Source organism: Canis lupus, chromosome 7 (assembly GCF_003254725.2).
Source record: "Canis lupus dingo isolate Sandy chromosome 7, ASM325472v2, whole genome shotgun sequence".
Classification (NCBI taxonomy): Eukaryota; Metazoa; Chordata; class Mammalia; order Carnivora; family Canidae; genus Canis; species Canis lupus.
In genome coordinates this window covers 40,501,109-40,623,004 of record NC_064249.1, presented here as the reverse complement: position 1 = coordinate 40,623,004, position 121,896 = coordinate 40,501,109, and the positions used below count along the sequence as shown (strand labels likewise).

The window sequence follows — 121,896 nt, the reverse complement described above, 5'->3', positions numbered from 1 at the left end:
CAATGCGGGGCTTTAACTCACGACTGTGATATCAAGAGCTCTGTGCTCTACCAACTGAGCCTGGCTGGCACCCCTCTGCCGTGTACCCTTAAGCCTCAGAACAATCTTGAGGTAGAAATTTCCCCCACGCACTCGTGTCCCTGGCTTCAGCTGTCCTTTATCTAGTAGCGGCCACTGACGCCAGGATGTGGACAGTCCCCCAAAACTATCAGGAGACCTGTTTCCTCACTGTGCTGGCACCTGTGCAACAGGACATAGGGTGGGTGGGGTGGGGTGAGTGGGCACAGGCTCGGCAAGTTCTTGGCCACGACCATCCTGGAGCAGCATGTCAACACCATCAACACCCTGCAAACATTACTTAAAAGTATTTTTTTATTTAACTTTAATTTCTGAGGTAAAATACTTTTTTTCTTTCAACTTCCATAACAAAATACAGAGCTATCAGATACCCCTGGAAAAAATATGTATATTATACATATATTTCTATAACATTACATCATATATATATATAATATATATGCAAAAATCTGAAGACTTTATAGAAAGTGGAACATCTAAAAGGCACTGCACAATGGAGTCGATTACTTACATCTATGTACATATACACACTTTATTCTGCTGAAGCGGATAACTAGTGAAGTCTTTCACATGTGAATGTCTCACTCACAAATCCCTGCCTCACAATTTTTTAACTCAAAGAACACCCAGATATTTCAAAACAAATTAACTGATTAACCACCCCCCCCCCAATGAAAAATAGAACAGTTCTTGAAAGATTGGGTCAAATTTTTTAAGCAAAATTAAAATGTATGTTTCATTACCCTTTACAAAACAAACAGTACAAACATAATTATGGAATAAATAAAACACAAGGGACAAATAGCCAACTGACTACCCGCATGGTGAGAAGTGATGTACTTCAACTATGTTTTAATGCTTCTGGAAGTTTCTTGGCCCATGGAGGACTAGGGTGCAGTATTTCCCTGTGTTAGCTAGCGAGCTGGTTTAATGCAGTGCAGCCTGAAGACTGGGTTGGAGGGACCTGGGGAGTCATTTCTATTACACTTCTAGCTGTCCTCAAAAAAAAAAAGGGGGAGCTCAGCCATGCTGGATGCTCTTAAGAGATCTCTACTGTTTTTCCTATAGTCAAAAAAGCGAACTGTTTACATGAACAAGTTCTGATTAATGAAATTTCGAGATTTGTATCTGCAAAGTTTTAAAGATTTGGCACATTGAAATTTGGAAAAAATGGGGGAGGAAACAGGTCTGGTTTTGTCCCCCTTTCCCACCTGCCACCGGACAGTGATGAAAAGTGCATGAGAAAGGCCTGGCTCTGTGCCGGCTGGCGACAGGTGCTGCCAAGAGCAGGTCCGGAAGGTGAGAAAGTCCCCTCCCCCGCACCCTGGTGCCCCAGGAACTGCAATGACTTCCACATTCCCGCCCCGTTCCTGAGCGAACCCAAATCTGGCTCTGTGTAAGGACCCCTGCACCCTCTGCCCCAGCCCCAGTGTGCAATGCAAATCAACCAATGATTTACTGGTGGAATGGCAGTCAAAGGAAACAGTAAAAACACCAAATAAGTTCTTAAAGCCGAAAAACAGTTTTCATGGAGTTGAACATTTTTCGAGTGTGTTTTTTCAAGTGTAAAAGCAGTGGCTTTTTGTTCAAACAGAAGCAGCATCTAGGAATTAATTCTGGCACTTGGGTTCCAGGGGGTTACAGGTATGCATTGCGGATTTTTCTCCCTCTTATTTTAAAGGCCTCGAGTTTCTATTCCTGAGTTCATACTGACATATGCTGGCCCTCGGCTCTCATGGACAGACGGGGGCCGGCCAGCCTCCCTGGTTAGATTGGGCAACGCCAAGCAGAGAGCAGTCCTGCACCTGCCTGGGCTTGCTTTCTGATCCGAGGTAAGAGGTGCAGAGAGAGAAATGGACAAAAACAACCAACCAGAAGGAGCCTGAACAGGGAGCCCTTTGCAGCCTGACCAGAGCCTGAGGTGACAAGGACTGCACTCCCGATCCCTTCCCTATGGAAAGACAAGTCACTATGTGGAACTTGAATTGGATGAGGACTTGCCAGATGGATGCAAGTCACCCCAAGCCACCTAACAAACCACTCACCTGATCTGACCTTTTCTGCCCTCGCTCATGCACTCCTTTCAAAAAGAACTCCCCAGTCCCCCCGTAAAAGACAACCCTTGAGTATTTATCAGTATAGACTTTATTTAGGCTAAGGTGGAGTCGGGGATCTCTCCAATTCCTAGATGCCACCCCTGTGCCCACTTCTTGCCTCCATCGGATACAAAGCCCTCTACTCTATCCTGGTCTCTATGTCAGGCAGATATGAGCCACTTCAGCATCTCCTCTGTATACCACAGAGATGCGTGCACACATACTTGGGTGGTAATGGCTTCTCTCTGCCCCCTCCCAGGCCCCTTTTGCTTCACGCAAGAGCAATACCTGCCTGTTCCTTTGTGCTGATGGGAAAGGGCTTTCCCATGGAGAAACAGCTCCTCACTGTAAACTGGAGTCTCATGTAGGATGGTCAGCTGATCACGAGAATGAGAACAATCTAGGGGAATGGGTACGGCAGGAATGGCACCACCACGACCACCACGGACAGATAGCAACTCTGTCATTCCTACCAGGCTCTGGCATCTGGCTGCCTTCTACTTCTATCCATCTCTGCTTTCAGCCTCGACAAACATCCACTTGCAACCCAGCTACTTTCTGCGCTTCCAGGTAACATCTGCCCCGAGCTCCCACAAATCCCACCTTTCTGCTCCCCATCCTCATGAAGTCACGAGGGGACAACTAAATACCAGCTCGAAATTTAACCATGTTTCAACATTCCTGGGTCATCTGAAAAGTTGTCCGTGCCCTTTTACAGGTTTATGTTGACAGACCCGTATCACGTGAAAGTGTGTTCATTGTTAAGGCTTGACTTAGGAAACGGTCAGAGAAGCAGACACAACGCAGACATCTCCAGGGTCGTGCTGTCCGGTGAACTCACAGTCACACTGTGGTTTGGCTTTCCAAACCCACAATGGAAAAGGAAAAATGAAGATCATTTTTGTGTTTTTGTTTTTAAAGGCATTGGGTTACTTCCTCCTGCCCTCTTCTTTCTTCCCTGAATGAGAGCTTACAACTCCTCATGGCTTCTTACCAGGTGAAGGAGGGGAAAGTCCAAGGAGCCTGCAGCAGGGCTTCCCGCCTCCCAGCCCCCGGGATGGGCGCTGTGGCTCGTTTCCTGCAGACGGATTTTTAAAAAGGAAAGGAAAAAATGCCAAACAACAAAGGAAGAAAGAAAAAAAAAAGCAACATCTGAACATCCCCCTGTCCCAGTAAGACTGAGATTACCTTATTCCTTCCCGAAGGAACTACACAGAAACATTGCAGGCAACACACTCCGTGTTCATGGTCTCTCGCTGCTCAACCTCCCCACTACACCCTATCCCCCCCTTCTCCCTCTCTCAATCCGAGCAAAAGAAATTCATTAATGGCTTTTCATAGATAAATACAATAGAAAAGAAAGAGGTCTGGAACCTGAACTATAACAGGACCAAGTGAACCCTGGCCCCCTGGGAGTTTGTCAGAAAGTATAAGCCTCCCCAGAAAGCAGAGGCTCTTTCCTCCTTTCAGTTCATGACCCTTCCCATGTGCTACTCACCAGGAAAAAAGTGTGTTCACATCCCACCTAATTTACAACAGAAGATACCCATCCCATCCCCCAAACATAAAAATACAAGTCTATGCCCCTAGAATGATCAAACCAGTCTAATTCCCTCCCTCCCTCCCCCCACCCCCGACCCTGAAATCTCGCTACATAAATACATGTATGCATTTGATTATAGTATAAACAGCTCCCGATCCACTTCCAGTTCTAAGCATCAGCAGCTGCCGTGGCCAAGCCCTGGGGTCCTGACCCACTCCAGAGGAACTTGCCGTTCTTACTCAGCTCTCGAGCTTCAGGGTCATCATTCCAGCGCCGCTTCAACCGGAGCTTGGGGGGCATCAAGGCATCTTCTTTCTTCTCAGGTGCGCTGGGTTCTCTGCCGGGCCTGTCCTCACTGTCTTCAGTCACCTCCAGGGGTTCCTCACTTGGGGTGCTCATGGAGAGAGAGGGCCAGACTGGTGCAGCTGGGCGGGCAAAGACAGTGCCCTTCTCTTCATCTATGGTCCTACTTGGCACAGCGCCCTCCCCATGGGAGCGCTCCTCCTCTCGCACCAACTGCCTGAGACTCTCGGGATCCTTGTCAGAGGCTGGCTCCACCTTAATTCTTGGGGGGACAGGAGCCATGGTGGGAGCAGTGACGGGGGCTGACTCCTCACTGCTCTCTACCCTCTCCCTGTTCTTCCGCCCAGCTGGCGGCGGCTGCAGCTTGATAGAGAACTGGGCCGACTCCTCTGGGTGCATTTGGCACTGCAGTGGCGGGACCATGAGTCCTGGGTAACGGGGAAATGTCCGGGGACTCAGATGGTAGTTGAACACGGAGCAGGCTTGAGAATGAAGGTAGTGTTTCATTTCCTCAGGGTTGAAGGAGAAGCAGCTGCTGCTGGTGAAGGGGCTCAGGCCTGGGGACGGGCTGTAGGAGAAGATGGTGGGGGTCAGGGACAGGGCCGGTGAGAGGGGGACGTTCAGAACACCTCCACGGCCGGGGAGCGGAGAGACAGCAAAGGGACTGTGGGGGTCAGGGTACATCCCTGGCCTGGTGAACAGAGGAAGCATTATGTCGGGCTTGCGTTTCTGATGGCCAATCCCTCCACCAACGGCACTCCGGGAGGACAGAAGATCCACACCCCGGCGCCAGTCGGTGGTGGAGCCATCCTCCAACTCCGGAAGCTCTGCCTTTCTATCAGTGCCGTTACCCGACTCCTGGCCAGAAGCAGTTAGGGAGCTGGCAGAGAACCGCCCCGGCTGCACATCATTAGTTGGAGAATGTGTGTCCAGAGGTGGGAAATGGAACCGGGAAGAGGCGGTTGGCACTGGTGGTGCACTCTGGGGAACCACACCTGTGAAGGTGGAGAAGACGAAGCCACTTTAGAAGACTGGTCACTCATTGTCAGCACACTTACTTCTGCTACAGTGAGTCCAAGATGTTCCCATCTCAATACGACAGGAAGCAAATGCTCCAGCCGCATTGGATCCCTCCGTGCCCCATCTTTCCAGAGCTCCCGCTCAGCTTCCTCTCCCCAAGCTGGCTGCCGTCTTTCCCCAGTCTCTGCCCACTCTACTTCACGGCATTCTGTGCTGCCTGAGATACCTTATACCTGTTCATCTGTACTCTACACCATCAGTTCCATGAAGGTGGGGACTTCCTACTACTGTTCACAACTAGTCGTAAAGCAGTTCGTGGTTAACAACTAGCGGGTGCTCCGGACAGATTAGCTGAATAGATGGATGGGCACACTAGCCTTCTCTTCCTCTCCAATCCTAAATACCATGCATACCTCACCTCTTGCAATTCTTAGCTTGGTAAACAGTCTTTTTTTATTTTCATGGTTTTGGCTTTATCTATCAAGCAAGCAAACAAACCAAACACAAATAACACTGGAAATGACATGCCACGTAAAGCAATGCACTAAAAGCCCAAAGACTGCACCTCACATTCACGGACACAAACAAGACCACGCTTAACAACAGAAACAGATTAAAAAAGAAAAGGCCATAGATTTATGAGAGTAAGTTGTTATGGTAGACCTTTTATCATTTCTGATATAAAATCACCACAGATCCAAATATTTTTCGATCTCTAAATTTGTTTTCCTCTAACAAATTCTATATAGTGATCTCCACTCCCATCTCACTTTAAGTGCTCCTCAGGCACTGAGGAAGCTGGACCCCTTCCCCCTTACTCCCTCTCCCAAGTCTGCCTGCTAAAACTGATACTTGAATCGCAGAAGAAACCAAAACCACACCAAACATGTTCAATTCAGAGGCCCACAGCTTCTCCACTCCCCCAAAAGGTCCTTTTATAAACAAGGAATAAGAAAGGTGTGTCCTCAGGGGCGCCTGGGTGGCTCAGTTGGTGAAACATCTGCTTTCAGCTCAGGTCATGATCTTAGGGTCCTGGGACTGAGTCCCATGACAGGCTCCCTGCTAATTCGCCTCTTCCTCTGCCCTTCCCCCCTGCTTGTGCTCTTTCTCTCTCAAATAAATAAAATCTAAACAAAACAAAAAAACCCACCCCAAAAGGTGTGCCATCAGGGGCCTCAGAGCCCCTCTGGGTTCCTGGGACATACCGGTGACTTACAATTAGTGATGCTGTCAGGAGAGCTCTTTATACTCTGAGACAGAAATAAGGGAGAAGGAAAAATAAGAAAACCCTAGAGGGTATGAAGCCTGGTATGGCTAGGGACTGCCCCCATCAGCAGCTTCCTTTGATTTCTGGGGTAATGGGCACCCTCAGCCAAGTCTCTGGAGTCGGCTGCTATGTACACCGTGGTTTTGGAGGCACATGGAACTGAAGGACACGACCAGAGCAGCACATCCCGAAGTGAAGTTCCACAGAAACTGCTCTGCAGGGCTTTGTCCCCCTAAAGCCCATGACTTGATCTTACAATGACACATCACTTCAACTTAACCTCAAAAAAAAAAAAAAACCTTAGCATATATAAAAGAAAAAAACACATGTATCAACAATGCCAATCATTAGTGAATCTAGAGAGGGCACACAGATGTTCACAGTTCCATTCTTTCTCATTTTTCTATAGGCCAAGAGTATCTCTTCTAGCAGTGTATTACAGCGGCTAAAATTCTATCTTTTTTGATACATTTGGGTCTTGATTTTATATTAAGAGCATATCTCTTGAAAAGCAAGAAAGCATTTTCAATGTGTTCTGAAGGACTATAGGAGTATAATGGAATAGGGGCAGGGAGGGTCCTGTCTCCTGAACAAGCTAGTTTTTTTTTTTTTTTTTTTTAAGATTTAAAAATTTACTTATTTGACAGAGAATGAGAGATCACAAGCAGGCAGAGCGGCAGGGAGAGGGAGAAGCAGGCTCCCCGAAAAGCAGACAGCCCAACGTGGGGCTCGATCCCACGATCCCGACCGAGATCATGACCTCAGCCAAAGGTAGATGCTCAATTGACTGAGTCACCCAGGCACCCCTAGTTTTGTTTTTTCAAACTAGAGGGTATTTCCTTCTTTACACAGGTTAAGATACACTGTAATTCTGTAAGAACACAGAACACACAGCACTTTCTAAATGAACTTAGGAATGGTGTAACCTATGAGCAGTGCTGGAGGGAACACGCTGGACCCTCATCTCTGAGGAAGTACAGCAGCTCTACTGTTACATGGGATATGTTAAGAGAATAAATCTGAATCTAAGATGTTGTTTGAAAAAGTAAGCTTCCTGCTTCAACAACTTTGAATAACACTGCTTTGGAAGACAACCACCTTCAAGGAGCCACTATGAAATCTGAGTAGCAAGGTTAGAAAATCTGGGTTTGAATCTCAGTTCTGGCACCTTCTACCCCAAGGCCTGTAACCAACTGGCTTCTGACCCTCCTTTGGCAAAATGGAAATAACAAGACCTTTGCCTAGGTTCAAACCCTGGCTCTACCACTTATTAGCTGGGTGACTCTGGATAATTTACTTACCTTTCTGTGCCTCATTTTCCTTACCTGTAAAATGGATAGCAACAGGACTAATACTCATGTTATAAAAACTAAAATGGTTAGTATTTTTATAAAGGCCTTAGAATAGTACTGACACTCAGCAAATTTCATGTTAGGTATTCATTAAAACAAGTAATTTTTTATTACACAATAATCACAATTTAAAAACAAAAACTATAAAAGGCACATACCATTTGAATATGTACCATATGTTAGACAAGAATAGTAGAGCCATGTTAAATTTCCCGGGTGTATTAATGTTACTGAGGTCATGGATGAGAATGTCCTTGTAGTTAGGGAATATGTGCGGAAGTACACAGGGGAGAAATGTCATGATATCTGAAACTTAACCTCAAAAAAACTTAGAAAGCATATATAAGAGAGAAAAACACATGTATCAACAATGCCAATCATTAATGAATCTAGAGAGGGCACATGGATGTTCACAGTTCTATTCTTTCCCATTTTTCTATAGATTTAAAGTCTTCCAAAATAATGAGAAATATAAAACACCAGGGTGGCGATGGGGAGGCAGAGAGAGAGGTGTCGAACCCATTTCTGAGCTGGCCGGTCCTACCCTGCCAAGGTAAGCACTTTTCCTAGTATATTCTGTATTTTCCCAATGTTTCTTATCCCAATAAATGTTAAAAAAATATATATATGTATATTTTTTACAACATGCTTTTAAGAATAAAAACGAAATACCTAGTATCTTCTATATCATTCAAATGCATTCTACCCTAAACTTTGACAGTGAGGAAGATGGTAGGGGAGGAAGGGAGAGCACTCATTGTACTTTTTACTATTAAACCTCTGAATTAGGGATCCCTGGGTGGCACAGCGGTTTGGCGCCTGCCTTTGGCCCAGGGCGCGATCCTGGAGACCCGGGATCGAATCCCACATCGGGCTCCCGGTGCATGGAGCCTGCTTCTCCCTCTGCCTGTGTCTCTGCCTCTCTCTCTCTGTGACTATCATAAATAAATAAAAAATTTAAAAATAAATAAATAAAAAATTAAAAAAAAAAAAACCTCTGAATTATTTGGGTAAGTATCACCATCATCTACACATAATCTCTCTGACCTCCAGAATCAAAATCCACAACAGCTCTGTTACTTAGAAAGCTTGTCACATTCCACAGTTATTTAGAATTGTGCTAAACCTCATCTATCTTATCTCTCCTGCTAAATTTTAAGTTCCTTGAGGGAAAGAACTCCTCCATAATCTTTTCTTTTTGTCTTTAGGACTTAACACATAATCTGTGGAGCAAATGAAGGAATCCTAATTCAGGGTAGGAATGTATGACCTATTCAATAAAAGCCAGGTTTCAAAAGCTTCATCTCTCAGGAATGGCTTCCTGAGAAACCATTCAGCAGGTAACTGGACTCAGCCTGCCCATGTCAATCTTTGGTTTAGTTATTCTCCATAATTTTCTCATTTGCAAAATGTGAATATTGAGACACACACTTTATAGCAGGCTGGGAAAGTTGAATGTGGTAACTCAAAAAAACACCAAGCAAAAGTACCTCCATGAAGTAGATGCTCAATAAATGTTATGTTTCTTTGTTATCATAAAAGTTAAACCCAAAATAACACTTGGCCTCTTTGCATCAAAGTTCTTTATGAACTAACGACTCCCGCTCTTTGGGGTTATCTGTACCTAGGATGTGAGCAACCAAGTATATATCTAAACGAAATGCACACTGTTCTGTTTTCCCTATGACTTCATTCCTTTAGGACCTTGAGCTTTGTTAAGGATCAATGATGGTCCCACTGCTTTCAGGCAGACCAGGCTGTGCTAGGCCATTACCATTAGGCTAGCAGACCAGAGTCTTCCCAGAGTGAGGATCCAGGTTTTCTCCCCCTGGAAGGGCATGTTACTACCAAGGGCTGATGGGCATGCCCTGTTCCAGGCTGCCCAAGTGGCTGGACTTCTGGGTTTAACAGACGAAAAGGGGTCAAAGACATAGAACCAAACCAATGAAATCCTTTTTGGGGCAGAGGGTAGTGGTATGAACACCAACATGTTCTTCAAAATTGCTGGTATACCCATGTAGAGTCCCAATTCCTTTAGGTACACAGGAAGGGGGCCAGAATGAAAACTAGAGGAAACGAGATTCCAGTGGCTAGAATAGGTCTGATTTCCTAACACCTCTCCCTCAGGCACAAGGAAAGAAAACAGGTTGTAATTAGAGAGATGCATTCCAATACCATTTTTTTTAATGCATGCCCCAGGGACAGGAGGGAGTGGCTATAGAAGAGATGGAACTGTACCGATAGCAGCATCAAGCCCAAACTGCCCTAACTTGTTGTGTGTAGTTAATTACCTATCTGCAGTGGATCTCAGCATTATATTCTCAGCCACACCCCCACTCTGATTTTTCAAGTTTCTTCCACAACTTTTCTCTGAGAAGTTAGAATATTGCAGCATCGCAATCAGATTTCTTGGCCTTAACACACAATAACACAAAAACAAGAGTACCAATGGACTGGTCGGAAACTAGTTAAATATAACCTATATTCTTATGGAGGGAGAGGTCTTGCCTCTGAAACGAAACAAAACCAAAATCCTTCTAGGAGACTGGACAGAGGCTGATCTCATACCTTTGTGAGGAGCTGGGATGGCAAGCTATCTGTGGAGAGCCTGAAAGGAAGCCTGGCTGCCCTTAAGAGCAAAGAAGGTCAAGTAACCCCAGATCTTACTCTGAGGAGGTGTTGGTACAGATCAAAGACACTGCTTTTCACTGCGAACATATGAACCTCCCCTTCTGTGATTAAGGATGCTGTGGTTTTGATGATATTCACTTGATAAGGGAGAGCTTGGTAGTTTCATAGAAATTCGGAAGTGTTTGTAGAAACAGGTTCTTGTCTATGAAAGAGCCGCTGGGCAGGGTGTTAACGCTGTGAGTTCTGAACTGAAAGCTGAACACGAACCTATGGAACATAATTCCTAAAGAGGACAGCGGAAAAGTACCTGGGAGACACCAATAATATGCACAAAAGAGAACCAAATAAACAACTAAACAAATCTCTTGACATAGCAGAGCCTGTCACTTCCCATATGGGGCAGAGAAACCTGAGCAGGACCCTGGGGGCAATCCCCATGACTCTAGTGTTTCTAAAAATTCTTTAACATGCTAGGTCTCAGACTTGGGTTTTTAAAGTTCTTTCTCAACTCAAAAAATTCATTCCCTACCAAAAGAATTAGCTTCTTACCACTTGACCGAATGTTGATGAATGGGTAGTTGGGCATCACCAGCTTGTTGAAGTTAAATTTATAAGTAAACCTTTTCCCTTTTGTTTTATGAAGGATCCTCTTGTTGTAATAGTATCTGTAAAAATAGGAACATGTGTCAATTTGTCTTCTGGCTACTGACAATTTTTGATACATTTAGGTAACCACTGAGATCTACAGTTCTGTGCTCTTAGTATCATTCTTTGACAGCCTGGCCTTCATGTTAGGGCTGGGAGACTTATTAAATTTTCACACTAAGTTCTAGTCCTTGGCTGGAGCTTTACAAAGACAATCTCACTTTGAGATCCTAAACACCTATCCTAGCCCCAACCGCCCTTCTCCTCCATCACTCTGCAGTTTCAATTCCATAATCCATTTCCTTCCTGTTTCCCTGTGTGTCACTGTCCTGCCCAGGTGGGGGCAGACAAGTATCTTGGGAGATCTGATATGGTAGGTCCAGAGGCCTGAACACAAAGAAACACAGAACTGTTTTGTGGTGGCAGGTCAAACAATCATATACCCCAATCTGAAAAACAGATTGTAGCAGTAAAGTAAAGTAAAGTAAAGTAAAGCCTGGCCTGCTTTACTTTCACAAGGTGTGAGAGGCTCCGGCACAGCTGCTGCCCGGATCTGACATTCAAGGTCACTAAGAATGAAGAGAGGCAGGGGACTCTGGTGGACCTAGAGCCTCTGGCCTGGCATCTATTCAGCAGCACCGCTTACAAATGGCCTCCTGGCCCCTAGAGGGCAAACAGGTTATGAAATGTAAAAACGGACAAGGGGGAAAAAAGAACCTGAGAAAACCTTAAGTGGTCAATTTTTAGATGTGTCAGAGCAACCTTTGGACCGACAACTGAGCTCACAGATATGGTTCCTGAACAGTGAGGTCAGAACCATTCAATGAGCCCTCCTCCTGTGTGCTTTGCTTGCTTCATTTTGCCCACTTTCTTCCAGAAGAGCCTAAAGAGAGAAATTCTAACAGATTTCCAACAGAAAAGTCTAAACTAATCTTCTAGATTATAAACAAGCTCCAATCCATGTTTCACTACACACCCTCGCCCACTATAGAGCAGAATCAATTGTCTGTCAGGATGCAGTGCCAACCACGCTGGAATTCCCTCCTCCATATATCCAAAGATACGCTTTTCCTTCTGGATCTATGCTAGTCAGATTCAGCAGCTCTTCGACTCCCACTAAGCTATACGTTATTCACTTAGTGCAGTCTCTTACCACCTGATACCCTTTCAACCCAACATTCACCCCAAATGCTTAGTCTCCCTCTGGTCTGTTAACACAGTGGGTCTGGGAAGAATCCTTTCCTCTCACCTGAGGGCCCGGCTCAGCTTGTCATAATTCATCTGGGGTTTGCACTTCCTGCGGCCCCAGAGGCGGGCCACCTCATCTGGATCCTTGATGACAAACTCCCCGTACTCTCCCTGCTGCCAGGCGATGACATGGCGGAACTCCTCCTTCTGCAGCAGCTCCAGGATGAAGTGCCACAGCTGGATCTGCCGGGAGCCCGGGGATGACTCTGTTTTATAGGCCCAATCAGGAAATTGATACCCTTTAATGTGAAAAGGGCAAGATGAAGGCAGTCAGGAGTTAGGTGCATACATATCAGGATCCCTGACTCCACATTCCAATGCTCAGAATCCCTAGAGTGCTGTGCAAACATGTCATAAACACCTCTTCGGTCAGCCAGGGCTAACCACAACAGGGGAGAAGAAAGCAGAGAAATGTCACCTTTCTTGTGGCAATCATTTGATCTGCTAGAGCTGGACAGCAGCACCCAGGTGTGCCAATGTCTCACTCTTTCCTGCATTACTAAATCTTACACCTACTTTCCACGAGGGCAGGAACGTTCCAACAGAAACAAACAGGAAAAACGAACTAACATTTTAGGGAAATAAAGCTGAAAACTCCTTACCCCTGAGGGTGGAACTGTGTTTCTAACAGGGAGGAGACTCTAAAGCTTGGGATAAAGGTGTGGTGACTTGACATGTTAAATATACATCCATAAGAAACAAGCCTCCAACTGTGCTAGCTGTATCCACCCAGTCAAGAGGCTGTCTAGTCATGGACTGACATTGGTGAACAGAGCCCAAGTGGAGAGAAAAGGAACCCCTGAGGGACATTCCTGGTACATCAGAGATGATTAACTTCTGCTCACCTCCACCTCCTTCTGGCTTTTCCACGATGCTACAGCCTGCTTTCATTTTCGCCCTCCTGCTGAGAGACAGAACCCACATCAATTACTTTAAGGTGCTATTTATTTACTCATTCTCCTCCCAAGGTTTTCTCGCACAACCTTTCCCCAAACTTCCTTTCCCTCCTTATGTAACCCTCTTTCTTTCAAATATGTCACCTCCAAACTGCTAATCCTCAAGTCATCAAATGATGGTCCTCAGGTCATCAGCTTCAAAGGCCATAATTATCTCTCACCTGACTTTAAACCACAAAGTGTAAACACTGTCCTTAATATTTGCTTTCTTCCTCCTGACTAGCCCTTTAGATGTGAGAAAGGAAGAGCGCAGTGAAATGGGTCCACAAAGGGAGCCAAAACAAGCCAAACAAGCCTGTCTATTACTAGACAGGCCCAGATGCCAAGACACACATGCCTGAGTTCACCCAGATGTGCCAGTTTTAAAAGAGTGGAAAAAAAAAAAAAATCCAAGTCCATCTGATGGCAACTCAAGAAAACATATGATTTTGATTTCTTTTGCTGAATTACACGAGATCAGAGAAGGAAAACTCCTCCGAGTCAGAAACGAATCCCCTCCTCCATGAAAAACACCGTGGGATACAGGAAGTAAACAGATCACATGTACAGTTACATTACTTTGAGAAATACTTTTACATTTTCTCCTTTTAACAGGAAGGAAAAAAGAGGCAGGCATTTCTGAGAACCTTCTGTTCAAAAAGTGCAGGGAGTCTTGCTGTGATCTGAATTCATTCCATCCAAATTTACAGTTCCTCAATAAATTTCCTGTTCCTGGCAGCAAGCAGCTTTATATCAGTCAATCCTTTAGCAAAAACGGAGGGAGAGGCGGGCAGGGGAGGGCAGATCTAAGCTCACTGTTCCCTAGGGTGGATGACAGGGCCGCAGCACCCACATTAGCGAGAGCGCTCCTGGACGGAATGTAGGTGCCTCAATGGCCTCAGGCTGGGGTGGGGGCAAATTCCTAATCTTGGACGTTTCATCTAACCTCGGATTCCTCTAGATCCTTAGAGCCTTTTTTCTCACCATATACATTAAGATAATCAGCGAGTTTGTCTATAAAACTATGAGGACGACATAAACAGCCCAAAGGAAGAAGAAAACAGACGCACACAGAGACACGCAGTCCCAGACACAAGACGCACAATCACAAGGCCTCGAGCCCGGGCGGGAGCTTCCTGCGCTGGCTGCTCCCACCTCCAGCTCCTCGCCGCTCCGGGAAACCGCCCGATGGCTCCGTCGGAATGCGGGGCCTCCACTCCGCCGCGGGAGTGCCCTCCAAGCGCACGACCCCGGGGTCCGGACCGCGCCGCGGCCAGGACTGGACCAGGAAGCTTCCTCCCGACGCCCCGGCTCCCCGATCGGCCCCTCGCCGGGGCCCGCAGGCGCCTGTCCGCGCCGCCCGCAAATTCACCGCGAGGCCGCTCGCCTCGAGTCTGCAACCCCCCCGGGCCCTCGCCCTTTCTCAGTTCGCAGCCGCTCCCGCGAGGGCGAAGCGCGCCGAGGCCGGCGCTGTGGCTGCCCCGCGGCGGCCTGCGGCCCGGCTCCCAGCGCCCGGAGCCTCCCTCCCCGCTGCCTCCCGCCGGGCCGGCCTCGCTCCGGGGCCCCGCGCAGCCACCGCACGAACGCGTCCCGGGTCCCCGCCGCCCCTCGCAACCCCGTGGCCCGCCCGCCCCCGCGCTGCCCGTGGCCCGGCCGGCCCGGGAGGCGGCCCGACCCCGGGGACGCCGCCCGCGAGGCCAGGGGCCGACCCCGGAGGGCCCGGCGACGAAGCCGGGACTCACCTTTCCCCGGCGCGGCCCGTCTTCGCTCCGGTCTCCGCGGCGTCTCCGGCTCCTCCTCATCCACCCTAGCAGGAAGTGACCTCCGCGGCCGCTGTCGTCACTTCCGCCCATGGCCGGGGGCGGGGCCGTCCGCCGGGCTCCCCGCCTGGGCCGCGCCCCCGGCTTGCTCCTCCTCGCCGCAGAGGCCGACTTCCGCCGCCCGGTCCCCGCCCCCGCCCCCGCCCCCGCGCTTCCCCCGCCGGCGCCGCGCTACGTCACGCCGCGGGGGACGTCACGCACGCTCGCGGACGGCGGTGTGGCCCCGACGGCGGGCTGGAGGCCGGGGGGCCGCCGCGCCGGGGACCTCTAGTCGCCCACCTCCGCGGACGTCGCAGCGCTCTGCGCCCCGAGGGCCTTCCACGCTGGGGGAGCGGCGCCGCAGGTGCCCCGGGACCCGGCCGCGCCGCCCGAGCCCTCTCCGTGGTGTCCCCCGTGCCTGCGCGCAGACCCAGCAGCAGTTGACTCGCCTTCCCCCTGGGTCGCTCGAAAACATCCTTTCCTTTTCTTCCGCTGTGTTCTCCGCGCGGGCGGTCGCCAGGGCCGGGTCCTTGCCCGGAGCCCGCGGGGGGGCGGGGGGCGCCCGCAGCCCCGGCCCCCTCCCCCTCCGCAGGCCCAGCGCAGCCCGGGGCACCAGCCTACCTGGAGGGCGGGGAGGAGCCGCCGCCTTGAAGGGCTGGAGGGGCCCCGGGGGCACCGGTACCTCCCGAGGCCGCGGCCGGTGCGAGAGCCCCCCCCCCCCCAGTACCCCCCGTCCGTGCTGCTTCCGCTGGCCGCTCTCTAGCTGCTGCTGGCTTAGCTAGCAACCATTAACTAATAATGGTCGTCCCCTCTGCACTTCAAGCTGTCCTTGTGTGAAAAAGAAAGGATAATGGAATCAGGGATGTAGGGGCTTTTCTGGTTAGAAAACAATACAATGTAGGTGAATAAAATGAGCACCATTTTAGTGCCATGGAGGATTACCGGCATCCACAACCGTGCAGTGAGCCTGGTAGGAAGTCTTCGGTGTCCTTTGTATCTTATGCATATAGTGCCTCGAACCACTAGTGCATTCTGTGTAAATATCACGTGTGTGGATGAACATCTTTTGGAAAGATTTTTAAAAGATTTTATTTGACAGAGAGGGCACATAAGCAGGTGGCAGGGCAGGCAGAGGGAGAGGGAGACGCAGCCCACCCACGCTGGACTTGATCCGAGGACCTGGGGACCATGACCTGAGCCAAAGGCAGATGCTTAATGGACTGAGCCACTAAGGTGCCCCTGGTTGAACATTCTTGTTAGAATACTGGGATTTAGCTGAATGATGTAAATGGATCCTCGTGCCTTCAGTTACTTGTTGTGTGACCCCATTAAATTGCTTGACCTCTCTGAATCAGTTCCTATAGTCCCTGCTCATGTGGTTGTATGAAACCCATTAATACATGTAGAGTGGTTAAAAGGGAAGAGCACATTGTAAATACGGAAAATGAACAGATATTAGCAAAAATAATCATAAGAATCATTATAAAAGTCCTTGAATTCTTATACCACCCATGCAGATCTTACTGGATGAGTCAGTTCTGAAACCAGGGTGATCAAGAAGGAGCAGCTTCCTCTGAAAGTCTGAAATTGCTAACCTTTGGCTCAGGGCTTGACTTGTTATGGTTGGAGCCAGCACTTTGCCTCCAGGGACCCCGTGTTTTACAAAGGACCAGCAGCCAGAGCCTTGGACCCTTGGCATATTCTTCGCCCTTGTCTCCTAGTGGTTCTCTACTGCTGCTGCTTCTCTGACTAATTAGGGTCACAAAGCACGACTTGTGTAAGTAAAGACTGTTAACAGAGGTAAACAGGTGTCTCCACCTGGCTGGGGTCTGAATTAATGTATCGAGTCGTGTTAATGTACCAGCAGAGCTCAATACAGTTTTTACATTAAGAATCCAATCACTGGCCTCAAACTCAACAGGCAACTTTGCGTTTGATAAAGCAAACTGGGAATTCCCTAAGAATTACTGGGTCCAGATGAATAAGTTTTGCATTGGGAACCTCTCCCATGGTGGTACAATCTGGGAAGATTGGGATGGTTAGGGACTCCTTGTCCAGTGCACACAAGGTCCCTGTCCTCTCCTTCCTCATGGCACTGCTGCCTTCATCTGCTCCAGATAGGCTTCCCCAATGTGGAGGTTCTTGCTACTGAAATACAGACAGCATGAGCTTTCTGAAAGCATGGGGGTGGGAACGCCTAGGCATAGTCTAGGAGTCAAGACAGGTTGTAATCTCTTGAATCTCCACTTGCTCCAGGCCCTCTGTCCACTGCCACTGTGCTCTGCCACCCTTCTCACCCGTCTTTGCAATTACTGCATGTGATGGAATTAGGTTCTGTTCTAAATCTCAGTCTCCGGCAGCCTGGGTGGCTCAGCGGTTTAGTGCCACCTTCAGCCCAGGGTGTGATCCTGGGGATCCGGGATCGAGTCGCCCATGTCAGACTCCCTGCATGGAGCCTGCTTCTCCCTCTGCCCCCCCTCCTCTCTGTGTCTCATGAATAAATACAAATCTAAAAAAAAAAAAAAATCTCAGTCTCAGCTCTGCTCTTGCCATAACACAGCTACTCCATTGCTTCTTAACTTTAAAAAAGAAGAAAAAGAACTCCTAAAGTTTATATTTCTTCTGGGCAACCTGTGTGGCTCAGTTAGTGAAGTGTCTGCCTTTGGCTCAGGTCACAATCCCAGGGTCCTGAGACTGAGCCCCACATTGGACTCCCTGCTCAGTGGGGAGTCTGTGCCTCCCTCTGCTTGTGCTCTCTCTCCCTCTCTCAAATAAATACATTTTTTTAAAGTTTACTTTTCTTCTGGAAAACCTTTCCTGGATTGAGGTAGGGGTGTGTGTGTGTGTGTGTGTGTGTGTGTGTGTGTGTATGTGTGTGTGTGTGTGTGTGTGTGTTTCTTCCTTGCCTGGCTTGCTTTTCTTATTGTTCTCATTTTTAGTTATGCACTTATATTCTCCACATCCCAAATTTACCTGGCCATGTATATGTAGTAGGTTACTGTGGTGGATCAACTGCAGTAGATGCCATCGATATAGAATGCACGTATTTATTCTGGGTGTCTGTCTTAGATGGCAGGCTCTCAGAGGAAGAGCTGCAGTGGATTCCTCAGTGCCCAGAGCAGTTCTGTGCCATCATTTCAAATGCTGGATAATTTCCTTCTTGGCCAACATACCAGCCAGTGTGCTGCCGAGACTAGCTTCTTCCTACCTCCTTTAATCTCCTCTCGGTCTCCCAGTAAAACTCAGGCGGCCTCTTTCCCCCAAAGGGTGTTCTCACTCCCAGTTCTGTGCTTTGCTGTGTCCTCCTACAAGCCATCAAATGAGTCCTGGCCTCCTTGGCCTCCTCATCTGTCAAAGGGGGATGCTGTCGATGTCCTAGGTGAGAACAGAGCAGCTGTGGAGCACTTGTGAACTCTTTACGAAGGTCAAGGGTCACAATTACACTTGCTACCACCCCAGACCCCACACTGTTCTTGAGAGCAAGAACTCAAACTTCATAGCCTTTATCACCTAATTTCACAAACCTTGAGTGAATTGAATGTTTCAAACTTGAGTGAGCCTAATGGAAAAGAATTTTGCTTTGAGAATTTGGGTTCTTGAGTGTCTCATCCAGGCACTCTTTTGTGAGGCATACTTTTCGATCACCCTGTGCCTCAGTATCCCTGTCTGTGAAATGAACCATGATAAGAACTTTCAGAAAGAGAAATACTATCACATTAGAATATTATTTACAGGAGTGCCTAGGTTGCTCAGTGGTTAAGCATCTGCCTTCGGTTCAGGTCATGATTCTGGGGTCCTGGGATCGAGTCCCACGTCAGGCTCCCTGCATGGAGCCTGCTTGTCCCTCTGCCTCTCTCTGTGTGTCTCTCATAAATAAATAACATCTTTTTTTTTTTTTTAAAGAACACTATTTACATTGATGAAGTAAAAAACTGGTGTCCATGAAATCAAATCACTTCCTTGCTTTGTGACTCAGTTTCCCCTTCAGTAATGTGAAGATTGATTATGAGAGAATAAACTCTGGCTACGGATTACTTTTATTTTACCACGTTGAACTCAAGTGGATCATATGATTTTTGTGTTTTGGTTTATTTTTCCCAACAACCTCAAGTTGCTGTGAAGTTGGAGGAGTTAATGTCAGTAACAGGAGTGGGGATCCCCAGATTAAAGGTTAAGTGAGTCCAAAGCAGAAGTAACTTGGCTCAGAGTCACAGCTCAGCCAAGAGGGCCAGAGCCCGTCTGTTTGTTTAGTAGTGACTTGGGGACTCAAGGACTCTCCCTGATTCCACATCTATCATGGTCCACAAATACCCCTTCCTCTCATTTCCCGTTTTTCAAGTGTTGCTTCCCCCATCTCATATGGGCACAGGGGAGATGGTGGTGAGAGATCTCAAAGGAACAGAACAGGAGGACAGGATAAACAGGAGGAAATGGCCACTTAAGCTGTTTGGGCTTTTTCCCCCTTGTTTTCCTGGCAGCTTAGGAAAAAAAGGTTCCCCTAACCAACTGTATGATTGTCAGAATCTATATATTTCTAAAAGCTCTCTTCTTCTAGGAAGTCTACAGAAGTTAATTGGAGCTGGGATGCCTGAATGGCTCAGTGGTTAAGCTCTGCTTTTGGCTCAGGGGGTGATCTTGGAGTTCAGGGATCGAGTCCCACATCAGGCACCCTGCATGGAGACTACTTCTCCCTCTGCCTGCGTCTCTGCCTCTTTCTCTGTGTTTCTCATGAATTAATGAAAAAAATCTTAAACAAAAAGTTAATTGGAGCAGAGGGCTAGCTCCCCCGATCTTGACCCACCTAGGGTTTGTTTCCCAAGGCCCTTGCGTATTTATTCCCCACTCTGGTAAGACCTGAAACCTTGACTTTTCTGCTACATGAGCTTTCTTCCTGTCTTTTTATTTAATCACTGTTTGTGTCCTGCTCTACATAAAGACTGTATAGTCTTTATGACTGTCCACATCATATGTCATCCTAAGAGGGCAGGGACTGCCTATCTAATTCTCATTATATAATGGCCAATAAACATGATAATCACTGTAATAGAGACTTGGGATCATAGTCTAACAAACGCTTGTAATAATTGTAGTGAATGATGGAAGGGGGCCTCAACTTGAGTTAATTAAAAGGCATCGCCTTGGAAATATTTTAGAAAAGCTTCCCTTGGGACACCTTGGTGGCTCAGCGATTGAGCATCTGCCTTTGGCTCAGGGTGTGATCCTGGAGACCTGGGATTGAATCCCACAGGCTCCCTGCACAGAGCCTGCTTCTCCCTCTGCCTGTGTCTCTGCCTCTCTCTCTCTCTGTCTCTCATGAATAAATAAATAAAATATTTTTTTTAAAGAAAAACTTCCCTTTAATAATTGTCCATGCATTTTTGGATGTGTAGAATCTTAGAGATGGACTGAGTGTCAGAGGTCATCATCCCATCCCCTTGCTAAGTGATATCAACCTCTCCTTGAACCCTCACCAGATGAAGAGCTCACTACTTTGTTTACCACCTAGTCAGCCTAGTTTTCTCATTGTAACGTATGTCATACCCACTGAAGAGCATATGGAAACTTATATGTGTCAGTTGAAAAACAACAATAAAACAAATGTACTTAAGTACCTACTGCTCAGGCAAAGAATAGAAGTAACCACATCCTAGGATTTTCTTTACTTCTCCCAATTTTATCCAAGTGCAATGTTTAGATCACCCTGACTGTGGAAGACTGTGGAAAGCTCTTCCTTATATGGAGCTGAAATGTGTCCTCCTGACACAACTACCCACGATTCCCAGTTCTGGGCGCTGGGGCTCTGCAGATTACATGGAGTGTTCCTTCCATGTGACAACCCATCAGCTATTTGAAGACAAGCACTATGCCTTCTATGAGGAATTACTGGAAGAAACAATCTTAATTCCTTTCCTCTTCAAATGTGGCTTCAGTAACTAAACACAATTGTCTACAGAGCCAGTGTGATTAGCAAAGGACAGAGTGAAGCTGCCTCTTCTTTGTTTGGACACTCTCATCCTCTCTCTCCCTCTCTCTCATTCCCTCTTCCCTCCCTCTCACTCCCTCTCTCCCTCTCTCTATCAAGATAGCCTTGGGTAGGATTGACTGTTTCAGAGGCCAGAGTCTACTACTGAGTAGAGAGTCAAAATCCGTATAGTTTTGTTATGAGAACAGTCAGGGTCTCCTGTTAAGTAGTTTCAAAATCTAAATGCCAGAGTTTACATTAACTATATTAATTTTTGTCAACCTCATTTGGTTGGTTTTGATCTGTTATTCATTCCAGATCAAATATTAGAATATATTCTTGATTTATTAGAATATATTATTAGACTATATTATTAGATTTATTAGAATATACTATTGTCTGATTTACTGGTAGAGAGACTCTACTAGGAGCAAGTGTGAAAAAAAAAAACTTCTGTAGAATACATTAAAACACCCACGTGGGCAGCCTGGGTGGCTCAGCGGTTTAGTGCCGCCTTCAGCCCAGGGCGTGATCCTCGAGACCCAGGATCGAGTCCTACATTGGGCTCCCTGCGCGGAGCCTGCTTCTCCCTCTGCCTGCGTCTCTGCCTCTCTCTCTCTCTCTCTGTCTCTCATGAATAAATAAACATCTTTAAAAAAAAAAAACACCCGCGTGAAACTCTTCAATACAATCAAACATTTTCTGGCTGGTTCAGAAGTCATTTCAGGAGCTCGTAGTATGTATCCTTAGTTATGGTACCTTTCATCTGTGGGATGCCAAGTAGTTGAGCTGTAGGTAATGGGATTCCAAATAGCGGAGTGCTTAGTGCAGGAGACTCACACAGAGTGAAAGCTGCTGTGGAAAGTAGGGACATCTAAGCCATGTTACTTATTATGCTGGCTGCAGGGACAGGGGAGGGGAAGTTCACATACAGCAGTTGGACATTATAAGGAACTGGGAATCTGTCATATTTTGGCATCAATTCAGAAGGGGGTACTTCTAGATACATGTACTACCAGGACATTTTTCTCTGGATAATAGATTATTGTCATGGGCTGGGCTAATGCGCTTGTATTAATGCTTTCAGACCATGTTCATTAACACAGTTAAAAAAAATCACTATCATTATAACAAATCTTGATTTTGCAGTGAAAATCTGGGCTGCCCATACTTTAAGGAAAGAAGAAAACTCAGACCTAGGAAGGAAAACACTCTAGCACACACCTCCTCCTCCTGGCTGTTGGGAAAGCACCTGGGGCACAGAAGACAGGCACCCCAGAAGTGTGCGCATGCACACATACGTGCACACATACATGCACACACACACGCGCGCGCACACACACACACACACACAGACACGCAAGCACCGTCTTGTCCTGCTTCGACAGTGTACAGACCAAGCCCTCTCCTGTCTCTACATGCCAATCTGGTCCAGAACAGTGCTACTTTCTCTCAAGTGCCTGAAGCCCTAAGACGCTAATTGAACCGAACTTTTTTTTTTTTAAGATTTTATTTATTTATTCATGAGAGACACTCAGAGAGAGGCAGAGACATAGGCAGAGGGAGAAGCGGGCTCCATGCAGGGAGCTCAATGAGGGACTTGATCCTGGGACTCCAGGATCGTGTCCTGAGTCAAAGGCAGATGCTCAACAGCTGAGCCACCCAGGCATCCAGAACCCAAATGTTTTAATTAAACCTCAAGACTTGAACTGTATGAAGGACTGGTGGGTCCCTCGGGTCGGCAGCGACGTGGGAGGAGACTCAGCTCTGGGTGGCACAGTTGTCTCGTGGTGCCAAAAGGCACTGCCTCTGGGAGCCCATTTACTTGTGGCAACTTTCTCTGGCCCTGGTTCTTATTCACTTCACATACTTCATGCCCTCACTGCCTGAGTCCCTCACCTTGATGCAGAGGGAAGTAGCAATTAGATGGGAGTCACGAGAGGCTTTTCAACATTGGGGAGGCCAGAATTTGGGGAACCTCCACCAAACTGGCCATTTACTCCCACAGTCATGCCATTCATTAGTTAGGCGCTGGCTTCTTCCCTATTCTGCAGAACCTGAAAGGTCAGACACGTGGGGTTTTGTGGAGCAAGAGTGACATCCCAGTGTCCAGCATGCTTTGCATGGATCGGTAGTGTGCTTCCTGCAACTCTGCAGAACCAGAGTCAAACACCACCTCAAACAGCTCAGCTTATAGTGACTGGCGTAGCTTTACTTCCCAGATGAAGTTGCTCTGAGCACTGTGGGACTGTTGGCCAAGTTCGTGAGGACCATTCTTTATTAGTAGAATAGAATAGAATGAAAATAGGTGACATAGGGCGCCCAGGTGGCTCAGTCAGTTTAGTATCTGCCTTTAGCTCAGGTCATGATCCCGGGGTCCTGGGATCAAGCCCCATGTCAGGCTCCCTGCTCAGTGGGGAGTCTGCTTCTCCCTCTCCCTCTCCCCCCTCCACGCTCATGCCCTCTTATGTGCACGCACTCTCACTCTCTCCGTCAAATAAATAAATAAAATCTTTAAAAAAAGAGAAATAAGAGAAAAAGGAAAAGCTGAATCAGTTGTGCCCTCTATACATTCTTTATAAAAAAGATACATGACATATACCTGGTGATATAACATCTATGCAATACCAGCAGAGCAGAATACATGCCCAGTTCTGGAAGACATTTATCTAGAAGACAAGGTAACTCCTTCAGTTCAACAGCATTTTTTCAAAGCATTTTTTTTTGGGGGGTAATCTCTAAAGCCCAACGTGGGTCCTGAACTCAACACCCCAAGATCAAGTATTTTGTATTTTACCAACGGAACCCTCCAGGTGCTTCATTTTCTGTGTTTTAATTACTCGTTTATCCATTATTCATTCCACAGAGAATTCGTGCAACAGTTACTATGTGCCACGGATTATGCCAGACTCTGGAGGGATGAAGCTCACGGAGCTCTGTTTCCTCTGACTATAGAAACGGCTCCATTAGCAATACTCCCTATAATTATTCAGAAGTATGAACTACAGACTATGTAAGGCAAACATATAGACTGAGTTGAATGTCGTAATCAAATGTAACCTAAACAGGTTTATCTAGTTCATTAAATTCTCTGCGTTCATTCCTTCAATAGATATTGGCTGAGCACCTATATGAACTGTGCTAGTCATTAAGGGAACACAGATGATCAAAACACTGCTCTGTTTCAAAGAGCTGAGAACCTCACGGGAGAAGTAGACTCAGAAGCAGACAACCCGACTCACCACAGTGCCGGTGCCGGAGGCGGGCGGCCTGCACTTGCCTTCTGGCTGGGACAACTGTCTTCCCATCCTAACAGTGAAAATGCTTTCCTAGCTTCCCTTGTAACTGCGGAAAGAGCATGGTACCAAATCCTCTGTGAACTTACCAGAAGGATTCTGGCAAAGATTTTCACTTGAAAAGAGAGATTCCCAGAGAGGAATTCCCGACCTTGCATCTCCCTCTGTTGTGAAGGAATTGTGCCTACCTCCCCTTGTGTTGAGGTCCTCATGCCCAGCACCTCGGAATGTGACCACATTTGGAGACGGCATCTTTAGAGAGGTAATTAAATTACAGCGTTAGAGCCAAGACAATTGCAACGTGCTAACTTAGAACCCTGATATCACTGAACCAGCTCTGGAACCATCCGCTTCTGGGCTTCCGGTGAAGAGACAGTAAGTCCCTGTTGTTGAAGCTGCTTCAGATGTGCGAGTCCTGGTGTCACCCAGACCACAGCATCCTAATTGATACATGCAAGGCCAGAGGCCTTGTACAGAGATACACATCGCAGGGACATCCAGAAGAAGCGTCAAGGTGGCGACTCAGCCTGGGTCTTGAAAGATACTCAGAATGTAATCAAGGAAGTGCCTAGACAAAGGGCATTTCAGAAAGGCAGGATCACACAGGGAGCAAAGCCACCAGCTTTGTGGGAGAAACTTAGTAGCTACAAGCCTTTGTTTGGTGTTGTAGGAGTCCCAGCATGGAGCCGGAGGGGTGGGGAGTGAGGCCTTGAGATCCTCGCAGAGCTGAGCCAGGTTGCTGCTGCGGTGGGTCGTGTTTTCTCCGGGGAGTGTGTGTTCCCTAGGGCCAGGGAGCCGCACCACTCCTTCTGTTGGTCGGGTGCCGAATGCTGTGAGCAGAGGCAGGGATCCCAATAGGGAGTTTCATGAGAGAGTTCAGGAGAGAGAGGAGGGAGCAGAATTCAGGTGGAATAGAGATGGCTGGGGGGGTGGTGTGGGGGGAAGACTGGTAGCAGAAAGTTCTGGAGACACACTTGGATGGTGTTGCATACAACCTTATTGGGGGTACAACAATTAGGCATAAATGGCAAGTGACTATGCTTTATAATGTAGCTGAGAACAGAAAGTGAACCTTATCCCAAATGCCAAAACTTTGTCTATTTGTATCACTTTTTATGAAAAATTTAAAAAGATACTACCTACTTCCCTGTCTTTTTCAGCAGAGTCGACGAACTAGATGTCACCCAGCCTTTTCTCGATGACTCATGGTTGTCACCACAAAACAAGCATCATGGTGCAGAGGGGAGGATGTGCTATACATCGTCAGATCTGCCTTTATTCCTGGCCCCATGCTTGCTGATCTGTGTGGTCAGGGAAAAGGTCACGAAAGCTTCTCTGAGTATTTCTCTTTTCCTTGGCTGCCTACTTCACAGGCTTACTGCGGGATAACTCAGAGAATCAGTGTGGAAGGGCTCTATGAACCAGCAGAGACAGAGGTGTTAGGGTCCTTTCTCTAGAGCCAAGTGGCACAGGACATGAGGCTGGGCCCACTGTTAAGTCTTACTCTCTTTGGCTGTTGGGTCATTGGCTGTCTTTTCCCTGTCCAGACTCCAGATACTTCCCTTGGTGGAAGGCCTTTTACCCATGCCCCACCTTGACCTCTGAGGGCCATGGGCTGGGAAGCCAGAGGTCAGTCTCTGAATATGTTGTCAGGTGTAACCCAGTGAGGCTCTGTGTGGGGGCCTGGTTCAAGAGATTTGCATCAGCTTGGACGCTTACAGGACTTTTTCACTTCTGGATTCAGTACTATGTTCCAAAGAACCAAGGATGCTGCAGCCATACCTCCAGTGTGTTTGGATGGCCAAACAAGGCGTCCAGTGTCCACCCCTCCTACTCCATTCTTTTCATGAGGCCAGGCACAGATTCGTTCTTACTCCTGATGCACACACCAGGACAGAAAGAGGTCCAAATCCTTGATTGCAGCTGTTCCACAGAGCTGTTCCTTGGATACCCCCCTTGAAGGATGGAGGGTGGGCAGCCCTAGTGGCACAGCGGTTTGGCCCCGCCTGCAGCCTGGGGACCTGGGATCAAATCCCATGTCAGGCTCCCTGAATGGAGCCTGCTTTTCTCTCTGCCTCTCAGTCTCTTATTTATTTATAAAATAAATAAATCTTTAAAAAAATTTTGTTTGAAGGATGGAAGGTCCTTGACTTCCTCGTTCCCTCTCTTGCCTCCTAAGGGGTCCTTGATCAGTATGTTCAGGGGCTTCCAGCCTCTCACACTGACTGTGGGGACTTGGCATATACTGCCCAGTCACAGGACATGGGCACTTTGCTGAAATGGTAGAGAATTCAACAAGTAGATGTACAGCCTGCTGCTGGACACCTGGGCTTCTGTCAGAGTGCTCAGCTCAGGTGTACTCAGTCTTCTCACCTAGAGTGTGAGGCCAACGCTTTGATGCAAGGAGCCACTGTCATAAAGGCCTCTAAAGCACTGAGCATGGACCCTGGTACGAAGTCAGCCCATTAAACAGAAGGTGGTGATGCTGGTTGGAAAAGCCGGTTCTGGGGAGTGGACACAGTCTGAGCTCCTTAGGGCAGAAGCACAGGAGCTGTTAGGACACAGAGATGGGGTGTTCAGAGAGGACGGCTAGGAGTCTGCATCGAGCAGGTTCTAGACCACAGGCTGGATTTTGAATGATCCAGTGATGGTAACTCCTGTGATCTGGGAAGGTTACATGTGGGGTGCAGAGAAGTAGGGTGACACCTGGGAGGCTGTGCTGTTTGGGGGCCGCAGCCAAGTCTGAAGCTTTAACTTTCATATCAAGGAGCTTTCTGTGGCCGTGTTGGTCCCAGGTCTCCTCCCCAACATTGCTCCTACGGGGTCCTCATCTGTTTACCTTGTGCACCAGGTTAAAGTTGGCCAAAGATTCTCTGATACACCTCCTGCAGAGGTGGGATCTATTTCCCTTCGCCTGAATCTTGGCTGGCTTTGACTTCTGTGACCAATAAAGGACAGCAGAAGTGACTTGGAGTGAGTCCTGGTTTAGCCTTCAAGAGGACCTCCAGCTCCCATGGTTTTCTTCTGTAGCCTGGAGCCACCTCTTCCCAGAAAAAGCACATACAAAGACCCCAGACTGCATGGGCAAGAGAAGGCACCCAGCCTTTGCACCATCCCAGGCAAGATGCCACACATGAGAAAAGTCATCTTGGACTGCCAGGCCAGGCTGAGCCAACACCTGAGATTGCCGGGTAACTCCAGTCTGAGCAATGGGTTGCAAAAGAATGGCCCCGCTGTGTCCTGTCCAAACTCCTGACCCACAAAATCATGAGATATAATAAAATAGCTCTTGTTTTAGGCCAGACATTTTTGTCTTAAATGTTGGGCTGGTTTACAGCAATAGAAAACAGAACAGATAAGGACAAAATGAGGTTTATTTGCAATGTTTTGAATGGGAACAAGGAATTTCAGGGATCAGAAGGGCTTCCCATGATGTCTCCATCAAAATATTCCTAGAGGTGGGGGATCCCTGGGTGGCTCAGTGGTTTGGCGCCTGCCTTTGGCCCAGGGCGCGATCCTGGAGTCTTGGGATTGAGTCCCGCGTCGGGCTCCTGGCATGAAGCCTGCTTCTCCCTCTGCCTGTGTCTCTGCCTCTCTATGTCTATCATGAATAAATAAAATTAAAAAAAAAATCTTAAAAAAATATTCCTAGAGGTAATGATTCGAATACAGAATACAGTCAACCTAGGCAGCCCAGGTGGCTCAGCAGTTCAGCGCTGCCTTCAGCCCAGGGTGTGATCCTGGAGACCTGGGATCGAGTCCCATGTCAGGCCCCCTGCATGGAGCCTGCTTCTCCTTCTGTGTCTCTGCCTCTCTCTTTGTGTCTCTCATGAATAAATAAGTAAAATCTTAAAAAAACACACACACACACATAGTCAACCTCATCACTGTAGCTGACTCAGGACAGGAGCTCATTCACCTGACAAAGCTCACAGACCGACACATCTCAGGTCCACAAGGGTGGGCTCTACTAGTCAAATGATCTCTTGTGTAGATGGAAGAATTCAGGAAATATTCTGGAGAGGGAGACCCTCCCTTCTCCTCCTACTGAGTATTAGAAGAGGGCAGAAGTCTTCTGAGCAGAAAGAACTAGAAGCAGGATCACCAGACATTTTCCAGAACTCAGCCAGTTCTGTTTTCCTTAAATTGTAAGTGGACAAGTACAAACTCTGCCCTCGGAGGGTTAGCCATATACATAGCCTGGAATTGGCAGGCACTACCCTGTGGCACTCAGAACCCCAAATCCCAGAGGGCTGAATCCCGGAATCCCTTGCTCAGGTCATCCAGCATGATGGTGGTGGAGCTGGACTTGGGATCCTGGCTCTCTGGGGCTTTTTTCTGGGGGGATTTTTCTACTGTACCTATGATGTTTCCTTTACTCTTATGGCTGAGCACAGGAGCACGTTTATTTTTTTTTTATTTTTTATTTTTTAAAAAGACTTTATTTATTTATTCACAAGAGACACAGAGAGGGGCAGAGACACAGGCAGAGGGAGAAGCAGGCTCCATGAAGGAAGCCCAACGCGGGACTCAATCCTGGGTCTCCAGGATCACACCCTGGGCTGAAGGTGCCACTAAACCGCTGAGCTACAAGGGCTGCCCAGGATCACGTTTAAAGAATAATTTATCTTGCAATTCTCCGGGACCCTGACACCCTGGGTGCAGCCTTCTGTTCTGAGTGGTTACCTTCCATCACTCTAAGAAGGTAAGAAGGGGTAGGCATTCGTTTGCTGCCTTTGACAAAGGTGAAAGCAGGCCTGGAGCAGTGGGCTTGTGTGGAGCTCATAGCTTAGCAAGAGGCATTCTGATGCAGTGGGGAGAATTTCAAAGGGTCAGGATTCAGTCCTCAACGGTTTATATTCTAGGTGGGGATGTGGCATCTGCTTCCTCCAAGTGGGTGGGGGAAGGCAGGAAGCCATGAGTAAGCAGGTCTGAGCCATAGGGCTGCTCCTGGAATGGAGGGGAGAGGGAAAGGGAGAGAGAGAGAGGTGCTAGTCATAGAAGGCCTCTTGGAGGAGGTGATAGGCCTGGATTGGGAAGGAGGAGTGAGAAAGAATATCTAGGAGCAAACGTTTTGTGCAAAGTTTCAGAAGCAGAGACAAGCAAGCTCATGTTTGAGGCCTGATAAGAAAATTGCCAGAGATAGAGCACAGGCCCTGGCAGAGGAAGCAGGAGAGGTGCCATCAAAGAAATGGAGGGAGGTCTGGACCAGGTGTCCCATCCCAAGGCCAAACCTTTCACTCTTTCTGTTCCATACACATTTCCAGCTTCCCTGTGCATCTCTCAGGCCTCTGAGGTAGTCACAGCAGCACAGCTAATACATGTTCTCTGATTCTGCTTGCGGTGTGCAGGGCACAGTGGAACCTCCCTGTGCATTTCTCATGTGACCAAGGGGAATCTGCACTTTATCCTAGGAGAGTGAAATGTGAGAGCATTGGGAGCAGGGTGACAGAGGCTTGGCACCTGGCCCCATGGAGCCCTGGTCCTTCAGGGTGTTGGGGAGGAGAAAGAGTTCAGGCTGCCGGGCCCCAGGCTGGGTCTGCTTTTATCTGCATGGGCTCCGGTTCCTGGTGTCATGGTGGAAGGGATTGCATGCAGGGTGCATAATTTGTGGGGCCCAGTGAGAAATGAAAATGTGGGGGCCTTGTTCAAGAAATATTAAGGAGGGCAGCCCGGGTGGCTCAGCGGTTTAGCGCCACCTTTGGCCCAGGGTGCAATCCTGGAGACCCAGGATGGAGTCCCACACGGGGCTCCCTGCATGGAGCCTGCTTCTCCCTCTGCCTGTGTCTCTGCTTCTCTCTCTCTCTCTGGGTCTCTCATGAATAAATAAATAAAATCTTAAAAAAAAAAAAAAGAAATATTAAGGTGTTCGGGACACCTGGGTGGTTCAGCAGTTGGGCGTCTGCCTTCAGCTCAGGGCCTGATCCCAGGTCCCGGATCGAGTCCCACATCAGGCTCCTTGTGGGGAGCCTGCTCCTCTCTTTGCTAATGTCTCTACCTCCCTGTCTCTCATGAATAAATAAATGAAACCTTTTTTTTTTTTTAAAGAAATATTAAGAAGTTCAAGACATGGATGGCAAGCACTTACTTCCCTGTAAGTGCAGGACCCAATGCCACAGTCCCTGTCCCTCTGAGACATAGGAAGTTCAGACCTGCATTTAGCCAGTACTCCTCTCCTCTGCTCAGGGAAATCGCTCAGCACCCTCCTTGGGGGATGGAGGAAGGACAGGGAATTGTCGCTGCCAGTTGGGAGCCCGGGGTAAATCTGTCCTTCGGGTGACCCATCCTCAAAGGACGTGGGAGGAAGCTGCCCCTCACCCCGTAAGTTCAGGCTGTGTGCAGCCAGGGTACCATGCTGTGTGGGCCATGTCCATACAGAAGGTATGAAAATGGTAAGCAATCTGGGAATTTCTGCCACTCTAGTGCTCTGTAAGTCTGTCCACTTAAGGCACCCCTGTGTGCCTAGCACTCTGCTCAATAGAAAGTCAACGCTCCTGGGCTCCAGGAAGTTTTGCACTCTGATTGAGGATAAAAGATTCCTAAACATTAAATAATTAGAAGACAATGCCAAATGATGCATAATTACACTGTCAATTAAATACGATTAAGTGCCAGAATATACGCCACAAATGTGACTTGCCGGTGCTGCCTGGAGAGAACCCCGGGCAGCTCTGGTGACAGAGCTGTGCTGGGCCTTGAAAAAAATCAGAGAAGTGGAGTGGGCTGGTCCCAGGTGGTATGGGAAGAGGGCGGGAAGGGAGAACAGGCCTGATGACTGCGTGAGCCTGGCAGGTGAACAGACAGGCTGAGCCAAGGGAGAATGGGTGCTGGAGGGTGCCGTGTGGGAGACAGGGCGCAGGTGACTGCAGAGAGCCAGGTGAAGCCAGAGAGCTTCACCTGGGCAGGTGCGGCATCACATCACCTGGGCAAGTCTTGATTTTCTCCAGAGATGGTGATCTCTGCTGTTTAAGGTTGTTCTAAGTGATGTGGAGAACAGAGGCAAAAGAAATGTAGATGAAATTAAATGTCCTTATAACCTGCAGCCCATTGGCAAATACTCAGGCGAGCAGAATAGGATGCTCCTCCAGGAACTCCCCACCTCAAAGTTAATGCCTTTCTGGAGGGACAAACAACGTTAGCTTGACAATAGCCAGGCCTCTAGGATCCTGTGGGTCTTTACCATATGAAAGTCCTTTTGCGAACTTCCTTTGTCTCCACCTCCCCCGGTTCCAACATCTGTGGTCCCAGAGTGGCTCTTTCTGCCCATGGGTCTTGTCCTGAGCTTTAATAAAAACACCATTTTGCCCCCGAAAACATCTTCAGGATTCTTTCTTGCCCATTGGTGTGTGGATCCAAACTTCAAACCACATCACTGAGGATCGAACAGTCAACATAGAGCCTGGCACAGGGTAGAGCTAAAAACAAAAGGTTGACTGTCAGGACAGTTATTTTCACCCAGGTGCTTGGCAGAGTAGCATCAGAAGGTTGCCTGCATCACATCCTGTCTCCAGTCCACTAAAGCTTCGAGCCTCAGTCTCTTCATCTGTACCTAGAGATGATGGTGCCCCCGGCTTGGCAGGGGAGCGAGGGTGAAAGGACACACGGCCCACAAACACCGAGGATGGGCTGGTTCCTGGCGACCAGGAAATGTCAGGTGTTGGGGTGGCAAACCCTTTACACGCCCTGCAAGGGCTTCTGTCATTCCCACACTGTCATGGATGGAAGGAAGTCTCAGAGGTTGAGTGACCAGTCCCTGGCCCCCCGGGCAGTCACCACCTTGAGTCAGAGCTTCATCTCTTCCATGAAGAGAAAATACAATCAGTCCAGTCTGCCTTCCTGGGGCCCCAGGTGGACACGCAGCAGTCTGATTGCACAGCTCTGTGCTTCCAGGATCTTACCTGGTGCGGTGGGACCTGCCCTGCGGTGACTCCCTCCAGGGCAACTGCCTGTGTCTTACTTACCCGTGGGGGAAGCAGTGCCCGACTTCAACCAGCTTCCAGAAGGTGCTGTCACCTGAAATGAAGGTGCCTGGTGTTGCAGCCCCGGAGCAGGACAGGGCTTCGCGTGAACCTGTATCCCAGTGTCAGAGGAGAGTCAGAGACGACTCCACTCCTGGGACCTGGGTCTGGGCGGGGAGGAGGAGGGCAGGGCTGTTGGCACAGAACAGTAAGGTGGGAGAAGCTGACCGGTTGGGTGGAGAGGAAAGTGGGGGGCGGGGAGACACAAAGGTCAGGTTGAGGCAGGTGGTGATGGAGAGACAAGGGCCATTCACTTAGGATTCTGGGCTGTGAAAACCCGCTGATGGCTCCCTACCCCGAGCCTGAGGACTGGCTGGTGACTTGGCCTCAAGGACCCTGCCCTGGAACTGCCCCTACAGGAGAGGCCTGAGACACACCCAGGAAACCACAGTGCTTAGAACACGTGTACAGTCACCTGTCAACGCCCAGAAAAGGAAAGGGAGTCTGGTCACTGTGAGGATGAGGAGCTCTGGCCGGGAGGTGGGGAGGGTCAGTCTAGGAGTCCTTCCTGGAGAAAGAGGCGCAGGAGGAAGAGGAGGAAGGGGAGGAGGATGCTCAGCTTTGGCCAGGAGGGAACAGTGGGCTGCAAAGGAGGAGGAGGGAATCAGGGGGTGATCATCTTTGAGGAAAGATGAGGCTTCCTGCCTGTGGCTGGGGTGCTGGGCATGATCCCCTAGCCCAACTGCAGGAGTTGGGGGGAAGGGACCATCACAGCTGTCCTGAGGGGGCCCAGAACAAGATCTCCAGGGAAACAGGACAAGAATAACCATTGTAATGCACCCTTCCAGCTCAGCTGCCTTCTCTCCCTGCGGGGGCTTTGCTTTCTGCCTGGAGGACACCCCGCGCTCCCACTGCCTCCGTCCTCCCTTCCCCGACTCTCCACCTGGCAGACTGTTGGGGAGGAGGGTTGGTCACCTCCCAGTGGGGGGGGGGGGGCGGAGGGATGCCAGCTTGCCAGCTGTCTGCGCCTTCCCCTTAGCCCATCACGATCCCTTCTTCCCATCTCTTCCTCTGGGGCAAGCAGCACCATCTCTGGGCTCCCACCCGCCCCAGCTCTGACCCTCTCCCCTGAGCCGACCGAGAGCCATGTCCACCTGGTGTCCGTGAAGTGAAGGCCTGGAGGAGGCCACCTCTCTCCCTCCTGGGCTGCTGGCCCTCGCCTGTCCCCGGGTATCTCCCAGGGTCCTCTCCAGCCTTGCACCTCCACCTCCCTGGTGCACCTCAGCCCCAACCTCTGCCCCAAACCCCTCTGCTCTGCCCTCAGGGGCAGACAGCAGCTCCCTGCCCTGACCAGGTGGCCTGTGAGTCCTGGGGGGCCGGGGCAGTTCTGCTTCTGGGATTTCCCCAGCCCACACCAGCAGGAAGTCTGCATGGACAGGGAAACCTGATTCTTGGCCTCAGGCCGGGGACTCAGCCAGACCAAAGTTCAGGCCAGGACCTGTTTCCCTGGTCAGCAGGGGACTCCCACGGACCTCTACTCTCAGGTCTGGGGGTGAGGCCTCAGAGGCCAGGGAGCAAGGTCGGGTGTAGGGCAGGAGCTAACATGAGGTGCAGGGGCTCTGGTGGGAGAGACCTCATGCTGACCCCGCCCCCCTGACCCTGCCCTCGGCTGACCAGTAGGGGGTGGGGGCTCTGTGGGCTGCCTCTGCCCTCCCATCAGGCTCCGGGTGCCAGGCGGGTGTGGCCAGGGCCCAGGGAGCTGATAAGGGGTGTGTGGCAGCCCCACCCTCCACCCTCCTGAGAACCCCCATGTGTCCCTAGAGCAGAGCGGGTAGGTGGGCATTCTGCATCGGGTCCCATCCTGAGACACCCCGGGATGAGGGGCAGAAAAGGAGGGTGACTGACTGGTAGCCGGCCTGAGCTCTGCTGCCTCAGTTTCCCCTCCCTGGGCCGTTGCTGTTGGAGAGGGACAAACCCTGGGGTGGGGGTGGGGCATGGTCTCCTTTCCCAGTGGCTCTGGTGGGGGGAGGGCGGCCAGTCACCCCCTCTCCTCCCTGCTTGTGCTCTGCCCTCACCCCACCTCCCTGCCCAGTTCGCGCTTCCAAATGAGCCCCCGGGGACCCGGAGCAGCAAACACAGAGGGACAGGCAGGGGCCAGCCCCAGGGAGGGAGGCAGACACGGTGACTGCGCACTGCACCTGCCCAGGCCGCCCTCGGGGCCTTCCTCCCGCCTCCCTGCAGACCCTGCAACCCAGGCTGGCCGCCCTCGGGGCTCTTCCCGGGGCCCAGGCCACAGAGACACCCCGGGACCCGGCAGCGAGGCTGGGAGGGGCCGCGCCCACGGGCGGGGCTGCAGGCAGGGCGCGGGGTCCGGGGCTCCCCGGAGCCACAGCCCCGGGCAGGGGCCGGGCCTGCGGGGGAGGCTGTGCCGGCAGCGCCCCCTGGTGGACGGAGCAGCAGCGGCAGCCGCCCGCAGCCAGGGGTCCCAGCCCCGCCTTCCTGCACCTCAGGGAGCAGGTGTTTCCTGGACACTTGGAGGGAGGACAGCACGGCCCGGCCCCGGGCCCGCCCGGGACAGCTCTATTGCGGCCACAGTCAGGCCTGAGAGAGGCTGTTCAGGATCCTGCTTACGTTCCGAGGTCTCAGGGCATATCACACACACCTGTCCCCTGGTTTTTCTCACCTGTCCAGCAAGTTATGGGACAGAGGCTGAGGCCCTTCTGGCTCTGGCATCCTGGGATCTAGGTCAGGATGGACCTGAACTGGCTCCCTGTTACCTCTCTGACCTCAGTCTCCTACCTGTCTTTCCTGGGCTCACATTTGCACCAGCCACAGGACCCCTTGCTCCTGGAACAAGCCAGGCAGGGTACCACCTGAAGGCCATGACAGGGGTTGTCACCTGTGCCTGGAAAGTGAATACTCCAGATGCCCAGGGCTACTCCTTACCTCTTTCCAGTCCATTCTAGAAGTCTACTTCCTGATGAAGCCTGTCCTGACCTCCAGGTGTAACCTGGAAACACACTCCCAGGTCCTGACCCCCCACCCTCTCATCCAGAGCCCTGCTCACCTCACTTACTGTGGTTACCGTGCACCGCCTTTCCCCTCCTAATACAGGGAGAGTTTGCTGGGTGCATTGGTGCATGTATGTAAGCGCCGGGAGCAGGGGCTGGTACAAAGTAGGAGCTCATAGTAGGCCTGCACACAGTAGGGCTGGCACATAGGAGGAGCTCGTGGCCTGTTTGTGGGAGGAATGCATCTACCATCAGGGAGGATCTGGGTTAGAGGCTGAAGGGTCCACCTAAACAGTTCACACTTACTGCATGGATATAGTTGTGCAGCTGTGACCACATAGGGATTCAGGAAAGGAGCCTGTGGCCCATGAACTGCCCTGTGGGGAGAGGGAGAAGGGATCAAGGGCTCCTGGGGAGAACCCAGCCCAGGTCGGCTGCTGTCACTCACCGAGTCCACACTGGCACCTGATTTCCCTGCATCAGTGATTCTCAGTGGGATCCATGGAGCATCTGCTGTGAGAGAAGCTCCTCAATATAGGGGTTGGGGGCAAAGATCAGATAAACATGGAAATGCTACAGAAAAGATCCCTTCTGAGATATTCACAGTCCATACTCTAGGGGGACCATCACTTTAATGCTATACTCTGCTTTTCACAGCTTGTATGACCAGGGGATTCATTTTCCTTCTTTTGTTTTTCAGCGAAAGGCCCTATGGAGCTCCTGCTAACTTAGCATCTGAATCACCCCCCAATCTGGGAAATGCCTACTTAGAAGATGAAACTGAACTCTGAGCCCGGTTCCCAGGACCGAAGGTCCCTTCCAGCCTGCAGTGGGTTCCAGAACTGGGCATGTTGGGCAGGAGGGAAGCTGGTGCTCACTGGGTTAGGGCAGGGGTGGTAGGAGCAGGAGGCCTTCTCTGGCAGGACATCTGGGAGCTGGGCTCGGGAAGGCCGAGGAGCAGAGCCCAGCAGGCAGGACCCCTGAGCCAGGCCTGGAGTCTAGAACACCTGACAGGGTAAGTCTGGGCAGAGCCTGAGGCCCTTCATCTCTGGTGATGCCTGTGGAGGAACCCCAGGGTGTTCCGGGTGCAAGTGAGTTTCTTACATCTAGCTGAGTGTCCAGAGGAGGATTGTCCCAATTCCACCCCAAAGCTTTTGGAAGCAGAATCGGCCTCACATCAGCACATGGGCATCAGCACCCACTGCCTGGAGGCCCATGTGGAGCCTGAGGACACAGGATGGAAAGTCTGTCCTTGGGCTCAGGAGCCTGGATTTCCTGGGGAGGCCCCTGACTTCACCCCCAGGAGGTTAGAGACCCACAGTCTGGGAGGAGGGAGGTCGTGGTCCTGCTGCTGGTGTACGTGTTCATGATGCTCACGGGGCCTCTGACCCGGATCTGCCCACATTCCTGGCTCCCAGGGGCCGTGTTCTCCTGGCCTGAACCTGGGTCAGCATGGCCTGGCTCTGTCTCCCTCCTGTGGGCTTTCCTGGGGCTCCCCTCTACCCTCTGGACTTGTTCTCAGGATGACAGACCAGGACCTGGCAGCTGCTGAGTCATGCTGTCACCCAGGTGTTCAGACACCTGTCCTCAGAGTCCATCCTCTTGGGGCTGGGCCCTGTGACCCGCAATCCCCATGCTTAGGAGGGCCATGCTTTGGCCCTGGATCAGGGAGCTGGACGGGGACCTCGAGGGAGTGGGCTGTCTCTCCTCTGTCCTGCTGGCTCCCCTCCCCCATGTGAGGTTCCCACCTCCCTGACCCCCTGGAGGCCTGTGAGGAGAGGCCTGGACCCAGCAAGGAGTCCTCGGGCTCCCTCCCTCCCCCATGCCTCCTACCAGGCTGTCACTCCTGGGGAACATTCATGTATAAGGAGCCTGTTTTCTCATTTGCAGTGAACTCAGGGCCCTTGCAGGGCATCTGCTGACACCCTTGGAGGTGCTCATGCAGACTCCGGAGCAGGAATCCCCCCGCCTCTGGAGCAGCCTCCTCTGGTCACAGCTGCCTGGGCCTCAGTCAGGAGCAGAGACAGGGCCACAGGCCTACTTGGCAGGACGTCTCCATGGCAGTTGGGTCGGCGGCCGCCAGGTGGCGCTGGTGCCCGGTGCTCAGGGCGGGAGTGGGGTGGGGTGGCAGGGAGGTGCGCAGGGAGGCCTGGGGTGCAGGTGCTGCTGGGGGAGCGGGGCCACGGAGACTCTCCCTTTCCTCCCACACCACCAGGGGGGCCCATCCGGTGGGGAGCGCCAGGGTAACTGGGGCGGGGGGGTCGCAGGTGGCCAGGGGGCAGCAGTACAGACATAAAGGTGCAGCCAGGAGCCTGGGATGAGGAGCCCACTTGGAAGGGGACACTCTGGACTGGAAGGAGACAACCAGATAGAGACACTCTTAGAGGAGGGACCAAGATCTGGGGACCCTGAGGGCACCTCCTGCCTGGTCCCCACATGAGGACTCAGAGCCGTGACACTTCCTGACCTCCCCTGAGGGCTCTGTGACCGTGGGCAAGTCACCCAGTTTCCCTGTGCCTCCTGCTGGCTCCAGTGTGGTCACTGACGGGACTGACCTCATCAAGCTGTTCGCAGGATTAAATGCAAATCCAGAGGAATCGGTGCCTGCTTTATGTCCTCACAAGTCATACCTAATTTATAGAGGGGGTCCAGGGGCCTGGCTGGCTCCGTCAGAAGAGGGGGTGATTCTAGATTTGGGTGGTGGGTTCGAGCTCACACTGGACGTAGGGCCTACTTCAAAAAAAGGAGTCTGAAGCTGGCAAACTTAATTTTAAAAAATCATTGTCACTGAGAAAATAACGTGCCCTGTTCCCTCTGGCAGGAGCTCCTGACGATGAAGCTCATGTTACATGATTGAAAGTGGGGGCAAGTGTTTCCAGCACAGAGCCTCCTTCCCCCCGTGTCCGCAGCCCCCTGCTCCAGGGGAGCCCGTCCCATGTGCTCCCAGTTCCCAGGGGCCGCTGTGTTTTATCACAGCTACACCACGTGGATGACCTGCTGCCTCAGGACTGTCTGTACCACTAGGTAACATCAATGCAAACGAGGGTCCTGATCTCAGAGATGTGGGTGGTGGTGGGGGACCTGTGCCCGAGGGTTCCCGTGGAGTGGGAGCCTGCACACCTCTACTGTGAACTCCAGAGGCAGCTGCTGGCCCACAGCCTCCTTCCCAAGCTTGCCCTTGACTCTCTCCTGGTCTCTGCTCCAGCTGCCTCCCCCCTTTCATTACCCCCGCCCCCGCCTCCAGGCCAGTGGCTTTGTTCCCCCCACTCTTCCTGCCCTGGTTGAAGGTCTCACTCCAGCCCTCACTTGTCCTCAGATGCCCAGAGCGTTTCCCTGACCTCTCCCTCCTTAATGATGTCTGGCCCTTGAACTGTGCCTGTCCTCTGCATGCCCCCTGCTGGACTATGACACCCTGTGGGGTGTCTTCTGTCTCCCACACCTATGACCCCTGTGGGGCCATGTCCATAGCAAGTTGCAGGATCTGAGCTGCGAGTGACCTTGGGGGCTCCTGGCTGCCTGGCTAGGGATCTACACCTTATTTGGGGCCATAGACCTTCTGGAGGATCTGAGGAGAGCTCAAGAACACCTTCCTAGAGAAACGCTCTCATTTGCCAAACAATGCAGGAAAGAGACCCATGAGAACGAGACCTTTCCCTTAGAAATGGGGGTAAGGACTCAAAGCAGTAATGACACACTGATGGGCAACAGGCAGCGCCGGGGGCAGATGGTCAAGGGTAAGGTCCATGGTGACAGGTGGTTCTTCCCCAGGTAAGAGTTGGGTTCCTTTGAAGAGGCTCCTGACATTGGCTGCCATACGCTGCTTCATGTCAGAGTTCCTTGACCTTTTTCTGGAATCTGGGTTGGGGTGCAGTGCAGGGGTACCGTTCAGCATCTTCTCCAGAACCTGGGGAAGTTATCCTTGAAACAGCCCTCCCGGGATGCTCCCGCACTCTCCTGATGTCGATGGGGCCTCCAAGACCGTGGAGATGGAATTCCCAAAGTTTTCCAGATTTACCCAGTCTCTGCAGGCTGCTGACATGTTCCAAGTCATGAGAGTCAAGCCCCTTCCTTAGGCCTGAGGCCAGCAGACAGCTGCTGGGGGAGATGCCAGGACTGCAGAGCGTCCCTGGAAGCCCCAGGGCACAACTCTTCCAACTCCCTAAGGGTCACCTGGAGGGACTGCCTTCTAGAAACTAAACAGACCAGAGCCACAGTTGGAGCTGGAATCCCAGGGTCCCCAGAGTGCCAAGGCAGGAGCTGAACTGCAGCTGGGGGTGCTTCTTGGGGAGCACAGCTCATAGGCCGAGGCATCTTTATTTGAGGGGAAGAAGCCACACAGGCCGAGCCACCTCTCTGCCTGGGAGAGGTTCCCATCCTCCAATCCGGTGTCCGGGGTTCGGAAGGACTCGCCACAGTTTCTTTAGACTGTGGGGTCACTGGGGCCCGGCCTCCTCCTGCCTGCCGTGTCCCCGTGTTCCCCCAGTCTGGTGTTCGGGACAACTCCCAGTTCTCCATAAAGCTCCGGCTTCCTCCCGAGAGCGTCCTCCCGTCCAGGCCATCGCACCCTTCGGGCGGCAGGCTGGGATGTCTGGGCCTGGCCTGGGTGGCGACTGCACTCAGGGGCGCCTGCGTGCGGGGCAGGCCCGACTCTAGCGTCCGCTGCGCAGCCTCTGAGGCCCCCAGGAGCTGTGTGGTCAGAGCCTCATATTCCAGGCTACAGAGCACCTCTTCTGGAAGCTGCCACGCACCCCTCTCCCTGTGGACCTGCAAACCCCCTGCCTCACCTGCACACACGCCCTCACCACCTTCCCTCAGAGCGGGGCGTTCTGCACAATCACGGCTTCCCTCCCGCTCTTCCTCCTGCACAGCTGAGCACCACCGGTGACCTGGGCCAGGGAGGCTTCAGCCTGAGACGCCCTCCTCCCGGACGGACGTCCTTCCCGCAATCCTTACCCCGGATCCTGCCCTGAACTCCCAGGCTTGTGAGCCCTGCGAGGCCGGGATGGGGGACTGGCGAGGGGACACAGGAAAGGGACATGTTGCAGCACCGGATTCGTGCACATAGAGGAGGCCGAGAGCTCACGGCCACCGAGCAGCGGGAGCTCCGACAAACGTGAGCAAAAGACCAACAACCCAATGGATACGTCTGGGGAGACCAGGAAGCGGCAGAGAAGAGACACCTGTGGCCACATCACCCGTCAGAGAATTTTTCAATTTGCTAATAAGGAAGGCAGGGAAATGAGGACCACTAATGAGTGTCACATAGACTGGTCAAGGTTAAATAGTCAGTCATAGGGAGGGTTGTGAAGGGTCAGGGGCGGGCGCTCTCTCACACTGCTGGGGAGCTTCAGGTCATTCGAGTTGGGGAAAACGGGACAGTACCCCTGAAAATTCGTCATGGACATACCCTGTGCCCCTGCAATTCATCCTTCTGGAAAACTCCAAAGCAAACAGTCATACACACATGCCTAAGTTCGGTGCAGCATGTTTTGAGGTGAGAAACAGTCCAAGTGACCATTGGCAGAAACTGGTTAAAGAAGGAAGGGAGATCAGTGTTAAGAGCGATGAGGAAACCTGGATCTGTCCCCAGATGAGCACGTGCGACATCCACTGATCCCGGGGAGAACCTGCAAACCTATGTGCTCTCTGAGCTCAGTTTTGCAAAACCATTAGATGGACAGGCGTGTTCACAGGAACAATCTAGACTCTACTACGGAGGAACCAGAGTTTGCTGTGTGCAGAGTTGATCAGGGTGTGCTTTCGTCACTGTCTACAATGTCCCCTTCTCTGCTGCATAGATCTGTCCCAGTGCTCAGTGCCTCCCTTTAAGAAGCAGACTTTACTTTCTAGGAGCAGTTGTGGCTTCTCAGCAGCACCAGCAGAAGGCACAGGATCTCCCACATGCCTTGTGCCCGCACACATGCGCAGCCTTCCCCCTTCTGAACATCCGCCAGCAGAGGGGGGCATTTGTCCCAGCTAATGACCCTCCATCCACGTCACCACACTCAGAGCCCATAGTTTACTGTGGCATCACTCGTGGGGTGTTTCATCTATGAGCTTGGACAAACATACAAGGACATGCATCTACCATGCTAGAACCATACAGAATATTTTCTCGGCCCTCACATCCTGCGGTCCACCTGTTCGTGATCCCTCCCCCAAGCCCTGGCAAACACAGAGGATTTCACTATCTCCATAATGTTACCTTTTCCAGAAGGTCGTGTTAGTTCGCATCATACTGTATGTATTCTTTTCAGATCGGCTTCTTCATGTAGTAATATGCATTTCGGTTTCCTGCCTGTCTTTTCGTGGCTTGATAGCTCGTTTCCTTCTAGTGCTGAGTGATAGTCCACCGTCTGGATGGACCCATTTATTGATTTATTCATCTCGTGCAGGACTTCTTGGTTACGTCTAGACTTTGGCCATTTTGGATGAACTTCCTAAAAACATCTGCATGTAGGTTTTAGTACGAACGCGGTGTCAGTCCCTTGTGTTATTACTAAAGAGTGAGCTTGCTGGTTCGAATGGCAGGAATATGTTTAGTTTTGTAAGAAATCCCTAAACTCCCAAAGTGGATGCTCCATTTTGTATTCCCAGCAGCTGAGACAGAGAACTTCTGTTGCAGCATCTCCTCGTCGGCTTTGGGTGTTGTCAGTGGTCCAGATTTTGGTCTAATAGTTGTGTGATGGTTTCTCATTGCTTTAATTCGCTTTTCCCTGAAGACATGGTTGAGAGCATCTCTGCATATACTTAGTTCCCATTTGAGTTTTTTCTTTGGTGAAGTGTCCGTGAATGCCTTTGGCTTTTTTTTTTTTTTTTAGATTTTATTTATTCATGAGAGACACACACAGAGAGAGGCAGAGACACAGGCAGAGAGAGAGGCAGGCTGGGCTCAATCCTGGATCTCCAGGATCACACCCTGGGCTGAGCTATCTGGGCTGACCCCCTTTGGCCTATTTTTTAATTGGGTTTTTCTTTTCTTCTTGTTGAGTCTTCAGAGTTCTTTGTGTATGGTAAATAACAGTTCTTTATTATTTTTTATTTTTTTATTATTATTTTTTATAACAGTTCTTTAACAGATAACTCTTTTGCAGATATTTTCTCCCAGTCTGTGGCTGGTCTTTTCTTCTTGTGATATTGTCTTTTATAGAGCACGTGTTTCATTTTACTGAAGTCCAGCTCATCTTATCTTTCATTAATTATGCCTTTGGTGCCTTTTCTGAAATATCATCACTGAACCCAAGGAAACCTGGATTTCTGCGCTGTGTCTTGTGAGAGTTTCATAATTCTTAATTTTATATGGAGGGTATCGATTCACTGACTTAATTTTTGTGAAGGGTGTAAGGTCTGTGTCTTGGTTCTTTTTTCTTTTTTTTCCCACATAGATGTCAGGTTATTCCATCACCATTTGTTGGAGAGATGGTCTTTCTTCCATGGTGTTGCCTTTGCTCCTTTGTCAAAGATCAGTTGACTGTCTCCATGTGGGTCTGTGTCTGGACTCCCATTCTGTCCATCCTTCTATTGGCTCTTCTTTCACTGAGACCATACTGTCTGGATTACTGTAGGTTTTTAATAGGTCTTGCCATTCAGTGGTGTCAGTTGCCCACCTTCGTTCTTCTGCAATATGGTGTGGGCCATGCTGGGCCTTTTTCTCACCATACAAACTTTATTTATTTATTTATTTATTTATTTATTTATTTATTTCATACAAACTTTAGAATCACTTTCTCCATATCTACAAAATAACTTGCTGGGATTCAGATTGCGATTGCTCTGAATCTCTGGATCAAGTTGAGAAGAATTGATATCTGGACAATATTGAGTCTTGTTATCCACGAACGTGGACTATCTCTGCATATATTTAGTTCTTCTCTGGTTATGTAGTTTTCCTCATGAAGTCTTGTGTGTGTTTTGATAGATTTCTACTTACATAGTTCATTTTTGGGGTGTCAGTGTAAACAGTACTGTGTATTCAGATTCCAATTCCTTTTCTTCATTGCTACTGTGTGAGCAGATGAATTTGTGCAGTGACCTCATGTGTCCTGCAAACTTGCTATCATCACTCATCAGATCTAAGACTCCTTCTCCCTCTTATCCTCTTTCTTCTCTTCCCCATCCTTCTCCTCCTTACTCTTCTTCCTCTTTTTTGTCTGTTTTTCTTGGATTTTCTAAGTAGAAAATCATGTCATCTGAGCATAAAGATTGTTTTAATTCTTCCTTCCAGTCCGTATGCTTCTTATTTAATTATCTAGTCTTACATATTAGCTGAGACTTCCATTCCAACACTGAAAAGGGTGGTGATGGGGGTCATCCTGCCTTGTTCCTATTCTCCGAAGGAGCACTTCCCATCTCTCATCACTAAGTATGCTGTTAACAGTGGTGTTTCTGGGGATGATCTTTATCAAGGTGATAAACTTGGTTAAACTATTAATAGTTCACCGTGCGTTTATTATCACGAGTTGGTGTTGGGGCTCAGTCACTTTTGGAGTCAAGTAAAATAATGAAGAAAATGAATTTTGTAGAGGAACGCCATTTGGGCAGCTAACACTCATCTGCACAGGTGGGCCTGGTCTTCCCCTGCTTCTTAGGACACAGAGTAAAGACCAGACTCTATTCCACTTACACAAAGACCATATATACCTTTCAAGAGCAATTTGGAACGACCTAGTTTACAGCCAATGGATTCATATCTCTTTCCTACACATATGGGAGGCAGAGCAGCTAGCTCCAGTGCAGACCATGTCTCACAATCAGGGCAAAGGCATAGCTTCAGAAAGGACAAGCCAAGGAGCTTCAGGAGGAAAAATGATTGTCCTGAAATGAGTGCTTGGCTTGTCCAAGAACACTGGCTAGTTGTCTGGAGCCCAGTGTGAGCTAATGCTGAGCCTCAGGCATCTCTGTGAGGATTAGACAGCTGTGTTCTCCTTCCCCACCAGGCTGTCATTGTTCATACTGCTGTTTCCAATTGTCACCAATTCCTGGAGGTGCAGGTGCTCTGGATTCCTGTCAGGACCCCGATCTCTTACAGCACCCCCAGCCCCAGACCCAATCCCCAGTAGCAGATGTGTCTCCAGGCTTGGGGAGAACTTCCTTAATGAGCTCAAGCACCTGGTGCCTATGCCTACCTCTGTACCTTGGCTCCCACTGTTCCCTGTTTCTGGAAAACAGTTCCCTTTTCCACTAGTGTGAAATTAGTGGACACTTAAGTGATATACTTGCCACCAAGATGATGTCAGATGCTGCACATCTGAAGAAACTTTTGTGTCTTTTTTTTTTCATTCTCACTGTGTACTTTATGAAAAGAAGTAAAATGATGTCCTGCCCTTTCTGTCATCCAAACTCCTCTGCGACTCAATTACTACTAGCTCTTAACTATTTCTTACGGCATTTACATCCGTGTTCCTAAAAAACGTTCCTTTTTAAAAATACTGTTCTTATATTACTATTTTCAGATCAAATTTCAGACACCACATATTTTCCAGTGTGAAAGATGAGGATCTTCCTCCTCCCATGACTCTCCTACACTTTCCTCCCTCCAACTAACATATAAATGGCAGGTTTTTGGATAAATCAACAGTATTTATAATCTATATTTTATAAATAGCTCAACCATTTAGCATTTCTTATAGGCTAGACACCATTCTAGGATGTGAAGATATAACCACTAGTTCATCCTATAATACTATAGTTATCTCATTTTATGGATGAAAAAGTAGAGTACTTCTTGCTGAGATCTGCAAGATCCCAAAGCCTGTAAGGGGCAGAGCTGGGACTTGAGGCCAGATAGGTGGTCTCCCTCTGGAATCCCGGCTTTCCCCTCTGGCGATCCCACCTCCACAGCCTGTTTGTGGAGTGCTCACTATGGTACTCAGTGCTGGGCCCACAGGTGAACAAAATTAATTCCCAGCCCCGGGTACTTGTATTTAGGGGGAGACACTGGAAATAAACTAGGGACCAAGTAGATGTATAAGGTTAGGTGGTGGCCAGTGGGTGACCCAAGAGAAGCAGCGTCAGGCAGGGGAGCTGCTGTTCTAGGTGGGTCTCCCTGGGCAGGGGGCCAGTGGCAGAGGCTAAGCAGGTGTGAGTGGGAACTGTGTAGGTCCAGGAAGGACGCTGCAGGCAGAGGTGCCGGGAGCCACGGTGCGGAGCTGGGAGCCTGGCTGCTGGATGAGCGGCCGCAGGCTGGGCTGGAGGGCGTGATGGGTGAGCAGGGAGAGGCATAGGGGAAGGCCTGAGCCCCGAGAGTGCTGGGTCCTATCTAGGTGGGATGGGGGTGAGCAGAGCATCTGAGGGGCGCAGGGGCGGGACGTGAGGCCGGCGGGGAGGCCACGGGGCTGTGTGCAGAGGACACCCTGCAGGGCCGCGCAGCCAGGGTGGGCCTGGGAGAGGACCCGGCACAGGGCTGCGGGGGGCTTGGCCTAGACTTAGAAGTGGGGGTTCTGGAGCTGAACCACTGGGCTTGGATGCGGCTCTGGCACCTCCTGGCTTCAGGGCCCTGGACAGTTAGCAAGAGGTGCTCCTGGTGCTCTGGGTAGAATGGAGACCCGCTGGAGGTGCTGGGAACTCCTCGTCCTTCGTGAGCTACATTGGAGCCCACGGGACTTGCTGGTGGGTCAGAGGTGGGGTTTGCAGGGAGGAGAGGTCCGAGGTGTCCCCAGGACCTGGGCCTGGGCTCCGTGGAGGGTGCTGGTGCACTCCTGAGAGGGGGAGTTCTGGGGGAGGAGCAGAGTGGGATCAGGGCTGAGGGTAGGCTGGAGACCCCTGGGCCTCCACGTGGGCCTGTTGAGCAGGCAATTGCAGGGTTGAGTCTGGGGTTCAAGGGAAGGTGAGTGTAGACAGGAAGGGGCCCAGGAGCCAGGCCCAGGAATGGACAGAGTCAGGATGGGGAACCCGAGGAGGAGCGGCCAGAAGGGCAGGAGGGTCAGGAATGCTGGAGGCCTGGGAGCTCCTGACCCGGGTCCCTTGAAGCGTGCCACAGGCTGTGGAGGGTGCAGTCAGTGGGGACAAGGGGCAGCCGCTGTGTGACCTCCCAGGGCCCCCAGCCTGCAGGCCTCTGCCCACCAGTCCCATCCTATCCGATGGCCTCACAGGGATCATTCACTCCAGGGTTTCATGTCCTTTCTCTCTGGTGGGTGAAGACCCAGGGCCCCTGTGGGGGAGGATGTTCTGATTCACCCTGACGTCTCCTCCCTGGACGAGAGCTTCAGGCTCCTGTGGGGAAAGGCAGAGGGGAGCTGGCTGAGGGAGGGAGTTTCTACCCTCGGGGCTGCCTGTCCCCAGGTCAGGCCTGTTTCTGAGGGGACAGTAGGAAATGGAGAGGCAGGAGGGGGCTCCTGGGAACCTGGTAGCAAAGCCAGCAGGAAATGGAGAGGCGGGAGGGCTCTCCTCCAAGGGCACTGTGGGTCAAATAGGAGTCTCCTGGGCCTTTGGATATGCTGGCCCCGCATATCTGTGACTCCCCCAGCGAGTCCTGAAGCAGCTCCACGTCCCCACTGTGCGGAGAGCTCGGGGGCTCAGGGCCGTGCAGCCATGTGTCCAGGGGACACGCAGGGAAGGGGTGGGAGGGTGAGATGCAGCCTCACTGTGTCTGGTCCTAGAGCCCGGGCTCCCCTGGGGGCGGACTGTGGCACCTGCTCCTCCAGGAGGGTTTCTAGTCTGAAGCCACTGTCAGCACAGAAGTCATGTTGCCCTGCCTTTGTCCTCGGGCTCAGGGTCCTGAGCTCTCTGCCCACCAGGGAGCTGTTTCTGGGTGGGTTAGGAAGTATTCAGATTGTTCAAGAGTGAGACAAGCAACCCCTGCCTGCCTGGGCTGGAGACATTGGGCTGTGGGTGATTCAGCCAGTGTGGCGGGTAGCTGTGATCTGCAAAGGGCTGGACGTCAGAAGCTTCGAGATTGCAACCACAGGCTTGTATCCTCTACTTGCGGGTGTGAGAATGAGAGAGGCTGCCCTGGGTCAGGCCTGGTCTCCCTCCCCCTCAGTGTGGCACCTCAAGGTCTGCCAGGGACTTGGGTCAGGAAAGACCAGTGGCCTAGAGCTGTAAAAAGTCCCTGGTGCTGGGCCAGCATGGAGGGCGAGCTGGCTGACCTTCCAGGGTCCTTGCCCAGCAGGTCCTCGGGGCTCCCTCAGGGCCCACAACCCCACCCCAAGCTGTGGTTTCACAAGCAAACAGTCCTCACCCAGGAGGGCTTGGCCAGGGCTGTGGGGATGGGGACGGGGACGGGGACCGGGACGGGGGCAGAGCCACTGGTTGCCCCTCCCCTTGAAGTGACCAAGGACTGAAATGTCCAGGTCTGGACTCCAACCCAGGGGTTTGTACCCACAAGGCTCAGGGACGCCCTGGGAAGGAATCTCCCAACAGTGGGTAGGTGCGGGGACAGGGCTGAGGGCTCTCTGGTCTGAAGGTGCAGAGCGGGTTGGGGGAGCCCAGAGTGGATGTGGGGACTTGCAGGAGGACACATGGTGGGACAGGACAGGCTGCAGAGCCTGTGGCAGGAGGAGTCCATCCTTCTGCACCCCTGCCTGTGTCGGAGTGTGGGCCCATGGCCGGCAGAGCCTCCCAGGGAAGTGCTGGTTGGGGTGCTGCTCCTGGGGGGCTGTGCCCTGTGTGTGGGGGCAGGGCGGGCCCTGGGGTGCAGACAGAGCCCTGGGGTGCCAGCAGGACGGACAGCAGAGCCCAAGGCTGAGGGGGAGCCCAGGGACACAGGTCAGGAGCCCTAGGGGTTCAGACTGGGGAGGTGAGACCACCAGGCTGCTTGTGAGCTCAGGGTCGGGGCTTCTCCAGCACCGGGGCTCCTAGACGGGGCTGTTCCTACATTTGCTCTGCAATGATCTCCTGAGCCCACTGCAGGAGCTGAGGTAACAGGAGAGACCTGAATGGGCTAATCTACTGGACAGTGAGGTCCCAGGGCTAACAGTTAGCCCCGCCCTTGGGGTGTGGAAGAGCCCAAGGTCTCTTGAGTGACGTCTTTCATCCTCTCTTCCTCTATGTTCTAGATGCTTCCCCTGCCTCACTGTAGGCCCAAATGGATCCAGCAGGGAGGCAGCCTGCCATGGGCCCCTGCTCAGGGGACCCCCACCTGGGCGGGGCCTCCTGGCTCCTGGGACTCACCAGCCTCCTCCTCAGTGAGTGGCCCAGGCTCCCGGGGAGGGAGGACCCCCGGGCGGGCAGGGAGGCAGGAGCTGCGGGGCTGTCTGGTGTCTCTGGGGAGGAGCAGAGGAAGCAGCCCTGTGATATGGAGCACACGCGGTGCGTCTGGTTTCCAGCCCCGGGGGCAGCGGAATGAACACAGAAGCTTCTGGTGGAGGCCAGGCTGGGAGCCCTGACCCTGGCTGCCTGGCTGCAGGACGGAACCCCCAGCAGGGGTGAGGCCAGGGGAGCCCGCAGCCCCCTGGGGAGAGGGATGGAGGAGACCAAGCGGGGGCTGCTGGGACCCAGGGTGGGGACGGGCACCCCCTGGCCTGCGATGCTCAGGGGACCGGGAAGCCCCTGCAGCTGCTGTGCCTGGGCGGGGCCGACCCAGAGCCCAGGGCTGAGCTGGAGAAGAAAGCAGGTGTCCTCTGGCTCCTGGGGCGACATGAGGCCTGACTATGGTGACATTCTGTTGGAAAAGGAAGGAAAGGCGGCCTCCAGAATTCAAGGGGTCTGTGCCTCTGCTGCATGTGAGACTGTGCCTGGAACAGGAGACTGAGGACAGGGGCTCCAGGTGGGGGTACCCTGGGGGGTCAGGAGGGAAGCAGAGGGGGCCCCGAAAGGGGACTGAAAGAAGGTCTGTGCTAACCAGAGTGGGATTTTCCAGTTCTTACTTCATCAGACCACCTGCTTCCTTTTTTTTTTTTTTTTAAGATTTTGTTTATTTATTCATAGAGACACAGAGAGAGAGAGAGAGAGAGAGAGAGGCAGAGACACAGGCAGAGGGAGAAGCAGGCTCCATGCAGGAAGCCCGATGTGGGACTCCAACCCCGGGTCTCCAGGGTCACACCCCAGGCTGGAGGCCAGGCTAAACCCCTGCGCCACCAGGGCTGCCCAGACCACCTGCTTCTTTGTAACAAAGTAAATGAGAACGAAAGAGAACGCAGTAAGATACAGAGAATTGTATCCAGGGCAGGTGCTTTGCAGGACAGCATGTCAGGCCTAGACCTCCTCCTGCACGGGGTGTCAGAGGGGAGTGAGTGTGTACGAGGTGACAGAGGAGGAGCCCTTGAGGCTGAGGAGGAATCAGGTGTCAGTGTCCTGGCTGGCCGAGGCAGGGACAGCATGGATACCTGTCCTGGGGACCGGTGGCCAGGTGAGTAAGGGGTGCTGGGCCCCATGTGGGGTCCCCAGGCCTGGAGAGAAGCCATAGGGACTGGGTAAAGGCCAGGAAGGGAATCTCCAACAGGTGAGCAGCTCCTTTCTGCAGAGATGCTCTCGGTACGGATGGTAAATGTGCCAGAGCTGTTGGTCCGAGTCCCCTGCACTTCATCCTCTCCCTGTTGGGGGTCAGGACCCTGCAGGTGAGCGAGGTCACATGACCTGGTCAAGGGGACACTGCCCTGGGACAGGAGTGATTCCAGCATCGCTTCACACTCATGCACTCTCCTGCCTTCCAGGAGTCACGGAGCACATGGGAGGGATTTAATGGCAAGATGGGTTCTGGGCTTTTCTCCTTCATTCCTCCTGGAAACCACCCTCACTTCCTGTGCCCTCTGCCCTAGGCGTCTGCAGCACTGGCACCCAGGGTTCTGCAGCCCATGGTTCTGGAGTTGAGGATTCTGGAAACCCCGTTTCCCTGAAGGGGATGCAAGGAGCTTCTGTGTTGTTTCAAGTGCTCAGAAACCCAGACTTGCCTGCAGGAGTCGAGCTGGAGAAGATGACCTGGGGGATCTCCTCCGGGGCAAACTACACAACCCTGCTGCAGGTCTCCCCTGGGGCACGCGATCCAGAATGGGTCAACTTCCAGGACAAGTTCCAGAAGAGGGTCCGTGTGCTCAACATTACGACCCTGAGGATGAACAACCTGACCCTGGAGGACACTGGGCTGTACCGGGCTCGGGGCTCAAACACCAGAGGAATATAGTATGACCGGGATTTCCACCTGACTGTGTATGGTGCGTGGAGGCTCCTCCCCCAGCCCCAGAGCTGACCTCTTTCCTCTGTCCCTGGAAGGTCCTTACACCCCACTCATGGGGTTCCCTCCAGATCCCAGCCTTCAGACTCTCTCTTCTCCCCTGGAATCAGATGCAGGGTGTTCGCCACAAATGCAGGCAGAGCTGAGAGTCACCCCAGGGATGGAATCACTTTGGTGCTTCGGGAGGGGAACCCTTGTGGGGGGAAGTGGGGATTTTGCCTTAACACTACTGTCCCCACAGGACTCAGGGTCCTCAGGCTGTCCCTTAGCTGTCTGTGCTGCTGGGACAGGTGAGGACACCTCAGGGGCTCACCACACCCCACCTGAGGGTCCTACTGTGCAGTCGGGCAGGAGTCCGACCCCAGAGCCTGTGCCCTGAGGTCCGGGTGTGGGCAGGGCTGTGCTGGTCTCTGGAGGCTCTGGGGAGAATCCATTTCTTTTCTTGTCCCCCCTTCTGGTGGCACCTGTATCCCCTGAGTCCTGGCCCCTTCCTCCACCTGCACAGCCAGCACTGCTGGGATGAGTCCTGCTGCAGAGGGAGCATTGCCGCCTCAGGCTGAGAGATTTGCAAGACCGATTAGGAGTCTGTCCCTTGTTTTTTTGGGGGACCTCGAGTTCAGTGCATATTCCTACCATATAGGGTGTCTATTCCTAGGGACCACACTGTGTCCCCCACTGCAGCTCCTCTGCTGAGAACCTGGGCTAATCTCTAAGGCCCTGATCAGGCCAGTGACTTCTATACCAGGGGTATGGGGTCCTGACACCATCCCAGCAGGAGAAGATGGGCAGGGTCTACCAAGTTAAATTCTCCTGTTCCAACTTCTCCTTCTTCTATGGGACACCCCGCTTTCGTACAGTTAATGGAGTTTGGGTAGGTGGTTGCTGGACCAAATTTCTCCATTGAGATTTTTAAGAATTGCTCAGTCTAGTGAAATCCCATAGAGCTGACTCAGTGGCAACATCCTTATGGCACCTGCTGTAGTTTTGGTCACTTCTGTTCTATTCGTAATATGCTTTCACCATCCTGAGGGGAAGGAAACCAGAGCTTCAGGGAGATTCCAGAGGACGAAGCCTGAGCTGTGATGTTCTCTGCACACGTGACGCTCTGTCCTCTTGTTCCTCCTGCCCCAGAGCCCCTGCCCCTTCCCCAGATCTGGGCCAAGGATCGGTTCATCACCCCAGGCTGGTGCAATGTCACCGTGAAGTGTGACACCATGGGAACCAGGGAGGACCTGACCCTGTCCTGGGAGAGGAAGAGACTCCCCAGGGAACTGGAACAACGAGTGGCCCCAGGACCAGCTCCCAACCCTTGGACCCTGGCTCTGAGCCTGCCTCTCAGCCAGCCCAGGACCAGCCTCACCTGTGTGCTCAGCAACCAAGAGGACCAGAAAACTGTCACCTTGGACCTTGGGGACATCTGTGGCCACGGTGAGTGCATCCTGCAGAGGGGAGGGGCTCATGGGGCTCAGGCAGCCCTGGGTGAGGGTTCTCGGGTCTGTCCCCTTGTTTATTGCACCACCCTCCACCTGGTCATCCCATCCAGAGTCTGGCAGGCACATCCACCTGCTTCTGCCCTTGGGTGTTGCTCCCGGTCTCCTCTACCCCCACCCTCACCCCTGCTGGTCCAGGAAGCACCCAGCAGGGACCTCTGCCCACCCTCATCCATCATTCCTTGTGTCCAGGGTGGTTTTCAGGAGGGGAGTTGGGGGGTGTCAGGGGTCTGTGCCACCAGACGGGGTATGAGCCAGCGATCCCTCAGGATTGAGGGCCGGGAGTTCCTCTGCCCAATTGTGGGCTGGTGGACACAGGTCACCCCACCTGTTGGCCTGGATCCCGGATGTGTCCTGCTGTCCTCAGCCTCCAACCTCTGGTCAGGCTCCTCTCTCTTCCCTCAGTCCTTTCACGTCAGGATCTGCATTCCCCCTACTCCCATCCAGGGACCCCTTGGCTCCAGCTGGCTCTGGGCCCTGACACCCAAGCAGTCCCCGGGGCTGCCGCTGGGGGCAGGTCGAGCATGAAGAGAGTTTGACCCCGGGGTCTGGGCCTCAGGGGCTCAGGCCCCGCAGGAGCTGCTGCCGGCCTGCCCTCACACCTGCGTCCTCTCAGGAGCCGCCAGGGGCCCCCACACTGAGAGTGAGGCTCTGCGCCAGGATGAGCCTCCTCTGCAGCCCCAAGCCCTGGACGGCAGCGGCCACATCTGCTTCTCCTTGAATTCCTGTCCCAGCTTGGCCCCGGGCTGTTTGCTCACAGTCTGTGTTTCCCTGATTGAATGAGAGACCCGGTGCCCCGTGTGCCCCCTCGGCCCTCCCACCTCCTCCACCAGCTGCTGGGGCCCTGCTGCCTCAGTATCCCCGATTCCAGAGGAGCTTATCACTCAGACACTCACTGTGCCCTATGGAAAGAGGCCCCTGCCTCCCTCTCACCCTCCTAGCTGGCTCCTCCCTGCTTGGTCCCCCTCCCACCTGCTCCAGTGGGTGCTGGAGCTCCAGGGCTGGCAGGTGTCCCCCTCCCTGTTCATGGCCCTCTTTCCTGGAAGGCGGCACCCACCCTGCCTGTCTGCTCCCTGCACTCATTCCTCAGGATGAGGTTTCCCATCACCTCCTCCAGGAGGCTCTCCCTGACCACGTGTGTACAGGCTGGGAGCTCCTGTGCCCTGGGATGGCTCTGGCTGGCTCCCTCTGGCACCTTCTCACCCTCCTCCCACTGAGATGTCCTCAGGGGTGGGCACCGTGTCCTGTTCCTCTCAGCCCCCGGGCCTCAAGCAGGAGCTCGGGAAGTGTTGAGTGAAAGCACCTGCCTTGCTGCTCCCTCCTCAGCTTCTGAGCAGGTGCCTTCAGCACATGTCCATGTGCTGGGCAATGGGCGTCTGTCCTTCTCTCTGTCCTTAACTTTCTCCATCTCTCTGTGCGGGGGAAGCAGATCCACAGGGACAGGCTGATGCCTCCCAACTACCCAGCATCCTGGGGACTGTTGTGGTCCTGCTGCTGATCCTGGGAGCTGGACTGTTCCTCTGGAGGACACGAGTGAAGAAGAGCCTGGAGCCTGGGAGAGGCAGGTTGCACTTCTCCTCCCCGGGCCCATACACCTCCCTCCCCTGGACCCTGGGCTCCCTTCCTCCTGCCTTTACTGCTCAGGGGATGTCCCTGCAGGAGGCTGGTGGGGGCGGCCATGGCCTTGGGGTCATGGAGGGGAGGAGATAGGGTTTCAGGGCTCACACTCCAGCTCCCTGTGTTTATGACCCAGGTGCAGGGTCCCAGGAGGAGCACAGGGACCCAATGGGTGGCATCCACTATGCAGAGCTGAGCCAGCAGGGTTCTGGAGACAGCAGGGACCAGGTGAGGCTGGGAGAGGGGGCAGCCTGAGTCCTCCCACATCCCTGTGTGCCTGGGTATGTGTTTGTCAATCCTCTTCATCCACAGGGTCTGACCTCGACGCCCCTGGAACTCTTTCCAGACAACACAGTATTAGTTACGAAATACACCTCAGGGCCCATGCAGTGCTGAGTGATTAGGGGAGGTCATGTCAGCAGCACTGGGTCTGGGGGGGGTCCCTCTGAGCCTCTCTGTCCCTCTGCTGTTACAGGACCCTCTGTCTGCATTCCAGGGTAGGGGTGCAGCTCGTCTAGAAGGGGAGACGCCCCTCACTACTGTCTACAGTGAGGTCCGAAGGCCAGGCAGGGCCCTGATGAGGATTTAATTGGAAGAAGCAGGAGAATCCGGCCCCCTGGGGACACCTGTCTTGGGACCATGATGCCTGCAGCTCTGGTCTCACCTCTTCCTTCTCTGACTCCTCTGGTGAGGGACTGGCTGGTCCAAGCATCAGCTAGTGTCTATGCTAAGTGGTTCTGCACACGTTCACCATGAGACACACACAGTGGTAGAGCAAGCGGGAAACTGAGTCCATGAATTGGTACCAACATGTTCCAGGTCGGCTCAGCCTCAGCCCGGACACCCCTGGATGGACTCTGCTCTCCTCCTCATCTATAGGACAGCAAACTACCTTCAGACCCTCGCCCCCTGGACGCACCACTGTGACTCACAGCCTCCCACCGGGACAGTCTGAAGAGCAGCCCGCGGTCAGGCTGGGCCGAGAGCTATTCAGGGACGCGATGCCTCCGTGGCGGTCAGCGCCGGCTGCGTGCTGCTCTGTGGCCCGCACTGCTCTGACCTCGTGCAGGCTGGGACCTCCCGGGCCTCGTGCACACGCCGTGACGTGGGGGTCTTGTGCGCAGGGTCGGGTCAGTAGAAGGAGGCCTTGGGGGCTGACTCTGGAGGCCGCGCAGCTGGGAGCGCTGGGCCGGGACCCAGCCGGGGGATCTGGGCTCCAGGGCGCGGCTCCCCAGCCCTCGGCTGTCTGTCCCGAGTCCTGGCAAAGCTCCCTTCTGTCCTGTCCTGCCGCAAATGGCAGAGCCTCCTACTGTTCAGGAAGAAATGGAAGTTTCTGGGTCCTACCAGTTAGCTTTTAACAGGCTGTGTTGATTGACACCTGCCTCCCTCCTTCTCCTGCCTCCGGGAAGGATGTCCTGGGGTCTCAGTAGGACTTTCCCCTGCACTCTAGAGACCTTCCCTGGGGACGAGCCACCCGTGCGCTCTTCCTCAGAGCAGAGTAACTTTTTGGTTTTTTTTAATGCCGTTTGCAATAGTAAAACAGCCAGAGGCGAAAGAGGAAAACGGATGACAGACAGGGACACACGTGTGCCCTGGAGCCGGGGCCCAGCCACAGCCTGGCTCTTCACTTGCCCCACACCCAGAGGCAGGGGACGGAGGCTTGAGGACACGAGAGGAGCCGAGTCCCCGGGAAGGCCAGAGCCGTGGTCCCCGAGAGCTGCGGCCCTGACCGTCCACCTTAGAGGCTGCAGGAAGGGAACCTCAATGCTCCACGATGCAGACAAACCCAGGGGATGAGACCTGAGGCTCCATAAATCTCTCAGTGGATCAGTCCTTCCACTGCGCCTCCATCCAGGTGCAGTGGGGGGACCCAGGAGCCTCGGGCACCTCCACTCCCTCTGCCACGTGGCTCCCTTCTGAACCTCCACGTTCGAGGGCATCAGTGGGACGGACCGACGCTGGGTCCTGGTCGACTCTCCTCCCGCAGAGACTCTCTGAGCCTGTAAAGTTCCTGCTTCCTGACTTGGTTTGCGAAAGCGAACGGATGGAGCGTGTGTGAGGATGCATCTGTCCTCTGCTTGCTCCCCCTTCTCAGCTGCCGCCCCCCGGTGCTGCTCACCAATGCTGCTCGCGCTCAGGGCGGCCCTAGTCCCAGGGTTGTTTCTCCCTCAGAGCCTGCGGCAGCCTGAGGGCGGAGGGCGGCCCGGAGCCCCGAGCTGGGGGCGGCACAGGCGTGCCTGGGCCCGCTGGCCCTGGGCTCGATGGCCTTTCTGTCCTTCAACACTGACCACGAGACTCTTTCCGGAACACGACTTGGTGTCAAGCAGAATATGGCAGTGCTGGCTTCATCATGGACTCATTTTTTAAAGATTTTATTTATTTGAGGGAGAGAGAGAACAAGCATGTGGGGGTGAGGAAGAGGGAGAAGCAGTCCCCCCCAACCGAGTCAGAGCACAGCACAGGGAGCTCAGTCCTAGGACCCTGGGATCATGACCTGAGCTGTAAGCAGATGCTTAAGTGACTGAACCAACCAGGTGTCCCCACGGTGAACTCATTTTTATTAAGAATCAAAGTTGACTGAACTAAGCTACTGTATTTTATTTCAAAGAATAATTTCTTGGATTTTCAGCTGGCTCAGTTTGTGACCCTTGCTCTCAGGATTGGAGTTCAAGCCCATGTTCTGTCTAGAGTGATTTGAATTAATTAATTAATCAAAGGATGGGATGCCTGGGTGGTTCAGTAGGTTAAGTGACTTACTTCGTCTTCAGTCATCATCTCAGGAATCTGAAATTGAGCCCCGCCTTGGGCTCCCCACTCAGGGAGAGTCTACTTGTCCCTTCCCTCTGCCCCTTCCCCTATTGTGCGCGTGCTCTCTCTCTCTCTGTCTCCCTCAAATAAATAAATAAAATCTTTAAAAAAAATAAAAAGGTAACTTTTAAAACAATCAAAGGTTATTACATCACATCGTTGTATTAAAGTGTGGGTCCTTATGAGTCAGTGAGGGAAGCTGCCCTGGACATATGTGTGCTCCTGTCCGCCAGGCAGGACCCAGGATTGCTGGCAGAAGCCTCCAGAATGCAAGCTCTCCCCCAGCCTTTCATGGGATTGGACTGGGTCCTCCTCCTGTATGTTTCGTGTGTCCAGAAGTGCACGTGGAACATGAACACCAGGAGCCTGGATCCCACAAGGACTGTGGCCCCACCTTCCCTCTAGTGGCTGTTCTCAGTTTTCCTGAGAGCTGGAACTCATCCCTGTTCAGAGCAAAGAGTCTCTTCTGTAGTCTGTGTGTCCTCGCCTCATAAATTACTTCATATGAGAGAGACAGACAGACACAGACAGACCCACAGGTGCACCTGTCACCTGCCTGCTGGGGGAGCTCCTGCCTGTGCCTTCACTACCTTGTTGGTCTCTGGGAATTCCCTCAGTCCCACTTTGTCCTGCCCCCCCGGCCACCTGCCTCTTCTTTTATCATGCAGTTCCCTGCTCAGCACCCAACATCACTGTGGGGATCCTACTGTCTCCTGCATCAGGGGGTTTTGTCTGGAGGATGAAATCCTGCCTCAGTGGCACCTGGGCTCATGCAGGTTCTGGTCTCTGCAATCTTTCATCCCTCTGCCTCGAAATCCTGAGTGCCCAAAAGATGAAATGAAAAATCAGGAAATAACCACAAATTCAAAGTAAGTGAAACAAAAATTTTTGCTTCACTTTTTACAAATACATTGAAAATGTAGATGAAATGGTTAATTTTCAAGAAAGTATGATGTAGTGATAGGAGAAAGGAGAAAGCCTCAGGGCAGGTACGGTGCCTGCCGGGTGAACAAGCGCTGCCGCATTTCTCCGTTTCCCCGTCGCCCGCAGACCCCCCACCACACCTCAGCTGACCCTGGAGGGAGTTCTTCCCTCACACTGAGCTCCTTGGTGATTTTCGGGTCCCCAGCTGGGCGTCCTTGGATCTGAGGCAGTCCTGACACTGTCTACCTGCAGCTCAGGTCAGACCCCATGGGGGAGGGTTCAGGCCACCGCACCTGTGCCTCCACTCGGACCCAGGCAGCTCTGGTCTGTGCCTCTGAGCACCTGGCTGTGCCTCGCAGGTTCCCATGAGCGGCCTGTCAGGCTGCTGATTTCCTGGGGCAGCTCACCCGGCAATGGGACCCCGAGTCCTTCCTAGCTTACGGGTCGGTTATACAGGGTATAAGTCACGAGCAGCCGGGGGCAGAGGGGCCGGGGACAAGGCATGTGGGGAGGGGTGTGGAGCTGCCATCCCTCTAGGTGAGCCCCCATCCTGGATTTTTCTTTTCCTCTGCCCGTGAGTCTGAGCCTCCTGCAAGCCTGGTTTCCACATCCACCCTTCTCTAGGGGCACCAACCCTCTCTCACTGCACCTGTTCCAGGACCTACTTCCTGAGCTCCCTCATCCCTCTCCTGTCCTCTAATTCATCTTCCACACAATGTCTGTCTGAAGTGATCCTTAAAAGTGGGAATCACATGAAATCATTGTCCTGAAAACCATCTAGTGGCTTCCTTTTGCAGGTGGATTACTCCCAGCTTCCTACCCAACCTGCAGAGCCTTCCTTCCCCCATCCTCCTGTCTTCAGACCTCGTCTTGGCTCATTCTGTTCCAGCCTCACCTCCCCATAGGTGTCCATGATCACGATCATTGCTGCATTGGGACCTTAGCATATGCTTTTCCTCTCCTCGGTGTAATTAATTCTAATTGTCACCACTCTTGGGGACCTTTCTTCACAAGACACCCACGCCCCACACCCCCAGCAAACCACCAGCATAGTGTCACATTATTGCAAGTGTCACTCGGGTTCCTGGTTCCTGGCAACAGAGATGAACTGGTTGAATGTATATATTAGAGGAGTGCAAGTGGCCCTGGACGGTGAAGCCCCTGACGACCAGGACCTGCCCCTCCAGGAACTACACCAGGAGTGACACCTCGGTGAGCTGGTCAGTCACAGGGGATCTGTGACTCGCAGGGACGTCACAACTCCTACCCCAGCACCACTGATCTGGACACCTGCTTGGCCCAGGACTGCTGCCACCTCCGTAAATGATGGCTACCCTTAGAGGTACAGGCCGTGTCCCATGGCACTAGCTCCAGGTAGAAGGTCCAGGGTGGGACATCTGACCCCAGAGCCCAGGTCCTGTGTCATCTCAGCTGCAAAGATGCAAGGCAGTGGGTACCTGGCATTTCCAGCTTCTCTGGGGGGATGTTGGCTCTGGTTCATGAGGAGACAATTCCCCAAATGTGGGAAGTAAGTTCAGAGGCCGAGCAACAGGTAAGGAATCTGTGCCAGCCCCTTTCTGTGTTCTTTATGGAACTTATAATGATTTGAAATCATGTGGTGTTGATGCTTCCCTGCCCTGGTTCCCTGACTAGGATGGGAGCTCCGTGAGAGCAGGTACTGGTCCCCACTGTGTCCTCGGTCACCACTGTGTCCCCCATACCCTCAGCCATGCCAAGCTGGTCCAGCATTGATTGCCCAAGGTGGGCTAAGGCCCCAACGGAGTACAGATCTGTACCAGACAAGTAGAGTCAGGAAAAATACAATGGTAACATGTCACCTGGCATGAGAAGGTCTGTGACCAGCGCTGATAGTGACCACTGTGTTGCCTAATGGTAGAGGGTCATGAATGAACTACTCAGAAGCAGTGTCAGAGTAGTGGTGAGCCTGAGGCCCTGCTGCCACTTGCTGAGGAACACAGGGCAGTAGCAGACATGCTGAAATGGTTTTCTTGTGTCATAGACGGCCAAAGGGAAACTTGAAACTTGGGTCATAATTTATCAGCTTCCATATTGTCCAGTGTTTCCCCAGATTAGAGCAAAGAGCACGTTGGGTATCAGGTGCAGGGAAAGAGTGTGCCCGAGCTGGGAGGGTGACACACATGTGCCTGACCCAACGCTGTGTGCCCTAGGCAAGGCCCGTGCTGAGCAAGCACCTCTGTAGCTTTGCTTCCTCGGCTCTGAAACAGGAGAGGCTCCTCCTCTTTAAGCATGCCAGTGATGTGATGGGACAGCAGGTGCTACAGCAGCGTCACTCCTGTCCGCTTCTTTTTTCTCCATCTTAGCTATTCCCTCACCAAGCTTCCAGACTACAGCCGACCGCAGCTCCTCCCACAGCCCTGAAGGGACCATTTTCACCTGACCTCCTCCTTGTCCCCTAATGTCCGAGAGGTTGAGTGGAGTTGGCATTCTGAACCCGAGTAACAACATTTGCTGGTGTCCTAGAGGCCTGATGCCTCTGGTCCTGACTGTATGAGCTTGAAGGAAAATATAAGAGCTACTTCTCCCTGACAGAGATGGCAGTTGAGCATCAGGAATTTCACTACGGAAAGGAGTGGGTGGTATACAGCAGGTATCCTTTTCTCACAGGAAAATCCCCAAAGGAAGTCTTTAAATTCTGTGTAAATGGTAAGGTGAGCCCCAGTCAGGAATTCCAACACCTTTATCAAAGTATGTTGAACTACATAAGTTTAATAATGTCAACTCTTCTTTAGGAATAGTTGCAACTTTTTTGATGCCCTAACAATAAAAGCTTAATTTTAAAGATCTCATCTTAGAAAAACTTAGTGAAGATGTCTTAAAAAGCATAAAAACAAATGAAAGCCATCCAATTTCTTTCTTTCTTTCTTTCTTTCTTTCTTTCTTTCTTTCTTTCTTTCTTTCTTTCTTTCTTTCTTTCTTTTTCTTTCTTTCTTTCTTTTCTTTCTTGATTTTATTTGTCCATTCATGAGAGACACAGAGAAAGAGAGAGAGGGGCACAGAGACACAGGCAGAGGGAGAAGCAGGCTCCATGCAGGGAGCCCAATGTGGGACTCGATCCCAGGTCTCCAGAATCAGGCCCTGGGCTGCAAGTGGCACTAAACCGCTGAGCAACCAAGGCTGCCTGGCATCCAATTTTCAATTGCAAATTGTTGCTGAGTTGATTATTAGAAATACAAAATTCCATCAGAAACATTCTTAATCAGTTAGTTCGAAAACTAATTAAAAATTCCTATCATCCTCAATAGGGAAAAACTCAGAGCTTTTCCCCTAAGTTCAGGAACACAACTAGGCTGTTCACTCTCACCACTGCTGTTCAACACAGCACTGGAAGTCCTAACCTCAGCACCAGACAATAAAAAGAAATAAAGGGCGTCCAAATCAGCAAAGAAGTCAAAATCTCAGTCTTTCCAGATGACGTGATATTCTACATGAAAATCCCAAAATGACTCCACGCAAAAATTACTAGAACTGATATAAGAATTCAGCAATGTGTGATATCAAATTAACGCACAGAGGGCAGTTGCATTTCTACACAGTAACAATGAGGCAGAAGAGAGAAATCAAGGAAGGACCTAATTACAATTGAATCAAAACCATCAGATGCCTCGGAATAAACCTAACAAAAGTGATATAAAGGATCTGTACTCAGAAAACTATAGAGCACCTATAAGAAGGATTTTAAGGAAGACATAGAAATGCAAAAATATTCCATGGTCATGGATGGAAGAAGGAATATCGTTAACGTGCCTATGCAACCCAAAGCAAACTATACATTCAGTGCAATCCCCATCAAAATACCAAGAGATTTTTCATAGAGTTGGAACAAATCATTCCAAAATTTGTATAGAACCAGAAAAGTCCCTGAAGAGCCAAAGGAATGTTGAAGAAGAGAACCAAAGCTGGTTGCATCACAATTTTGGACTTCAAGCTCTCTTACAAACCTCTAATCATCAAGACAGTGTGGTACTGGCCCAAAACAGAAACAAAGATCAATGGAACAGAAGAGAGACTCAATGGTCAACTAATCTTCAACAAAGCAGGAAAGAATATCCAATGAAAGAAAGTCTCTTCAACAAATGGTGTTGGGGAAATTGAACAGCCACACACAGAAGAATGAAACTGGACCACTTTCTTACACCATATATAAAAATAAACTCAAATTTGAAAGACCTGCATGGGAGACATGATTCCATCAAAATCCTAGAGAAGAAGGCAGGCAGCAATCACTTTCACCTTGGCCACAGTGATCTCTTTCCAAAGGAAAGAGAAAGAAAAGCAAAAATGAACTACTTGGACTTCACCAAGATAAAAGGCTTTTGCACAGCCACAGAAAGAGTCATCACAACTGAAAGGCAATTCACAGAATGGCAGAAGATACTTGCAAATGTCTTATCTTATAGGACTAGTATCCAAAACCTATAAGAACTTATCAAACTCAATGTATAAAGCAAAAAGTCCAGTCAAGAAATGGAGAAAAGACATGAACAGACATCTCTCCAAAGAAAGGAAATGGTCAAGAGACACATGAAATATTGCGCAACATCACTCAGCATCAGGGAAATGCAAACCAAAGCCACAATGAGATACCACCTCATGCCAGTTGGAATGGCTAAAATTAAGAAGTCAGGGAAGGACAGATGTTGGGGAGGATGCAGAGAAATGGGAGCCCTCTTACACTGCTGGTGCGGATGCAAGCTGGTGTAGCCACTCTGGAACAGTATGGAGGTTCCTCAAAAAGTTAAAAATTGAGTTACCCTATAACCCAATAATAGCATTCCTAGGTATTTATGCAAACATAAATGCCTAGTGATTCGAAAGGGCACATGCAACCCAATATATATGGCAGCGATGGCCACAATAGCCAAGTAATGGAAAGAGCCCAGATGCCCATCGAAGGATAAATGAATAGAGAAGAAGTGGTATATCAAAGGATACAATGGATTATTACTCAGTAATACTCAGTATTATTATTACTATTAATAATAATAATTATTATTATTATGCCATTTGCTAGGACATAGATGGAACCAGAGGGTATTATACTAAGCAAAATAAGTCAGGCAGAGAAAGACAAAGAATATACGATCTCACTCACATGTGGAACTTAAGGAATAAATAGATGAACATAGGGGAAGGGAAGGAAAGCTAAAAGAAGATGAAACTTGAGAGGGAGGCAAAGTATAAGACTCTATGGAACAACTGAAGGTTGCAAGAGGAGAGGTGGATGGGGTAAGGGATAACTGTGTGATGGGCATTAAGGAAGGCACTTGAGGTGATGAGCACTGGGTGTACTGGGTGTTGTATGCACCTGGTTGTATGCACCTGATGAGCCACTAAATTCTACCTCTGAAACTAATAAAGCTCAATAAGTAAAAACCAATTTTAAAACACAGACACATCTCTACATTTCTATGTTGCATTTGGCCACTCGTCCCTACAGGGGCCAAGTCTTGTGATCAGGACACCATGGCCCGATAGCTTAAATATGTATGGTTTGACTCTTTACAGTAAAGCTTGCCTCCCCCTCCCTGGATGGTGCTGCTAGCACAGTGGATGCCTGTAACTCTGTAGGTCATCCTGGAGATTAAGGAAGTTAATGGAAAACCCTTGGAGCCATACCTGGGAATATACACCTGCTCCATGACTGCTATTTTTTCCATTTCATCTGCAAATGGAGCAAATTCCACTAATAAATGTTCTCTTTATACTGTCATTATATTCCTTTAATAAATCCAAAGTGATCATGTATGTGGTGTGATTTCATTTGCTAGTATTTTATTTAAGAATTTTAAGTTTCCTGTGTATGACTGACTGTAACCCATGGATTAGCAGATGTGCTTGTCCTGCTTTAGTTTGGGGATTCTTCTTGTCTGATGTGAGTGTTAAAGCTGAAATACACTTTCATGACCTAAGAAACTTTCTTTTTCTAAGCTGAAACACTGTCTGTAACATAGGAATGTTATTTTCCTTGGCCATTTGGCAGTACTCACCCCGACAACTGTGTGCCCCTCACGCCCTTAATGAAGACAGATCTTTGGCCACCTTACTGATTTCTTCTAAGTTGCTGGGTACATCCCGGTTGTCTACCTCTTCTTAATAGAATTTTGATCACTTTCCCAAAAAAGACATTATTTCACTTACATTTTTAAGTTTTATTAATGTGTAGTTGTATCCATGTTTCCTTATAATTTGTTTTCACGTTAATTTTTAAAATTTAAATTCGATAAATTACCATATAATGTAGTATTGGCTGCAGAGGTAGGAGTCAGTGATGCATCAGTCTTATAGAACACCCAGTGCTCATCACATCACGTGTTCTCTTTAAGGTCCATCACCCAGTGACCCCATCCCCCCATCCCCTCACCTCCAGCAGCCCTCAGTTCATTTTGTATGATTAAGAGTCTCTTATGCTTTGTCTCCCTCTTTGATTTCAACTTGTTTAATTTTTTCCCCTCTTCCACTATGATTCTCTGTTTTGTTTCTTAAATTCAATTATGAGTGAGATCATATAATTCTCTTTCTCTGATGGACTTACTTCACTTAGCATTATACCCTCTAGTTCCATCTATATCATTGCAAATGGTGAGTTTTCTTTTGATTTTATTTTCTTTTTTGAGACTGAGCAGTACTCAATTGAATGAATATATATATATATATGCCACATCTTCTTCATCCATTCATCTATTGATGGACATCTGGACTCTTTCCATAGATTGTATAGATGTGTTTCTTTAGTTTTATTATTAATTGGCTTATGTAATTGGCTGTTCCCATGTTAGGGGCATAAATATTTACAAATGTTAGATCTTCCTGTTAGGTAGACACTTTAATTATGATGCAGTGTCCTTCCTCATCTCTTGGTCTAGTCTTTGGTTTAAAATCTAATTTGTAAAAAAAAAAAAAAAAGAAATCTAATTTGTTGTGACGCCTGAGTGGCTCAGCAGTTGAGCATCTGCCTTCAGCTCAGAGTCTGATCCCAGGGTCCCGGGCTCTAGTCCCTCACTGGGCTCCCTGTATGGAGCCTGCTTCTCTCTCTGCCTATGTCTCTGCCCTCCCCATGTCTCTCATGAATAAATAAATAAAATCTTTTTTAAAAAAACAAAGACTGTCTAAAAAAAAAGATTTTTAAAAAAGAGTTAGTAAAATAAGAGATTGATTGAAAAAAGAAAGAAAAAAATTAAAATCGAAGCCTAAAGAATTGTGAGGGAAAACCATGAATTCTCTAAGCTATATTCCCCTAGTGCTGGAGTTTTGCAGTTTCCTTCTTCTTCTTCTTCTTTTTTAAAGGCTTTTTAAATTTATTTATTCATGAGAGACACAGAGAGAGACACAGGCAGAGGAAGAAGCAGCAGGCTCCATGCAGGGAGCCCGGGTCTCCTGGATCAGGCCCTAGGCTGAAGGTGGCACTAAACTGCTGAGCCACCCAGGCTGCCCTGGAGTTTTGTAGTTTCAAGGAGATATGAACTTGGCCTTGGCTGGATGTTATTGCTGATCTTCTGGGGGAGGGGCCTGCTGCACTGATCCTCAGGTGTCTGCCCTGGGTGGACTCCCACTGCCCTTGCCAGGGGCCAGGCTCACTAATGTGATCTGGAAAGCTCTAGGTGGCTTTTGTTCCCTGAAGGCCTTCCCAGCCACTATAGAGGAGGAGAGTGAAATGGTCACTTCCCAATCTCCATTCCAGAGCCAGAGCTCAGATCCCCACTGCTCAGTGCCCTCAGGGAAAGCGGTCCATCACTCCTGTCCCCAGGGTCCCCGTGGACATTCTGTACTCTTCCGCATGGGACCCGGCATTTCTACCTCAGGAACGTGACCTCATTTTGAGTCCCCAAACCCTGCAGACTGTTGCGGTGCATACGTGGACACCGCTCCTCCTGGGGGAGGAAGGGAGGTCTCCCAGTTCTGCTGTTGCTGGGCCCCTGCTCAGAGGAGGCTTCCAGGACTGTGCCCCAGTTCGTGGTTCATGGTCACCCGGAGCTGAGAGCCCACTCCTGGCCTCAGTGGTTGCAGGCAGCTTCCCTGCTCCCAGGCCTGAAACTGGGCCGCCCTCAGGCACCCCCATCTTTCTGTGACCATGGGGACCCTGAGACCACAAGTCTTACCCAGGATCATGCCCCCGCTTCATCACCTGAGCACCTTTCAGGCAGGGATGCCCCTCATCTGAGCGTACTTCTAAACGTTCTGATGTTGCGTTCTGCGGCTCCATCACTCCCCGGAGCCCCTGCTGGACACTGCCCCCCACCTTGGGTCTAGCTTCCCATGTAGCACCTTGGATTCCCTTCCCCGCACCTCCTACCTTGCAGAAGGTATTTGTAGAGTTGCAGCTATTCTCTTCTTGCATCTCTGGTTGAGGTCACCGGGGTTCAGAATGATGTCATACTGATCTAGCTGGATCCCTGGGACCAGATGGAACTAAGGTCTCCTCCTCCTCCACCATCTTAGACTTTCCTGTAATTTTTAAAAAATATTTTATTTATTTATTCATGAGAGACACAGAGAGAGGCAGAGCCATAGGCAGAGGGAGAAGCAGGCTCCATGCAGGGAGCCCGATGTAGGACTTGATCCCAGGACCCCAGGATCACGCCTGAGTGGAAGGCAGATGCCTAACCACTAACCACCCTGGTGTCTCGACTTCCCTGTAATTTTTAATGTTCTTTCTTATCTGTATTTATTACTTGATCCTTTTCCTAATGACAATTACGTAGAATTTCAACTTTTTAATGCATCCGTATTTTGCATTTGATTGAAGTATTTTTAATTTTAATTTTTAAAAAAGATTTTATTTATTTATTCATGAGAGACGCATAGAGAGAGAGGCAGAGACATAGGCAGAGGGAGAAGCAGGCTCCCCTTAGAGAGCCCAATGTGGGACTGGATCCCTGAACTCTAGGATCACGCCATGAGCTGAAAGCAGAGCTCAACCCCTGAGCCATCCAGGCGTCCGGATTGGTGTATTTTTTAAATCAACCTTTGATTTTTCTGATTAAATCTCCTTTTTTATTGTCAATCATTTGATTGCACAGAAGTTAGGGGTAGTTCTGAGGTCTCGAGCATACACCTTGGCTCTGAGGCTGAAGTGGTTGGGTTATTGTTCTCTATAACAGGAGGTCAGGGGATGGTGGTGGCTGCGTTCGCCGCAAGGGCTCAGCACAGTCCCGGGGCTCCCACGTTCCCAATCTTTGTGCTCCACCATCCTGAGCATGGGGTCTGGTCCTCCTGCTTGTCCCTTCTGGTCCAAGTTGGCTGTGGCTTCAGACAGCAGCCTACAGGGAGGATCGCGACGAAAGGCAAAGGGCAGTCTCTCTTGACCGAAGGCTGTCTTTCCGGGTCTGAAGACCCTCCCTCCCATTCAGCGCAGGTCAGTCCGCAGGCAGCTGGAAGACTGGACCCCACCCCTGAGCTTTCTAGGTGGCCTTGTGCAAACTGTGTGCACAGCGCCCCCTGGTGGACGGAGCAGCAGCGGCAGCCGCCCGCAGCCAGGGGTCCCAGCCCCGCCTTCCTGCACCTCAGGGAGCAGGTGTTTCCTGGACACTTGGAGGGAGGACAGCACGGCCCCGCCCCGGGCCCGCCCGGGACAGCTCTGCTGCGGCCACAGTCAGGCCTGAGAGAGGCTGTTCAGGGGCCAGGTTCCATCCCGGGGCCCCAGGGCATGTCTCACACCTGTCCCCTGGTTTTCTCACCTGTCCAGCAGGGGGTGGGTTATGGGATAGAGTCTGAGGCCCTTCTGGCTCTGGCATCCTGGGATCTAGGTCAGGATGGACCTGAACTGGCTCCCTGTTACCTCTCTGACCTCAGTCTCCTACCTGTCTTTCCTGGGCTCACATTTGCATCAGCCACAGGACCCCTTGCTCCTGGAACAGGCCAGGCAGGGTCCCCCCACATGAGGGCCTGACAGAGGCTGTCATATGGGCCAGGAAAGTGATTCCCCAGATACCCAGGGCTAGTCCTCACCTCCTTCCAGTCCTTTCTAGAAGTCTGCTTCATGATGAAGCCTGTCCTGATCTCTGGGTGTAACCTGGAAACCACACTCCCAGGTCCTGAGCCCCTCATCCTGCTCTCTCTTCCAGAGCTCTGCTCACCTCACTTCCTGTGGTTACCATGCACTGCCTTTCCCCTCCTAATACAGTGGGGAAGGCAGAGAGTTTGCTGGGTGCATTGGTGCATGTAAGCACTGGGAGCAGGGGCTGGTACACAGTAGGAGCTCACAGTAGGGCTGGCACACAGTAGGATTGGCACATTCTAGGAGCTCATAAGCTTATCGTGGGAGGAATCTTTTGGGTTGGGGGCTGACGGGTCCACCTAAACAGCTCACACTCAGTGCATGAATGTGGTTGTGCTGCTGTGACCAGACAGGATTTCAGGATCCTGTGGCCCATGAGCTGCCCTGTGGGGAGAGGGAGAAGGGGTCGAGGGCTCCTGGGGAGAACCCAGCACAGCTTGGCTGCTGTCACTCACTGAGTCCACACTGGCACTTGATTGCCCCTGATCAGTGATTCTCAGTGGGATCCATGGAGCATCAGCTGTGAGAGATGCTCTTTAATATAGGGGGTGGGAGCAAGGTCAGATAAATATGGAAATGCTACAGACCAGATCCCTTCTGAGATATTTACAGTCCATACTCTAGGGGGACCATCACTTTAATGCTATAATCTGCTTTTTGCCACATGTATGGCCACAGGATTCACATTCCTTGTTTCTCCTTCAAAGCAAAGGCACTATGGAGCTCCCGCTAACCCGCAGGACCTCTGGGAGCTGGGCGGTGGGAAGGCCGTGGAGCAGAGTTCGGCAGGCAGGGCCTCTGAGCCGGGCCTGGAGTCTAGAACACCTGACGGTAAGTCTGGGCAGAGCCTGAGGCCCTTCATCTCTGGTGATGCCTGTGGAGGAACCCCAGGGTGTTCCGGGTGCAGTGAGTTTCTTACATCTAGCTGAGTGTCCAGAGGAGGATTGTCCCAATTCCACCCCAAAGCTTTTGGAAGCAGAATCGGCCTCACATCAGCACATGGGCATCAGCACCCACTGCCTGGAGGCCCATGTGGAGCCTGAGGACACAGGATGGAAAGTCTGTCCTTGGGCTCAGGAGCCTGGATTTCCTGGGGAAGCCCTGACGTCACCTCCAGGCAGTCAGAGACCCACAGTCTGGGAGGAGGGAGGTCGTGGTCCTGCTGCTGGTGTGCGTGTTCATGATGCTCATGGGGCCTCTGACCTGGATCTGCCCACATTCCTGGCTCCCAGGGGCCGTGTTCTCCTGGCCTGAACCTGGGTCAGCATGGCCTGGCTCTGTCTCCCTCCTGTGGGCTTTCCTGGGGCTCCCCTCTACCCTCTGGACTTGTTCTCAGGATGACAGACCAGGACCTGGCAGCTGCTGAGTCATGCTGTGACCCGGGTGTTCAGACACCTGTCCTCAGAGTCCATCCTCTTGGGGCTGGGCCCTGTGACCCACCATCCCCACGCTCAGGGGGGCCATGCTCTGGCTCTGGATCAGGGAGCTGGACGGGGACCTCGAGGGAGTGGGCTGTCTCTCCTCTGTCCTGCTGGCTCCCCTCCCCCATGTGAGGTTCCCACCTCCCTGACCCCCTGGAGGCCTGTGAGGAGAGGCCTGGACCCAGCAAGGAGTCCTCGGGCTCCCTCCTTCCCCCTTGCCTCCTACCAGGCTGTCACTCCTGGGGAACATTCATGTATAAGGAGCCTGTTTTCTCATTTGCAGTGAACTCAGGGCCCTTGCAGGGCAGCTGCTGACCCCCTTGGAGGTGCTCATGCAGACTCCGGAGCAGGAATCCCCCCGCCCCTGGAGCAGCCTCCTCTGGTCACAGCTGCCTGGGCCTCAGTCAGGAGCAGAGACAGGGCCACAGGCCTACTTGGCAGGACGTCTCCATGGCAGTTGGGTCGGCGGCCGCCAGGTGGCGCTGGTGCCCGGTGCTCAGGGCGGGAGGGGGTGGGGTGGCAGAGAGGTGCGCAGGGAGGCCTGGGGGTGCAGGTGCTGCTGGGGGAGCGGGGCCACGGAGACTCTCCCTTTCCTCCCACACCACCAGGGGGGCCGATCCGGTGGGGAGCGCCAGGGTAACTGGGGGGGGGGGGTCGCAGGTGGCCAGGGGGCAGCAGTACAGACATAAAGGTGCAGCCAGGAGCCTGGGATGAGGAGCCCACTTGGAAGGGGACACTCTGGACTGGAAGGAGACAACCAGATAGAGACACTCTTAGAGGAGGGACCAAGATCTGGGGACCCTGAGGGCACCTCCTGCCTGGTCCCCACATGAGGACTCAGAGCTGTGACCCTTCCTGACCTCCCCTGAGGGCTCTGTGACCGTGGGCAAGTCACCCAGTTTCCCTGTGCCTCCTGCTGGCTCCAGTGTGGTCACTGACGGGACTGACCTCATCAAGCTGTTCGCAGGATTAAATGCAAATCCAGAGGAATCGGTGCCTGCTTTATGTCCTCACAAGTCATACCTAATTTATAGAGGGGGTCCCGGGGCCTGGCTGGCTCCGTCAGAAGAGGGGGTGATTCTAGATCTGGGTGGTGGGTTCGAGCTCACACTGGACGTAAGGCCTACTTCAAAAAAAGGAGTCTGAAGCTGGCAAACTTAAATTTTAAAAAATCATTGTCACTGAGAAAATAACGTACCCTGTTCCCTCTGGCAGGAGCTCCTGACGATGAAGCTCATGTTACATGATTGAAAGTGGGGGCAAGTGTTTCCAGCACAGAGCCTCCTTCCCCCCGTGTCCGCAGCCCCCTGCTCCAGGGGAGCCCGTCCCATGTGCTCCCAGTTCCCAGGGGCCGCTGTGTTTTATCACAGCTACACCACGTGGATGACCTGCTGCCTCAGGACTGTCTGTACCACTAGGTAACATCAATGCAAACGAGGGTCCTGATCTCAGAGATGTGGGCAGGGGGGGGACCTGTGCCCGAGGGTTCCTGTGGAGCGGGAGCCTGCACGCCTCCCCGAGGACAATCACTTGTAGTTCTCAACTTTTTGGCATTTAACTCCATATTTGTAAATAAATTTCTTTTTAATAAATAATGATGTTCTATTAGTATTTTCAGATCAATTGCAGATACCATGCATGTATTTTCATCATAGAGATGAGGATTTTCCTTTCATGACTCTCACCATCCTCCATCCAACTAACAGATATATGGCATTTTCTTTTTGATTAAAGTGTTAGCATTTATGTTCTATAATTTTATTTTTTTATTCATTTTTTAAGATTTTATTCATTCATTAGAGACACACAGAGGGAGGCTGAGGCATAGGCAGAGGTAGATGCAGGCTCCTTACGGGGAGCCTGATGTAGGACTTGATCCCAGGACCTGGGATCCTGACCTGAGGTGAAGGCAGATGCTCAACTACTGAGCTGCTCAGGCATCCCTAAAATCTATAATTTTATAAAGAGCTAAACTATATAGCATTTATTAGAGGCTTGACACTGTTCTGAGATTTACAAAATCATGAAACCTGTAAGGGGCAGGCTTCTAGGGAGGGAGGGGTCCTTTCACCCCCGTGTAGGAAGGTCTTGTGGGTTTGGTAACAGAAGGAAGCATCCCACGTGAGGTCCCAAGGCTCTGAGGGTCACGGGCGGAGGCCCCTGGGCAGGACAGAGCTGGTGTCCTGAATGGTGATGGTGCCAAAGGCTCTGCTCCCAAACAAATCCCATGTAGGACAGACACCTCAGTCCTGGTAGGGTTTGCCTTGGATCACTGCGTCCAAGCAAAAATAGTGGGGGGTCTGTGGGTGCTGAGACCCCACCCCAGCGGCTGACCCTCGGAGCACGGGTCACTCTGTTGCCCCATATTTGTTCTAGCGCTTGTAGGCAGCAGGTGCATTCTGACTTCTCTCCCATCCCCACCCATCCGATGGCCTCACAGGGATCATTCACTCCAGGGTTTCATGTCCTTTCTTTCTGGTGGGTGAAGACCCAGGGCCCCTGTGGGGGAGGATGTTCTGATTCACCCTGACGTCTCCTCCCTGGACGAGGGCTTCAGGCTCCTGTGGGGAAAAGCAGAGGGGAGCTGGCTGAGGAAGGGAGTTTCTACCCTCGGGGCTGCCAGTCCCCAGGTCAGGCCTGTTTCTGAGGGGACAGTAGGAAATGGAGAGGCAGGAGGGGGCTCCTGGGAACCTGGTCTAGTAGCCAAGCCAGCAGGTTCCTGAGGCGGGAGGGCTCTCCTCCAAGGACACTGTGGGTCAAATAGGAGTCTCCTGGGCCCTGGGATGTGCTGGCCCCGCACATCCGTGACTCCCCCAGCGAGTCCTGAAGCAGCTCCACGTCCCCACTGTGCGGAGAGCTCGGGGGCTCAGGGCCGTGCAGCCATGTGTCCAGGGGACAAGTAGGGAAGGGGTGGGAGGGTGAGACGCAGCCTCACTGTGTCTGGTCCTAGAGCCCGGGCTCCCCTGGGGGCGGACTGTGGCACCTGCTCCTCCAGGAGGGTTTCTAGTCTGAAGCCACTGTCAGCACAGAAGTCATGTTGCCCTGCCTTTGTCCTCGGGCTCAGGGTCCTGAGCTCTCTGCCCACCAGGGAGCTGTTTCTGGGTGGGTTAGGAAGTATTCAGATTGTTCAAGAGTGAGACAAGCAACCCCTGCCTGCCTGGGGCTGGAGACACTGGGCTGTGGGTGATTCAGCCAGTGTGGCGGGTAGCTGTGATCTGCAAAGGGCTGGACGTCAGAAGCTTCGAGATTGCAACCACAGGCTTGTATCCTCTACTTGTGGGTGTGAGAATGAGAGAGGCTGCCCTGGGTCCGGCCTGGCCTCCCTCCCCCTCAGTGTGGCACCTCAAGGTCTGCCAGGGACTTGGGTCAGGAAAGACCAGTGGCCTAGAGCTGTAAAAAGTCCCTGGTGCTGGGCCAGCATGGAGGGCGAGCTGGCTGACCTTCCAGGGTCCTTGCCCAGCAGGTCGTCGGGGCTCCCTCAGGGCCCACAACCCCACCCCAAGCTGTGGTTTCCACAAGCAAACAGTCCTCACCCCAGGAGGGCTTGGCCAGGGCTGTGGCGATGGGGACGGGGACGGGGACCGGGATGGGGGCAGAGCCACTGGTTGCCCCTCCCCTTGAAGTGACCAGGGACTGAAATGTCCAGGTCTGGACTCCAACCAGGGGTTTGTACCCACAAGGCTCAGGGACGACCTGGGAAGGGATCTCCCAACAGTGGGTAGGAGCGGGGGCAGGGCTGAGGGCTCTCTGGTCTGAAGGTGCAGAGCGGGTCGGGGTAGTCCAGAGTGGATGTGGGGACTTGCAGGAGGACACTTGGTGGGACAGGACAGGCTGCAGAGCCTGTGGCAGGAGGAGCCCATCCTTCTGCACCCCTGCCTGTGTCGGAGTGCGGGCCCATGGCCGGCAGAGCCTCCCAGGGAAGTGCTGGTTGGGGTGCTGCTCCTGGGGGGCTGTGCCCTGTGTGTGGGGGCAGGGCGGGCCCTAGGGTGCAGACAGAGCCCTGGGGTGCCAGCAGGACGGACAGCAGAGCCCGAGGCTGAGGGGGAGCCCAGGGACACAGGTCAGGAGCCCTAGGGGTTCAGACTGGGGAGGTGAGACCACCAGGCTGCTTGTGAGCACAGAGTTGGGGCCTCCCCTGCACTGGGGCTCCTAGACGGGGCTGTTCCTACATTTGCTCTGCAATGATCTCCTGAGCCCACTGCAGGAGCTGAGGTAACAGGAGAGACCTGAATGGGCTAATCTACTGGACAGTGAGGTCCCAGGGCTAACAGTTGGCCCCGCCCTTGGGGTGTGGAAGAGCCCAAGGTCTCTTGAGTGACGTCTTTCATCCTCTCTTCCTCTATGTTCTAGATGCTTCCCCAGCCTCACTGTAGGCCCAGATGGATCCAGCAGGGAGGCAGCCTGCCATGGGCCCCTGCTCAGGGGACCCCCAACTGGGCGGGGCCTCCTGGCTCCTGGGACTCACCAGCCTCCTCCTCAGTGAGTGGCCCGGGCTCCCGGGGAGGGAGGACCCCCGGGCGGGCAGGGAGGCGGGAGCTGCGGGGCTGTCTGGTGTCTCTGGGGAGGAGCAGAGGAAGCAGCCCTGTGATATGGAGCACACGCGGTGCGTCTGGTTTCCAGCCCCGGGGGCAGCGGAATGAACACAGAAGCTTCTGGCAGAGGCCAGGCTGGGAGCCCTGACCCTGGCTGCCTGGCTGCAGGACGGAACCCCCAGCAGGGGTGAGGCCAGGGGAGCCCGCAACCCCTGGGGAGAGGGATGGAGGAGACCAAGCGGGGGCTGCTGGGACCCAGGGTGGGGACGGGCACCCCCTGGCCTGCGATGCTCAGGGGACCGGGCAGCCCCTGCAGCTGCTGTGCCCGGGCGGGGCCGACCCAGAGCCCAGGGCTGAGCTGGAGAAGAAAGCAGGTGTCCTCTGTCTCCTGGGGCGACATGGCCCCTGACTATGGTGACATTCTGTTGGAAAAGGAAGGAAAGGCGGCCTCCAGAATTCAAGGGGTCTGTGCCTCTGCTGCATGTGAGACTGTGCCTGGAACAGGAGACTGAGGACAGGGGCTCCAGGTGGGGGTACGCTGGGGGGTCAGGAGGGAAGCAGAGGGGCCCCGAAAGGGGACTGAAAGAAGGTCTGTGCTAACCAGAGTGGGATTTTCCAGTTCTTACTTCATCAGACCACCTGCTTCCTTTTTTTTTTTTTTTTTTAAGATTTTGTTTATTTATTCATAGAGACACACAAAGAGAGAGAGAGAGAGAGAGAGAGAGGCAGAGACACAGGCAGAGGGAGAAGCAGGCTCCATGCAGGAAGCCCAATGTGGGACTCCAACCCCGGGTCTCCAGGATCACACCTCAGGCTGGAGGCCAGGCTAAACCCCTGCGCCACCAGGGCTGCCCAGACCACCTGCTTCTTTGTAACAAAGTAAATGAGAACGAAAGAGAACGCAGTAAGATACAGAGAATTGTATCCAGGGCAGGTGCTTTGCAGGACAGCATGTCAGGCCTAGACCTCCTCCTGCACGGGGTGTCAGAGGGGAGTGAGTGTGTACGAGGTGACAGAGGAGGAGCCCTTGAGGCTGAGGAGGCATCAGGTGTCAGTGTCCTGGCTGGCCGAGGCAGGGACAGCATGGATACCTGTCCTGGGGACCGGTGGCCAGGTGAGTAAGGGGTGCTGGGCCCCATGTGGGGTCCCCAGGCCTGGAGAGAAGCCATAGGGACTGGGTAAAGGCCAGGAAGGGAATCTCCAACAGGTGAGCAGCTCCTTTCTGCAGAGATGCTCTCGGTACGGATGGTAAATGTGCCAGAGCTGTTGGTCCGAGTCCCCTGCACTTCATCCTCTCCCTGTTGGGGGTCAGGACCCTGCAGGTGAGCGAGGTCACATGACCTGGTCAAGGGGACGCTGCCCTGGGACAGGAGTGATTCCAGCATCGCTTCACACTCATGCACTCTCCTGCCTTCCAGGAGTCACGGAGCACATGGGAGGGATTTAATGGCAAGATGGGTTCTGGGCTTTTCTCCTTCATTCCTCCTGGAAACCACCCTCACTTCCTGTGCCCTCTGCCCTAGGCGTCTGCAGCACTGGCACCCAGGGTTCTGCAGCCCATGGTTCTGGAGTTGAGGATTCTGGAAACCCCGTTTCCCTGAAGGGGATGCAAGGAGCTTCTGTGTTGTTTCAAGTGCTCAGAAACCCAGACTTGCCTGCAGGAGTCGAGCTGGAGAAGATGACCTGGGGGATCTCCTCCGGGGCAAACTACACAACCCTGCTGCAGGTCTCCCCTGGGGCACGCGATCCAGAATGGGTCAACTTCCAGGACAAGTTCCAGAAGAGGGTCCGTGTGCTCAACATTACGACCCTGAGGATGAACAACCTGACCCTGGAGGACACTGGGCTGTACCGGGCTCGGGGCTTCTACTCCAGAGGAAGACAATACGACCAGGATTTCCACCTGACTGTGTATGGTGTGTAGGCCCCTCCCCCAGCCCCAGAGCTCACCTCCTTCCTCTGTCCCTGGAGGGTCCCCGCGCCCGGCTCACAGGGCTCCCCCCAGACCCCAGCCTTCAGACTCTCTCTTCTCCCCTGGAATCAGATGCAGGGTGTTCGCCACAAATGCAGGCAGAGCTGAGAGTCACCCCAGGGATGGAATCACTTTGGTGCTTCAGGAGGGGAACCCCTTTGGGGGGAAGTAGGGATTTTGCCTTAACACTACTGTCCCCACAGGACTCAGGGTCCTCAGGCTGTCCCTTAGCTGTCTGTGCCGCTGGGACAGGTGAGGACACCTCAGGGGCTCACCACACCCCACCTGAGGGTCCTACTGTGCAGTCGGGCAGGAGTCCGACCCCAGAGCCTGTGCCCTGAGGTCCGGGTGTGGGCAGGGCTGTGCTGGTCTCTGGAGGCTCTGGGGAGAATCCATTTCTTTTCCTGTTCCCCCTTCTGGTGGCACCTGTATCCCCTGAGTCCTGGCCCCTTCCTCCACCTGCACAGCCAGCACTGCTGGGATGAGTCCTGCTGCAGAGGGAGCATTGCAGCCTCAGGCTGAGAGATTTGCAAGACCGATTAGGAGTCTGTCCCTTGTTTTTCGGGGGGACCTCGAGTTCAGTGCATATTCCTACCATATAGGGTGTCTATTCCTAGGGACCACCTGTGTCCCCCACTGCAGCTCCTCTGCTGAGAACCTGGGCTAATCTCTAAGGCCCTGATCAGGCCAGTGACTTCTGTACCAGGGGTATGGGGTCCTGACACCATCCCAGCAGGAGAAGATGGGCAGGGTCTACCAAGTTAAATTCTCCTGTTCCAACTTCTCTTTCTTCTATGGGACACCCCGCTTTCGTACAGTTAATGGAGTTTGGGTAGGTGGTTGCTGGACCAAATTTCTCCATTGAGATTTTTTTTTTAAATATTTTATTTATTTATTCATCAGAGAGAGAGAGAGAGAAGCAGAGACACAGGCAGAGGGAGAAACAGGCTCCATGCAGGGAGCCCGACATGGGACTCGATCCTGGGACCCCAGGATCACACCCTGGGCCAAAGGATGCGCTAAACCGCTGAGCCACCCGGGCTGCCCAAGAATTGCTCAGTCTAGTGAAATCCCATAGAGCTGACTCAGTGGCAACATCCTTATGGCACCTGCTGTAGTTTTGGTCACTTCTGTTCTATTTGTAATATGCTTTCACCATCCTGAGGGGAAGGAAACCAGAGCTTCAGGGAGATTCCAGAGGACGAAGCCTGAGGTGTGATGTTCTCTGCACACGTGACGCTCTGTCCTCTTGTTCCTCCTGCCCCAGAGCCCCTGCCCCTTCCCCAGATCTGGGCCAAGGATCGGTTCATCACCCCAGGCTGGTGCAATGTCACCGTGAAGTGTGACACCATGGGAACCAGGGAGGACCTGACCCTGTCCTGGGAGAGGAAGAGACTCCCCAGGGAACTGGAACAACGAGTGGCCCCAGGACCAGCTCCCAACCCCTGGACCCTGGCTCTGAGCCTGCCCCTCAGCCAGCCCAGCGCCAGCCTCACCTGTGTGCTCAGCAACCAAGAGGACCAGAAAACTGTCACCTTGGACCTTGGGGACATCTGTGGTCATGGTGAGTGCATCCTGCAGAGGGGCTCCTGGTGCTCAGGCAGCCCTGGGTGAGGCTTCTCGGGTCTGTCCCCTTGTTTATGGCACCACCCTCCACCTGGTCACCCCATCCAGAGTCTGGCAGGCACATCCACCTGCTTCTGCTCTTGGGTGTTGCTCCCGGTCTCCTCTACCCCCACCCTCACCCCTGCTGGTCCAGGAAGCACCCAGCACGGACCTCTGCCCACCCTCATCCATCATTCCCTGTGTCCAGGGTGGTTTTCAGGAGGGGAGTTGGGGGGTGTCAGGGGTCTGTGCCACCAGACGGGGTATGAGCCAGCGACTCCTTCAGGATTGAGGGCCGGGAGCTCCTCTGCCCAATTGTGGGCTGGTGGACACAGGTCACCCCACCTGTTGGCCTGGATCCCGGATGTGTCCTGCTGTCCTCAGCCTCCAACCTCTGGTCAGGCTCCTCTCTCTTCCCTCAGCCCTTCCAGGTCAGGATCCTCACTCCCCCTACTCCCATCCAGGGACCCCTTGGCTCCAGCTGGCTCTGGGCCCTGACACCCAAGCAGTCCCCGGGGCTGCCGCTGGGGGCAGGTCGAGCATGAAGAGAGTTTGACCCCGGGGTCTGGGCCTCAGGGGCTCAGGCCCCGCAGGAGCTGCTGCCGTCCTGCCCTCACACCTGCGTCCTCTCAGGAGCCGCCAGGGGCCCCCACACTGAGAGTGAGGCTCTGCGCCAGGATGAGCCTCCTCTGCAGCCCCAAGCCCTGGATGGCAGCGGCCACATCTGCTTCTCCTTGAATTCCTGTCCCAACTCGGCCCCGGGCTGTTTGCTCACAGTCTGTGTTTCCCTGAGTGAATGAGAGACCCGGTGCCCCATGTGCCCCCTCGGCCCTCCCACCTCCTCCACCAGCAGCTGGAGCCCCGCTGTCTCAGTATCCCCGATCCCAGGGAAACTAATCGCTCAGGGACACAGTGGACCCTCTGGAAAGAGGCCCCTGCCTCCCTCGCATCCTCCTACCTGGCTCCTCCCTCTTGGTCCTCCTCCCACCTGCCCCAGTGGGTGCTGGAGCTCCAGGGCTGGCAGGTGCCCCCCTCCCTGTTCATGGCCCTCCTTCCTGGAAGGCGGCACCCACCCTGCCTGTCTGCTCTCTGCACTCCTCCCTCAGGATGAGGTTTCTCATCACCTCCTCCAGGAGGCCCTCCCTGACCACGTGTGTACAGGCTGGGAGCTCCTGTGCCCTGGGATGGCTCTGGCTGGCTCCCTCTGGCACCTTCTCACCCTCCTCCCACTGAGGTGTCCTCAGGGGTGGGCACCGTGTCCTGTTCCTCTCAGCACCTGGGTCCCAAGCAGGAGCTCGGGAAGTGTTGAGTGAAAGCACCTGCCTTGCTGCTCCCTCCTCAGCTTCTGAGCAGGTGCCTTCAGACGTGTCCACGTGCTGGGCAATGGGTATCTGTTCTTCTCTCAGTCCTTAACCTTCTCCATCTCTCTGTGGAGGGAAGCAGATCCACAGGGACAGGCTGATGCCTCCCAACTACCCAGCATCCTGGGGACTGTTGTGGTCCTGCTGCTGATCCTGGGAGCTGGACTGTTCCTCTGGAGGACACGAGTGAAGAAGAGCCTGGAGCCTGGGAGAGGCAGGTTGCACTTCTCCTCCCTGGGCCCACACACCTCCCTCCCCTGGACCCTGGGCTCCCTTCCTCCTGCCTTACTGCTCAGGGGATGTCCCTGCAGGAGGCTGGTGGGGGCGGCCATGGCCTTGGGGTCATGGAGGGGAGGGTACAGGTTTCCAGGGCTCAGACTTCAGCTCCCTCTGTGTATGACCCAGGTGCAGGGTCGCAGGAGGAGCATAGGGATCCCGATAGTGGCATCTACTATGCAGAGCTGAGCCAGCAGGGGTCTGGAGACAGCAGGGACAAGGTGAGGCTGGGAGAGGGGCCAGCCTGGGTCCTCCCTGATCCCTGTGTGCCTGGGTATGTGCTTGTCAATTCACGTCATCCACAGGGTCTGACCACTGTATCCTGGAACCCTTTCAGGACAACACAGTATTAGCTACGAAATTCATCTCGGGACCCATGCAGTGCTGCGTGATTAGGGGAGGTCATGTCAGCAGCACTGGGTCTGTGGGGGTCCTGTTGGGGCTTTCTGTCTGTCTGCTGTTGCAGGACCCTCTGTCTGCATTCCAGGGTAGAGGTGCAGCACATCTGGAAGGGAACAAGCCTCTCACTACTGTCTACAGTGAGGTCCGCAGGGCAGGCGTGGCCCTGATGAGGATTTAATTGGAAGAAGCCGGAGAATCCCGCCCTCCGGGGACAGCTGTCTTGGGAGCATGATGCCTGCAGCTCTGGTCTCACCTCTTCCTCCTCTGACTCCTCTGGTGAGGGACTGGCTGGTCCAAGCATCAGTTAGTGTCTATGCTAAGTGGTTCTGCACACGTTTGCGATTAGACATCTGTAGGTCTTTCAAGAGGGGAAACTGAGTAAATAAATTGACAGAAACATGTGTCATGAGTGCTCAGGCCCAGCCACCTGGCACCCCTTGAGAAACTCTCCTCCTCACCCTTTATACATCAAACTGCCTTTCAGACCCTCACCCCTGGGACCAACCTTTGTGACTCACAACATCCCACCTCCAGCTGAGTCTCGAACTCAGTCCACACTCAGTTATGTGCGGAGAGCTATTCAGAGACACCATGAATCCGTAATGGTCAGCCCTTCTCTGGGGACGTGCTGTCTGCGCATTCCTCTCCGTGGTTCATCCCCCTGACCTGTTGCCCCTTCCCTGCAGCCCTCACCCCGTCTCTCTGCCCCCTGCCCAACACTTGAGCCCACCGTGGGCCTCACCTCACAGGGACCCCTAGAGCACCAGCAGGTGACCCGAATGTGACCCTGGTGACAATGTTTCCTGCTCCCACTCCTGGGCCAATAGGGTCCCTGCTGGCCACTCCCTGGACCCCTCACCCCCTGCCGACTTCCCAGACTCCTCTGGGGCCCCTCTAGCGCTCCTCCTCCCTCACCTGCTATGCTCTTGAGGGTTTAGGCAGGGCCTCTTCCTATCTCCGGTGCCCTTCTCTCTCTGGTGCCCCTGTCCTGGGGCTCCTGGCCTGTTCCAGCGGTGATGCCCAGACCTCCGTCCCCCTGCCTCACGCCCTTTGCTCAGCCCACACCCCGTCCCCACCCCCCCCACAAGGGGGTCCTGCCCAGCCCCCGACCTGCACTTTGTACCTACTCCCTCTGCCCTGTGGGGCTTCCCCCTGTAGAGAAATGCCCTCCGCCCCCCCGCCCCGTGGTGTCTTCCTCCAGCTCAGGACCAGTGATCCAGCGCTCCCAGCTGGATCCAGCACCTTGTGTGCAAGGACTTTATTCTATTGTCACAATCGTCAGAGTGAGGACAGAAATACAGAAGCCCAGAAGTGCACGTGGAACATGAACACCAGGAGCCTGATCCCACAAGGACTGTGGCCCCACCTTCCCTCTAGTGGCTGTTCTCAGTTTTCCTGAGAGCTGGAACTCATCCCTGTTCAGAGCAAAGAATCTCTTCTGTAGTCTGTGTGTCCTCGCCTCATAAATTACTTCATATGAGAGAGACAGACAGACACAGACAGACCCACAGGTGCACCTGTCACCTGCCTGCTGGGAGAGCTCCTGCCTGCGCCTTCACTACCTTGTTGGTCTCTAGATATTCCCTCAGTCCCACCTTGTCCTGCCCCCCGGCCACCTGCCTCTTCTTTGATCATGCAGGTGCCTGCTCAGCACCCAACATCGCTGTGGGAGACCCTACTGTCTCCTACGTCAGGGGGTTTTGTCTGGAGGATGAAATCCTGCCTTGGTGGCACCTGGGCTCATGCAGGTTCTGGTCTCTGCAATCTTTCAACCCTCAGGCCCAAAATCCTAAGTGCCCAAAAGATGAAATGAAAAATCAGGAAATAACCACAAATTCAAAGTAAGTGAAACAAAAATTTTTGCTTCACTTTATACAAATACATTGAAAATGTAGATGAAATGGTTAATTTTCAAGAAAGTATGATGTAGTGATAGGAGAAAGGAGAAAGCCTCAGGGCAGGTACGGTGCCTGCCGGGTGAACAAGCGCTGCCGCATTTCTCCGTTTCCCCGTCGCCCGCAGACCCCCACCACACCTCAGTTGACCCTGGAGGGAGTTCTTCCCCCACACTGAGCCCCTTTTTCGGGTCCCCAGCTGGGCATCCTAGGATCTGAGGCAGTCCTGACACTGTCTACCTGCAGCTCAGGTCAGACCCCATGGGGGAAGGTTCAGGCCACCGCACCTGCGCCTCCACTTGGACGCCAGGCAGCTCTGGTCTGTGCCTCTGAGCACCTGGCTGTGCCTCGCAGGTTCCCATGAGCGGCCTGTCAGGCTGCTGATTTCCTGGGGCAGCTCACCCGGCAATGGGGACCCTGAGTCCTTCCTAGCTTACGGGTCGGTTATACAGGGTATAAGTCACGAGCAGCCGGGGGCAGAGGGGCCGGGGACAAGGCATGTGGGGAGGGGTGCGGAGCTGCTATCCCTCTAGGTGAGCCCTCCCCAACACCTGTGGGTGCTCCCACTCCGAAGCCCTCCTAACCCTGTCCTTCTGGGGTTTTAGAGTCCTCATTACATGAACACCCTGATAAACCCATGACCACTGGGGATGGGGGATCTCACGCTCCAGGCCTCCTCCCTCCCAGGTCGTCAGTGAGTGGGTCCCTGGGTTCGTACCTGGTAACACGGTTGATCCCCTGGCAGCCACCCCCGTCCTTGGCAGGTTCCCTAAAGTCTGTCACACATGTTCAGGTGTGGTCGGAGGGGCTTGTCATGAACCATAGAGCACCCATTGCACCCTCACTGCTCTGGCCTGATTGTGGGAACTGGGACCAATCCTAAATACAACAAGAGACCTCCCTTGGGCTCTTCTATAGAAATTACTAGATTCCAGGAGCTGAGTGCCAGTGATCGTGCATGAAGGCAAATATCTATAGCTTACTATGAATTACAAGAGAGCATTATTTTAGAGATTGATGTCTTTGTGTAGCCTACTCTTTACTTTTTATTATAATTTTAATTGTATGAATTTTTCCCCATGGCTTCCTTGACTCTGCACTCAGCAAATGATCCCTTGGCCGCCCCCTCTCTGTCCCTTCCTGGACCCCATCCTCTGCTGGTTAGCACCAGGTCCTCAGTTCCCTCCTTCTGACACTCCCTCCCTAGGTGATCTGAGTGAATCCCAGGGCTCTAGGGATCCTGGCTGTGCTGAGGCTGCATCTCCAGTCCTGAGGTGACCCCCACATACCTCCACCTCATGTACTTCTGCTCTTCAAAGCAAGAGTCACCCCGTAGAACACTGGGTTCCTGTTCTCTGTCTCCTCACCCCAACCTGCTCCTTCCCAGGCTTTACTTGTATTTACAGCTCAGTCCACTCTCAGCATCCTCCCAGCTGCCTCAGCAAAACACCTGGACGTCACCCTGGATTCATCTTTTCCTCCATCCTGGGTCTGAACCTCCAGCAAGCCCTGGTTCCCCTGTCCACCCTTCTGTCTGGGCACCAACCCTCTCACACTCTACCTGTTCCAGGCCTTACTCCCTGAGCTCCCTCATCCCTCTCCTGTCCTCTAATTCATCCTCCATACAGTGTCTGCCCTGAAGTGATCATTAAAGTGGGAATCACATGAACTCACTGTCCTGAAAACCCCCCAGTGTTTCCTGTTAGGGTAGATTACTCCCAGCTTCCTACCCAACCTGTAGAGCCTTCTTGCCTCCATCCTCTTATCTTCACAACTCACCTTGGCTCATTCTGATCTCACCTCGGTTCTTCATCTGTACCCATGACGACCAAGATCATTGCTACATTGGGACCTTAGCACACTTAGACCTCTGTGGGAGCAGGCACCTGGTCTCGACTGTGTCCTCGGTCACCACTGTGTCCCCAGCACCCTCAGCTTTGCCTAGTGCAACCGGCATTGTTTGCATGAGGTGGGCTGAGGACCCAACAGAGCACAGATCTGTACCAGACAAGGAGTATTCAGGAAAGAGACGATGGTCCCATGTCACCCAGCACGAGAAGGTCTGCTTAGTGACCTAAGCAGGAACAGTGTCACAGGATTTGTGGGCCTGAGGCCCTGCTGCCACATGCTGAAGAAAGGGTGGTAGCAGACATGTTGAAATAGTTTTCTTGTGTCATAGACAACCAAAGGGAAAGTTGGGTCATAATTTATCAACTTCCATATTGTCCAGTGTTTCCTCAGATTAGAGCAAAAACCACATTGGGAATCAGCTGAGGGGAAAGAAAGTGCCCGAGCTGGGAGGGTGACACACATGTGCCTGACCCAACGCTGTGTGCCCTAGGCAAGGCCCGTGCTGAGCAAGCACCTCTGTAGCTTTGCTTCCTCGGCTCTGAAACAGAAGAGGCTCCTCCTCTTATAAACATGCCAGTGATGTGATGGGACAGCTGCTGCTACAGCAGCGTCACACTGTCCACTTCTTTCTTCTGCATCTTAGCTTTTACCTCATCAAGCTTCGAAACTGTGGCTGACCCCAGCTCCTTCCATACCCTGAAAGGATCATGGGGGACTCTGTCCAGCTGCACCTGATCTCCTCCTTGTCAGAGCTTGAGTGGAGTTGGCATTCTGAGCAACAGAAAGAACATTTACTGGTGTCCTGGAAGCCTGATGACTCTGGTCCTGACTTGTATGAGCTTGAAGGAAAATACAAGAGCTACTTCTCCTTGACAGAGATGGCAGTTTGAGCATCAGGAATCTCACTACAGAAATTAGTGGATGGTATACAGCAAATGTCAAATTCTCACAGTAAAATCCCAGAAGGAAGTCTTTAGACTCTGCATATACGGTAAGGTGAGGCCCAGTCAGGAATTCCAGCAATCATTTGATTTGAAGTATGTTGGCCTAAACAGGCTTAAAAAAATCAAGTCTTCTATCAGGGTATTTGCATCACTTTAGATACCTTAATCATAAAAATTAAATTTTAAAGATTTCCTCTTAGAAAAAACTAGATAAGATGTCTTAAAAAGTATAAAAAGCAAATGAGAGCCATCCAAAAGGATTTAAACAAAACCATCTTTCTTTGCAAATTTTTGCAAAATTAATTATTAGAAATGCAAAAATGTATCAGAAATGTTCTTAACCAGTTGTTTCAAAAACTAATTTAAAAACTCTTATCTTTCTCAATGGGGAAAACTGAGAACTTTTCCCCTAAGATCAGGAACATGACTGGGATGTCCACTCTCATCACTGCTGTTCAATATAGCACTGAAAGTCCTAGCCTCAGCATCAAACGATAAAAAGAAATAAAGGGCATTCAAAGTGGCAAAGAAGTCAAACTCTCACTGTTCAAAGATGACATGCAACTCTCTGTAGAAAACACAAAGGATTCCATACAAAAATTCCTAGAACTGATATAGAAATTTGGCAAAATCTGGTATCAAGTCAATGCACAGAAGTCACTTCCATTTTTTAAAAATTTATTCATTCCTGAGACACACAGAGAGAGAGAGAGAGAGAGAGAGAGAGAGAGAGACAGAGACAGAGACACAGGCAGAGGGAGAAGCAGGCTCCCTGTGGGGAGCCCGATGTGGGACTTGATCCTGAGTCTCCAGGATCACGCCCTGAGTCCAAGGCAGATGCTCAACTGCTGAGCCACCCAGGTGTCCCGTCACTTCCATTTCTATACACTAGCAATGAAGTAGAAGGAGAAATCAATGACTTGATCCCATTTATAATTGTATCAAAAACCATAAGATCTCTGGGAATAAACCTAACTACAGAAGTAAAGGATCTGTACTCTGAAAACTATAGAACATACATATGAAAGAAATTGAGGAAGATACAAAGAAATGAAAAATGTTCCATGGTCATGGATCAGAAGAAGAGATATTGTTCAAATCTCTATGCTACCCCAAGCAATCTTCACATTCAATGCAATCCTTATCAAAATACCAACGGTATTTTTCATAGAGCTGGAACAGATATTCCTCAAATTTGTATAAAACCAGAAAAGACCCTAAAGTCCATAGGAATGCTGAGAAAGAAAACCAAAGTGGAGACATCACAATTCTGAACTTCGAGCTCTATTACAAAGCTGTGCTCATCAAGATAGTTTGGTCCTGGCACCAAAACAGACATGTAGATCAATGGAACAGAATATGGATCCCTGAAATGGATCAATAAAAGTATGGTCAACTAATATTCAACTAAGCAGGAATGAATATTCAATGGAAAAATGACAGTCTCATCAACAACTGGTGTTGGGAAAACTGAACAGAAACATGCAGAAAATGAAACGGGACCACTTTCATACACCATATAAAAAATAAACTAAAAAATGGATGAAAGACCTATATGTGAGACAAGAATCCATCAAAATCCTGGAGGAGAATGGAGGCAGCAACCTCTTTAACCTTGGCCATCACAACTTCTTGCTAGACACATCTCCAAAGGCAAGGGAAACAGAGGCAAATTAACTATTGGGACTTTATCAAGATAAAAAGCTTCTGCACAGCAAAGGAAACAGCCAACAAAACTAGAAGGCAAGCTATGGAATGGGAGAAGATATTTGCAACTGTCTTACCAGAAAAGGGCTAGAATCCAAAATCTATAAGGAACTTCTCAAACTCCACACTCAAAGACAAATAATCCAGTCAAGAAATGAGCAGAAGGCATGAACAGACATTTCTCCAAAGAGGACAAATGGCCAAAGACACATGAAAAATTACTCAACATCACTCGGCATCAGGGAAATACAAATCAAAACCACAATGAGATACCACCTCACACAGATCAGAATGGGTAAAAATTAACAAATCAGGAAACACAGATGTTGGAGAGGAGTAGAGTAAGGGGAACCTTCTTACACTGCTGGTGGGAAAGCAAGTTGGTATAGCCACTCTGGAAGACAGTATAGGGTTCTTCAAAAAGTCAAAAACAGAATTACCCTATGACCCAGCAATTGCAGTACTAGGAATGTATGCAAACATAAACAAATAGTGATTTGAAGGGTCACATGCACCCCAATATTTATAGCAGCATCACCCACAATAGCCAAACTATGGAAAGAGACCAGATGTCTATCGAAGGGTGAATGAAGGTGTGATATAACAAAGGATACAATGGATTATTAACCATCAAAAAGAATGAAATCCTGCCATTTGCAAGGACATGGATGGGATCAGAGGGTATTATACTAAGCAAAATAAGTCAGGCAGAGAAAAAATATCATATGATTTCACTCATATATGGAACTTAAGGAATGAAATAGATGAACATAGGGAAAGGGAAGGAAAGCTAAAAGAAGATGAAAATTGAGAGGGAGGCAAAGTATAAAACTCTATGGAAAAACTGAGGGTTGCAGGAGGAGAGGTGGATGGGGTAAGGGATAACTGTGTGATGGGCATTAATAGGTAGGCCCTTGAGGTGATGAGCACTGGGTGTTGTATGCACCTGATGAGCTACTAAATTCTACCCCTGAAACTAATAAAACTCAATAAATAAAAACTAATTTAGAGAATCTTAAGTGACCCAAAAAGTTGGCAGAAGGAAAATAGGCAAACTGGACATCAGAACAATGAGGAACAATCCTAGGAGGGAGAAAGAGTGTTAGAACTTGACATTGGGTAAAACATTTTTTTCTACCATTTGCCTTGCACCCACCACCCAGGAGGACTGTGGGATGAAGCCTGTCCTAGAGCAAGTGGAGGACATAAGGGGACCCAGGCCTGGCTCCTGGAGCCCCAGGACCAGTGAGAACCCCACCACCAGTAGCAGAGATCTGGGCACACAGGGCAGAGCAGGATAGGAGCAGAGCCTAGGGTGGCCCATCCCACCCACCCAGTCTCTTCCATGGGTCCCCTGTTTAGGCACCACAGCAGTCTCCTCACTGGCTTCCCTGGCCCCAGTTTTCTCCTCCAAACCCCTCCACTTACTGCTCTGTTGATCCTTCAGAAGCACAGAACTCCTTCTGTCCTTTCCCTGCTGACATCCACCCTGCTCCCGCCCGTACTCCTCAAGGTAAACAGCACTCAGGACAGGAAGTCTAACCCACCCAGGATCTGGTTCGTGGCTGCCCATCAGCCTCCTTTCCATCACTGCCCTCCCCGTGCCCCCCTCCACCTGTGCTTCCCTTCACCACACCTGGCTGGCTCTCTCTTCCTCCTTTACAGATGCTGGGGGCTCTTGGGGGGCTGCCCATCCCTCACCCCTCCCTGCATGTGGATAGATGTTCTTGTCTCCGGTCCTTTCCTGGACCATCTTTCTCCCCCTCTCACTGGAATTACTTGGATGTGGTGGCCTCTCCACCTGGCAGCCCCGTGGCCTGCCCTGCCCTCTGTGGCACCTGCCTGAGGCTTTCCACAGCTCCCAGCAGGCACTCAGCAGGTGTCTCTTCTCTAGGGAGATGTCAGCAATGTGTAAAGGAGACCTACAGAAATGCTCCTCAAGTTTCTCAGAGTTTTGATTCTTCAAGCCTGATTCACATTCCCTCATCTGTTGAAAAGAGCGTGTAACATTCATATAATCCAACTGCTGAGAAAATTCATACCTAAAAGCATAAGCTTCTATATGTCTGTGTGTGCCCCCAGCACTTGGTAACAGACATTCTGTTTGATTTTATATTTAAATATTTATCTGTTAATTCAGCTGTTTTAAAGAAGATATATATATAAAAGTTCGATTTGCTAACACATAGTATAACATAGTATGCATAGTATAACACCCAGGGCTCATCTCGTCCAGTGCCCTCCTCAGTGCCCGTCACTCAGTCACCCCAATCCCAACCCTCTGCCCACCTCCCCTTCCACCATCCCTTGTTCATTTCCCAGAGTTAGGAGTCTCTCATATCCTGTCACCCTCACTGATGTTTCCCACTAATTTTCTCTCCTTTCCCCTTTATTTCCTTTCACTATTTTTTATATTCCCCAAATGAATGAGACCATATAATGTTTGTCCTTCTCCGATTGACTTACTTCATTCAGCATAATACCCTCCAGTTCCATCCACATCGAAGCAAATGGTGGGTATTTGTCGTTTCTAATGGCTGAGTAATATTCCATTGTATACATAAACCACATCTTCTTTATCCATTCATCTTTCGATGGACACCGAGGCTCCTTCCACAGTTTGACTATTGTGGACATTGCTGCTAGAAACATCGGGGTGCAGGTGTCCTGCCATTTCACTGCATCTGTATCTTTAGGGAAAATTCCCAGCAGTGCTATTGCAAGGTCGTAGGGCAGGTCTATTTTTAACTCTTTGAGGAACCTCCACACAGTTTTCCAGAGTGGCTGCACCAGTTCACATTCCCACCAACAGTACAAGAGGGTTCCCCTTTCTCCACATCCTCTCCAACATTTGTTATTTCTTGTCTTGTTAATTTTCACCATTCTCACTGGTGTGAGGTGGTATCTCATTGTGTGTGTGTGTGTGTTTAAGATTTATTTATTTATTCATAGAGAAAGACAGGGGCAGAGACACAGGCAGAGGGAGAAGCAGGCTCCATGCAGGGAGCCCAACGTGGGACTCGATCCCGGGTCCCCAGGATCACGCCCTGGGTGGAAGGCGGTGCTAAACCACTGCGCCACCAGGGCTGCCCTCTCATTGTGGTTTTGATTTGTATTTCCCTGATGGCAAGTGATGTGGAGCATGTTCTCATGTGCTTGTTGGCCATGTGTATGTCTTCTTTGGAGAAATTTCTGTCCATGTCTTTTGCCCATTTCATGATTGGATTGTTTGTTTCTTGGGTGTTGAGTTTAATAAGTTCTTCATATATCTTGGATATTAGCCCTTTATCTGATATGTAATTTGCAAATATCTTCTCCCATTCTGTAGGTTGTCTTTTGGCTTTTTTGACTGTTTCTTTTGCTGTGCAGATTCTTTTGCTGTGCAGAAGCTTTTTATCTTGATAATGTCCCAATAGTTCATTTCTGCATTTGCTTCCTTTGTCTTCATAGATGTATCTTGCAAGAAGTTGTTGTGGCCAAGTTCAAAAAAGGTGTTGCCTGTGTTCTCCTCTAGGATTTTGATGAAATCTTGTCTCACATTTAGATCTTCCAACCATTTTGAGTTTATCTTTGTGTATGGTGTAAGAGAGTGGTCTAGTTTCATTCTTCTGCGCATGGCTGTCCAATTTTCCCAGCACCATTTATTGAAGAGACTTGTTTTTCCAATGGATAGTCTTTCCTGCTTTGTCAAAGGTGAGTTGGCCAAGGAGTTGAGGATCCATTTCTGGGTTTTCTATTCTGTTCCATTAATTTATGTGTCTGCCAGTACCACACTGTCTTGATGATCACAGCTTTGTAGTACAACTTGAAATCTGGCATTGTGATGCCCCCGGCTCTGGTTTTCTTTTTCAATATTCCCCTATCTATTTGGGGTGTTTTCTGATTCCACACAAATCTTAAGATTATTTGTTCCAACTCTGTAAAGAAAGTCCATGGTATTTTGATAGGGATTGCATTGAATGTGTAAATTGCCCTGGGTAGCATAGACATTTTCACAGTATTAATTCTTCCAACCCATGAGCATGGAATATTTTTCCATCTCTTTGTGTCTTCCTCAATTTCAGAAGTGTTCTGAAGTTTTAAGGGTATAAATCCCTTGCCTCTTTGGTTAGGTTTATTCATATGCTTTTGGGTGCAATTGGAAATGGGATTGACTCCTTTATTTTCTCTTTCTTCAGTCTCATTCTTAGTGTATAGAAATGACACTGATTTCTGGGAATTGATTTTCTATCCTGCCACATTGCTGAATTGCTGTATGAGTTCTAGCAATCTTGGGGTGGAGTCTTTTGGGTTTTCTCTGTACGGTATCATGTCATCTGTGAAGAGGGAGAGTTTGACTTCTCCTTTGCCAATTTGAATGCTCTTTATTTCTTTTTGTTGTCTGATTGCTGAGGCTAGGACTTCTAGTACCATGTTGAATAACAGTGGTGAGAGTGGACATCCCTGTCGTGTTCCTGATCTTAGGAGAAAGGCTCCTAGTGTTTCCCCATTGAGAATTATATTTGCTGTGGGCTTTTCACAGATGGCTTTTAAGATGCTGAGGAATGTTCCCTTTATCCCTACACTCTGGAGAGTTTTGATCAGGAATGGATGCTGTGTTTTGTCAAATGGTTTCTCTGCATCTTTTGAGAGGATCATATGGTTCTTGTTTTTTCTCTTGTTGATGTGATTTATCACATTGATTGTTTTACGAGTATTGAACCAACCTTGCATCATGGGAATAAATCCCACTTGGTCATGGTGAATAATCTTCTAAATGTACTATTGAATTCTATTAGCTAGCATCTTGTTGAGAATTTTGGCATCCGTGTTAATCAGGGATATTGGTCTATAATTCTCCTTTTTTGGTGGGGTCTTTGTTTGGTTTTGGAATCAAGGTGATGATGGCCTCATAAAATGAGTTTGGAAGTATTCTGTCCCTTTCTATCCTTTGGAACAGCTTTAGTAGAATAGGTATTATTTCTTCTTTAAATGTTTGATAAAATTCTCCTGAGAAGCCATCTGGCCCTGGACTTTTGTGTCTTGGGAGGTTTTTGATGACTGCTTCAATTTCCTCGCTGGTTATTGACTTATTCAGGTTTTCTATTTCTTTCTGTTCCAATTTTGGTGATTTGTGGTTTTCCAGAAATGCATCCATTTCTTCTAGATTGCCTAATTTGTTGGCATTAGCTGCTCATAATACGTTTTTAAAATTGTTTTGTTTCCTTGGTATTGGTTGCGATCTCTTTCATTCATGATTTTATTAATTTGAGTCTTTTTTCTTTTTTTTTTTTTAATAAGGCTGGCTAATGGTTTATCTATCTTACTAATTCAAAGAACAAACTCCTGGTTTTGTTAATCTGTTCTACAGTTCTTCTGATCTCTATTTCATTGAGTTCTGCTAAAATCTTTATTATCTCTCTTCTGCTTGGCATTCGTTTTATTTGTTCTTTCTCCAGTTCCTTTAGGTGCGAAATTAGCTTGTGTATTTGAATTTTTTCCAATTTTTTGAGAGGTGCTTGTATTGCGATGTATTTCCCTCTTAGGACGGCTTTTGCTGGATCCCAAAGAATTCGAATGGTTGTATCTTCATTTTTGTTAGTTTCCACGAATCTCTTTAATTCTTCTCCCATTTCTTGGTTGACTCATTCATTCATCTTTTAGTAGGATGCTCTTTAACCTCCATGTGTTTGAGTTGCTTCCAAATTTCTTCTTGTGATTGAGTTCTAGTTTCAAAGCATTGTGGTCTGAAAATATGTCTCAGATAATCCCGATCTTTTTAGCTTTGCACAGTGGCAGTATCATAGCCAATGAGGTTTATTCGAGGTATGATTACTGCTAATCCCGATCTTTTGGTATTGGTTGAGACCCGATTTGTGACCCAGTATGTGGTCTATTCTGGATAAAGTTCCATGTGCCCTTGAGAAGAATGTGTATTTTGTTGCGTTCAGATGGAAAGTTCTGTATATATCTGTGAAATCCATCTGGTCCAGTGTATCATTTAAGGTCCTTGTTTCTTTGGTGATGTTGTGCTTAGAAGATCTGTCATTTGCAGAACATGCTGTGTTGAAGTCTTCTACTATTAGTGTATTATTATCTAAGTATCTCTTTAATTTGGTTATTAATTGACTGATGTACTTGGCAGCACCCACGTTAGGGACATGAATATTCACGATTGTTAGGTCTTCTTGTTGGACAGACCCTTTAAGTATGATATAGTGTCCCTCTTCATCTCTTACTACAGTCTTTGGGATAAACTTTAATTTATCTGATATGAGGATGGCTACCCCTGCTTTCTTTTGAGGACCATTTGAATGGTAAATGGTTCCCCACTCCTTCATTTTCAGGCTGGAGATGTCCTTAGGTCTAAAATGAGTCTCTTATAGACAGCACATAGATGGGTCTTGCTTTCTTATCCAGTCTGAAACCCTGCGTCTTTTGATGGGATCATTTAGCCCATTCACGTTCAGAGTTACTATTGAAAGATATGAATTTAGTGTCATCATAATACCTATTCAGTCCCTGTTTCTTTTTTTTTTAATTTATTTTTTATTGGTGTTCAATTTACTAACATACAGAATAACCCCCAGTGCCCGTCACCCATTCATCAGTCCCTGTTTCTGTGGATTACTTCCTTGGGCTTCCTCTTTCTTTTACAGGGTAACCCTTAATATTTCTTGCAGAGCTGGTTTGGTGGTCACTTATTCTTTCAGTTTCTGCCTATCTTGGAAGCTCTTTATCTCTCCTTCTATTCTGAGTGAGAGCCTTGCTGGATAAAGTATTCTTGGCTGCATGTTCTTCTCATTTAGGACCCTGAATATATCCTGCCAGCCCTTTCTGGCCTGCCAGGTCTTTGTGGAGAGTTCTGCTGTTAATCTGATATTTCTCCCCATATAAGTTAAGAATCTCTTGTCTTTCACTGCTTTAATGATTTTCTCCTTATCTTTGGAATTTGTAATTTTCAGTATTAAATGTTGAGGTGTTGAACAATTTTTATTGATTTTTTTTGGGGGGAACCTATCTCCTGGATCTGAATGCCTGTTTCCCTCCCCAAATTAGGGAAGTTCTCAGCTATGATTTGTTCAAATATACTTTCTGGTCTTTACTCTTTCTCTGCCTCTTCTGGAATCCCAATTATACATAGATTCTTCCTTCTCAGGCTATCATTTATTTCCCTTAGCCTTCCCTCATGGTCTCTTAATTGTTTTTCTCTTTTTCCTCAGCATCCTTCCTTACCATCAACTTGTCTTCTATGTTGCTCACTCTTTCTTCCACCTCATTAACCCTAGCCATTAGGACATCCAGTTTGGATTGCATCTCATTTGATTTATTTTTACTTTTGGCCTGATTAGATCTAAATTCTGCAGTAATGTAGTCTGTAGAGTCCTTTATACTTTTTTCCAGAGCCACCAGTAGCTTTATAATTGTGCTTCTGAACTGGCTTTCTGACATCGAATTGTAATCCATATTCTGTAACTCTGTGGCAGAGAGTACGGTTTCTGATTCTTTCTTTTGTGGTGAATTCTTCCTTCCAGTCATTTTGTTCAGTGGAGAGTGGTTGTATGAGCAGGCTGAGTCAAGAATATCAACCATGAACTAAGTAAATTTCAGCCTAGATGATTCTGATGAGGTCAGAGACCAGAAAATGAAAACGAAGGTCAGAACAAAATAAAACAAAATGACCACTAAGGTGAAAAACAAATTTTAAAACAAAGTAGTAAAAAATAAAGGCCAAAAATCCCAAAAAAGAAAAAAAGAAAGAAAAGGTAAAGAAGACAAAGAGAAAAAACAAGAAAAAAAGGGGGGGGACTGGGGGATGGTGGTGGTGAAGATGTTGTAATGGAGGGAGAATGTAGTCTACCTGAGGGGTCCTAGGAGGTGATCCTCTTGGTTCTGAATGTATTAAATTCTGTATGTTAGAAGATGCTCAATCCTCAACTTATAAACCAGTAATTCTTGTAGAGAGCCCCAATACTGACCGCCAAAACATAAACAAGATCAAAGAGGGGGGTAGAATGGGAATGAAGAGAGAATATAATCTCACAGAATGAACCAGCACAGTATTCCACTTGGTTTTGGGTGCATGCCTCCCATGTTTTAGAAGGTATTAACTTCCACTGTTGTAGAACAAAATGAGGCAGAGAAAACCAAAAACACAAAAAAACCCCATATCTCGTATATACCCCAAAATTGAGTATGTTGAAGGGAATCCAGAAGTGAAAAATATACCTAAGAGACATAACTGTAGAAATATGAAAGTCAAAAAGGAAGATACTTAAAAATGAAGAGCTGGTAAAATATTGTAGTGAAGGTGGGAAAAGAGGAAAATATTGGAAAATTTTAGTCTGATATAAAAATGAGTTGTAATGGAAAAAGGAAAAAAAAATTAAAAAAAAGGGGGGGGGGAAGCAGGGGACCCTCTAGTTCTATATACTATATTCCCTTGATTTTCCCTTGGTCCTGGAGCTTTCCAGCACTGCTTGGTCCAGAATTTGCTCTTCCCCTGTTCTTCCAGCTGGTCTTCTGGGGAAGGACCTGTTATGTTGACTCTCAGGTGTGTGTACCTGGGGTTGCTACCCCGCTCTCACTAGGTGCCAGGCTCAGTGGGAGCTGTTGACTCCGTGAGGCCCCTGTTCCCTGGTGGCCCCGCCTCTCCCAGGCACAGGGTGAAACAAGAAGGAACAACAACACTGGTGGCAGCCGGGTCTCCAGCTCTGGAGTCAGCTCCCTGCAGTAACTACCGCAGTTTCCCAGTCCGCTCTGGCCTAGGTGCTCCGGGGCCAGTGTGGGTGCACTGATCCACACAGCTTGGGGCGCCCAGAGGCAGGAGAGTTCTCGTTATCCTGTGCCCTCCCTGCCTCTGCCTGTCCTGGGGGGAGTGCAGGACCGTGGGCTGTGTCTGCTAGGTGCCCTGGGATCTGGGGCCCTGTGCTGCTGGAACTGCGCTCCCAGGGCCGTGGCTCCCAAAGGCATGGGGCACAGACACCTCCGTCTGGGGCTGGCCCGGCTGACTGACTGGCTTCTCCCAGATGCCCCGCCGGGTGCCCACTCCAGCCCTTTACCGAGATAGGTCCTCGGTTTGCGGGGCGCTCTCCCCTGGGTGCACTTCCTCTATTAGTGACTCCAGGAAACTGGAGGCTTCACTGCCCTTCCTGTGATTCTGCCCAATTTCCCTGCCAAGTACTTTTCTTTTCTTTTTAAGATTTTATTTATTCATGAGAGACAGAGAGAAAGAGAGAGAGAGGCAGAGACACAGGCAGAGGGGAAGCAGGCTCCATGCAGGGAGCCCGTTGCAGGACTTGAACCTAAGACTCCAGGATTACACCCTGGGCTGAAGGCAGGCGACAAACTGCTGAGCCACTCAGGAATCACCCTAGGTACTTTTCTGTCCAGGAAAAATCTGGTGTGGAGTTTTAAAGTTCCCATTTCTCCTGGGCTAGGCTTTCCTGTCCCTGAGGCTTTTGCTGCTTTGCTTTAGCCCGGCTCTTCATGGGGGCCCTCCCTCATTTTATTATTTTTTATTTATTATTGTCTGCATTCCTACCTTGCTAGAAGTGAAAACTTTTCTCTCTGTAGCATTCTGGGCATTCTCTTATTAAATCTCAGGTCAAATTTGTAGGTGTTCAGGATGTTTTGAAATTTATCTAGGTATATTGGTGGGACCAGGTGAGTTGAGGACTCTACTCTTCCACCACCTTGCCCCACCTCTAAAGAAGCTATTTAAAAGGATTATTTCCCCCCCAAAAAATAAATAAATAAAAGGATATTTCCCTAGTCACATGTGCAGTGAGTTTTGGGAAGGGTCATTAATTTATATTTTTAATAATCCCCTGATCAGGGGTTGGCAGACTGGTCAAATCTAGCACATGTTTGGTTTTAGAAATAACATTTTACTGGAGCACAGACACATCTTTACATTTGTATGCTGTATTTTACTACTGGTCCTTATATGGGCCAAGTTATATACTTGTGACCAAGACCTTGTGGCCAGTAACTGTCTGTCTATATTGTCTGATCCTTCATAGTAAAGCTTGCCTCCCCCTCCCTGGATGGTGCTGCTAGCACAGTGGATGCCTGTAACTCTGTAGGCCATCCTGGAGATTAAGGAAGTTAATGGAAAGCCCTTGGAGCCATACCTGGGAATATACAACTGCTCTGTAAATGCTATTTTTTCCTTTATTTTGCAAATTGGGTAAAGTCCACTAATAAATGTTCTCATTATCCTGTCCTAGTATTCCTATGATAAGTGCAAAGCTATCATATATGTTGCATGATTTCATTTGCTAGTATTTAAGAATTTTAAGTTTCCTGTTTATGACTGACTGTAACCCATCGATTAGCAGGTGTGTTTGTCCTGTTTTGTTTTTGGGATCTCCTTGTCTGACGTGAGTGTTAAAGCTGAACAATATTTTCATGACCTGAGAAATTTTCTGCCTTTTTCTAAGCTGGAACACTGTCTGTAACACAGGAATGTTATTTTCCTTGGCCATTTGGCCGTGCTCACCACCACAACTGTGTGCCCCTCACAGCTTTGATGAGGACAGATCTTTGGCCACCTTCCTAATGTCTTCTAAGTATATCCAGGTTTTCTTCCTCTTCTTAATTGAATGTTGACCACATTCTTAGAAAGGCATTATTTCACCTATATTTTTAAAATTTATTAATATGTAGTTGTATAAAGTATTCCCTATAATTTGTTTTCACATAATTTTTAAATAAAATTCAATTAATTAACATATAATGTATTATTGGTTTCAGAGGTAGAGGTCAGTGATGCATCAGTCTTATAGAACACCTGGTGATCATTAGTTCATATGTCCTCCCTAATGTTCATCATCCAGTTACCCCACCCCCCATACCCCTCCTCTCCAGAGAGCCTTAGATTGTTCCTCTGATTAAGAGTGTCTTATGGTTTGTCTCTCTGTTTTCAACTTGTTTTATTTTTTCCTCCCTTTCTCTATAATCTGTTTTGTTCCTTAAATTCTACATATAAGTGAGATCCTGTGATAATTGTCTTTTTCTGATTGACTTATTTTGCTTAGCATAATATCCTCTAGTTCTATCCACATCATTGCAAATGGCAAGATTTCATTTTTTTTATGGCAGAGTCATATTCCATTGTATATATACACCACTTCTTCTTTATCCATTCATCTTCCATGGACATCTGGGCTCTTTCATTCACTTGACTACTGTGAACATTGCTGCTATAAACATTGGGGTACAGGTGCCCCTTCAAGTCACTATCTTTGTTTCCTTTGAATAAATACCTAGCTGTGCAATTGCTGGGTCATAGGGTGATGTTGAGCGTTTTTTTCATGTGTGTTGGCAATTGTCTTCTTTGTAGAAATGTCTATTCACATGTTCTGCCCATTTCTTGATGGGATTTTTTGTTTTTTAGGGATTGAGTTTAATAAGTTCTTTATAGATTTTGGATACTGGTCTTTTTCTTTAAAGATTTTATTTATTTATTCATGAGAGACACACACAGAGAGAAAACAGAGATACAGGCAGAGGGAGAAGCAGACTCCATTCACGAAGCCCAATGTGGGATTCGATCCCAGGTCTCCAGGATCACACCCTGAGCCAAAGGCAGACGCTCAACCGCTGAGCCACCCAGGTGTCCCAGATACTTGTCTTTATATCATATATCATTTGCAAATATCTTCTACTTTCTATCGGTTGTCTTTTGGTTCTGCAGACTCTTTCCTCTGCTGTTCAAGAGCAGTTTATCTTGATGAAGTTCCAATACTTCATTTTTGCCTTAGTTTCTTTGTCATTCGAGATGTGTCTAGCAAGAAGTTGCTGTGGCCAGATTACAGAGGTTGCTGCCTGTATTCTTCCCCAGGGTTTTGATGGATTCCGTTCTGACATTTAGGTCTTTCATCCATCCTGATCTATTTTTGTGTATGGTAGGAGAAATGGTCCAGTGTCATTCTTCTGCATGTGGCTGTCCAATTTTCAGCACTATTGTTGAAGAGACTGTCTTTTATCCATTGTGTAGTCCTTCTTGCTTTGTTGAGGATTTAGTTGACTATAGAGTTAGGAGTCCATTTCTGGGTTCTCTATTCTGTTCCATTGATCTACATGTCTATTTTGTACCAGTATCATACTCTCTTGGTGATTACAATTTTTTAATAGAGCTTGAAGTCTGGAATTTGATGACACCAGATTTGGTTTACTTTTTCAGCATTCCTTTGACTATTGTGGGTCTTTTCTGGTTCCATACATATTTTATAATTATTTGTTCCAACTCAGAATAATAAGTTGATGGTATTTTGATAGGGATTGTATTGAAGGCGTAGATTGCTTTGGGTAGCATAGACATTTGAACAATATTTGTTCTTCTAATTCATGAACATGAAATGCTTTTCCATTTCTTTGTGTCTTCCTTAATTTCTTTCATGAATGTTCTAGTGTCCTGAGTACAGATTCTTTGCCTCTTTGGTTAGGTTTATTCCTAGGGATCTTATGGTTTTGGGCACAATTGTAAATGGGAAGGACTCCTTAATTTCCCTTTCTTCTGTCTACTGGTTAGTGTAGAGCAATGCAATGGATGTCTTGCATTGCTTTTATATCCTGCCACTTTGCTGAATTCTTGTATGAGTTTTAGCAATTTTGTGGTGGAGTCTTTTGGGTTTTCCACATAGAATATCATATCATCTGCGAAGCCAGAGAATACAATTTCTTTGCCAATTCAAATGCCTTTTTAAAAAAAGATTTTTAAATTTATTTATTCATGAGACACACAGAGAGAGAGAGAGAGAGAGAGAGAGAGAGAGAGAGAGAGAGAGGCAGAGACACAGGCGGAGGGAGAAGCAGGCTCCACGCAGTGAGCCGGCCCTGAGACTCGGTCCCGGGTCTCCAGGATCATGCTCTGGGCTGAAGGTGGCGCTAAACCGCCGAGCCACCCGGGCTGCCCTGCGTTTTATTTCTTTGCGTTGTCTGATTGCTGAGGCTAGGACTTCTAGTACTATGTTGAACAGCAGTGTTGACAGTGGAAATACCTGCAGCGTGGGTGGCTGTAGGAGGAAAGCTTTCTGTTTTTTCAGTTGAGAATGATATTCAATGTGTACATTCACATGTGGATTTTATGATTTGAGGTATGCTCCCTCTATCCCTGCACTGTGGAGAGTTAAACAATAGGATACTGTACTTTGTCAAATGTTTTTTCCACACCTATCAAGAGGATCATATAGTTCTTCTCCTTTCTTTTATTAATGTAGTGTATCATATTGTTTGTCTTGCAGATGTTGAACCACCCTTCCTGCCCAGGAATAAATCCCACTAACTTGTGGTGAATAATCCTTTTAATGTACTGTTGGATCCTATGGACTAGTATTTTGGTGCGAATTTTTGTATCTGTGTTCATCAGGGATATTGGTCTTCAATGCTCCTTTTTGGTGAAGTCTTTGGATTTGGGATCAAGGTGATGCTGGGCTCATAGAAGAGTTTGGAAGCTTTCCTTCCATTTCTATTTTTTTGAGACAGCTTCAGGATAATAGGTATTAATACTTCTTCCAATGTTTGGTAGAATTCCCCTGGGAAGTCATCCAGCCCTGGACTCTTTTTGTTGGGAGATTTTTGATGACTGCTTCAATTTCCTTGCTGGTGATGGGTCTTTTCAGGTTCTTTTTCTCTTCCTGTTTCAGTTCAGTAGTTTATACATCTCTAGGAATGCACCCATTTCTTCCAGATTGCCTGATGTATTGACATATAGTTGCTCACAATATGTTCTTAAAATTGTTTCTATTTCTTCAGTGCTACACACTGTCCTCTTCAGACCTCCTTTGCTGCATCTCACAGGTTTTGAACAGTTGTGTTTTCATTTTCATTTGTTTCTTTGAATTTTGTAATTCTTCCTTAATTCCGTGGTTGTCCCATTCACTCTTTAGAAGATTGCTCTTAAAAAAAAAAAAAAAAGATTGCTCTTTAGCCTCTACATATTCGAGTTCTTTCCAAATTTCCTCTTGTGATTGAGTTCCAGTTTCAAAGCACTGTGTTCTAAAAATATGCTGGGAATGATCCCACACTTTTGGTACTGATTGAGACTTGATTTTGATCTGTTCTGGAGAATGTTCCATGTGCATCAGAGAAGAATGTGTATTTTGTTGCGTTAGGATGAAATGTTCTTAATATATTTGTGAAGTCCATCTGGCCCAGTGTTTCATTCAAAGCCCTATTTCCTTGTTGATCTTCTGCTTAGATACTCTATCCATTGTAATGAGTGGAGTGTTACAGTATCATACTATTATTGAATTATTATGGATGTGTTTCTTTAATTTTATTTTTAATTGGCTTATATAATTGGCTGCTGTCATGTAAGGGGTATAAATATTTACAAAGTTTAGATCCTCTTGTAGGATAGATCCTTTAATTATGATATAGTCCTTCCTCATCTCTTTTTAAAGTCTTTGATTTAAAATATAATTTATCTGACATAAGGATTACCACCTCAGCTTTCTTCTGATATCCGTTACATGATAAATGGTTTTCCACCCCCTCACTATCAATCTGTAGGTGTCTTTGGGTCTAAAATGAGCCTCTCGTGGACAGCATATGGGTGGATCTTGCTTTTTTTATCCAATCTGATACCATGTGTCTTTTATTTTTCTTTTTTAAAAGATTTTTTTCATTTATTTATTCATGAGAGACACAGAAAAAGAGGCAGAGACACAGGCAGAGAGAGAAGCAGACTCCATGCAGGGAGCCCAAAGTGGGACTTGACCCTGGGATCATGCCCTGAGCCGAAGGCAGTTGCTCAACTGCTGAGCTACCTAGGCTTCCCCCCTGTGTCTTTTCATTAGGGCATTTAGTCCATTTACATTCAGAGGAACTATTGATAGACAGGAATTTAGTGCCATTGTATTACCTGTAAAGTCACTGTTTCTGTATATCATCTCTGTTCCTTTCTGGTCTATGTTACTTTTGCATTGTCTCTTTGCTTAAAGGATCCATTTCCATACTTCTTGTAGGACTGGTTTGGTGATCACAAATTCTTTTTGGTTTCTGTTTGTCCTGGAAACTCTTTATCTCTCCTATTTTGAATGACATACTAGCTGGATAAAGTATTCTTGGCTGCATGCTTTTCTCATTTAGCACCCTGAATATATTAGGCCAGTCCTACTGTGGATAGATGTGCTGCCAGTCAAATGTTTCTACCCTTGTAGGTAATGAACCTCCTATCCCAAACTGCTTTCAGGACTTTTTTCTTTTTCTCTGAGATTTGTAAGTTTCACTAAAATATGTCGAGGTGTTGACCTATTATTATTGATTTTGAGGAGCATCCTCTGTGCCTCATGGACTTCAGATTAGGGAAATTCTCCACTATAATATGCTCCAATGTACCTTCTACCTTTCTGTCTTTCATTCTTCTTCTGGGATCCCAATTATCCTGATATTGTTTTCTTTATGGTATCCCTAATCTCTTGAATCTCCCCTCATGAGCCATTGCTTGTTTATCTCTTTTTCTCAGCTTCTTTATTCTCCATCATTTTGTCTTCCAGATCACTATTTGTCTTTTCTATCACATTTATCCAGCAGTTAGAGACTCCATTTTTTAATTGCATCTCAGTAATAGCCTTTTTGACTTCAACTTGATTAGATATTAGTTCTCTTATTTCCCTTAAAAGAGATTCTCTAATGTCTTCTACGCTTATCTCAAGCTCAGCTATTAACTTTATAATCTTTATTCTGATCTCTGGTTCTGACATCTCATTCATGTCCATACTGATTAGGTCCCTAGCAGTCAGTACTGCCTCTTGTTCTCCTGTGTGCGGTGAGTTTTTCCATCTTGTCTTTCTGTCCAGAGAAGAATAAGTGAATGAAAGAACAAAATATTAAAATGGCAACAACATCCCCAGAGAATAGTCACTAAACAAATCAGAAGAGAATGGAAAATGAAAAGAAAAAAAATTGAAAAACAAAAGGAGAGAGAGAATATAATTAGAGAAGTGAACAGAATAGAGCGATACACTGGATTTCTGCATGTATTTTTGTCTGTTTTAAAACTAGATACCAAAATTGTAACAAAGGAAAAACTAATATATGGACAAAAGATTTTTAAAAATACAATGAAAGGATAGAAGTTAATTATAAAAATGAAAATTAGAAGATAAAAAAAAGAATGTGAGCAGACAGGTGAACAGAATAGAGCAATACACAATATCCTGAACATTTTTGGTTGGCAAGTTATAAAAGACTACATCATGAAATTATAAAGAAAGAAAAACATATATAAAGAAAAATAAGATTAAATACATTGACAAGATGGAATGTAAGTGTAAAGATAAAATTTTAAAGGACTTTAACAAAACAGAAAAAGAAGAAGAATAAGCATATATAATCATACAGGTGAAAGGAAAGTACCATAAGCTACATTTTGGGTGTCTTTTGGTCTGTTAGAAAGAACTGCATCCCAAAATTGTAAAGAAAAAAACCTTATATATATATTCAAAAATAAAATTAAATACAATGAAAGGATAGAATGTAACTGTAAAAAGGAAAATGTAAAAATTGTAGTATATATGCTGCTGAAGTGAGCATGAAAATGTAAAAATTTTAAAAAAGAGTTGATAAAATAAGAAATTGGTTGAAAATGGAAAAAAAACATTAAAATTGAAAGACTAAAGAATTGTGAGGGAAACCCATGAATTCTCTAAGTTATATTCCCCTAGTTCTGGAGTTTTGCAGTTTCAAGGAGAAACTTGGTCTTGGCTGGATGCTCTTGGTGATCTTCTGGGGGAAGGGCCTGTTGAACTGATCCTCACATGTCTTTGCCCGAGTGGACTCCCACCACCTTTGCCAGGGGGCCAAGCTAACTAATCTGATCTGGAATGCTCTGGGTGGCTTTTGTTCTCTGAAGGCTTTCCAGGTCACTTTCGAGGAGGAAAGTGAAAATGGTGGCCTCCCTGTCTTCAGCCCCAGAGCCGAAAGCTCAGATCCCCGTTCCTCAGTGCGTCCTCAGAGATTGTTCCCTTGGACTTCCTCTTTCTATTACAGAATCCCCCTTAATATTTCTTGCAGAGCTGGTTTGGTGGTCACATATTCTCTCAGTTTCTGCCTATCTTGGAAGCTCTTTCTCTCTCCTATTCTGAAGGAGAGCCTTGCTGGATAGAGTATTCTTGGCTGCATGTTCTTCTCATTTAGGACCCTGAATATATCCTGCCAGCCCTTTCTGGCCTGCCAGGTCTCTGTGGAGAGGTCTGCTGTTAATATAATAGTTCTCCCCATAGAAATGAGAGATTTCTTGTCTCTTGCTGCTTTAAGGATCTTCTCTTTATCTTTGGAATTTGCAAGTTTCACTATTAAACGTCGAGGTGTAAAAAAAAAAATGTTGAGGTGTTGAGCGGTTTTTATTGATTTTAGGGGGGAATCTTTCTATTTCCTGGATCTGAATGGCTGTTTCCCTCCCCAGGGTAGGAAAGTTCTCAGCTATGATTTGTTCAAATACATATTCTGGACCTCTGTCCCTCTCGGAGCCCTCGGGAACTCCAATGAAATGTAATTTTTCCTTCTGAGGCTGTTATTTATTTCCCTTAACCTTTCCTCATGATCTTTTGTTTTTCTCTTTTTTCCTCAGTTTCCCTCCTTGCCATCAACTTGTCTTCTATGTCACTCTCTTGTTCTTCTACCTTGTTAACCCTCATCGTTAGGACCTCTAGTTTGGATTGCATCTCATTTAATTAATTTTTAATTTCTGCCTGATTAGATCTAAATTCTGCAGTCATGAAGTCTCTTGAATCCTTTATGATTTTTCCTAGAGCCACCAGTAGCTTTATAATTGTGCTTCGGAATTGGCTTTCTGACATTGAATTGTAATCCAAATTTTGTAACTCTGTGGGAGAGAGGACTGTTTCTGATTCTTTCTTTTGAGGTTTTTCCTTCTAGTCATTTTGCTCAGTGCAGAGTGGCCAAAAACAAGTTGTACTGGAAAAAGGAGAAAAAGAAGAGAAAAAAGAAAAAAAAAAAAAAAAGAAAGAAAGAAAGAAAAAAAGCGAGGGGAGGGGGAAGCAAATAGAAAACAATAAACAAGGGGGTGTATTCTCTGATTCTATATAACCGTAAATCCCTCAACTTCCCCTGGAACTTTCCAGTGCTGCTTGGTCAATAACTTGCTTTTCCCCTGTCCTTCTAGCTAGTCTTCTGGGGGAGGAGCCTGCTGTGCTGATTCTCAGGTATGAGCACCTGGGGGAGCTGCTCAGCCCCCTGCCTGGTGCCGGGCTCAGTGGGAGTTGTTTATCCGGTGAGCCCACTGTGAGGCTCGGTGGGGGTTGTTTATCCTGTGAGGCCCCAGGAGGAACAACCACAGTGGCGGCGGCCAGCTCCCCAGCCCTGGAGTCAGCTCCCGCAGTAACTACCGCAGCTCTCAGTCCGCAGGGGCCTGGATGCTCTGGGGGCGGGGCTACCAATCTGCACAGCTTGGGCCAGGCGGCAGGAGCGTCCTCGCTGTCCTGGGCCCTCCCGGCCTCTGCCTGTCGGGGGGAGCGCAGGATCTTGGGATGTGTCCCTGGGTGTCCTGGGCTCCCGGGCCTGTGCCACTGGAATCGCGCTCCCGGCTGCACAGCCCCCTCCGCGCGGAGCCGCCACCTGAGCCCCTCCGAGCTGCTCCCGCCCCGCCAGCGCCCTGCAGCCCTTTAGGGAGCACAGCCGCGGGGTGTGGCGTGCTCTCCCCGGGGCACTGGTACTCTGTTAGTGTCCCAGGGAGCCTGAGGGCATCCCCGCCCCTCCTGGGATCCTGCTCCAAGTCCCTGCGAGCGCCTTTCCGTCCAGGAAGATTGGTGAAGCTCCTGCTTCTCCGGGACAGGGCTTTCCTGTCCTGGGGGCACTCGCTGCAGGGCCTTAGCCCGGCTCCTCGTCGGGTCCCTCCCCCTTGGATGCCTTTTTATTTCTTTAATTTTTTTTTTTCCGTCTTCCTACCTTGATGCACAACTCTTCTCACTGTAGCATTCCAGCTGTTCTCTTTTTAAATCTCAGGCCGAATTCGTAGGTTTTCAGGATGATTTGAAAGTTATCTAGGTAATTTGGTGGGGACAGGTGACTTGGGGACCCTACTCTTCTGCCATCTTACTCCCTGTGTGCATCCTTAGGGAAAAGCAGTCCATCACTCCTGTCTGCCTGGTCCCCCCTCAGCACCACATGCTCCCCTAGCATTTCTATGTCATGAATGTGACCCCATTTGGAGCCCCAAACCCTGCAGAACCCTGAGGCGGGCGGCCTGTGCTATTCTTCTAGGGAAGGAAGGAGGCTCTTGCAGGTTTGCTGCATACTGGACCCCTGCTCAGAGCAAGGTCATGCTGACTGTGCCCCAGTTCAGGGTTCATGACCACCCCAAGCTGAAAGCCCAGTCCTGGGCTCAGTGATTGCAGCCGGCTTCCTCGCTCTGATGCCTGGGAACTCTGCTGTACTCAGGCACCCCTATCTTCCTGTGACCCTGGGGATCCTGAGAGCACATGTCCCACCCAGGATCCTGCCCCCACTTTGCCACCTGAACACCTTTCAGGCAGGGACGTCCCTCACCTGAGCAGAATTCTAAATGTTCCAATGTTCCCTCTGCTGCTCCATCACTCCTGGGGCCCCTGCAGGAGGCTCCCTCCCCTCACGTCTAGCTTCCCATGTAGCACCTCGGATTCCCTTCCCTGAGCCTCCTACCTTGCAGAACGCGGTCACTTTTCTATTTGTAGAGTTGCAGCTATTCTCTTCTTGGATCTCCATTTGAGTTTGCAAGTGTACAGAATGATTTCATGGGGATCTCGCTGGATTCCTGGGACCAGAGGAAACTAAGGTGTCCTATTCCTCCAATATCTTGGACTTCCCATAATTTTTTAAAAAGATTTTTTATTTATTTATTACACACAGAGAGAGAGAGAGAGAGAGAGAGAGGCAGAGGGAGAAGCAGGCTCCATGCCGGGAGCCTGACATGGGACTTGATCCCCGGTCTCCAGGATCATGCCCTGGGCTGAAGGTGGCGCTAAAGCGCTGAGCCACCAGGGGTTGCCCTTTCCCCATAATTTTTAATGTTCTTTCTTATCTGTATTTATTCCTTGATCTTCATTCCTAATGACAATTATGTAGAAGGTCAACTTTGGCCAGACATCACACTTTTGCTTTGGATAGGGGTCTTCTTTAAATCAAAGTTTGATTTTATGATTTAATCTTCTTTCTTGTACATGCATAGAAGTTAGGAAGTCTGAGAGCAGCAAAAATAAAGCTTGTTTCTAGAGGCTGAATCAAGTGGGTTTATCCTCTAAAAGGAAGTCAGGTGATGGTGGTGGCTGGATTCTGGAAGAGGGCTCAGCACGGTCCCAGGGCTCCCAGGCTCCCTGGGCACAGGGGCTTGTCCTATAGCTTGTTCCTCGTGGTCCAAGTCGGCTCTGGCTGCAGACACCAGCTGGCTAAAACCATCACAAAAGCGTGGGTCGGGGTGGTGAGTGCCAGGGAAACTGGGAGGGGTCACAGGTGGACAAGGGGGCAGCGGTACAGACATAAAGGTGCAGTCAGGAGCTCAGGATGAGGAGCCCACCTGGAGGGTAGGAGCCCAGGGGAGCCATCCAGGTGGAGGTTCTGATGTAGGAGGGGTGCTGGCTCACAGTTAGGGTGGGGTCTGGCGGCCTCACCTGAAATGGGCTGGGTCCCGGATGTTTGGGGCTGGGAGTGGGCTGGGGTACCATTGGGAAAGGGGGAACCTTTGAGATTCCTAAGTCTGCGACCAAGCTCTGGATGCAGGTGTCTGGGTTGAAACATCCTCAGGAGGACAGAGGAGCCCCCTCAGTCCTTGACACCGACCTAGAGACCAGTGGACAGAGCACCTGGGGAGTGGGGTGGGACAGGCTTTCCTGGGGTGGCAGGCATTCGGGGACATATGTGGCCCTGAGCGAATTCTGGACCCTGGGCCTTGAGCAGTCCTTGAGGTACCGAGAACACTGCCCAAGTCAGCAGCACAGCGCAGTCCCCAGTGAGCTGCCTGTCACCCTGTCCCTCCCTGCAGATTCAGCTCTCTGGGCTGGCTTTCTGTTCTGAGGAGTGGGCGGTCACCAGGTCAGGCAGGTGGAGACACTCTGGGAGGAGGGACCATGACCTGGGGACCCTGAAGAATCCCCCCCTGCCTGGTCCCCACATGAGCGCTCACAGCTGTGACCCCTCCTGACCTCCCCTCAGGGCTCTGTGACCCTGGGCAAGTCACCCAGCCTCTCTGTGCCTCCTTCTGCTGAGTCCAGTGTGGTCGCTGACGGGACTGACCTCATCAAGCTGTTCGCAGGATTAAATGCAAATCCAGAGGAATCGGTGCCTGCTTTATGTCCTCACAAGTCATACCTAATTTATAGAGGGGGTCCAGGGGCCTGGCTGGCTCCGTCAGAAGAGGGGGTGATTCTAGATCTGGGTGGTGGGTTCGAGCCCACACTGGACGTAGGGCCTACTTCAAAAAAAGGAGTCTGAAGCTGGCAAACTTAAATTTTAAAAAATCATTGTCACTGAGAAAATAACGTGCCCTGTTCCCTCTGGCAGGAGCTCCTGACGATGAAGCTCATGTTACATGATTGAAAGTGGGGGCAAGTGTTTCCAGCACAGAGCCTCCTTCCCCCCGTGTCCGCAGCCCCCTGCTCCAGGGGAGCCCGTCCCATGTGCTCCCAGTTCCCAGGGGCCGCTGTGTTTTATCACAGCTACACCGCATGGATGACCTGCTGCCTCAGGACTGTCTGTACCACTAGGTAACATCAATGCAAACGAGGGTCCTGATCTCAGAGATGTGGGGGGGGGGGGGGGGGGGACCTGTGCCCCGAGGGTTCCCGTGGAGCGGGAGCCTGCACGCCTCCCTGAGGACAATCACTTGCAATATTAACTATTTCTTAGGGCATTTACCTCTATGTTTCTAAAAAAATTGATTTCAAAAAATAATGTTCTCACATTAGTATTTTCAGATCAGTTGCAGGCACTCTGTACTTTCCATCAGAGAGATGAGGATTTTCCTCTCTTCCATGCCTCTCTCTCACCCTCTTCCCGCCAACTAACAGATATACAGCCTGTTTGTTGATCAAGGATAGCATCTTAATCTACAATTTTAGAAGAGTTAAACTCTATAGCATTTATTACAGGCTCGACACTCTTCTGAGATCTGCAAGATCCCGAAGTCTGTAAGGGCAGAGCTGGGACTTGAGGCCAGATAGGTGGTCTCCCTCTGGAATCCCGGCTTTCCCCTCTGGCGATCCCACCTCCACAGCCTGTTTGTGGAGTGCTCACTATGGTACTCAGTGCTGGGCCCACAGGTGAACAAAATTAATTCCCAGCCCCGGGTACTTGTATTTAGGGGGAGACACTGGAAATAAACTAGGGACCAAGTAGATGTATAAGGTCAGGTGGTGCCAGTGGGTGACCCAAGAGAAGCAGCGTCAGGCAGGGGAGCTGCTGTTCTAGGTGGGTCTCCCTGGGCAGGGGGCCAGTGGCAGAGGCTGAGCAGGTGTGAGCGGGAACCGTGTAGGTCCAGGAAGGACGCTGCAGGCAGAGGTGCCGGGAGCCACGGTGCGGAGCTGGGAGCCTGGCTGCTGGATGAGCGGCCGCAGGCTGGGCTGGAGGGTGTGATGGGTGAGCAGGGAGAGGCATAGGGGAAGGCCTGAGCCCTGAGAGCGCTGGGTCCTATCTAGGTGGGATGGGGGTGAGCAGAGCATCTGAGGGGCGCAGGGGCGGGGCGTGAGGCCGGCGGGGAGGCCACGGGGCTGTGTGCGGAGGACACCCTGCAGGGCTGCGCGGCCAGGGTGGGCCTGGGAGAGGACCCGGCACAGGGCTGCGGGGGGCTTGGCCTAGACTTAGAAGCGGGGGTTCTGGAGCTGAACCACTGGGCTTGGATGCGGCTCTGGCACCTCCTGGCTTCAGGGCCCTGGACAGTTAGCAAGAGGTGCTCCTGGTGCTCTGGGTAGAATGGAGACCCGCTGGAGGTGCTGGGAACTCCTCGTCCTTCGTGAGCTACACTGGAGCCCACGGGACTTGCTGATGGGTCAAGGTGGGGTTTGGAGGGAGGAAAGGTCCCCAGGACCTGGGCCTGGGCTCCGTGGAGGGTGCTGGTGCACTCCTGAGAGGGGGAGTTCTGGGGGAGGAGCAGAGTGGGATCAGGGCTGAGGGCAGGCTGGAGACCCCTGGGCCTCCACGTGGGCCTGTTGAGCAGGCAATTGCAGGGTTGAGTCTGGGGTTCAAGGGAAGGTGAGTGTAGACAGGAAGGGGCCCAGGAGCCAGGCCCAGGAATGGACAGAGTCAGGATGGGGAACCCGAGGAGGAGCGACCAGAAGGGCAGGAGGGTCAGGAATGCTGAAGGCCTGGGAGCTCCTGACCCGGGTCCCTTGAAGTGTGCCACAGGCTGTGGAGGGTGCAGTCAGTGGGGACAAGGGGCAGCCGCTGTGTGACCTCCCAGGGCCCCCAGCCTGCAGGCCTCTGCCCACCAGTCCCATCCTATCTGATGGCCTCACAGGGATCATTCACTCCAGGGTTTCATGTCCTTTCTCTCTGGTGGGTGAAGACCAAGGCCCCTGTGGGGGAGGATGTTCTGATTCACCCTGACGTCTCCTCCCTGGATGAGAGCTTCAGGCTCCTGTGGGGAAAGGCAGAGGGGAGCTGGCTGAGGGAGGGAGTTTCTACCCTCGGGGCTGCCTGTCCCCAGGTCAGGCCTGTTTCTGAGGGGACAGTAGGAAATGGAGAGGCAGGAGGGGGCTCCTGGGAACCTGGTCTAGTAGCCAAGCCAGCAGGTTCCTGAGGCGGGAGGGCTCTCCTCCAAGGGCACTGTGGGTCAAATAGGAGTCTCCTGGGCCCTGGGATGCGCTGGCCCCGCACATCCGTGACTCCCCCAGCGAGTCCTGAAGCAGCTCCACGTCCCCATTGTGCGGAGAGCTCGGGGGCTCAGGGCCGTGCAGCCATGTGTCCAGGGGACAAGTAGGGAAGGGGTGGGAGGGTGAGACGCAGCCTCACTGTGTCTGGTCCTAGAGCCCGGGCTCCCCTGGGGGCGGACTGTGGCACCTGCTCCTACCGGAGGGTTTCTAGTCTGAAGCCACTGTCAGCACAGAAGTCATGCTGCCCTGCCTTTGTCCTCGGGCTCAGGGTCCTGAGCTCTCTGCCCACCAGGGAGCTGTTTCTGGGTGGGTTAAGAAGTTTCTGGAAGAGCCCGAATGTCAAGAGAAAACCCCCATCCTGAGCTCTCAGGATCTGCCCAGCAGCTCACTGTGGTGGTGGGGAGACTGTGAATTGGCAAGGGGGGATCCTTGGCTCTTGATTTGACACTAGACCCCAGACGGGGCCTCTTTTTTTTTCTTTTTTTAAAGATTTTATTTATTTATTCCCAGGAGAAAGAAAGATATATATATATATATATATATATATATATATATATATATATATATATATAGAGAGAGAGAGAGAGAGAGAGAGAGAGAGAGAGAGAGAGGCAGAGACATAGGCAGAGGGAGAAGCAGCCTCCATACAGGGATCCTGATGTGGGACTGGATCCCGGGACACCAGGAGCATGTTCTGGGCTAAAGGCAGGAGCTAAACCGCTGAGCCACCCAGATGTCCCAGGGGGGCCTCTTTATTGTAGTCAAATAACACGCATTTTACTTTGTGTGTCAATCCTGACATCATTTTTTTTTTCTGACATCATTTTGTCAGCAGGAGGTCCCCAAGTGGCTGCAGGTTAGTGACTATTGTAGAATTTCCTTCATGGGGATATGGTGTCCTGAGGACCAAGACAGGACTTTGAGAGTCTCCCCCAGGGCTGCAGGGCCTTTCAAGGACCTGGGCGACGTCCCTGAACTGAAGAGGAGACGGTGAGGCCACGGAGGACCCATGGGTTAAGGCAGGTAGGAGGGGGTTTGGGGTGTGGGAATGGGCAAGGTAGAGGGGAGAAGACACAGGAGGAGGGAACCCGCAGGTACTGAGGTCAATCTGAGGGCCCAGGCATCACGGTCGCCAGGTGATGGATGAGGGCGCTGGTTTCTGAAGGATGAGTGACTCCCAGGGCCTGAGGCCTGAGCCCAGTGTCCATTCAGAACAACAGGAGGCCTCACAGTCCCCGGGGTCGGGATCTCACACACACAGGCCCCTGCTCTCCTCCTGGAGTCTACCTCTCCTCACACCCAGCACCCCTGCAGCCTGGGGGTCCCACGGCCACCTCCTCTGCCTCGGACTCAGCCCTGCTCCCCGAGGACGCAGAGGGGGAAGCAGGGCTGTGGCTGCTGGTGCTACTGGGTGGTGGTGGTGGGGGTTGTTGTACTACATTTATCCCATCCTCCCAGCACAGCTGCCAGGCCGGCCCAATCTGTTGACACACGAGGCGGGTAGGCTTTGCCCACAGTAGCTCAGCTTCCTGGTGGAAGTGGGAGTGGCATCTCCCACCTGTCTTCCTGGAGCTCTGCCGCCAGCACACTGGTCTATCCTGTGCCCATCACACGCCAGGGGCCAGTGGGAGGGAGAAGGGGGCCCCCCTGAACCTGAAACCAGGTGTCTCGTCAAGGGAGACTGGGGAGGAGCAGAGAGCGCCCACATGAGCTGCTCCAGTCAGCACCCTTGCAGGTCTGACTGCCTGCCTGGGGTTGGAGACACTGGGCTGTGGGTGATTCAGCCAGTGTGGCGGGTAGCTGTGATCTGCAAAGGGCTGGACGTCAGAAGCTTCGAGATTGCAACCACAGGCTTGTATCCTCTACTTGCGGGTGTGAGAATGAGAGAGGCTGCCCTGGGTCAGGCCTGGCCTCCCTCCCCCTCAGTGTGGCACCTCAAGGTCTGCCAGGGACTTGGGTCAGGAAAGACCAGTGGCCTAGAGCTGTAAAAAGTCCCTGGTGCTGGGCCAGCATGGAGGGCGAGCTGGCTGACCTTCCAGGGTCCTTGCCCAGCAGGTCCTCGGGGCTCCCTCAGGGAACTCCTCCCCACCCCAAGCTGTGGTTTCCACAAGCAAATAGTCCTCACCCAGGAGGGAATGGGGATGGGGGCAGAGCCCACTTGCTGCCCCTCCGCCTGAAGTGACCAGGGATTGAACTGCCCAGGTCTGGACTCCATCCCAGGGGTTTGTACCCACAAGGCTCAGGGACGCCCTGGGAAGGGATCTCCCATCAGTGGGTGGGAGCCGGGACAGGACAGGGCTGAGGGCTCTCTGGTCTGACGGGGCTCAGAGTGGGTTGGGGGAGCCCAGACTGGATGTGGGGACTTGCAGGAGGCCACATGGTGGGACAGGACAGGCTGTCCTCCTGTTGCCAGAGTAGCCTGTCCCTCTGCACCCCTGCCTGTGTGGGAGCGCAGGTCCATAGTGAGCAGAGCCTCCCAGGGAAGTGCTGGCTGGGGTGCTGCTCCTGGGGGGGCTGTGCCCTGTGCGTGGGGACAGGGCGGGCCCTAGGGTGCAGACAGGAGGGACACGCCCATAGGGGCTGCGGGTGGAGGGTGGTGGACACTTCTCAGGAGAGCTTGGTTCTCGTGCTCACAGCTTCTTCCTTACACACCCAGCAGTGATGCTCATAGAAACTCAGAAAGGAAATCTGACTGGTTAAATGGTGTAAAGACAGGACAGGCCCAAAGCAGGAGAGGCCCCCTGTCCTTGGCTCTAAGATGTGCCTCTGTGCCTGGCCATCGGCTGGTGCTGGCAAGCAGGGCCCGGGGCTGTTCGGGAGCCCAGGGACACAGGTCAGGGGCCCTAGGGGTGCAGGCTGGGGAGGTGAGACCACCAGGCTGCTTGTGAGCACAGAGTTGGGGCCTCCCCTGCACCGGGGCTCCTAGACGGGGCTGTTCCTACATTTGCTCTGCAATGATCTCCTGAGCCCACTGCAGGAGCTGAGGTAACAGGAGAGACCTGAATGGGCTAATATCCAATGGACAGTAGGACTAGAGCTAAGAGCTATTTGAGTGTTTGTGACGCCTTCCTGCCTTCCTCTCTTCCTCTGTGTTCGAGATGCTTCCCCTTCCCTCCCCGCCCCGCCCCCGTAAGCAGCGGAGGCCCAGCAGGGAGGCAGCCTGCCATGGGCCTTCCCTCCCCGCCCCGCCCCCCCCCCCCAGCAGCGGAGGCCCAGCAGGGAAGGAGCCTGCCATGGGCCCTTGCTCAAGGGACCCCCACCTGGGCGGGGCCTCCTGGCTCCTGGGACTCACCAGCCTCATCCTCAGTGAGTGGCCCGGGCTCCCGGGGAGGGAGGACCCCCGGGCGGGCAGGGAGGCAGGAGCTGCGGGGCTGTCTGGTGTCTCTGGGGAGGAGCAGAGGAAGCAGCCCTGTGATATGGAGCACACGCGGTGCGTCTGGTTTCCAGCCCCGGGGGCAGCGGAATGAACACAGGAGCTTCTGGCGGAGGCCAGGCTGGGAGCCCTGACCCTGGCTGCCTGGCTGCAGGACGGAACCCCCAGCAGGGGTGAGGCCAGGAGAGCCCATAGCCCCCTGGGGAGAGGGATGGAGGAGACCAAGCGGGGGCGGCGGGGACCCAGGGTGGGGACGGGCACCCCCTGGCCTGCGATGCTCAGGGGACCGGGCAGCCCCTGCAGCTGCTGTGCCCGGGCGGGGCCGACCCAGAGCCCAGGGCTGAGCTGGAGAAGAAAGCAGGTGTCCTCTGGCTCCTGGGGCGACATGAGGCCTGACTATGGTGACATTCTCTTGGAAAAGGAAGGAAAGGCGGCCTCCAGAATTCAAGGGGTCTGTGCCCCTGCTGCATGTGAGACTGTGCCTGGAACAGGAGACTGAGGACAGGGGCTCCCGGTGGGGGTGCCCTGGGGGGTCAGGAGGGAAGCAGAGGGGTTCCCGGAAAGGGAACTGAAAGAAGGTCTGTGCTAACAGCGCTATTTTCTGTGTCTTACCTCATCAGACCATCTGCTTTTGTGTAACAAGTAAATAAGAACTTGAGATAGCTTTTTATTGTCTGTGGTGTTTGATTTGAGCATACTCTCTGAGGGCTACTCCCATTCTACAAAATTTCTGGCATCACTGGGCTTCAGTAAAAAGGGTGTTTACACATTAAGAACTGAGCTTTGCAGAACATTGAGACCCTTTTAAGGAGTAACTACATGTCAACAATATATGGACTTTCACTTTTCAATTTTTTTAATCAGACACATAGAGTATATTATAATTTCCTCCATAAGCATCTGGGTAGGAAGAGAAAGAAAGGAAAGAAAGAAAGAAAGAAAGAAAGAAAGAAAGAAAGAAAGAAAGAAAGAACCACAGAACACCTCAGACCCTGCTGACCAGACAGCAGTGCTGGGAGGGAGGAGCCCCTGGACACAGCAGGGGAGGGGGGTGCAGGGCAGGGAGGGGAGGGGCCAGAGGGAGAGTTTAGGATTCTCTGTGGGGGAAGCAAGGGACTGGGGACAGGGAATCCAGCTCCAGGTCTGCTCTGCCCTGTGTGACCTGCACAGGTTCACCCGATGGAGCCCCTTCTCTGGGAAAGGTCCCCTGGAAGTCCCCCCAGCTGTGACATCCTGGGACAGGGTGTGTCCCCCTGGTCTGGACTCTCCTGGGGCTTCTCCGAGCCTCTGCTCTATGTGGAACCTCCTGTCCTGTCCTAGTCCTGATCCTGACAAGTGCCGATAGCCAGGGAGCCTGTTTGGGGACCTTCAGAGCCAGGAGCCAGGCCTTTCGTCTCATGTCCTCATCCTTCCAAGAAGGGAGGGGTGCTCTCTCCAGGCCCCTGGCGATCCCCTGGCCCTCTGCCCTCCCTGCCTCTGCTCCTGAGCAGGGGGTGCCGATACTGTCTGAAGGAGCCCAGCTGCTCCCTGGTGTGGGGACACGGAGGTGCAGGGCACCCTCAGGACAGGAACTGCTCCCAATTAAAAGCCTGGCCAGAGTACCCCAGCTTCTTTCTCCCTGCCCCCCTAGGCTGACCCCTCCGGCTGGGGCTCAGAGAGAGACACTGTGCTCAGGAGACTCGGGGAGCTGCCCTGGGGCAGGTGCCGTCCCGGATTCTGACCTGCTGCCCCTTGGGGACTCCCAAAGACACGGTCCCCCTTGGGGAACAAGGGCTGTGTCTCTGATTTATACTTACTGTCCTGTGTGTGCCACATTGTGCACATTTCACCATTAAATGAGGCCCGGGTGCTGACTGGGGTGGGGACACAGGTCTACAGGACACTGTTCTGTCAGTGAATTCACGGGGGAGCCACCAAGTTCATTTACAGGAGAAATTCTCATTAAAATTAATATGGTATTGGAGGTCCCGAGTGGCCAGCGGGTAAGCGGCAGACTCTTGATTTGGCCTCGGTTCAGGATCTCAAGGTTGTTAATTGTGCCCTGGGTCAGGCTCCTTGGTCAGCAGGACGTATGCTTGAGAGTCTCTCTCCTCTGCCTCTCCACCACTTGCTCTCTGACTCTCTTTCTCTAATATCAATAAATCTTTAAGAAGAGATGTGGTCACTGTGTGTTGATGGCAAACCTAAGATTTATCAAGAAGAGTTTGCTGGGGTCTCTTAGGAGGGCAATGAGCGGAGGCCGGCAGGAGGGGACATGACCTGCCTTGATCGATTAGACCCCCCAGTCAGTTATCCCTGCACCTACACACCTATGTGTGACATGTACACAACCGTGTGTGACGTATTTACCCACACGTCTATCAAACATGCACTCATATGTGACATGTGTGCCCCATGTGCTTTATATGCACCCATGGGGGGTCAGATGCTCCCCCATTGGATGATCTATGTCCCTGAGCAGAGAGTCCATCCAAAGCAGCTCAGTGTGACAGTGTTTGCAGGGGGCGGGGGGGAGAAACTTCAGGGACATGAGAGGGAAGCAGAGCTGCAAAAGGGGCCATGTACATGTGTTAAGTAAGAGGCTTCCACATGTGCTGACCACACAGACTGTTGGACAGAGGTGGCCGTCACCCCTCCCCATGTAGGCCTCTCCCCGGGTCAGCCCCCAACATGGCAGTGGGCTTTATCCCAGAGAGCAGGACACAGGGTGACTGCAAGACGGAGTCCCCCTCTGTGTGACCCGCTGTCCCTGGGGGCCGTCTACCACCTTAGCTGCTCCCTGCTCCCCAGAGGGGACACCCTGGCTGCAGCCTCCACCCCAGGGGAGGGCGCCAGGGCCTGTGTGCAGGAGGGGTCTCTGCAGCCCAGTGAGCAGCTGCCTCCAGCAGAATGCTCTCGGTAGGGACCGAAAATGTGCTAGAGCTGTTGTTGGTCCAAGTCCCATGCACTTCATCCTCTCGCTTTTAGGGGTCAAGACCCTGCAGGTGAGCGAGTTCGTGTGACCTGGTCAAGGGGACGCTGCCCTGGGACAGGAGTGATTCCAGCATCGCTTCACATTCATGCATTCCCTGCCTTCCAGGAGTCACGGAGCACATGGGAGGGATTTCATGACAAGATAGGTTCTAGGGGGGACGCCTGGGAGGCTCAGCAGTTGAGCATCTGCCTTTGGCTTAGGTTGTGATCCTGAGGGTTAGGATTGGGTCCCACATCAGTCTCCTTGCGGGGATCCTGCTTCTCCCTCTGCCTATGTATCTGCCTCCTTCCTTGTGTCTCTCATGAACAAATAAATAAAATCTTTTTTTTTTTTTTTTTAAAGATGTATTCTATGGTTTTCTCCTTTATTCCTACTGGAAAACCATTCACATTTTCTGTGTCCTATGCCCTAGGTGTCGGCAGCCCTGGGACCCAGAGTTCTGGAAACGCTGTTTCCCTGAAGGGGATGCAAGGAGCTTCTGTGTCCTTTCATGTGATCAGAAATCCAGACTTGCCTCCAGTAGATGAGCTGGAGAAGATATCATGGGGCATTGTATTCAGATCGAACTACATAGTCATGCTGCAGGTCTTTCCTGGGGCAGATGTTCCAGAATGGGTCAACTGGCAGGACAAGTTCCAGAAGAGGGTCCATGTGTTCAACATAACCACCCTGAGGATTGACAACCTGACCCTGGAGGACACTGGGCTGTACCGGGCTCGAGACTCCTACACGAGAGGAAGACAATACGACCAGGATTTCCACCTGACTGTGTATGGTGTGTAGGCCCCTCCCCCAGCCCCAGAGCTCACCTCCTTCCTCTGTCCCTGGAGGGTCCCCGCGCCCGGCTCACAGGGCTCCCCCCAGATCCCAGCCTTCAGACTCTCTCTTCTCCCCTGGAATCAGATGCAGGGTGTTCGCCACAAATGCAGGCAGAGCTGAGAGTCACCCCAGGGATGGAATCACTTTGGTGCTTCGGGAGGGGAACCCCTGTGGGGGGAAGTGGGGATTTTGCCTTAACACTACTGTCCCCACAGGACTCAGGGTCCTCAGGCTGTCCCTTAGCTGTCTGTGCCACTGGGACAGGTGAGGACACCTCAGGGGCTCACCACACCCCACCTGAGGGTCCTACTGTGCTGTTGGGCAGGAGTCAGACCCCAGAGCCTGTGCCTTGAGGTCCGGGTGTGGGCAGGGCTGTGCTCCTCTCTGGAGGCTCCAGGGAGAATCCATTTCTTTTCCTGTCCCCCCTCTTGGTGGCACCTGCATTCCCTGGGTCGTGGCCCTTTCCTCCACCTGCACAGCCAGCACTGCTGGGATGAGTGCCTCTGGCACTGGGTCCCTCGGACCTCCTCTCCTGCCTCCTTCTACTTGGGAGGACCCTGTGATCACATGGGGCCCATCAAGACATCCAGACCATCTCTGGTTTAGGCTCAGCTGGTTAGCAGCCTCAGACCACCATTGACTTGGAATCTAAGACACCTTCAGGTTCTGAGGGTCAGCACGTCAGCATAGCTGGGGTCACTCGTCACGAAGTAGGATCCAGACTCCCACGTGTGGTTCTCCACCCTTTCCCCCGATCCCCTTTTAGCCTCAGCCCGAGCAGCTCACTCACAGACTCCACTGGTCCAGCTCTAAACCTCCACAGATATAGGAGTGCACATGGCAGTCCTTTCTCAGGATCTCAGGGAGCATCCTGCTCTCTCCCTGCACCCCCCTCTGCCCAGGGAGCTGTCTGCTCCAGAGAGAGTGGGAGCCTCAGGTCCCACAGATTCTAAGGATCTGTGTCAGCCTGTTAGCCTGTCCCTTGGCTTCACGGGTGGAACCAAAGTTCAGTGCATATTCCAACCACACAGAGGGTGGTCTTTCCTAGGGGGCACCAAGGTGCCCCCCATAACAGTCTTTCATGGTGGGAACATGGGGCCAATTTCAGGGCTTGGGCATCATCTGAGGATAAGCACAGGCAGGCTCTAGATCCTGATAAATCAGGCCCTAGACTTCTCTTTCTTCTAGGGGACACCTCACTTTCTTTAATTAATTAGTTGTGGGTCAGTGGGCTCCAGCATTTATTTTTTCACGTGATAGTTTTAGTCTTTCTCAATCTACAGAAGTCCCATAGAGCTGAACTCACTGGCTCCATCCTTATGCACCTGCTGTATATTTGGTCACTTCTGTGTCATCTATAAAATGCTTTCACCATCCTGAGGGGGAGGAGGCCAGAGCTTCAGGGAGATTCCACAGGACAAAGACTGAGGTGTGATATTTTCCACTCACATGATCCTCTGTCCTCTTGTCCTTCCTGCCGCAGAGCCTCTGCCCCTTCCCCAGATCAGGACCACGAATCTGTCCATCACCCCAGGCTGGTGCAATGTCACTGTGCAGTGTGACGCCCCGGGAACCAGGGAGGACCTGACCATGTCCTGGGAGAGCAAGGGTCTCCCCAGGGAGCTGGAACAACGAGAGGCCACAGGACCAGCCCCCAACCCCTGGACCCTGGCTCTGAGCCTGCCCCTGAACCAGCCCAATGCCAGCCTCACCTGTGTGCTCAGGAACCAGGTGGACCAGACAACTGCCACCTTGGACCTTGGGGACATCTGTGGCCACAGTGAGTGCATCCTGCAGAGGGGAGGGGCTCCCAGGGCTCAAACAGCTCAGGAGCTCAGCAGGCCGTCTGCTTCTCCTTGAATTCTTGTCCCAGCTCGGCCCCCCGGGCTGTTTGCTCACAGTCTGTGTTTCCCTGAGTGAATGAGAGACCCGGTGCCCCATGTGCCCCCTCGGCCCTCCCCCCTCCTCCACCAGCTGCTGGGGCCCTGATGCCTCAGTATCCCCCATCCCAGGGGAGCTCATCGCTCAGGGACCCACTGGACCCTCTGGAAAGAGGCCCCTGCCTCCCTCTCACCCTCCTACCTGGCTCCTCCCTGCTTGGTCCCCCTCCCACCTGCCCCAATGGGTGCTGGAGCTCCAGGACTGGCGAGGTGCCCCCCTCCCTGTTCATGGCCCTCCTTCCTGGAAGGTGGCACCCACCCTGCCTGTCTGCTCCCTGCACTCATCCCTCAGGACGAGGTTTCCCATTACCTCCTCCAGGAGGCCCTCCCTGACCACGTGTGTACAGGCTGGGAGCTCCTGTGCCCTGGGATGGCTCTGGCTGGCTCCTTCTGGCACGTTCTCACCCTCCTCCCACAGAGGTGTCCTCAGGGGTGGGCACCGTGTCCTGTTCCTCTCAGCCCCCGGGCTTCGAGCAGGAGCTCCGGAAGTGTTGAGTGAAAGCACCTGCCTTGCTGCTCCCTCCTCAGCTTCTGAGCAGGGGTCTCCAGATGTGTCCACGTGCTGGGCAATGGGCATCTGTTCTTCTCTCGGTCCTTAACCTTCTCCATCTCTCTGTGCGAGGGAAGCAGATCCACAGGGACAGAGTGATGCTGACCATCTACCCGGCATCCTGGTGACTGTTGTGGTCCTGCTGCTGATCCTGGGAGCTGGACTGTTTCTCTGGAGGAGAGGGGTGAAGAAGAGCCTGGAGCCTGGGAGAGGCAGGTTGCACTTCTCCTCCCCGGGCCCTGGACCCTGGGCTCCCTTCCTCCTGCTTTTACTGCTCAGGGGATGTCCCTGCAGGAGGCTGGTGGGGGCAGCCATGGCCTTGGGGTCATAGAGGGGAGGTTACAGGTTTCCAGGGCTCAGACTTCAGCTCCTTCTGTTTATGTTTCAGGTGCAGGGTCCCAGGAGGAGCATAGGGACCCAATGATGGCATCCACTCTGCAGAGCTGAGCCAGCAGGGGTCTGGACTCAGCAGGGACCAGGTGAGCCTGGGAGAGGGGGCATCCTGGGTCCTCCCACATCCCTGTGTGCCTGGGTATGTGCTTGTCAATCCCCATCATCCACAGGATCTGACCCTGATGCCCCTGGAATCCTTTACAGACACATAGTATTAGCTACAAAATTCACTTCGGGGCCCATGTAGTGCTGAGTGATTAGTGGAGGTCATGTCAGCAGCACTGGGTCTGTGGGGGTCCCTCTGGGGCCTCTCTGTCCATCTGCTGCTGTGGGACCCTCTGTCTGTATTCCAGGGTAGGGGTGCAGCACGTCTAGAAGGGGAGATGCTTCTCACTACTGTTTACTGTGAGGTCCGCAGGCCAGGCAGGGCCCTGATGAGGATTTAATTGGAAGAAGCAGGAGAATCCGGCCCCCTGGGGACACCTGTCTTGGGACCATGATGCCTGCAGCTCTGGTCTCACCTCTTCCTCCTCTGACTCCTCTGGTGAGGGACTGGCTGGTCCAAGCATCAGCTAGTGTCTATGCTAAGTGGTTCTGCACACGTTCACCATGAGACACACACAGTGGTAGAGCAAGAGGGAAACTGAGTCAATGTATTGGTACCAACATGTTCCAGGTCGGCTCAGCCTCAGCCCGGACACCCCTGGATGGACTCTGCTCTCCTCCTCATCTATAGGACAGCAAACTACCTTCGGACCCTCGCCCCCTGGACGCACCACTGTGACTCACAGCCTCCCACCGGGACAGTCTGAAGAGCAGCCCGCGGTCAGGCTGGGCCGAGAGCTATTCAGGGACGCGATGCCTCCGTGGCGGTCAGCGCCGGCTGCGTGCTGCTCTGTGGCCCGCACTGCTCTGACCTCGTGCAGGCTGGGACCTCCCGGGCCTCGTGCACACGCCGTGACGTGGGGGTCTTGTGCGCAGGGTCGGGTCAGTAGAAGGAGGCCTTGGGGGCTGACTCTGGAGGCCGTGCAGCTGGGAGCGCTGGGCCGGGACCCCGCCCGGGGATCGGGACTCCAGGGCGCGGCTCCCCAGCCCTCGGCTGTCTGTCGCGAGTCCTGGCAAAGCTCCCTTCTGTCCTGTCCTGCTGCAAATGGCAGAGCCTCCTACTGTTCAGGAAGAAATGGAAGTTTCTGGGTCCTACCAGTTAGCTTTTAACAGGCTGTGTTGATTGACACCTGCCTCCCTCCTTCTCCTCTCCCTGCGGAGGATGCTGAGGTCCTGGGGTCTCAGTGAGGATTTCCCCCCAACTGTAGGACCTTCTCTGGGGACGTGTCCTGTGTGCATTACTCTCCCTGGTTGTCTCTCTGACCTGTGCCCATTCCCTGCAGCCCTCACCCCATCTCCCTGCTCAACACCTGAGCCCGCTCCTAGGCCTCACCTCACAGGGCCCCTAGATCACCAGGAGGTGACCCTGGTGATACCCTTTCATGTTCCACACCCTGTGCCCTTGGGTCCCTACTGGCCACCCTCCTTGACCCCCCCCCCCCCACCTGCCACCCTCCCAGGCTCCTCAGCTGCCCCTCCAGGGCCCCTCTTCCCTCACTGGTGGTGCTCCTCAGGATTTGAGACAGCCTCCTTCCCATCTCCTGTGTCCTTTACTTCTGGGACCCCTGCTCCCAGGGCTCAGTGTCCCATCCCAGCAGAGATGCCTAGCCCTGCCTCCCCACCTGATGCTGTCTGCTAAGTCCCAGGCCCTGCACTGCAGCCCCTTGTCCTCATCCCTGCCCCTGTGTCCTCCCCCATCCTCTCCTCCCAGGGTCACAGCCCAGCTGCCCTTTCTGTAACACCTGGGATCTGGTGAGAAAGAGCAGGAGCTCCCCTCCCACAGGAAGGAATGCAGAAGTAATTACAATCACACAGTAAATGTGCCTGTTTTGTTCATGGGAGAGGTGGGAGCAGTTCACCTGAACCCAAGAAAAATATGGTAAGGTCACCTCTTGGTATGGGACGACTTTTCTCTCCTTATGTGCTCTTCCACCATTCCCCCAGGTGACACAGCTCCCTGCTATTCACCTGAATTAGTAATTCAAGCAGGACAAACTGAGTCTCAAATGTCCCTTCCTCTCCGTCTCCCAGCTGAGCCTCAGATTGCACTGGAAGCAGGTAGATCCCCTGAGAACAGAGGAAAGCAGAGAGGCTTGTCATCCCCAAACCTCTTCTTCCGCACAGGAGCCCGCAGGCATGCACACACAGACACACACAGACACACACACACACACATACACCACCTTCCAGCCACACAGCTGCATGTACCTCAGGACGAGGGCTGTCCCACAGACACCTAGATCACAGTGTCAGCAGGACTCTGAGTATCTGAGGACATGTCAACATCTGGAAGGTGGCAGAGCAGGTCGGTGTCTGAATCTGCATACATTTCTGAGCTCAGCTCCCTTCCCTGCAGGATCCCTAGGGCTCCCCCTTGGTGCTGGCGGGGAGCAGTAAACTCCATTTCTGGTCCGTGGGAGTAGTAACCACAGCGGGTGCTCACTGCCTCAGTAGCCACACCGCACACAGTCTGTGACAGAAGTGCCCCAACTTCATGTTTGCATGGTTCCTGTGTTCAGTTTAGACCAGACAGTAAGGGTGTGAGGATGGAGGTGAGGGCTCGAAGCCACAGCACCTCCCACAGAGCCGCAGGGGCCCCCCCAGCACCCGGGCCCTGCCCCTGTCACCCATTCTGTTGAGCTCCACTAGATGACTCCCCATCTCTGCAGAACACTCAAGACCCCGGTGCACTCCCCTCAACTGGGAGTACACACTTCTAAATCTGTGTTCCATTCCTGACTAGTGTGAGGGTGGGTCCCTTCCCTCCCTGTGGGCCTTCTGTCCTGCTGCCTTGCTGAACTCACATATTAGTCCAGGGATTTTTCTGTAGAGTCCACGGGACTTTCTGTGCAGACAAAC

At 51.3% G+C, this 121,896-nt stretch overlaps 4 protein-coding genes, 2 long non-coding RNA genes and 1 pseudogene across 21 annotated transcripts in view; 5 read left to right on the top strand and 2 right to left on the bottom strand.

Annotated features, from left to right (window-relative positions):
- Positions 1–354: 354 nt before the first annotated feature.
- On the bottom strand, positions 355–14,991 carry ETV3 (ETS variant transcription factor 3). Of its 5 annotated transcripts, none has more exons than XM_025430764.3 (6): positions 14,861–14,989; positions 13,029–13,087; positions 12,185–12,422; positions 10,840–10,955; positions 3,957–5,015; positions 355–3,252 (listed from the first exon to the last, which is right to left on the bottom strand). In XM_025430764.3, exons 2-6 carry the CDS (start codon positions 13,072–13,074, stop codon positions 3,155–3,157), a joined length of 1,557 nt encoding a protein of 518 aa, XP_025286549.1. In that variant the 5' UTR covers positions 13,075–13,087; positions 14,861–14,989; the 3' UTR covers positions 355–3,154. The 5 variants fall into 5 exon arrangements, with proteins under 5 accessions (XP_025286549.1, XP_025286550.1, XP_048968474.1 ...); XM_025430765.3 differs by having other exon boundaries at positions 13,029–13,084; positions 14,861–14,970; XM_049112517.1 differs by lacking the exon at positions 14,861–14,989 and adding an exon at positions 14,189–14,212 and having other exon boundaries at positions 13,029–13,084.
- LOC125755494 (proline-rich protein 2-like) lies at positions 14,307–14,939 on the top strand. Its single transcript, XM_049112981.1, has one exon. The coding sequence runs from the start codon at positions 14,307–14,309 to the stop codon at positions 14,937–14,939; it is 633 nt and encodes a 210-aa protein (XP_048968938.1).
- Positions 14,992–27,549: 12,558 nt separating the features above from the next.
- LOC118355229 (uncharacterized) lies at positions 27,550–32,513 on the bottom strand. The gene is made up of 3 exons (XR_004817274.2): positions 32,137–32,513; positions 31,356–31,590; positions 27,550–27,776 (listed from the first exon to the last, which is right to left on the bottom strand). It is a non-coding gene; the product is annotated as an uncharacterized LOC118355229 (long non-coding RNA).
- Positions 32,514–47,378: 14,865 nt separating this feature from the next.
- Positions 47,379–79,098, top strand: LOC112648862 (SLAM family member 9-like). 9 transcript variants are annotated; one of them, XM_049112513.1, is made up of 7 exons: positions 47,379–47,507; positions 72,900–73,028; positions 74,605–74,997; positions 76,321–76,617; positions 78,099–78,233; positions 78,431–78,516; positions 78,788–79,098. In XM_049112513.1, the coding sequence occupies exons 2-7, from the start codon at positions 72,929–72,931 to the stop codon at positions 78,836–78,838; spliced, it is 1,062 nt and encodes a 353-aa protein (XP_048968470.1). In that variant the 5' UTR covers positions 47,379–47,507; positions 72,900–72,928; the 3' UTR covers positions 78,839–79,098. The 9 variants fall into 9 exon arrangements, with proteins under 9 accessions (XP_048968470.1, XP_048968468.1, XP_048968469.1 ...); XM_049112511.1 differs by having other exon boundaries at positions 78,783–79,098; XM_049112512.1 differs by having other exon boundaries at positions 47,380–47,507; positions 78,425–78,516.
- Positions 53,319–56,639, top strand: LOC125755439 (uncharacterized). Its single transcript, XR_007412012.1, has 2 exons — positions 53,319–53,588; positions 53,857–56,639. It is a non-coding gene; the product is annotated as an uncharacterized LOC125755439 (long non-coding RNA).
- An 11,756-nt stretch (positions 79,099–90,854) lies between the features above and the next one.
- On the top strand, positions 90,855–91,052 carry LOC112649015 (U4 spliceosomal RNA; annotated as a pseudogene).
- Positions 91,053–112,053: 21,001 nt separating this feature from the next.
- The window catches only part of LOC112648860 (SLAM family member 9-like), a 10,594-nt gene continuing 751 nt past the window's right edge, over positions 112,054–121,896 (top strand). The window contains exons 1-7 of one of the 4 annotated variants that reach the window (XM_035718937.2): positions 112,196–112,429; positions 115,224–115,240; positions 115,643–116,005; positions 117,533–117,829; positions 118,617–118,751; positions 118,928–119,018; positions 119,609–121,896. The exon at positions 119,609–121,896 is cut by the window's right edge and continues 751 nt beyond it. In XM_035718937.2, the coding sequence (XP_035574830.1) occupies positions 112,347–112,429; positions 115,224–115,240; positions 115,643–116,005; positions 117,533–117,829; positions 118,617–118,751; positions 118,928–118,986 (954 nt within the window). In that variant the 5' untranslated portion in view covers positions 112,196–112,346 and the 3' untranslated portion in view covers positions 118,987–119,018; positions 119,609–121,896. The other 3 variants (XM_049112516.1, XM_035718940.2, XM_035718944.2) reach the window with 3 other exon arrangements.

Excerpts from the sequence above, each read along its gene's own strand:
- ETV3 (XM_025430764.3), bottom strand. The coding sequence starts at position 13,074 with ATGAAAGCAGGCTGTAGCATCGTGGAAAAGCCAGAAGGAGGTGGAG. Across the intron at positions 5,016-10,839 it reads CATCAACATTCGGTCAAGTG|GTGTGGTTCCCCAGAGTGCA; the intron begins GTAAGAAGCTAA and ends CCACCTTCACAG. Across the intron at positions 3,253-3,956 it reads CCCTGAAGCTCGAGAGCTGA|GAAACGAGCCACAGCGCCCA; the intron begins GTAAGAACGGCA and ends ATCCGTCTGCAG.
- LOC112648862 (XM_049112508.1), top strand. The coding sequence starts at position 72,929 with ATGGATCCAGCAGGGAGGCAGCCTGCCATGGGCCCCTGCTCAGGGGAC. Across the intron at positions 76,618-78,098 it reads TGGGGACATCTGTGGTCATG|CAGATCCACAGGGACAGGCT; the intron begins GTGAGTGCATCC and ends TGTGGAGGGAAG. Across the intron at positions 78,517-78,782 it reads CTGGAGACAGCAGGGACAAG|GGTAGAGGTGCAGCACATCT; the intron begins GTGAGGCTGGGA and ends TCTGCATTCCAG.
- LOC125755494 (XM_049112981.1), top strand. The coding sequence starts at position 14,307 with ATGGCTCCGTCGGAATGCGGGGCCTCCACTCCGCCGCGGGAGTGCCCT.